We start from the raw sequence: 144,179 nt of genomic DNA, 5'->3' as shown, positions 1-144,179 counted from the left end.
CTCGCTAAACTAAGCATACTGACTAAACTAACACACTTGCTAGCTAGAAAGGAAATCTAACCTATCTAAAAAATTCTCCATCCATCATTTTAAGCATAATACCTCTTTAGGTAAAGTCCATTTCTGGGTTTGCCCAAAGAGTCCCCATCAAAATCAACTAACTCATAAGCCCCTTTTGCTAGCTTTCGCTTTACAATGTAGGGCCCATGCCACATGGGAACGAATTTTCCAGCACCTAGCTTATCGTTCGCTTGATCATATAATAGTACTAGGTCTCCTTCTGAAAAACTTCGAGGAGTTACATTTTTATCGTACTGAGCTTTCATTCGTTTCGCGTGAGTCTCGATGGCTAAAGTAGCGTCACGTCGAGTCTCATCTAATTTAGCCAAGTATAACAACCGTTTCTCCTCTTCGGAAGTAGCTGGAAGTAATTCGACAGCCATTTGAAGTGATGGGATTTCGCACTCAATAGGTAACACAGCTTCTAAGCCATAAACTAGCTGAAAAGGGGTGAAACCTGTTGAATTTTTCACTGAAGTTCGATATGCCCATAGCGCCGAAAATAACATGTTATGCCAATTCGTTCGATGGATACCAATGATCCGTCGAATCATGACGACTAGAACTTTGTTGATTGACTCAACCAAACCGTTGGCTTGCGGATAATAAGGTGTAGAGCTATCGTGGCGCAAACCAAGCTGGCTTGTAAGCTCAGTCATCATGACATTTCGAAAATGGCTTCCATGGTCCGTAATGATTGCTTGTGGGACACCAAACCTAGTTATGATATGATTGAATACGAAAAGTGCAGCTGTCTTGCCGCTTGCGTCGAATGTAGGCATCGCCTCGGCCCACTTAGTAAAATAATCAACCGCAAGGATGATATACGCATGCCCCCCGGCCGAGTGAGGGTTACAAGTAATAAAGTCAATGCCCCATTTGGCGAATGGACCAGCGGCAATTATAGGGTGGAGAGGAGCAGGTGGAGCGCGCATCTTGCGATCAAACACTTGACAGTTGTGGCATTTTCTGACGGCAAGGATACAATCTTTAAACATAGACGGCCAGAAATAGCCAGCGCGCAACACCTTCTGAGCTGTGGCATACCCAGACATATGACCGCCACATGCTCCAGAGTGACAATCATTCAAAACTCTCTCAGCCTCATCGTGAGTTAAACAACGTCGAAAAACTAAGTCTGCCCCCAGGCGATAAAGTGTATCTCCAATAATTCTGTATTGCTGGGATTGAAACCGAATTTTTCGACGGTTTTCCTTGGAAGCTTCAGGCCGAAAGGTTTGGGTTTGGAGATAGATGATTATATCCCCATACCACGGATCTACAGTGCTAATAAGAAACAAAGATTCGTCCGCAATGGACTCCTCTGCCACAGTCTCTGTGTCAGCACTCGGGAAATCACACATCAATTCCGCGAAGACTAAAGATTTCTTAGACTTGGACTTCTCAAACTCCAAGTCGAACTCTTGCAGGATGACGATCCATTTAGAGTACTTGCCCCCTAGCAGTTGTTTTGTCAAGATATAAATCATAGGGTTGCAATCCGAAATAACAGTAGTTTTGCGGAGAAGAATGTAGTGACGAAAACGCTGGACAGCTTGAACGGCTGCCAGGGCCAATTTCTCCACATGTGAATATTTTAACTCAGTTGGATTTAAGGTTCTGCTAAGGTAATATATCACATGCTCTGCCTTGAATTCATCTTCTTGAACTAACACCATTCCAATGGTGGAATGCGAAGCTGCGAGGTATAAGAAGTAGTCCTGGTTGTAGTTGGGAGGATGCAATAACGGTGCATGGGTCAACGCGTGTTTTAATGCATCAAAAGATTGTTGAGCAATCTCGTCCCAAAAGAATTGTACGTTCTGTTTCAACAACCGTGTAAAACCTTTAGTGACCTCGGCGTAGTTAGGGATGAATCGGCGTAAAAAGTTCGCTTTCCCTTGCAAACTTTGGAGTTGGCGCAAACTCGAAGGAGGAGGCAATTGGATGATAGCCTCGACTTTCGAGGGATCGACGCGAATGCCGGTTTTGGAAACAACAAATCCCAGCAATCGACCTGTTTCTATACAGAAAACACACTTGTGTGGATTCAACCGAATTCGATAATGCCTACACCTCATAAAGATTGCTCGTAGGTGGACAAGGTGATCAGCTCGGTGTAAAGAATGAGCAGGCAAATCATCGAGATAGGGTTGCACAATGTGCTTGATGTCATGAAATGCATAAGACATGGCCCGTTGAAAAGTAGCACCGGCATTCTTAAGGCCAAAAGGTAATTTGCAATAAGCAAATGTCCCCCATGGACAAATGAATGCCGTTTTTGGTTGATCGGCAGGTAGAATATTGATTTGATTATAACCTGAGAAACCATCCATGAAGGAAAACATCTCACTTCCGGCACAATCATCAATAATTTGATCGATATAAGGCGTAGGATAGTTGTCTTTTGGACAAGCTCGATTGATATCCCTATAATCGATACAGATTCTTATTGTTCCTTGTTTTTTATTGACGGGAACAATATTCGATACCCAATCCGTTAACGGGATCGGATAAATGAAACCTGCTTTCAACAGCTTTTCGACTTCTGCTTTAATCGCAGCCGCTTTTCGAGGGTGAATCTGACGCAACCGTTGCCGAATGGGTTTAGCATCCGGGTAGGTTTTGATTTCATGAACAACAATGGCAGGATCAATTCCCGGCATTTCCTCGTAAGACCAGGCAAACACGTCGCGGAATTCTTGGAATAGGGCCTTGTAAGTTTGGATTTCTTCTTCAGTACATGCGGCACCTATATGAATGTTCTCCTCGATTCCGGGCTTCACTGAAATATCAATGGGAATAGTACGAGAAATATTCCCTAAATTTAGCTCTGAATCCTGAGCGTCTTTGACATATTCAGCGGTAAAGATAGATGAAAAATCATTTTCAAATGCATCATCCTTAGGTAAAAACGAAGATCTGTGATGGAGATCTTCCCATGGTAGATCATCTACACTTAGGATTTCGCGAAGTTGTTCGTCAGATGACACTTCTTCGGGAAACGTTATCCGTTCTAAGGGTGAGGTGAAAAGTGACTCTTCACTGACCACATTCATTTGGTCGGTTGAATGAAAGTCGGTAAAAGACATAAGAGCTTCATAAGCAATCTCATACGGACTCAACGGCATAACATCACCGAGTGAGTCTAGCTCAGAGTCAGAGGGAACATACCAAGGATCATCATAAATAATGTTTTCTGACGTGATCATATGAATTGTTGCGAACGAAGGGTCTGCATTGAGTGGAGGGAGAGGAAAAGTTCCCAGTAAACCGGAATCCTTAACTAAACCTACACCAATGTCCCTATAAGGGATTGTCGTTTTACCAACATGCTGGATAGTTTCTAAAGAGGTTGGGTCGGATGAAAAGTATGTCAGCTGATCAATAGTCACGATCTTACCGTTATGTGGAAACTTAATGACTCTGAAGACCGATGAAACGACCGCTGTCATAGCATATGACCAACTTCGACCCAAAAGAAGGTTGTAGTCTAGAGGGGCATCAACCACTTCCACATCCAGACTAACGGTTTTACCTTCGACCCCTATAGGCAATTCTTGTAGAATACCAAACGGACGGAACCCACGGCCATCAAAGGCCTTAAGGATGGTGGGGGATTGGTTCAACGAAGGAGAACCAAGCGATCTCCAACATTGAATCGACATAATACACGTAGAAGCTCCCTCATCAATCACAGTCCGATGAATAGGCCTGTTTTTGACTATCACTGGAATTTGGAAAGCCATTTGATGGGGGAGACGCGGTGTACTACTTTCTAGATCAAAGATCATTAGGTTCGGGTCCTGAACATCGACAGCTCCAATAGCCGACAAAAGCAATTTTCGTTGCGCTGGACATGATTGCAGCACTTCGAGTGCCGACATTGCTGAAGGTGAAACAGCTAAGTCTTCAACAATGTTGTAATTCTGGGCTGCTCTCGCATGTGGATTGAAAGCAGACCTTCGAAGTACACCCTTGGCGGGCGGCTTAATCACTAAGTCTGGGTTAGGTTTTTCGATCTGTAGTGGATCGGAACCAGGAGCTGAGGTTGATGGGTTAGAGTGAGAAGATTCTGCTTCTTTACCATCAACAGGAGCCTTACTACCATAATCTTGCGATCGAGTCGCAATCCTGACATGAGACATCATCAAAATGGGTTCTTCACTGGCATTCGAAGAAGAACCTATCATCTTATTTTCCTGCTCGGGAAATGGATTCTTTAACACAGCAGGAGTGGGAGAACCTTTAACTATTTTCACTACCTCGGCCCGATGAGGGCAGTCTCTCGTAAAATGATCTTCTTCACAAATGAGACAAGGATAACGAGGTTTGCGCTTTTCGTCATTGGTTTCCGACTTTTCCGTTTTCTCCTTTGGAGCCTTGTCTGCTTTAGCCTTCTTCTTTCCTTTCTTCTTTCCACCGTTTTTGGATTTGGCCGTAGATGACTCTACAGCGTGAATGTCGGCGGTAAGTTCAGGAGGAGAAGACTCTCCTGTCGGAGAATCAGGCAAAGTGATAATTGGAGTATTGGAGGTCTTGGAAGACTTCTTCTTACTCTTCGTAGTCACGATACCGATCATACCATCAGCGGCATGAGATCCCGAAGGAGCAGCAGCGATTTGGTTTGACTTTGGAAGATCCGGAATTTTCTCGTGTAACGTACCCGACTGAGTGTAAACTAAGTCAAGGTATTGTGCCTGAGCAATGACTTGCTCCTCAGTAACTACTCCGGCCTTAGCTACATCTTCAGTAATTCTTGGTAATAATGATTTTACAAACCATTCAGCTAAAATTTGGTCCGGGATAAAAACTTTCACTAATCTTCTTCGACGTCTCCACTCATGGATGTGATCAGAAATGTACGTGGATGTCGATTGTTTTAGCGAAGTTAATAATTCTGTACCATTATCGTATCTGACTGGTAACTGAAAATGAGTTAAGAATGAAGTAGCTAACTGGCTAAAGTTGTAAAAAGAAGCCCGTGGTAACTCAATGTACCACTTGGCTGCGAGACCAATGAGTGTACGCTGGAAAAGACGTAAGCGGATAGAATCATCTGAGATGGAATTTGATGCACACCAGAGGTGGTAAGTCATCACGTGATTAGACGGATCCTCTCCAGACTTACCTTCGAACTTGGGTATATCGCTGGGCAACTTATTTGGCATTGGCGGCCAGAACGGAAGATATTGAATTGGATCGTTCGTTAGGCGCGTCAAGTCGGGTAAATCTAAAGTCGCAATAAACGGTAACTGCCGGTTAGGATCTCTAAAACTCTGAGTCACAATACCAGCCCCAGGAGGAGGATATCCAGGATAACTAGGAACAGGAGTCGCATTTGGGATATTATATCCTCCTGGAAAACCAGGATTAACCGGACCGTACTGGGGTTGTTGAGGTGGTTGATAAGTGTACCCAGGATACGGTTGATACTGGTAAACCGGTTGTTGGGCAGCTTGCCCAGGTTGATACTGTCCCTGGTACGGAGGTTGAACAAATTGAGGTTGAGTAGTAACAACCGTACTTGTACCAGGTTGGCCTGCAGGCATCTGGACTGTGGTTTGAACCGTGGGTCCAGACAACGGTACAGATGTCTGAGGAGCGGTTACAGGGACAGTAGAAACCGGAGCTGCCGATACTCCAGAAGTAAGCATGGTAGATGAAGCGGTAGTTGCTGCAGCCGTGTGAGGTGGAGTACTAGGTGCAATTGGCGGCTGAGTAACTACAGAAGTTACAGGGGTCTGAACACTTGACTGGACAGGTTGCGGTTGCTGGGGTGGACCAGGAACTGCAGGTTGTCCTGCTTGAGGTACCGACTGTATACTTGGTTGCGACATCTGTTGACCCTGTGACGGATCCCATGTTAACATTCCAGGGTATTGACTCGTAACAGGTTGAGGATACTGAGATCCATAGCCGTATTGAGGATAGGGTTGATAACTGTAAGGTGTAGTCCCATATGATTGCCCTTGAGGTGGTTGATAACCTTGACCAGGGTATTGACCCGTAGGTTGATAACCTTGAGGTAAATACGAATACTGGGGTTGACCTTGACCTTGAGGTTGGTATCCTTGAGGTTGATACCCTTGGGGTTGCCATCCTTGAGGTTGATACTGATACTGAGGTTGACTTTGGGGTACATATTGAGGCTGGGGTTGATACCCTTGGGGTTGATACCCTTGAGGTTGCCCCCCAGTCACGAATGAAGTACCTTGAGGTTGCCCCCCAGGCATTAACGAAGGTTGCCCCCCAGGCGGTAATTGGCCACCTTGAGGTTGGTTAATGGGAGTTGAACCTGACATCATATAAACGTCACCTATACTCAATGGTACATTACCACTGTTTCCAACTAATAACCCATGATCAATGGGTTGAGGAGATGCTCCCGCAAAGGTACCAGAAAGTGATTGATACCCAGTAGGAACAGAAGGACCGCCATGTAAAAATGATTCAGGACTTTGTGAAAACACAGATGACTGACCAGACATATTTACAGGAGAATGAATTCCTCTAGGTGGAACCGGAGTACGAGGTGTAGAAAAACCTACTGAGTTGTCTAAAAAATTGGTTAATGCAAGGTACCAAGATTCACTTCTAGGAGGACTGTAAAAGATGGATTCACGCTCCCTTAGATCAAGGGTAATTAGATCTTCAGAATCAGAAACGCCTATTTCTTCCTCTGGAACAAGTTCTTCTATAGCAATTAATCCAACAGGAAGATTTTCGGTGATAATTCTTTCTATTCTTGGTGAATCAGGAACACTAGGAGTTGGAGTAACAGGTTCGGAAATTTCAGGTTCTTCGCCTGTTTCACTGGCAGATGAAAAACTACCAGCAAGCTCGGAAACTGTAACAGCTTCGGGATTGTAACCTGTTTCTAATCTTTGGTAATCTGGATGGACTACCAAAGAAGATTCTCCTTCTTCAGGTGAACCTACTTTACTGCCACTAGGAGTTACAAGGACCTTTAAACCCTCTAAATATCTGGGGTCGTCCCGAGGAGGTGAACCCCTAAGTTCACGGGATCTTCTCAACAATTCGGCCACAGAAACAACTTCAGGAGACTGGCCCGCAATGCGACGGGACCTTCTCGGTAATTCCGCCACAATTAAAGATTTTAACTACAACACACGAAAACAAAGTAAAAAATTTCAAATCAAACCACCTAAAGTCTTCTAAAGAACCAAACAAATTTGAAGCACACGCCTAAATAATCTAGAGCGTCAAACCACACACAAACAGTAGTCTTCCGGACCAAAAGCGCTAGTTGGTGATTAGGCCCAACCTCGCAGGATTCAGTACAGAAATAGTGGGTGGAACAGTTACCCCGGCAACCTGCTTAATGAATAGACTGGACCAAGTTCCTCCACTTTAACCGTCTCGAAGTGAAGCGAACCCCCCAGAAAATCCAAGTGAGTATAACCGACGTCTGCTCCAGGTACAGTGGGACCTTCCCTCCACCGTCACCTTGGGTAGAATCCTAGATATTATGGCCACTAAGGTTACCAATCACAACAATTACACCTGGGGGAACAGTCTAAACTCCGACAGCACGCAAGGGCAGAGTAGCAAGCTCCAATCCCCTTACCGGCTCCTTGACAACAATCCAAGGTTTACCGATAAGTGACCCCTGGCTCCTCGACAATGGTTAATCCGAGGTTTACCGTTTGTAATACGTACTGCCTGGCGTCGTTCCCAACGAGGGAGGAATGATCCCCTCACTGGTTCGGACACGAGCTCGTGTTTCTCCTTTAAGAGGAGCTTTCCCAGAATGTAACTGAAACAATTGGATTTGTTCTACTCAAGATAGACTATCTGTTTGGTTTTGTAGTCTTGGAGAGTTAAGTACTCACCTACTCCAAGACCCTAGCCTAAGCTATGTTGGTGCTTCAGAGCCCTAGAAAAATAAAGATTACTAGATTGATTTTAATTTAAGCGTTACTTTTAAGGTTGTTTCTTAAGTCAAAAGGTGATGGAAGTGAAACTAGTGGTGTGTTGACTCGACTCGAAACCACTACAAAATGCACCTAAAATGATTTATCCACTACTTTACTTTTTCGATGAATTGCTTAACTAAAAAGTTGAGAGAATGCAATCTTTATAAAAGCAACTTCTTAATTAAAGACAACCAAAGAAACAATTCGTTTTTCCAAGCATAAAAACATAACTTCTCTTTACATACACGAAAAAACTCTTTTCTTCTTTTGAAAACAAAAAGCTACTTGAAACAAGACTTTTTAAGAAGATGTTTTTGTATTTTTCTTTTAATAAAGCAAGTAAATCTAATATAACCAAAAATCAATCTTAACAACTCTTAAAATCTATGAAAATGCACTCATAAGCAAACTAAAAGCAAATTTACTCTAAGCAATCTTAACGAGGCCAAAACTAACAATGATTATTTCTAAGGTGTTTTACTTGATCACAATCAAATCAAGGACTAGCTTATTGCAGAACCAAAAACTAGTCAAAACAAAATTCTAATCTTTTTGTCCTTTTTGAAAATGGAAATCAATACTTTAAAAACAAGCAAAGCGAAATTTGACCCAAAACAACTCAAATGATAAGTTGCTCACACAAGGAGATCTTACGACAGGCTCAACTTCTAAGAAGGTTGACTAACCAGAGATATCTAAGGCTGGACAACTTTCTAAGCTCAAAGTTACTACAGAACCTATTCAAAAAATCAAACCCTAGGTCTAAACTTCGTTGAAAACCACTAAAACACTCAAAGCTCACAAAACCAGTTCAGGTGAGAATTCTTGACAGGGTACTAAAGGATCTGGGCAGAAAACAATAAGGAAAAACAAAATCTAAAAGCAATTTAAAGCAAAAATGGAATTTTCTTAACTTTTACAGGAAGACGCAGGCCACCCGTTGTCACAGGTGCGGCCCCGCACTGTGCAGTCGACAACAGCGCGTCGAAGGACGCACTGTGAAACACACAGAGACTGCGTCCTTCTGGAAAAAGGAAGAAAAACTAAAGCCAACTAAATCTAAAGCTAAGCCACCCAAATACTAATTCTCACAGTCAAAAACCAGAAAATAAAAATGATTTTCTCAAAGCAAAGTTCATATAAAGGAAAAGACTCTCTCATTAATGGATTCCCCAGCGGAGTCGCCAATTTGTCACACGGAATCTGTCAAGGGTGCGGACACGACTGACCTTCCTAGAAGTCTAAGACATTCTAATGACAAACAAGACAAAATGGAGTGATCTTTCTCTAAATCTACCTTTTATAACATGAAAAGTACAAGTGTTTAGGCTTACCTTATTCCAAAACGCTATTGTTGTAGTTCGTTCTTGCCAATCCGGATGAGCTCCTCCTTCAAGTCAATTCCTGCAACCACAAACAATCAAACAATTACCAAGCACTTGCATTTCATATAATAAAACATATATTCAACATGCAGACCAAGGAACACATGAAATAACTCATTAACACAAGCTATTGAGAAAAATAAACCAGTTTGTATTAATAACGAAACAAAGAAACTCTTACAACCTGGCCTTGGTGTTGTGCAAGTTCCTCCCAGGGTCCATCAAGGGTTTTCCTCTACTTTGACAAAGCTCACCCTCTCCCAAGTAGAATCAAGTGAAGACAATCTCTCCTCACAAAGGCTCTAATGGAAGACCTAAATCCTGCAGCATTTACCCAAAGAAAATGTATAGCTCCAACCTCTCCTCCTTCTGGCTCAATGCCTTTATTTATAGTGTTGTAAAGAGGTTATTCAGGTCCACTATCAATGGGATCATCCCCCTCTATGGGTGGGATAGCTCCCTTATTGATGGGATAAGCTCCCTCTTAATAGAGATACATGAACCAACTGGAGGCGCATCCATTTCATCAAACCGACCTCTAGAATGTTCTAGAAGTAACCACAAGTAACTTTCTCAAGATAAAACTTGCGCATTTTGCCTTTTACAGGAGGACGCACCTGTCCTTTAACATACAGAGCGTCTATGGACGCAGTTTTTGTGAACATGACCTGCGTCCCCGCAGGTAAGGCTAGAGAGAACCTGCGACCCCAGAGATAAACATAGTTTTTACAAGACTTTCTCTCTTCTTTGAGTTTGAGATGGATAACAGAGGCATAGACTTGCCTAAGAGGGTAGCATGACTGTTGATTTTGAGCCATACTAACTGTAAGTAGTCAAGGTGACATTTTTTAGTGTAACAGGTTGTAAAGTTCTTTTATTCTCAAAGTTAATACAATCAAGTTTATTTTTCTCAATAAGTTGTGTTTAATGGTTTATTTTATGAGATCCTTGATCTTCATAATGAACATGTTTTTTTATATTAGTTATGTAGGTGTTATTTGATGTGTGCTTGTTTGTTTTTGCAGATTCTCAAAAGGAAACTCTCTCGGGCGGTCGAAGCGTGGCTGCTACAAACTAGCGTTGGACTTAAGGTAGGGTCTAAAACACCTCTTAGTTTTTATTAATGAATCACAATATGTTTAGAGAAAGGTAGATTTGCTTGTCCTGCTTGCTGCTAGATATCTGTTGATACTAGGGAGATCGGTCTTGTCTGCAAGAATGATTTATCTGGCCAACACTTGGTTCTTGCTTTAAACCATACAAGTTCTTCTTCAATCTTCATACTAAGCTTTCCTTTCCTTTGATCTCATATCCCTGTTGTTTTTGCATATATATCTCTCCATCCATTGAGTCCCCATGGAAAAAAATTTCCTTTACATCTATCTTCTCAAGACGCAAATATTGTACTACCACTAAACTTAAAATAGTTCCAATTGAAGTTATTTTGACAATAGGAGAAAACATTTTATCAAATTCTATACTCTTCTTCTATGTAAACCCCTTTACAACAAGTATAGCCATGTACCTCATTTTTCCTCCATCCTCTTCCTTCAACCTATAAATCCATGTATTATGCAATTCTCTTTACCTATAGGCAATAGGACCAAGTCACAAGTCTAGTTATATATCAAAGTGTCCATCTCTTCTTTCATGCCTTGCTTTCATTTCATTCTAGTTTCTACTTGCATTGCTTCTGTACATATTTATGGTTCATGAAAGTCATTGAAAAATACATAATACAATGAAGATGAGTATCATTGATGGGGTGTACTTAACCTAGTTAATCTTCTGATAACAGTTGTAGGATTTTGAGGTACCTGCTATTGTTGTGGTTGTTGGACATTTTGATTTTTTGGCACCTTTGGAATTTTTTTCTATGATTTCATCAAGCACTTTGTATTTTATATTTTCCTTTTCTTGTTTTTTTTGTTTTTAACTGATCTTTGTATATGACCTTCTCATTGAAAATAACAACTTTATTCCTAATAAAGTTTTGATTTTCATTATCTCATAAGTGATACTAGCTAAATGATTAACTCTGCATCTAATAAAAGTACACTTATTGGATTTTGGCTTAAGATTTGTTCTATTTTCTCTATCGATGTGGACAAATGCTTCACAACCAAAAGTCTTCAAGAATGAGAGGTTTACCTTTTTTACCCGTCCATTCCTCCTTTGAAATGCCACCGAGTGAGGAACTTGAAGGTCCTCTATTTATTAAGTAAAGAGTAATATCGACAGCATATGCCCAAAATTGTAAGTGTAATCCTACATGGAATCTCATACTGCTTTCACGCTCCATGATTGTCTCGTTCATCCTTTATGACACATGATTTTCTTGTGTTGTTATAAGGATTGTCTTCTCTCTACAACTCCCATGGTATGAACATTAATTATCAAACTCCTTCCTACAATCCTCACCTCCATTATTTGATCTGAAACACTTCAACTTATTTCATGTCTCATTTTCAGCCAAAGATTTTCATTTCTTAAAAGTATTTAAAGACATTACATTTGTTTCTAATGTAGGAAACCTAATTTTTCCTAGTTGCATCATCAATAACAGTAACATAATAATAATATCCACCAATAAATGATACCTGAAAGACTCTCCATACATCTGTATGAACAAGCTCTAGCTTTTCACTGTTCTTTATATTTCCAACTTTGAGAAATATAACTCTTTTATTTTTTCCATAAACATAACACTCGGAGACATCCAAATCAACCTTCTTTAAAACTAGAAATAATTTCCTTCAGTGGAAATTATTTCTCATGTACAAGCTTAAGCAATAGAAGGGTCAACATTACTAGTACATAAATACAATGTACCTATATTCTCTCCTTTTTCTATTATCAAAGATCCTTTAGTGTCCTTCCCTAAATTTCTTGCAAATGTAACTACACAACCCTCACTTCCCAACCACTCTATTGAAAGTAGATTTATTATTAAATGAACAAACAAGAATTACCTCTTCAACAAGCTTTGGTTTCCATTCTATAATTTTATCCTTGCCTTATCATTTCCCACAATTCAATGTACCTATATTCTCTCCTTTTTCTATTATCAGAGATCCTTTAGTGTCCTTCCCTAAATTTCTTGCAAATGTAACTATACAACCCTCACTTCCCAACCACTCTATTGAAAGTAGATTTATTATTAAATGAACAAACAAGAATTACCTCTTCAACAACCTTTGGTTTCCATTCTATAATTTTATCCTTGCCTTATCATTTCCCACAATTTTACGTAGTTCATCATCACCCAAATAAAACTGTCCAAAATCTCTTTCAACATAAGCTTGAAAATACTTCCTAAGCGGTGTGGCATGAAATGAAGCACTTGAGTCTATTACCTAAAAGTAAGAAATATCTATTGAAAGGATTAAATCATGTTGTAACACCAAGAGACCAATGATTTTTTTTCTTATGTCCTTTCATCCCACAATGTTAGCATTTCATCCTCCAACTAGATTTGGATATGTCCTCCTTATACTTTCCACAATTACCTAGGCTCTTTCCTTTCTCATGTTTTATTCCCCTATTCTCTATAGTAAAGTCATTACTTGAAATCTCATCTATGTTTTCCATTACATTTCCTCATTAAGGATACGTCAACAACATCATCAACATATTTCATAGTCAGTAGCTTTCTTCTTATTCTTCCCAATGGCAGAAAATACAAATTTATAACAAAAATAATCTTCCATTTTCATCTTCCATAACTAGTACTTTTCCCATTAAACTTCTTGACCCTAAAAAATTATTCTTCGATTTCTCCCACTAAAACTAGGAACCCTCTGTTCCTCTAAGTTTTATCAGCAAAATAGTCCTTCAACTCTAATACCAATTGTTAGGAATACAATCATAAAGCAATAAAATCAAAATGAATGTGAAAATCAAACATATAATGAAAAATACAAAGGAGACATAAATTTAAGTGGTTCATTTAATTTGAGATATGTCTGTGAAGAAATAATAAATCCTTTCTTCTATAAAATTGAAGAGATTACAACCTACAACACTCCTCTTCTATCTCTGAATTACAATGTTTTTCAATAATATACTAACACAATATAATTCCATCATAAAAAGAGGGTTTCCTTTTAGTTAAAAAAAAGAGCCTAACATAACATTTTCCATTAGATATATGACCTAATAATGAACAATCCAGATTGAATATAAAATTACAATATTTTACATTCAAAGCTTCTAAAAAATTCTCTTTGTGGGATTATACCCAAACCCTCACCAAGGGCGGCTCCAAAGTTTTCTTGTTGCCTCCCTTGGACCCCCTAGTGACAATAGTAGGGGAGAAAGCCCTCTTATACCCTTGTTAGGAACTAGGGCCCAAACACAGATAAAAATCAGAACTCTAAATTAGGAAGCTAATCAAGCTCCACAACCAACACCAACCTTATTTCTTTCATGAGACATATTTATTAAATTTCTAACTCTAGTTCCTTTACTAGTTACAGAGTGCCCTCGTGTCTCTCTTCTAAACCAAAATATGAGGTTTAAGGCTCTTACTACATTTCTGGTCTACTTCCATTAGCTTATGATGTAGCTACCAACTTGATGAGAACCCTTCAAAGTTCTTATTTTTGTTAGAGGTTGCATTTATTGTCTAATTTTACCCTCGCTTCAAAAAGAAGTGCTACTAGTAAAACCATTTTTCTTATTATTAAAATTACTATCTTTTGCATCCATTGTCTTAACAATAACGTAATGTTGTTGACAAAAACCTTTAAATCAATACTCTAACAAAAATGAAGCGAATAGCTACACAATTTTTTTTTTAAATTACGGTTAAAATCACAGCTTCTTTGAAAACTCCGAATGTAATAACAAATATTGTTACAACTAAACCTTTAAATCAACCCTTAAAGAAAAAATATGCTACTAATAATACTTTTTTTTGAAATAAAATTACAAGTCTTTTGAAATTGTATCTTTAACAAGTATCCCTATAACTAAAATTTTATAAACAAACATCCAATAAAACATAAACATCATAACACATTTTTTTTATTTAACTTAAAATTATAACATTTTAAAAATTATATATCAAAAATTCAATATTATAAAAAAATTCATTAAATAACAACATTTAAATTTAAAAATAATCAAACTTTTATATATATATATATATATAAAACATATTTTAAATTATATATCTATATATATATATATATATATATATATAATTTTTAATATATAAAAATTAATAAATATAAAAATAATTAATCAACTTATATTAAAACAAAACAAATTTATGAGTTTTGAGGAAGTTTGCAATGCCCACATCCACATGCTCATGCTCATGATGATAATGTTTTTTTTAAGCGGTTACAAATTCATGAATGTAGGGGGGGTTGTCAATGCCCTCATGATGATATTTTTTAATGTTTATTATTTTAAATCATGTGAATTGGGGTAACTTTTTAATGGTTTTAGAAACATAGTAATAATATTTATTTTATATTTTATATTATAAAAAAATTGAAGTTTTTTTTCATATATATAAAGTTTTTGAATTATGATTTTTTAAAGGGTTATAAGTTAAATTAATAAAGAGAGAATGTTATTAATTGCACTTTTTTTTATTTGGGTTAGTAGTATAAATTTGGTTCCAAGAATAATGAATTTTAGAGTTATAATTTCAAAAAATATGTTAAAGGGTGAATGTTAATGAGAATATTATTAAGGGTAAATTTTAAGGTTTTAGTGACAAAGATACTAATTGTTATGTTTGAGAGTGTTAGTGTTTGTCAGTCTTGTTAGTCACTAGTGATCAAATGTACTCTTTCAAAGTTTTTGTTGACATCTTAAGTCAATTTTTTATAGTTTCAGTAGGTTTTCAAATAAAAATTTGGTCACTGGTTAATATGTCTAAGTATGTTAATACACCCTTCATTTCATGGTCAAAATGCCATCTTGGTCATGCCATCACTCCATATGATGAGTCATCAGTAAAGTATCTTTATTACCATCTTAGTCATCATCTCTTGGTTAGTCATATCGCAAGGTTTAAAAGTCCAAATCATTAGTTTCATAATCCATGAGGTGTCATTATCAAGGTCAAGTGATCAAAATGGTCAAAAAGAGTCATGACATCACCTAGATCATCATCATGGGAGTATTAATTAGGGGAAAAAAATGTTCAAAGAGATTTCAACTTGTTTCAACATCATCATTCATATTTCATATACCTCCCTAAACTTCCCTCATAACTCCCCTCATTCCTCCTAAAACCCCTTTTTCCTTGGGAAAATCCTTAAATCCCAGCCAAAACCCATTTTTTCTCCTTTGGAAAAACTCATTTTTAACTCTAGCCTTATCCCAAAAATCCCTTTGTATATCCCTCTAGCCGCATTTCCATTTTGTTTATATATTAAAAATCTAGCCAAAATCCATTTGATATTTCAACTCTAGCCAAAATCAATTTAACACTAAGAAACCATGTTGAAGTCCCTTTTTAACAGCTGGAACCCACAAACATATCACTATCGGCACAATCACACAAAACAATACAAAAACTACCCATCTCCCCTCCCCTTTTGCGATTTCGATATCATATATCGCAAATTCCCTTCTTCGCCATATCGCAAAGTCCGTCCTCCGCCAATATCACAAGTTCCTCCCCGCCGACTGTGATATCGAAAGTTTGAGCTTGCCGATTGTGATAAGTTCTACTCACCGATATCACATATTGCAAAGTTCTTCCCCACCGATATCGCAAAGTTCCTTGCCAAATGTGATAAAGTCCTCCCTGTCGATCGAGTCCTCTCCCTGCCGATTGCGATATCGCAATCGAGGATCGAACAAATCAAAATTTTATTCTCCATCGATATCACAAGTTCCACCTGTCGATTGCAATATCCTAAATCCCTTCCGACTTGTGATTGTGATGTGGTAAGACCCCTCCCCAGATGTGATATTTTATGTGATACATTCTATAAACTATCACATCTGGAACATCGGAAAATCACCATAAATCAATGTTAAATTCCATTTTCCATTTCCAATGGTAATATGCCAAGTCCTAGTTCCGAATGTGATATTTTATGTGACATGTTTTATTAAAGTTTCACTTCTAGATAGTTGGAAAAAACTATGAAACATGGTGAAATTTCCCTCTCCCTGTTGCAACTGTGATAATACCACGGCCCGAATCAACAACCTAGATTTAATCGGCCCGAATCAGTAGGCCCATATCAATGGTTCATAATCCTCCTGGATGGTCAAAATTAGTTCATTCTTTATGCTCCCGGTCACGAATTCTCACTATTTTTTCATATAATTTCCCATAATTTCCCATAATTTCCCAATTGAATTACCATGACCTCCATTCACAAAGCACCAAATCATCCATTTCTCCTCCGCTCAGAGGACGTCGAGGAAATTTTCGACGCGTATCCATTTCGCCTTCGCTCAAACAGAATGCAAAAAAATAGGGAAATCGGCACAATTCATCAACCAACAGGACTAATAGCAATGTCTATTTGAGGCCTCAGTTACCGCGAGAATGCCTAGAACAACACCAGAGCTCAGCCGACTGATATTATTAGCAGTTTGAAACTATTTTTATAAATTTTTGTAAGAAATCTTGAATTATCTTTCAAGATATTTATTTCTATAAATGATTGTATAAATACTTTAGATTTCAAAGTATTAAGGGTTGGATGCTTTTTAGTCAAGAGGTTGTGGAGTTAGTGTATTTGTGATCATTTGTAGGAGTAATATACAGGAGTTGGGGCTATTATAGTGGGATCCATGTGGTATGTTCATTACCAGTGTTTTTCTTCTGTTTGTTCTCTCTACTTCCATATCATGCTTTCTTGTGATTGTTTCATAAGTATTAAACATGATTCTTAATTATTTGCTCTGTTTTGATGAAACTCTCATACTTTTATTACATTTTCTGCTGATAAAAATGAATTCATGAAACTCGTGCTCATTTTGAAACTTTACTTTTCTACCCTTCTCCCATGATAAATCAATAATGATAACTGAGAATGCCCACCTTGCCCCATTATATCTTTGCAAACTCATCTTCTGGAAACCCTGACCTAGTCCCCTAGACTCAGACCTTCATCTAGCAAACCCAAACATTAAATGCCATTGAGCTTAATATCTAGCCTAACATCTTATTTCCTCTCTAGTCACTTCGTTGATTGTGAGATCCTTGAGAGAGCCCTCTCTGATTTAGTAGGGCTAGCTTCCAAGTCTAAAGATTGGTTTGAGGTTACCACCTAGTCTTCCCTTCTCAGCCTTGGGACACTGAGGGGTGCTAACATTTTTTGCGATCGTATTGGGGAGGACGAAATTCAATCTTCTCTAGGAAATATTGTTCATGTTTTAGATCTGATGGCTGATGGTGGACAATGATTAGACACATGAAGGTTGAAATCATTCACCTGGCAATTCCAACCTGATTCAAAGACTCCATTAGCATCAAGATCCAGAAATCAAGGTTTTATTCGTGATTCCAATGGTAGAAGTATCAGTAGCCTAAATGATGCTTTAGTTCACCTATTGTTCTCAAGATGGATTCAATTTATAGAAGGTATGCTCCTATGAATCGTGCTCGCATTCTTGGTTTTCCAAATCAAATTCCTTGCATAGATTAGAAAACTAATCTACCCAAATTCATAGATGGAAACGAGGATGAGGCTATTTTGCATCTAATAAAATTTCATTGACATATACATAAGCTTGGGATTAGTTTTCGTGAGGATTTTTTTATGAAAATGTTTATGGCTATCGTGGAAGGGAAACCAAGATCATGGTATGAAGGGTTAAATCCAGGTAGCTTATACTCTCGTAAATATTAAACATTCTTTGAGTTTTATGGAAAATCTCATCATTCATTTTTTTTGTTTGAAGATTTTTGTGAATCTTGTGAAGATTTCATTCAATAACTTGAAGAGGCTTTTGTTGATGAAGAGTGTATGGATTATGAGATCATAGAGGCCCTTTATGAATTTTCTTTTCAAGAGAAAATAACAGAGATTAGTTGCTTTGATACGAAGGAGCATTCACACCACACATCAACTTCTTATTTTCTTGAAGATGAAACATATTTACATCCTAACAATCAGTAAGAAATTTGTCCATGTCATAATTATGAAATTGCATGTATAGTAAACTTAAACAGTGAACTACCTTATGGCAATGATCATCTACTTTTGCAAGGAAATAATGATCACAATGTTGTTTTCCTTGATTCCTATGACAATCGAATTGAGATTCTTCCTGTTGAAGCACATGAGGAATCAAATATACTCAAAGAGGTTGCTGCATTTAAAGTTTTCAATGATTGTCCAAAACCTTGTCTTTTGGATGAAAGGTATGAAGATAGTCATTCACTTGTTTTTTCAGATTGTTCTTTCTCTGGGTTTTTATTTCAAGATTATGTTTGTGAAGACCAAGATGAGGTTTCTGATGAAATGCATGAACAAGAATCTCTAGGCATCCACCACTCATATGTCTCTCCAGATCATCCATTTTCTTAAGGATTATTTCAAGGGCAGATTCGTGCAAATCATAATTTTGAATTGGCATGTGTGGAACTTTCAGACAATGAAATTATGGCAGAAAATAATCATCAAAAATTTCAAGCAGAGTATGAAGAACAGAGCAGCGATAAAGAAGAGGTTGTTTTAGAGTCTCTCTCACATGATGATCTTCCTCTAGGTTTAGAAAATGAAGAGTCTACTGAAGAAGAGAAGCTTATTGAAGACCCTTTTGCCAATTTGTTGCAGACATATGGGAAGATGACTTTTCTTGTATTTATGGATCATGAGCAGATGTTGAGTGGACACTTTGAGTTGCCTATCTTTTGTTTTTTCTGTCTGCTCAGGGAAAGTACGAGCAGGATTCAATTAAGTAGCCATTTGTTGGATTGGTTACAATGAAGGGATCATATCGCATGATCGTATATATATCTTCAGTAGGTGGTGGTTATCATCAAGATTTGAAGCCCAAGGTGAAGGCCCTAAGATCTCAATGGTTTGCTACCATAAGTAAGTAAGTGTTTTGTAGTCAAGTCAGTTTTAGTTTGTTAGTCAGTCATTTTAGTGTCGATTTTTGTTTTTTATTTTTGACTCCATCTCCCAACGAATGAGGCTACCTAGTCTAGAGTTTTCTTGACACCTCCTAAAGGAGCTTCCATTCCCAGCTGGAGCTAATGCAAGTGCCTGTCAGTCCTGCCAGTCACCAGTGATCAAATGTACTCTTTCAAAGTTTTTGTTAGCATCCTAAGTCAAATTTTTATAGTTTTAGTAGATTTTCAAATAAAAATTTGGTACTAGTTGGTATGTCTAGGTATGTTACTACTCCCTTCATTTCATGGTGAAAGTGCCATCTTGGTCATGCCATCAATCCTCGTGATGAGTCATTAGTAAAGTGTCTTGATTACCATCTTAGTCATCATCTCATGGTCAGTCATAATGCAAGGTTTAAAAGTCCAAACCATCAGTTTCATAATCCATTAGGTGTCATTATCAAGGTCAAGTCATCAAAATGGTAAAAAAGAGTCATGACATCACCTAGGTCATCATCATGGGAGTAGTAATTAGGAAAAAAAATGTTTAAAGAGATTTCGACTTGTTTCAACATCCTCATTCATCAGTGATCGGAGAATCCACAGTTTCAACATCTTTATACCAACGTTTCAAATCCCAAGTGGGATCCATCATCAGGGTTGAAGAATGATCCATCATCTTTATACCAACGTTTCAAATCCCAAGTGGGATCCATCATCATTCTTCAACCCTGATGATGGATCCCACTTGGGATTTGAAACGTTGGTATAAAGATGTTCAAACTATGGATTCTCCGATCACTGATTCAAAAAACACAAGCCACAGATCTCTTAAATCCAAAATCCTCATTCATATTTCATATACCTCCCTCAACTTCCCTCATAAATCCCCACATTCCCTCTAAAACCCCTTTTTTCTTAGGAAAATTCTTAAATCCTAACCAAAACCCATTTTTTCTGCTTTGCAAAAACTCATTTTTAACTCTAGCCTTATTCCATATTGAAATTCTCAAACTCTAGCCTTATCCCAAAAATACCTTTGTATATCCCTCTAGTCACATTTCCATTTTGTTTATATATTGAAACTCTAGCCGGAATCCATTTGATATTTCAACTCTAGCCCAAATCCATTTAACACTAAGAAACCATGTTGAAGTCCCTTTTTAAGGGTTGGGACCTGCAAACATATCGCTATCAGCACAATCACATAAAACAATACAACAACCGCCCATCTCCCCTTCCCTTTTGCGATTGCAATATCACATATCACAAAGTCCCTCCTCTTCCATACTGAAAAGTCCCTCCTCCACCATATCGCAAAGTACCTCCTTCACCGATATCACAAGTTCCTCCCTGGTGACTGTGATATTGTAAGTCTCTGCCTTCCTATTGCGATAAGTTATGCCCACCGATATCGAAAAGTTTCTCACTGATTGCGATAAAGTCCTCCCCGCCGATTACAATAAAGTCCTCCCCAACGATTGCTATAATTCCTCTCCCCGCCAATTGTGATAATTCTTCCTCTCCCTGCTGATTGCAATATCATAATTGAGGATCACACAAATCAAAAGTTTCTCCTCCACTAATATTCCAAGTTCCGCTTGCTGATTGCGAAATTGTAAATCCCTTCCAACTTGTGATTGCGATGTGGTAAGACCCCTCCCTAGATGCGATATTTTATGTGATACATTCTATAAACTATCACGTCGAGAATATCATAAAATCACCATAAATCAATGTTAAATCCCCTTTTCCATTTCCAATGGCAATATGCGAAGTCCTGGTTCCAAATTCGATATTTTATGTGACATGTTTTATTAAAGTTTCATGTCCAAATAGTCGGAAAAACACTATGAAACATGGTGAAAGGTCCCTCTCCATGTCGCAATTACGATAATACAATGACCTGAATCAATGGCCCAGATTAGTAGGCCTAGATCAATGGTTCATAATCCTCCCGGATGGTCAAAATTAGTTCATTCTTTATGCTCATGGTCACGATTTCTCACTCCTTTTTCATAAAATTTCCCATATTTTCCAATTGAATGACCACGGCCTCCATTCACAGAGCACCAAATCATCCATTTCGCCTCTGCTAAGAGGACAGTGAGGACATTTTCGATGCATATCCATTTCTCCTTCGCTTAAAGAGAATGCAGAAAAAGAGGGACAACGATGCATTTCATCAGCCAGCAAGACTAACAACAATTTCCATTCAAGGCCTTAGTTACCACAAGAATGCCCAAAACAGGGACTGCCCCAATTTATTGAGTGAGGACTCCCCCAATAGAATAGTCAGAGGCATCTATCTCAATCTCAAATGGTTGTTGCAAGTCTGGTAGTGTGAGAACTGGTGCAGAGAAGAGGCGATGTTTTAACTCTACGAAAGTCTTCTACTTAGATTTAGACCAAAATAATTTTTCTTTCTCTCCTCCCTTGGTGACTTCAAGGGCCAAGTGATATGAGAGAACCCCAACACAAACCTGTGGTAGAAATTGGCAAGACCCAGAAAGCGGTGGAGCTCCGTTAGAGTGGTTGGGGCTGGCCAATCCCGAATGACTTGGATCTTGATTGGATCCACATGCACCCCCCGTTCATCAATAATGTATCCTAGATATTGAACCTAGGTCATGCCAAAGTGCATTTCTCCAAATTGGCACACAACTTGTGTTTTCTAGTGTTTGGAGAACCTATCAGATGTGGTGGAGGTGCTCTTCCTAACTCTGGCTGAAGATCAGGATGTCATCCAAGTATACCACTACAAATGAGTTGGTGAATGGCTACAAGATGTCATCCATCAGCCTCATTAAGGTTGCATGAGAATTCATCATCCTGAAAGGCATAACCAACTATCAAAAAAGGCCCTCGTTGGCTTTGAAGGCAGTCTTCCACACATTGGAGGGTTCAATTAGTACCTGGTGATATATGGACTTCAAGTTGATCTTGCTGAAATATTTTTCCCCCTTGAGTTAGTCCAGAAGGTAATCAATCCATGGGATCGGGTACCTATTCCAGACAGTGATCTTGTTTAGTGCCTGATAATCAATACAGATTCTCCAAGTCCCATCCTTCTTCTGTATCAACATGATCGGACTCCCACAGGGAGATGAACTCAGTCAGATGTGACCTTTCTACAGTAGCTCCTGAATCTGCCTCTTGATTTCATTGTTCTCTAGAACAGAGCACCGATAGATTGGTCCATTGGGAAATGGCACACCTGGGGTCAGATCGATGGAGTGCTTGACCTGATAGTGTAGAGGCATCCCTGAGGGGGAGGTGAAGATGTCCTCGTACTCCTCCACAACCTTCTCCATCTATTGTTGTCGTGCGGAGTAGCCTTGTCTGGAGGTCTTGGACACCGTCTTCTTCTTTACCCGAGGGCATATCATCAAGAAAACAAATTTCCCAGTTTTGGAAATGATCTTACTGCATTTATTTGCAATAACTAGAGAGATGCTGGTAGGCGGTGCTACCTATGGTATCCTGTACAAATTATTTCCCAAGGTAACAATAACAGCACGCCACCTTGACTCATACACAACATGTCACTTCCACAAGTATGGTTGGCCTAATAAAACATCACAAATATCAAGGGGAGAAATGTCACAAGTAATACCTCATCTGTGAAGGGCTTGATGTTGTATGGAAGGCGACATTGTTTGCTCAAGTGAAGATCCCGTCCTTGGTGAAGCCACCCGATGGTGTACAGTTGTGGGTGTTCTATGGCTGGTAAGCCTAGCTGCTTCACAACCTCTGCTCCAATGAGGTTTTTTTGGCTCCTGCTATTGACAAAGAACTGTAGCGGGGAACCCTTTACCCACGTTTGGGAGTGGAAGAGATGCTCCTCCTCCTCTGTATCTTTGGGTTCGTCCTTATGGATCTTCATGGTGGAAATGGTGGTTTTGGGCTCTGCATCAATAATCTTCTTCCCTCTATCATTCCCCTTCTCGGATTTTGACTCAAAGTCGGAACGTGCATCTAATTCTGAAGCCTTCAGCTCGACCACCAGTAACTGCTTGGCCCGAAACTCATGTTGTGAGTGGAGCTCTTATGGAACTCACACCACTTTCCCGTGTCCTTCTTCGGCTTCACAGTGTTGTCCTTTGCTTGTGGCTTTGGAGGGTTGTCCCGGGCCATCCTGCCTTGGATTTTTCCTTTGTTCTATGGTTTAGGGGAACCTTTCCCTTGCTTCAGATTCACATATCCAAAGTCTTGCTTCTTCTCCTTAAACTTCTACTCGATCTTGATGACATATCGGTACGATGTGCCAAGCGAGGAGATGTCTAGGAACTCCATCTCATCTTGGATGTATTTTTGTAGGCAGCTATGGTACTTGAGTACCAAATGTTTCTCAGTATCCTTGATACCCAACTTTGTGCGAAGGGTATGAAAAAAATTGGTAAACTCTAGCACATCTTGGTCCCTTCCCTTCCGCAGCATGGTCCACTTTATGTATTTTTCCTCATAGCTCCCAACAAGGTAGTATTGCTCCTTGATGGTGTCCCAGAACGAATTCCAAGTGGGAGAAGCTAAAAATACCAAGGTCGTACTTTCATCCTTATGCTCAGTGTAGGTTTACCACTAGTCCTAAATGTGGAGGGCAGCTTTGAGAAGAGAAAAAGTAATCTTTTTCTAGCTAGAAAAATCATGAAGAAAAAAATATCCTTCTCACAGATTTAACATTTTTCTATGGTGTCTGCATCTATTTAGCCCTCAAATATGGGAATTTCAAAGTTTACTTCTACCTTAAAAGGTGTGGAGCCTCCGGAGTAGCTGCCGGATGTGGATGCACCGCCGGTGGGCAACTGTTGAATGATTTGGGCAAAGTTATCCATCATCGTGTTCATTTGTTTGACGAGGGCCTGCTCGAGAAATATTTTGATAGGATCTCCTGCTCCCTTGTCTTTCGTTTCTTCCCCCATGGGCAGATGTGGGGGTTTGCGAGGATGATCTTAGAAAGTTTCAACTAGATCGAGCCCTAACTCCTTATATCTAGACCTCATTGGGGACATGCAAATAAAAACAGAGAAAGAGAAGACCGCTCTGATACCACTGATCCGGATTTAAACAGGAATGCAACAAATTACAGATATAACCATAAATACAAAGATGCAATAGAAATAACACTTCATTTCATTAATATCAAATACTGAAATATGCTTATAAACAAGATGAAAATAAGACTAGCTCGGGCGATGGTAGATTATCTCTAAGAAGAGATGTGGCGGCTACATGCTTCTGAATTGTGTTACAATGAGGCTCAAGGGCCTTTTTATTATTGAACAATAAGAGAAAACCCTAAACAACCAAAACCCTAACTCGAGGAGTCGTAACATCAAGATTTAATGGGCCCCGTTGGGGTTAGTTGGGAAACCAACTTCTTGGGGTTGTAACTTGGTCATATTATCCTCGTTTGATGCATATGATCCCTCGATATAAATATCTCTTCGAGGACTACAACCGAAATCATGATTTCTATTGAAATCAATGGAGGCATTTTTCCAAATAAACATCGTTTAGGGCCCCAAAATGGCTACGAAAGTTCAGGTCCCAAAAAAATACTAAAAATAGTAAATTGTGCTACAATTAAAGAAACTGAAAAAACTGAAAGAGGCAGTCATGGGGGTCCAAGTGGAATAGGAGGGTGGCCACCAACATCCACCTCGATCACTTATACAGTGAATCCTTTATACATGAATTCTGAACAGGGTGTTATAGATGATGAGATGGATGAAGAATAAGATTAATGATATCAAAATGTTGAAAAATACATTGAGGTATGTATTTATATGTTTTCAGTTGGTTTGTTCTCTTTTGTTCACATTAAATTTTATTTTTCTTAGTTTTTATGGTTGAATGCTACTGCATTTCTTTCAAATATATTATAGTAGATAGATTGGGTAATGGAGAATTAGGAGTGATGTCAGGGCGGGTACATGCCATACGAGCTTCCACCTTCACGTGGTTTGCCTTATTAAGTAGATAATATATTATTCTTGAAATGAAGAGAAGTTCATTTACGTTTATACCATAATTTTCAATTTTCACTTTAATGGTCTGTTAAGTAGATGTACTAGCATTTGCACCTTATGTTGCAAAGGAAACGCCGTAAGGCATAGAGTGGTGAAGAATAGCATAGAGTGGGGAAGAATAAGGACATGTATAGAGTGGGGAAGAATAGCATAGAGTGGGGAAGAATAGGGACATGTGAATGGACATTGTTGAAAGCAATGGTGGATGATAGTGAGTTACAATTGCAATAGTTAGTTATGTGTATTCTGAAAATGGATATTTTGTAAATAATGATAGTTTGTGAAAAAATAGCAACATGTACATGGACATTGTTGAAAAAAAGGGTGGATGATAATGAGTTAGAGTTGAAAGTAATAGTTATGTGTATTTTGAATATGGGTATTTTGTAAATAATATTAGTGTGTGGAGAAATAGCAACATGTGAATGGACATTGTTGAAAGCTAGGGTGGATGAATAATGAGTTATACTTGAAATGATTAGTTATGTGTATTCGAATATGGCTATTTGGTAAATAATAGTAATGTCATGTAGAGGTTATCCATTATCCATGTAGTTGTTTTTTTTATGTGAACATGTTTTTGTACCTCTTCCGAGATGTAATTTTTCCATATGCTACCTATTTAAGGTGTTATTAGAAAATACTATTATATTGTAATGGAAGAGGTGAAAGAAACGATACGACATTGTAACTTGTTGAAGACATTGTAACTTGTTGAATAGTTCAGTATACTAACATAGTAAAGTCTGATATACTATAGTATATACCATATTGCATTTCCAACAGATAGGAGGCATTTGATTGAAATAAAATTTAAATACTAAAATCTGAAGCATTCCTAGGAGACAAAATAGTTCAAAAATAGCCCACATTTTGATTGAAATAAATAGTAGAGTATACACATTTATAAGAAGCATAACATTCCAATATTGGCATTATATTTCAGTCACTTTTGAATTTAACCAAATATACGTGGATTACATTCATCTATCGTGAATGTATCTGAACATTGGTAAGTAATATCTTCAAACAACGTATGAATGTAATCTGAACATTGGTAAGTAATACCTTCAAACAGAGTATGAATGTAAATTGAACATTGCTGAGTAATACCTTCAAACAGGGTATGAATGTTATCTGAACATTGGTAAGTAATACCTTCAAACATTTTATAAATTGAAATATGATATATCAATGCACCACTCACTATAAGATGTATTGTTGATTCAGAATATTTTTTCATAATTATTTAATTTATAGTATTTCCACTCCCATACTAACGTTTCTTGCAAATTTGGAAGGAAATTTACTGTTCTAAACCCTCATATCCACATTCCCAATGTTCTTGTATTCTAGATACTTGTGCAATGTGAAGAAACTTTGATGTTATAAACAATCATATCCACCTTCCCAATGTTCTGGCATTCTAGATGCTTGTGCAATGTAGTTATTATTTTATAACAACAATATTTCAAAGTACCATTTGGCACTACCAAGAGTGTCTAAGAGTACAAAAATAAAAAGGCCATCACATTCCCCTTGCAAGAATGTCTAAAGAGTACAAAAATTATAAAGCTATCGCAGCCCATACAGTGCACAAAATATGCAAACGTATGACAAATTTGGATGAATATATTACTGTAAGTGCTAGTATGTGGTTGGGCACATCATCATTTAGAAAGAAGAAACAAACGACACAACAAAAAGAGTCAGCATCTATTTACTTCCTAAGGTTGACGTTGAACAAATTAGATGTGTAGCCATATCATTGAAATAGGATTTAAGATTGGAACTCATAATTTTAAGCCAAGTTCCCCAATTTGAAATAAGCAGCCACCTTCAACATGCACATAAATTCTATGGTGGGCTGGGAAAAATTACAAGAAAAATGTGTATGTATTAAGAATAATTGATGATATAGCCGTGGGTTGTTCTCAATGGTGATAGTCAGCAACATTTCATTGTATTATTCCGATATAAGGGGAGGCCACACTTGCTGCCGTGTTAATAAAAAATTTGCTGGTATAATGACCTTACTTAAAATGACAATAACCACTCTTACACTAGTAGCACATCAAATCATATCTAAACACCAGTGCACAAGAAGTTTATTATATCAAAGTAAATGTAATCCACATGTCTAATTCAACTCCATTACCAGTGGTTCATTCTATCAATTTGTGATGCTTATATGACATATATTGTCTAAAATGATGCAAGCATAAAAGTTCAATGCAGCACTGCAAGTCTCCTGCTCTGGTTGAACTCATTTTGTCAATTTGTGATTCTTATATAACATGTAGTCTTTAAGGAAGCAACCAAGAAAACTTTAGTACAGTCCCGTAAGCCTCCTTCTTTAGTTGACATTCCATTCATTTACATTCCAAGGAAAATTGTAAAGTTATAACTAAAATTGTAAGTTGGTTTGGATGGCCTAAGACCCGACATATCAAATCAACAAAGGTAATTACTAAAATTTAGGTTATAAAGTCCCAAAGGCGTTGGAATTGATCCATTATGAAAATTATTGATCTTAGTGAAACCGCATATTTATGATACAAAGAAAGTGTAGATACAATATGATCTTTGGATGATAAGCCTTCACCTAAAGGCTAAAGGGTCAACACATCCTTAGCCTCAGATATCTCTAAATAGAATGGAAACAATAAGCTTTAGAACATGACATTCACTAAACTCATACCTTGAAACCAATTTCAAAGTATTCTCAGTTATTAACTTGCATATCTACAAGCATACAGTGTAACAGGGTAAGTATAAACAGGGCAGGCCATAGTAGAAAAGGTCTAAAGCTGTTGCAGCTTCTCTTGGTTACAGAGCCTCTCTTCACTTCGTCTATTGTATGATAAGTGCATCTAGAAAATCTAAAAAATTGATCAATTGGAAGTCGAATAGTTCTTATGGCACATCCTGGCACCCCAAGATGATGCTTGACCCGCATTTCTAACATTAGCTCTCTGCTTTAAATTGTAGAGCTGGTCTTTCCATCTTGATCTCCATTCTTCTTTTGCAAGTTCCTTCCAGAGGACAAGTAAAATAGTCAAAACAAAATAGCAAGCATTGTATGTGTCAGCCACACATTTACCATGCTAAAGCAACCCCTGGTTAGCACATTATACAAGTCATGGATCACAACACAATACCAAACGACACCCACGTCATGACATGCATAAAAAAGAGGTGAATGAAGTTTTTCAGTCATTGTTTATAATACAAACCTAACATAAGATAGTTCCAGATTTTGAGATCCAAAGATACACAAATTCAACATCAAACTAAGCCTCACCAAACAAATATTTCAAATGCAATCCAGCATACCATTACATTTCCTCGAAGAGCTATTTAATCCTAATCCACATCTGAAACCATTAACAACTCACAACCAGTGCAACATAAATCTCTGCCAAATCATGGAAATACATGTAAACAAAGAAAACTACTATGCTAGGCATACTAAGCAACCTGGAGTGCTTTGATCTTTGTTCACCTTAAAACTGTTAGCAGTTTGACAAAGTGTATTCAAAACAATAGAATGAAGATGTTTGGACAATACAAATTGTGTCTATTTCCATACAGATCAAACTCTATGAAATTGACACAAGCAGTCACAAATGCTTTGCTAAACAGAATGCAGTATTCACCAATTAAAAACCAATGTAGCTTAAGACAAAGCTACATCATCTTAGATGCATAACTTACGATTCTCACATCCTCATCTTCTTTTATTTTTGGCTATGCTAAGCCTAGCCCTAGGCTAGCCCATTTATTGGATGGAAGAAGACTGATCCACCCACAATGGGATGCTTATCACCAAGATACAAGTGCGGGACTTGGCCGAGCCTGGATGTCCCTTTGGAAGTTTAATTCCCCCAAAGTGGCCTCCATCCTCAAGCGCTCCCCATGAGGTTTGAACTTGTGACTTGGTGGGAACTAAATCCCATGCAAACTAACCGATCTACACCTCATGGGTTCTCACATCACCATCTTGAATGCATAACCTATGATTCTCATAAATAATTAGAGAACTTAAGTTTCATAACATCATTGAGAGAGGGTAAAAGACCCCTTATCCATTCCACATAAATAATAAAATAGAGCGTTCATCCATTCCATACAGAAAATAACAGTCTATTGAAAGGTGGGAAAAGAACTTGCATCTACTTTATTTCAAATCCCAACAGTAATCAATCCATCAAGACCCATTTTGGTTCAAATAGGTGAACCATTTCCAAACTTGCATCATAATAGAAGGAACTGTTGATTTGGGGTAGCATCGGATGTGCTCCAGCCATGAAAATTGGTGGAGAGGTTTAAACACATGAGATCTCCAAGACCGAGAATTGGTTTGGGGAAATTCCACCCTGTTAAAAAGATTTTAAAATAATTAATATTTTTAATGGAGTTCCTAAGTCTAAACTTAGGAAAATTAAAATATTAATGGGTATTAATATAAATTTCATGAGAATGTTCTAAAAGACATGGATCAAGCCCAATCTAATCTTAACAGTTGATTAGAGATTTTTGACCATTGAAAACTCGACATAAAAAGTATAAGAGGAGGCATGAGGGTCAGTTGGAGATATACCAAGATTTATTAGTTAGTTTGATTTTCAGGAGCAGGGTTTGCTGAGAAAATTCGAACAAGTAATCTGAGTTGCAGTGAGGGGCAATGAGTGCATAGCAGAGAGGCAGAGATAGTGCCAAAGGACCAGGACAAAAGCAAAGGAGGCTACGCAGAGCCAGCAGGAGCCACGCAGAGGGCCAGAGTGACTGCACAGAGGCTCGCAGGGCCTGCGTGGATGACGCAGAGGGCCAGAGAGCCAGCGCAGAGCAGCAGAAGGCTGACGTAGGGGGCTTCTGAGTGACGCAGAGGCCAGGAGGGCTGAATCAGAGCTTCTGAGAAGCATCAAAGAGATTTTCGTGGAGCAGACTTGCTGAATATTTGCTCCCGAATAGAGGTATGGTTTCCAGATTGATTTCTATGTTGAGTGAGCCAGTTTGGCACCCTAGTTGTACTCAAGAAGCGCTGCTTAGTAATAAAACCCTCAGAACTGCTGCACCAGTTTTCCCAAGTTGGGTTTTTCCGGGGAAGATTGTCCAAAAATAATGGTGTCACTTGTGTGTTTGTCTATTCTCTCTGTTGATGATTTTTAGATGGTTGAGACTGCATTTGTGTTTATTTTCAGTATTTATATGGTTAAATAACTTGTTAAAAATTTAAACAAGTAGGTGAAATAAACCAGATAGTGCAGGAAGAATTTCTAACAGGTTAGACTTAGAAATTTCAACAGAGACTTTTTCAGGCCCTTGTGCACAAAAACACATTGTTCAAAGTATTTTTTTATGAACGAAAATTCAGGTTGCAACAACATATGAGCTAATTTTAAACAACTGGCCTCCCAGATTTTCGTAGACCTGTCATTTTGATCGCTGTTACAATGAGATCTTATCTAACACGAGAATACATCAATTGAACAATAAGGTCACCAATGCTACAATTAGCCCTTCATGCAAGAGTTAAAGCATCGACCAAAGATCTCATGATCTGGGCAGAGAGACGGAAAGGTTATTCATTTAGTGCTTGTTGCATGAAGAAGAGCATTTGATGTGTGGGACCAATACTCTATCACAAGCCTTCCAAATAACGATCCTTCCCTTTCCATCAGCTTCAATGGATGATCACACTCCACCATCTCAATTGCATGAATTCAAATCAAAAGCATTCAAATTAGGTAGAAATGAATAGACTCACTTTCACTACTGTCCATTTCCTCAACTGCAACAAATTCAGTTGAAACCAATCCATGCATATAGCACAGAGATAAGATACAATTACAGGGCCTTACCATCACTGATGGCAACCACCATGTCACTGTCCATAACAGTCGGTATCCTGTGTGCAACGGTAATTACAGTGCAATCTGCAAATTCCTTTCTAATTATTGTCTGGAGAATGGCATCTGTAGCATTGTCTATTGATGTTGTTGCTTCGTCTAGAACAAGGATTCGACTTTTCCTTAGCAATGCACGTCTGAAACAAAATAATTGTCTTTGTCCTACACTCCAATTCTCTCCATCGTCCCCCTGTTGTTGGGAAAAGTATCCAATTCGGAATGCCCCTATCCCACTCTAAGAGGTGATAGTGCCTTAGCAACAAACAAGGAAAACTATCTAAGTATTCTTCTTTATGACATGTAAATAGAGAAAGAAGGATGTCACTAACCAGTGTCTTTCGCTAGTTTGTCGATCCAATCACTCTCTCTTTTGTTCGCTTCCCGCTGCCTGCTCTTTCACTGGTCCAGCTTCACCCAGTTCCTGCAAGATCACAAGAGAGGAAGACTACACAAAAGACATAGGTTCACATTCATAACTAGTTTAGGATCAGATATAAACTAAATATGCAAATACAATAAAACATCATTGAAATACAAGCATATAAGAGAAACTCAAATAGCTTTATTGATATGATAACAAGGTTCAAGAGGAGATACAACCAAGTGAGTCCCGACCCAGCATCTACCTCCCATCAAAGGAATCCCTTCCTCTCCTCCAACAAAGCATAAATCACCCAATGTACTAATCTCAATCTCAAACCAACAGCAATTCTCTACAAATTACAAAATTCCAACCTCTAACCTCTGGATCTCTGGGATGAGAGATCTATATATAGATATAAGCAGAGAGGATGAGTCAGCTTATGTTTTGACTTGTGGCTTCTCTCTGTCAGTTCTTGCTTCCACTTGGAGGTTGAGAGCATCTTACTCATCACTAGTCAATTTCATTGAGGCAAGTGTCATTGGAGAAGATTCTGGAAGCTTCCATGGTCTTTCCACCTCGTTGAATGAGCTTGCCATTTGTCATTTCCCGCTCAGCGCACCCTGGTAGTGCTTCCACCTGCGTTGCAATGCACCTAGCCAGTGTAGCCTCTGCATTTCAGCGCAGGAAGCTAGTGGAGCCTCTGAATTGATCCTGATTTGACTAGTTTTGGGCAGTTTCTGGTGGAGAACTTCTCGGAGGAGCTGTCTTTTGTTTACCTTTTTCCTTTAGGGGTAGGAAAAACTCTTTTAGGGACTTTGGATCCCTTGGATTATGGAAATTTCATGCTCAATGCTGTAAGGCACAAAAATTTCTATAACAGTTGCCCCCTAAAGTATGAGGTCGTTTATCGAGTGAAATGCTTTATTAGGAGGATCCGAAGTTCTTCCAATGCTGGGAGGAGACCTGTAATAAGATACAATACAATACATTATTTTTCATACTGCTTTCATGATCTAGCTGAGGCAGGCATTCCCATGCTCAGCTTTATAAATTCATTTTTCTGTACATAGAACAGACAATCGTCTGATGGTAGACTGATGATTTTGATGAAATCATCATCCTTTTGGTAGGATGATTATCTGTGCTGTAATGCTGTACATGTCAATGTCTTTATTTTCCCTGAATATATATCGCAGCCCGGATGGATGAAACTAGATCCGGGGTCTTCAATCTCGTCTGATCTTCACTCTGAGTACAAGTCGATCCATGTGAGAAATGTTCTGAAGTCGAACATGGAAAGACATCACTTGATTACCAATCAATGATGTAAATGGTTAACAAGCGCGAGAGGAATCACCGATAATGATAATGACCCTCAAGGTACTGCAGTACAATTCGCGTGGTGTGAATAAAGGACTTGGCGTCGAACACCATGCAAAATCTTTTGGTCGAAGGTCATTGATGTATACCTGTCGCCGGAAGTGAGAAACTTGCCATTGAGGCATGCAAGCTTCAAAGTACTGAAGGGGGTGTTCCTAGATCAACTTCTTGGATAATGAGCTGATGTCGACAAGAAGCGATCCGTCAAAGGAGGGCCTTAATGTATCCCACATCAGTGACACGGAACGGAGCAAATGATTTTGATGGAGGTGAAAACGATCTGATGATATATGGTTCAGGGTGGCGGTCATGAAAGGATGAAGGATAATGTATGGTAGTGGATGGGACACGGTTGACTTCTCTGGATGACTTCTCTTGAACATATTGGCGACACTTGTGTGATGGATCGGTAGCATTTACCCTAAAGGTGGATGGTATGGCGAGACCATGGCAATGTGATCGGTGAATGAAACAACCCAACCCAACTCAGGCACAGAGTGGAAGTGTCATGTTCAAGAGCGACTTGCTACCAATAAAAGTTCTTTGAGTTTCTTCCCAATTTTCCCCGGTCATTTCTGACCAGTACCTCTTTATTTTTGTCAAGCTTGAGGACGATAACATATGCTTGTTCTATAATTTGCCCTTCGGGCAAACCCATCACTATGTTTTAACGAGCCTAGCGATAGTGAAACTCGTTCTCGTCTAAAGACAAGTTTGTCGCTATTAATGCTTTTAACGAGTCTAACGACAAAGATAACTCGGTCCTTTTCAATTTTAGAGAGTCTAAAAAGGTACGTAAAGATAACTCCAAAGTTCCTTTTTTGTCATCTAATCCCTTAAGTCCGAAAAAGTATAAAACAATACAGAAGGGATGAGTTTTCGATAGTTTTAACGAGCCGAACAAAACAAGCGCTCGATCTTTTTGTGCAATAATCCCTCAGGTCCAAAAGGATTAAAATCTAGAGGAGGGATAGCACTTCCGGTCGCTTTAACGAGCTGGAAGGCCAAAAATCGGCAATCTTTTCATGTTTTACGAGTCACGTGAAAAGATCTTAAAGAAGACTCGTCTTTTGAGGAACGAGTGATAAAACGGGTAGCAGCTGATTCCAGGTAAGGGTTGGAATTTTCCAATCACGGCAGTGTCACAAGGATGGCTAGTGAAATCACTCTTCGCAGTTGTTCCTCAAAATGGGTAAACAATCAAATGGAGGTGAATGATTGGCCAATGGAAAAGTGGAGGTGACGGTGCAAACACGACCAAGGCTTTAATGGCCGATAATGTTACATTCACGGTGGTTATTTACCGGAAGGTAGTTCATTTTTTAACAAGCTTAAACGCGGATTGAAACACTTGCTCGATCTTATGTTTATTTTTTAACGAGCATGAACTATGTGCTAAAACTGCTCGATGATAAGTTTGCATGCCCCCAGCATAATAACGCAAATCGAGGTGCATGCCCCCCAAGCTTCATTGCATTCAACTCGATGCTTGGAATGAAGGCTTACCTTTGAGATTTGGAAAGGGGGTTTGTTTCATATTTTAATGAGGTTGATACAGTAAAAGAACTATCCTCATGACTCCTTGTTTCATTTTTTAACGAGGTTGACACGAGATAAGAACTGTCCTCGGAGTCCAAATCTATTAGATATAGAAGGTTTCATATTCCACTGTGGCCACTTCTGCCATATTACTCGGAGGCGGTAGGGCAAAAGTACCCATTAAGGCAGGGTCTTTTAGGAGACCTACTCCGATATTTTGGAGCGCACGATTGCTTCCATGGATCATTGGACTGCTTCCCGTAACTTGTGGACTGTTGGGGAGAAATGTTTGTTGGTCGATGATTGCAATTCCTCCTTGGAAGGGAAATGCAATCTTCCTGAAGTAGGTCGACACAACTGCGGCCATAGCGTATATCCAGGGTCTTCCCAATAGGATGTTGTAATCAAGGTTTCCGTTGATTACTTCAACATCAATTTCTACTGTTTTCCCTCCTAGTTCAACTTTCAAGTTACTTAGGATACCATATGGGGTATATGTCCTTCCGTCGAATGCTTTTAATGTCATTGAAGATTGTGACAAGGTTGGAGATCCTAAAGTTTTCCAGCAACTCATCGACATAATACATGTAGATGCCCCCTCATCAATAATTGTCCGATGAACAGTTTTGTTGAGGGCTTTCACTTGAATAAGAAAAGCTAGTTGAGCTGGTAACTGAGGATCGTATCATTTGTGGTCAATGGATACAAGATTGGAATCCTTAGGATCAACCCCACCAATGGCTGATAACAAAGCCTGCCTTTGGGATGGACAATTTTGTAGTACTTCAAGAGTCGACATAGCGGATGGCGATTGGGCCAAATCTTCCACTATGTTATTATGCTGCGCTGCTCTGGCACGAGGATTAAATGTCGACTTGTGTACTACTCCCTTTGGCAGTTTTATTGTTAATTCAGGAATGATGGGTGGTACAACTTCTGTTGAAGTTGTTGTCGAACTACTTGGTTGATCTTTACCTTTGTCGTTCGACAGCTGCTGATTCCCGTAATCTTTATTCCTTGTCGAAATCAAAGCATCATTTTGTTGCTTGGAAATCGACAACATTAGCACTTGCGACGGGGAAGCACTTCCACTATCAACCAGATTTGTGCCTGGATTTGGAAACGGGTCAGTTAACACAGCTGAGGTTTGTGAACTCTTAAAGAATATTTTAAGCTCAACTTTGTATGGATATTCTCTCGTCCAATGATTCTCATCACATATCTGACATGGATATTTTTGTTTCCTATTTCCAAGAGGGTTTGAAGAAGTTTTTTCAGGAGATGACTCACCCTGTTTCTTCTTCTTCCCTTTGCTTTGCTTCTTCTTGCTTCCTGGTTGTTTGGTTTCTTTGCCGTTATCTGCTGATACGAAATTTACTTCCGAAGCAAGAATTTCATCTTTTGCATTTTGATCTGAAACCTTACGGGCTTTCTTGGACGAAGCCTTTGTCGATTTTGCGTTTGTCGTGCCAATCATGCCATAGCCGGCATGAGAGTCATTATTTGATTTAGGAGGAGGAGGAATTGAGAATTCCGGTCTAGGGGCGTCAGGTATTTTGTCATAGAGCGTGCCAGACCGAGTATAGACCAAGTCTAGATATTGTGCCTGAGCGATAACTTGCTCTTCCGTTACGACTCCTCCCTTTGTCACATCTTCCGTTATGGCAGGAAGTAACGACTTGATAAACCATTCAGCTAATAGCTGATTGGGAACGTACGTTTTTACCATCCTACGACGACGTCGCCACTCATGTATATGATCAGATATGTGAGTGGCCGTTGTCTGTTTAAAGTTGGTTAAGATTTCCGTTCCCGTTTCATACCTTATCAGTAATTGAAAATGGGTTAAGAAAGTCGTGGCTAAGGTGCTGAAATTGTCGAACGAAGCTCTAGGCAATTCAATATACCATTTTGCCGCCGGACCCGTTAACGTCCTCTGAAAAAGGCGAAGCCTTATCGAATCATCGTTTAGGGTGTTTGATGAACACCATAGATGAAATGTCATCACGTGATTCGATGGGTCTTCACCTAGATTTCCATCAAATTTAGGAATGTCTGATGGAAGTTTGTGAGGAATCGCTGGCCACCAAGGGGTGTAAGCAATTGGATCATTTGTTAATCGGTGTAAATTGGGTAACTCTAAAGTTGCCACGAATGGTAACTGTTGATTCAGGTTAGGTGAAGCATACCCAGGATACGATGGAATTGCCTGAGCAGTTGGCCTTTGCATACCAGCATAATGTAGTTGATGCTGGTATGACTGATACGATCGGTGGACATGACCACCGTAAAGTGGTTGATTTTGACCGTTTTGAATGTACGGTTGTCCACTATTCACAAAGATCTGCTACTCAGAACCTTGGTACACTTGTTGGAATTGTGGTTGTTGGTATTACACCAGCCATGGTTGTGAAGCCATGCTCTGTTGTGCTATACTAACTGTTGGACCAAGATGTGGGGTAATTGTACCCGTTTGGACCTGTGTCGCCCCACCAGTTGGTGATTGTGGTTGAGTCACAGGGCCAAGGGGCTGTTGCATTACAACCTGAGAAATCTGAGGTTGACATACAACAGGCATCATTTGAACTTGTGACACTGTTACAATAGCTGGTGTTGTCGGGATGTTCGACATAGGTACACATTGTTGCATAGAATACACAACTCTTGGTTGTTGGGGTAGTATAGGTACCCAACCACTTGTCGTAACTCCAGTATAACCTGAATACTGTTGAGAACTCCCGTATGGATATCTTCCCGGAGGGGGTAATGAAAGGGCATACTGCCCCCCATACGGTGGTAATCCGGAACTCAAGGGGATTGTTTGCCCTTGGGGATTGGATGGCCCAAATTGATCTCCAAATGGATCAATTTTTCGAGTCTCAACATAAGAGTTGCCGAATATTATTCCGGAGGAACAAATAGGAACGGACCACACTGTCGAAATTGTCCCTGGATGGACTCCTTCTAGCGGTTGTGAGCTAGTCGGGACAGATGGTACGCCGGCAAACATTGTCGGAGTGACGACAGGGAGTTCTGCTATCGCTGTGTCATTCGACACAGTCCTAGATGTTGACGGTTGTTCAGACATTTTGAGTCTATCCAATAGATTGCCTAGCAATTCTACAGGAACTTCCACTGGTGGTAGACTAACTTCTGATATCGAAGGAAATAGAGTGACCCCGACTCCAAAATGTGTTGGAGTACTCGCTTGCGGATCTTCTACAATTTCCTCTATCGCAATCAAACCAGATGGAAGGGGAAGACCGTGAGGTCCGTAAAATATTTCTGGTGCCGAAGAAGGGGTTGAATCAACAACGACAAATGTTTGAGGAGCAAGACTTTCCGAACCAGTTGCAGATGGAACTGGTTCAGTAACGCAAGTATTTGCTCTCAGACTAGGATCAGTATCACTGTCCCTCTGTGGCTGTTGAACTTCTTCTACAGAGGCAGGGTTTCCTGAAATGTTTGGAGTAACCGGAATCTCGGATGTTGTTGGAACACTTGTTCTAACTTTGATAGGAGATTTCGAACTGGTTAAACGAGTTCACTTTGTTCGTACTGTTTTCGATTCCGGAGACAAAGATGGTTGACTCATAAGCCTCCGCGAATGACGGGGTTTCAATTGACTTTCTTCCATGATTGCGGATTACTCGATCAACCAAAATACAAAAGGGGAAAGTGTGTTTCTGAATTGAATGAATTTTTAGACACTTTAGACACAACTTGCTTTTTCAATTTTAAAGAGTCGAGAAAAAGCTAAAGATGACTCTAGTCTCCTTCGATGTTTTAACGAGCCCGAAGTGACAAATGCTCGGATGGACTTTTTCCGTTATAGAGTCTGAAAAAGGCCAAAAGGAACTGCTCTGGAGTTCTAGGTAGAGGGTGTGCCAAACTTTTCGCAAAACCGCAGAATACTTTTTAGGGTACGGGCGGTCAATCTTCTTGAATGCTGTGTTCAGTGCATTGCGATCAGTAGGGCGACCGACACGGCTTCCTATGGATAAAGGTTTTATTCCTATAGGGGTCTCCCAATATATACGCGACGGTACGTGGGAGCACAATCCGTACTGGCGTTTATCGTCTCTCAGGAGGAATCACCCAACCATCTGTGAGGCGACCAGTGACCAGGTTTTACGACGCCGGAACACGTCTCTAGCCTAGACCTCTATGTTGTGCGTTATGTTACAAAGCGTTGTTAAGTTCATTCAATTTATTTTAGGTTGATCTTTCTTAGAAGTTTGCCTTTTTGGATCACCACGAGATGTATGATACAATTCCTAAATGCATTCTAAAGATGATAAGCAAGCTTTTATATCTTTTCAACAATGAAAATCCTAGCTACAAGGGGAAAAGAAAGACACCATCTTTTCTCAAAGAGCATAGAGCACACAGTAATGCACTTTTCCCTAAATCAACATACAAACTGTAAAAATGCAAATGCACATATGCATGTATTTGTTTTCACTTTCTTAATATTGATGCCTAAAAAGAAAGCTGTTGTACAAATTTGAATTCTATTTCAAGTGAAAAACATGAACAAGTTCCTTTTTCAAAATCAAAAAGATGATTACGAAACTTTATGATTTACTTGTTTCGACACTTGAAATGCATAAATTCAAACCAAAATACAAAAGTAAAAGCGTAATCAACTGTGAACAACAAACAAACTCACTCCTAAGATCAAAACAACATTTACGACAGGTCTAGATCTAAGGGCGACAGTATGATTAGTTTACTTTTGTAATGGGAAATTGCAAATGATGTAACAAATACACAAAGAACAAATACAGTTTCTTTGTACAACTGAGGTGGAATTGAGGCAGAGAAAAGGGGTTTCAGATAGGTACACTGACTGATAACAAGCTGCAAAAAACAGAGATGAAACTGAGCAAAAGGAAGCAGGGAACCACAGTTGCACAAGGTAAAGACTAATCAGTGCACCCTCAACACAGAGAAACTGAATTTCAGCGCAGGTAGCCTTCACGGGACCTGCATTGAAATGCAGAACCTCTTCACAGAGTCTGCGCTGAAGTAGAAACGAGAGTTGTTTCTGGGTTCTAGGTTACGGTTTGCAGTTTAATCTACAGTTTTTGACTGGATAAAAGCTATCAATTAGGTACAATTAGAAGGATGATTTATAGGAGGACTAAGATCTATCACAAAGGGCTATTAGAGCACTTGTGGATCAGCTGTTCAGATCATAAACAAGCCCAGCGAATGGACCAGAGTAGCTGATCTCGACTTTGCATTTGTAAATGGCAAATGCAGTTCGATTCGGCACTCTTGAGTTTATGAAATGAATAGCAATAGAAACACAAATAAACTAACAAGATACTATCCCCAGCGGAGTCGCCAATTTGTTGTTGGGAAAAGTATCCAATTCGGAATGCCCCTATCCCACTCTAAGAGGTGATAGTGTCTTAGCAACAAACAAGGAAAATTATCTGAATATTCTTCTTTATGAGATGTAAATAGAGAAAGAAGGATGTCACTAACCGGTGTCTTCTGCTAGTTTGTCGATCCAATCACTCTCTCTTTTGTTCGCTTCCCGCTGCCTACTCTTTCACTGGTCCAGCTTCACCTAGTTCCTGCAAGATCACAAGAGAGGAAGACTACACAAAAGACATAGGTTCACATTCATAACTAGTTTAGGATCAGATATAAACTAAATATGCAAATACAATAAAACATCATTGAAATACAATCATATAAGAGAAACTCAAATAGCTTTATTGATATGATAACAAGGTTCAAGAGGAGATACAACCAAGTGAGTCCCGACCCAGCATAGGAATCCCTTCCTCTCCTCCAACAAAGCATAAATCACCCAATGTACTAATCTCAATCTCAAACCAACAGCAATTCTCTACAAAGTACAAAATTCCAGCCTCTAACCTCTGGATCTCTGGGATGAGAGATCTATATATAGATATAAGCAGAGAGGATGAGTTAGCTTATGTTTTGACTTGTGGCTTCTCTCTGTCAGTTCTTGCTTCCACTTGGAGGTTGAGAGCCTCTTACTCATCACTAGTAGAATTCATTGAGGCAAGTGTCATTGGAGAAGATTCTGGAAGCTTCCATGGTCTTTCCACCTCGTTGAATGAGCTTGCCATTTGTCATTTCCTGCTCAGCGCACCCTGGTAGTGCTTCCACCTGCGTTGCAATGCACCTAGCCACTGTAGCCTGTGCATTTCAGTGCAGACAGCTAGTGGAGCCTCTGAATTGATCCTGATTTGACTAGTTTTGGGCAGTTTCTGGTGGAGAACTTCTGGGAGGAGCTGTCTTTTGTTTACCTTGTTCCTTTAGGGGTAGGAACAACTCTTTTAGGGACTTTGGATCCCTTGGATTATGGACATTTCATGCTCAATGCTGTAAGGCACAAAAATGTCTATAACACCCCCACTGCATTTTATTGATCTTTTAGTGCCACAAAAAACTTGCAAATCTAACAGCCAAATTCTTGGCCTCATGTCAAAGAATTTCATGACATTTAAAAATATATATTTAATACAAAATTTACTGGGTGCATCTAGGCCATCCACCTTCCCTCTTACAATGTCTCCAAGTTGACACTTGTTCGGAACCTTAATAAAGAAATAAAATAAATTCAAAGCATTATTTACTATTGTCATTCCACATATGATAAATTCAATGAGATGTTATGTTGAATAGAATTTACATACTTCCCAAATTGTCAAATCTGAGTGCTCAGATAATGGATCCAAGTTGAAGTGAACAGTTCCTCGAAAAAGAGTTGGTTCTTGAGGAATAATCCTAAGGCGCGACTGCAAATCATGAAGCCCAATAGAGGTAGTATCCAAACCATCTATAAGGATTCTACCCCCTGCAGGTTCCACTAATCGAAAAATAGCACTAATGAGAGTGGTCTTCCCACTTCCTGTTCGCCCAACAATGCCAATCTTTTGCCCTCCCTCAAATGTACATGTAATGCCCCGTAAAACAAGGGGGTTGTTGGCTCTATATCTAATCTGCACACATATCAAAATATATTCGACTGCAAACATCATAAACCATTCAAATTTTAGTTAAAAAAATAAATGTTAACACATTCATCTTGTTGGAATGCACAACTCAGGTACCTTCAAGTCTTGCAATTCCACCTTCCCATGCGAGGGCCAACTATCTGGTGGTCTGCAATCTTCTATAACAGCTGGTGCCTCACTAGGAATGTGCATGTACTGTTTGATGCATTCTACAGAAACAATGTAGTTTGCAAGTGTACATTGGATGTGAATACTGGAAACCAATGACATGTTCAATGACAGACCATATGATAGTGCCATCCCAACAAAACCTGCACCAGTTCAAATGTTAGGCATCATCATCGTATACATAAAAGCATCCAGTAACAGCAGATATCTCCCACAGACGACCCTTAGTTTCATCGTTCATACCAGGATTGAAGCTGCCCTTTGGGAGTAGAACCATAGCAAGAGCAGAGGAGCAAAGAACAGTTGCACTTAACATCTCTAGACGCTGAATCAACCATTCATTTGCCGAGAAACTGTAGAAAAAAGGGGTTCGAATTTTTATCAATAAGGTCTAAGTTCTTCTTTAAGAACTGATCCTCAACCTTGAAAGCCCTAATGGTCATTGTTCCTGCTATGGACTCGCCAAAATGATTTGCAATAGGTGATTTCGTTGTACCATTCAGTCTCATCAGTTCTTTAGCAGAGGCAAAATAGTATTTCTGATTAAATTGAACAAACAAAAAATCAATTATAGCTTCTCTCACAATATTCATAGTGAAGTACAGAGTCTTCTCAAGAAACTTGCATGAAGTGGCATTTTACCTGGAGTTGAAAGGTCAAATAAATCATTGGAATGGCTACAAACAAAACTTGCCATGTTACAACAGCCACAACTCCAAGACTGCTATAAGCATTCATGGTAGACGACATGGCAAAGACAAAAGAGAAAGGAATGTCTACATCGAGAATGCTGAAATCTGAAGAAACCTGAAAAAGGAGGTGGGTAAGATAAACGTCAGTAGTTTACTACCCTGATGTACATCAAATTTCACTTTTTGTTTTAAGGAGCGAAAAGAAAAGAAGGAAGCCCATGGTGATTACAAAAAATACTTACTCTGCTCAGAACTCTTCCCAATGGAGTTGCATCAAAAAATTCCATTGGTGCTCGAAATAAAGAACTCAGAAGCTCAGAAAAGGACTTTGATGCCTCAAGCCCCAAAATAACACAAAGCAATGACCGAAGGAATAAGAACAATATAGATGTGAACCCAATGGATGAGTACACTGTTATTAAACTTAATACACTGACTTGAAGACTTTGCACCTTTACATCCATCCAAATATTTCTTGAAATCTGCCCAATCAGAAATATAATATGACCAAGACGAGCACAAGAACAATATAAGAAACCTTTATTCTGTTTCAAATAGTCAATATATGGCTTCAAACCAGTGTCCCCAACTTCCTTCTCTTCCCTTTTATCTAGTTGATCCCCCTTGGGAGCTCTATTTGAAATCAGTCGTTCTTTCTGTGATTTGCTCCTTTCAATCTCTCTCTCGTCATTAATCGGTTCATCTTTTGTGGATGGCATTGTGGCCGCTGATTCATTGGAACCAACAATATTCCTGTGTGCATTCACAAGCTCCCTAAATACCTCACTCGAGACCAACAGTTCCTGATATTTCCCAGTTTGATGTTTCTCCCCATCTACCATCAACTACAAAAGAGAGAAACTTTAGTGTAGAAATTCAAAGAAAAATTTCCAAAACTATGAGCATTAGATATGTTAAAATTACAGGAGTTATAATTATGTGCAATCTATTAAAAAACTTCGTCAAAATGTTGTATACAAGTAAAAAAACAACTTCCACATGGCTAGGACAACAGTTTACTAACCAGAATAGCATCAAATGCCGGGAGAAAATAAACTTGGTGTGTTACAAGGATTACTGTCTTGTTTGACAGTGCTCCCATTATGTATTCCTACACATCAAAATCCGTGATTAATAAGATCTGCGGAAGCTAAAGAAAATGAAAATCATTGCTATATAAAGGTGCAACAAGCAAATTAGTTACAGCTACATAATAACTTTAAAAACCTTTATATTAGAAGGAAATCGACATATTAACCTTAAGCGGGCTAGTAGCTGTATGAGCATCAACAGCACTGAAAGGATCATCCAAAAAATTATATTAGAATCTTGATATAGGGCATGGGCAAGCTGTATCCGCTGTTTCTGGCCACTGCTGAGATTGACACCTCTTTCTCCTATTTCAGTCTGATCACCGAAGGGAAGATTCTGGAGGTCTTTATCCAGTGAAGACTTGAGGATAACTTCCTGATATTTCTGCTCATCCATGGGTGGCCCAAATAATATGTTGTTTCGTACTGTTCCAGTTTGAATCCATGCAGTCTGAGAAACATATGCGAGGGTGCCACAGACTTGCAACTGCAGAGGCAGGGTTGAGAACAATAAGAAAGAGAATCAATCAATTTAAATGGTTGACAATGTTAAGGTAAGGAGGTAAATAATTCATACTCACACTGCCCCTTAACTTTGGTACTTCTCCAAGTATTGCAGCTAAAAGAGTTGATTTTCCAGATCCAACTTCTCCACAAATTGCCAATTTTTGGCCATGTTTAACCTCCATATTTATGTTTCTCAATGCGGGCTTTGATGAACTGGAATCCCAACTTAGTGTTGCAGAACTGATAAGAAGAGAGTGGTCAGAGTTCTGAAGAAATACACGCTCAACCACCCGATCCTGTAATTCAGCAGCCTCAAGAAATTTGATGATACGACTTAATGAGACCTTTGCTTGAATGATAACAGCAATTGCATCAGGCATTAGTCTAATTGGTTCTTGAACGAGGCGCAAAGTGGCTATGAACGTGAAAACGTTGCTTGGAGTAAGAGGAATTTTAAGAAAATAGCAGGTTATAAAAGTTGCAGTCGAAACCAAAACGGGAGATGACCAAAACAACAACGAATTATAGGCTTTCTGAAACTGAACCGCAGATAGCCATTTGAACTCTACCTTGTGCAGCTTCTCAATACTTTCTTTGAAGCGTTCCTCCCATGCATGCAATTTCAGTACTTTCATATGCACCAGAGCTTCTGTGGTAGCCCTTAACCGCTGATCCTGGGCTGACATGAGTTCAGTTTGAAACTTATGCTGTAACTTTGCCAATGGAGAGTTAAAAAGCATGGTAATGATGATAACTGCCAAGGCTGAAAGTGTGGCCCATCCAATTGCATGGAAGAGGATGCCTAAAGCAAATATAAGCTGGAGTACTGTTGTCCAAGTCTGATGAAACCAGAAAGGAAATTCGCCAATACGATAAGCATCTACTGCCATATAATTCATGATTTCTCCGGCTATGTACCTGTTTAGCTTCATTGGACAGCTTTAGTTGTTTCTGATAAATTGCTGCAACGAGTGAGGAGCACATTTGCAGACCAATCCGTCTAGTGCCAAAATACCATTGCCTTTGAGATATGGACTCTATGGTCTTGGCAATAAAGAGTGTTCCTACCAAAACAAATCCTTCATATTTGAATGACTGTCTACCTTCTGAAAATCCAATAAAAGCGTTCAAAACAAGTGGTCCAGAAGATAGAGTAAGTATTTTGAGAAAAGCATAGAACCTAGTCCTTGCCAGATTTTTCCAGTGACAGCAAACCAAAGCCCAAAAAACTGATGGAGTGCCAAATGGGTTTTTCTGTTTTTGCCTCAACGGTACTTCTGTAAATGTTGTATAATTATTCTTTACTTGATCATCTCCACACACACAAGGCAAACCATCTTCTTCTAGAGGCTTCTTCTTTTCTTTGGACAAAAGAGAATTCAACCACCAAAATGTTATCCTGCTGAAGAATCCTGCCTTGGCAAAAGGAGTTACAATGGAATTTAACTTCAATGTTATCTGATCTTCCTCAGAAAACCTCTGGCTGGAGTTGAGATACCCATGATTTCGGTAATCCCTGCCTAGAAAGGGTTCTGACAGAAGATCATCCTCTGAACTCTTCAAATCCTTTTTCGCAGCACAAATGAGCATCAAGCAACATGCTGGCCATGAAACAAGGGAGAGAATAGTGCCATAGGGAAGCTCTCTGTCATTGATGAAATTCAGTCCAGCTGAAACACAATCCACTGTTCCGAGCAAAAATGACACGATCCACCAAACACGCACAAATGTCGTTAAAGACCACGTTAGCCCACTCGTTACTGTTAATTCGAGTGTAAACCATGCCAATCCTTGCACTAAAAGTACAAGCCATTCGTGCAAGGGAGTTAAATCAAACCCATTTCCAAATTTCTCTTGTAAAAGCCAAATCCCCAATCCCAAATTAATCGCACCCAAAATAATATTTATCACTGCAACACATGTGCGAAATGGCTTTCGAGGTTTCACATTTCTCAGTATGCTCGTCCGCCTTACCCACTTGATGAGAACGATGGACCAGAATGTCAGCAAGAAGACTAAATGTATGAATGTGATCAGAGCATGTTTTCTGCATGAGGTCAAATGGAACATGTGTAGTAATTCAGAGTAGAGAGATAGGGATAAACTGCAGTTCTCTTCACAGTGTTGAGCAGGGGACAATGCATTTGGTGTGCCACAAAAGTTGTTCCAGAGCTCTGGGTTGATAAATAAATTGTAGAAGTTCTTGACAAATTTCATCTACCACAACAATCTTATAAACATATGAATATCATATTATATATATGCCATACGACCAGGGCCATGCTACCCATTTTGTTGCAAAATCCGTGATTTCAAACAATAGAAACAGGATAACTCAGACTGAAAATAAAAAAATATAATCAGAGTAATGAGATTACCTGTAAATATTGCCATCCTTGTTCTGTAAACCACATCCGAATGAATGTTTTTGATATTTTGATTTAGAGCTGGGTCACTGACATTCTCAATGTGGATTGGGGAGTCTGCACTGTCTGAAAACAAGTTATTGATGGTTTTGTCCTATCATATTCTCCTCTCAGAAGCTTTTAAAAGTAGTACACCATTAAACTACATAAATTGTTAAGCTCTTTCCTATGCCCAATGCATGAACCTCCTACTTCTGCAGTCTCCCGAATGCTCCCTGAGTTTCCTAATCGACTACTCAAGGCAATAAGGGAAAAACTCAATCAGCCAAGAGAACTGAACTTTCCCCAATCAGACAGAAACCATACTCTGTCACAGAGTACTTTCCCCAATCAGACTAGAAACCATACTCTGTTACAGATTATTCAAGTCAGGTCACATCAGGCCTGTCCAAGCTCTATACTGATACATTTAATGGAGGCAAAGACGCCAAAGTATACTGATCCAAAACAGTGTAACGAACCTTGGCTACTCTTAAATAGAAATTATGTTCCCAGTAAACATCTTGGACAACACAACCTTCTGAATCTATGTGACATGGGTGCCCCGTCCACCCTAAAATAAAAAACAGAACACCCTTGTATGCAAATAAAGCAAAACTATCCCAACCTGACCATCTGCAGTTCTTTCAACAAGTTGAGATTAAACTCAAAACCCAAATCTGTAAACTATCAAGAAAAAACTGCACCCTGTCAATACAGTGTCATGAAGCCCGGCTAGGCATAAACAGAAATTCCATTCACAATAACAAGACAACCTTATAAACCCAATGGGTGCCACAGAGAAGAAGACCCATGTATCACAAATCAAGCAAAACTATAACAACTTTCCCCTGTGACAGTCTGCAATTCTATCAACAACTTGGGGATGAATCCAAAACCCAAATCTGTAAATATCAATGGAAGCAATCACATAAGACACTGAAATAAAGTGACCTGCATGAATAACAAGCATTAACAAACAATTTTACTGAATCAAATGCGTTTACTCTGCGCTACCAGTCTAAAACCAATAGCAGATCAGCTTCTGATCTATTAGCAGTTTGACGAAGTGTATTCAAAACAAATACACTCTGAAGCTCCGCGCGACGCCACTGTCATCAGGTCCAGGGATCGATTCTTGCCCTCATGCAGCCTCCTCTGCAGGTCTCGTCATCATTTTTACACCGTCCTCTGCATGAACCCTTCGTTGCAGGTCCCCGCCCTCCTCTGGAGCGACTCCGCCTGCGCCCTCCTCAACACCCCTGCCCTACTCTGCATCAAACGCAGATATCCGTGCGCAGGATGGGTTCGATAACGTGGTTAGGGTAAACGGTTCGATAACTAATAGCATTACGTTTTTTAAGGTGTTTTTTAATGTTTTAAAACATTTTTTATTAAATTAGACGGCTGATTTTTGTTCAATCGTCTAACAAAAGATCTAACGGCTACGATTAAGACAGAAAGGCATTTGGGGGAGTTCATTTCAGAGGGAAACGCCTTACGGCGTAACTAGAAAAGTTGGATGAGTGGTGAACTAAGTGACACGGCAGTTGGGTAGACATGCGAAGTAAGGTCATCGCATGACTTCCCATGAATTGAGTTCCCACCAGGGTATATCATAATGATTTTTAGAAAATTTATTAAATTAATGTTTAGGTATTAAAAGTGGGGTTATAATTGGTTGATTTTGCAACATGGACGTACTAAAAAATGATAATATTTTCTTTCACTGATGAGATAATGATTTGTGTTGACTTATTTTCATAGTAGGGTGAATTCCTGTGTCCTAGATGCACCTGCATGAAGGCAGAGCACTTGGGAAACCCTTAGGGTGTCACGATCTAGGCACGCCAGGATGTCTGCCCAGTAGCGACACTCGTGCGACAAGCTAGTGGGTCGACCAGACTTGGAAAGGGGTGCGTGCATAAAAGAAGTAATATCAACCCATGATTGGCTATGAACAAATTTCCCACCAAGGGGTCTTATAATGATTTTTAGAAAATTTACTAAAGTAATGTTTGGGTGTTAAAAGTTGTTTTATAATTGATTGATTATGCAACATGGTACTATCACATTACGATATTTTTTTGTTGATGATGAGAGAACGAAGGCAGAGCACTCGGACGCCCATGGGGGCATCTCATGCTAGGCACACTAGGATGTCATGAGCTGGGAACGTTAGGGAGCCTGACGCCCATGGGGGCATCATGTGTTGGGCACGCCGTAGCATCGTGTGCTAGGCACGCCAGGGCACCCGCACAAAATAAGTAATGTCAACCCATGACTTCCAATGAATAGAGTTCCCACAAGGGGGTTTCATAATGATTTTTAGAAAATTAAGTAAATTAATGTTTAGGTGATAAAGCGGTTTATAATTGATTATTGATCATGCATCATGGAAATAAAAAATGATAATAGCTTTTTTTCATTAATGAGCTAATGATTTTTGTTCACTGATTTACACAACAGGGTGAATGCTCACACCTTGGGCACTCTTGCACGAAGGCAGGGTTCCCGGTCACCCATGGGGGTGTCACAATCTTGGCACGCCAAGGGGCCCAATGATCATGGGGGCGTTGTGTGTTCGGTATGCCATGATGCCCGACGCCTATGGAGGTGTCATGTGCTGGGAAAACCAAGGTGCCCAATGCCCATAGGGGCATCATGCGTTAGGCACACTAAGGAACACTCCCAATAGGGGTTCCAGTGTGAAAATTTGGTGGGTCGACCCGACTTGGCAAGTGGAGCCCGCATAAATAAAGTAAGGTCGCACCATAACTTCCCATGAACATAGTTCCCACCAAGGTGTCTCGTAATGATTTTTGAAAATTGACTAAAGTATTTTTGGGTGTTGTTGATAGGCTGAACCCACGAACATTTACGGGATCTCCTTGGTATGAAGTGACAACTAGACCTCACACCGTTTGGTGTAGGTGTCCCATCCGGTACAATGGCCCATTTCCATTATCTTAGAGATTTTCCTTAGCTCTTATTGTTCAACACGTGAGAGTGTTGTGCTTGAAACTTCAATAAAGCGAGGTGAGTTTGCCTAGTGAGTGCGTAATGTAACTTTGTGCCCAATTTCTCTTAATGTCAAAAAGGAGAGGTAAAGTGAGCATCTTGATGAGAGGGAATAGTCCAAACCTAGGAAGAAACACACTTGAAAAACAATAAGGGTTTGTCCGACATCCAGGGGAGTAGTCCACAACGGATGTGGCAGTCATGAAAAACAAAGTTCAAGGGAAAACACATGTACCATCTAGTGGAATAGTCCACATGGGGGTGTCAGTCATTAACACCAATAAATATGGAAAGATGTTATTTCTAATGTTCGAAGGAGTAGTACACACGAACGAGACAATAGTGATAAAAAATACAACACATCTTCAACAATATGAGTACTAAAATTACTGAAGTAGTTCAACTATCTTAGTATATTTTAATCAAACATGCATTACAAACACTTAAAGAATAGTCTTAGAAATGGATACAAAACATGTATGAAAATGTACTGGCCTGAGACAAGCTTCTGAATTAAGTAAAATATTCAAGACACATCTGTACACCATACATCACTAGTCCCAGTAGTGGGACATTGGAGCCACTCCTTGCTCCTCAAAGGACATACTATAGACTCTCAAGGCTATGTGGGAGGAGCCTAGGTGAAAATTATTTTTCTTATACAATGAGGGGGTATATATAGCCAAGGGGGTATAACTAACCCTTGTGACTCTTCAACATCCCTCATGAATGTTTGACTTCCTATGATGTTTCGACTTTACGTGAGTCTTAAACTTCAAATGTGAGTCTCTTGGACTTCCACTTTACATTACATTGATTACAACAAGTATGGCCCATAGTAATAATGTGGCCGAGAAAAATCATGACACAACTTGACATGACATTGCTGACAGGTACTGGTTGACTATGATGTCTTTGTCGAGCTACTGTGCTGCTGAGTGATGGTATGCTATCGGCGTAATATGTCTTCACCTTCACATGGAAAAGTTCATGGGGTTTTCGATGGTCTTGGTCTTTGCTTGATGGTGCATGTGAATGTGTCCCTTTTGCTCGCTTTCTCGATGTTCTTCTTATGTTCGTTAGACCACGAGCAAGTCTTATAGCATGCACCTCTTTTCCATCTTATTTATCGTCGTGCCATGTTTCATCGATGTATATGTTCTTGCAATCACTCATGACGAGATGACATCAAATCCGAAAATATCCTAGTCTGTCATGATGCATTGTTTTCCATTTCGGTGCAAGTGACCGGGAGGAGACAAGGCACTAAGATTGTGGAGAGAAAAACACATGTCGGGATGCGAAGCTCCAGAGCATTATTGGTAAAAATTGTGCATATGTCACTGGGAGACAAATTTTCACAATCTGAGACAACAGTGATAGCTACGAGGCAAAACCTAGCTGGGAGGAATAATTGCGCAGTTTTTGGGAGGAAGGCCAGGCGGGGTGTTAGGGAGCTATTGTGCTAGTCTGCACAATTTTCTAGGAGAGCACTAGGTAGGTCATCCAATTGGGATCTACGCAATTTCTCCAGGGAAGACAGGGCGAGAAGTAGGAAGCACTGGCAAAAAAAATTGCACAGTTTTCCAGAGGAGAGAAAGATTGGGCTACAAGAGCTGCTGGTCAAAATTGCGCAATCCTGGGAGACAGTACAAGCTCAGATAGTTCTGCGCAATTTCTGAGTTGGTTGTAGAGTGGGAAAGAAGGGTAGGGTAGGAAAGCTCTGCACAATTCCTGAGATGGCTACAGAGTGGGGAAGAAGGGTCGTGCAAGACATCTCTGCGCAATTCTTGAGCTGGTTCCAGAGTAGGGAAGAAGGGATGGTTGGAAAACTCTGCGCAATTTTGGAGATCCATACAACCCTGGGTCATAGCTCAAGTCATTTCTTCCGGTTGACCAACGAGAGGCTTGACCAGAGGTCTTGTGGGAAACGCAGAGTGGATCAACTTCTGGGGAAACTTTTGCACAGTTCTAGGAGTTAGTCAGGTGGCTCATTTTTAGAATTGCACAGAGCAAGCTACCTGGAGGATAACCTCAAGCTCTGTGTAGTTCTGGGCAGCAATGCAAGGTCACTGAGATTGAGTCCAGTTTACGGAGGGTTGTCTGGTTGATAGATCTTTAGGAAAATTGAATAAGTGTGAAAGAAAGTGTACTTGTGTATACATGACAATGTGATCACACACTTAGCATGATTCAACGATAAGACACCCTAAACCAACAAGACAACATGTTCTCAGTGAGACTAACTCGAAGGCTAAGAGTGACAAGTGCGACACTTGAGATAGATCTTCAAACGACCGTGATGACACTTGCATGACAATGTTTACAACTTTGTGCGTGAGTTTGATCGATGTTCACAAAGTGAAAGAAACTCATGCACACAAAGACAAACCTTCAAATTTTCTATAACAAACTCGCAAGCATGACATAGCAATCAACATGCCAAAGAAGACAGTTGGTTAAACAAGTGAAACAGAAGCAAGACACATAGATGAAACACATGAAATGATTTTGTGCTTGCAAACATCCATGGTATTGAACAAAAAATTATATGACAATGACAAGCAGTCCTTCAAGCTTCACTAAGAGATGTACTTGAAAATATATTATTTACTTACCATACTTACCCTCAAGATGATCATGCATCTGACGGAGTTTGCATGAGGTCCCAATCATAACCTAGTTCCTTGTTCCTTCTCCTCAACTCCGTGGGAGTGATGCAGCATGTCACCTTTTCTTGTAGTCACTAAGAGATAGATCAACACAATTTCAATGTATAGTGACTATTGCCAGGATGATCTATGTAGTTTTCAAGAGCAAGGTTGGGCTGCCTTCTCTATGCAATTTTTGAGAGCAAGGTTGTTGGCTGCTATGGGATGGGGTCCTGGAAGGACACCTCTACATAGTTTTTTAATGCAAGGTATTCGGATTTCTCTGCACATTTATGGAGAGTAGTACTACTTGGGCAGCTGAGGGACAACACTATGTTGTTTCAGATGCGAAGGGAGGTTGGGATCTCTATGCATTGTGTAGTTCCAATAGGGAAGGGATAAAGCTTGAGGGTTGCAGAAGCAAAGTGTGTAGTTTCAAAAATCTGGGTGAGGCTAGGTTGCTCAGGAGATTGGGCTAATTGTGAGATCAATGACACTGATGCAAATAGTGTTAGAACTTGACTATGATCACACATGAACACTTAGTGATACAACATAGACCATCCATAACATAAAATACATACTATTCTTGATGCAACAACCTTTGTGACAAGAGTGCATGAAGTGAGTGTGAAACATGTCTATGTAATGGGAACAACCCATACACACAATATTTCCCCTCGAAGTAGAACAACATACCCTTTACATGGAAAACAATAATCCCAATGCCCAGAGATGACACATATTGCATAAATATGAGAACATGAACAAATATTAAGATCAAGGAGGGGGCTCGAGATCATCAGCTTACCAACAAGTGACCAAGGAGTGATCGATCACAAGATCCAAGGTAGGCTTCGAAATTTGCATGCCAGCCAAAATTTTAGAGGGTGGTTGTAACTGCTACAATAGGTGTTAAAAGTCGTTTTATAATTGATTGATTATGCAACATGGTACTAACAAATTATAATATTTTGTTGTCATTGATGAGCGAACAAAGGTGGGCCACTTGTGAAAGGGTTGACTGCACAAAAGAAGTAATGTCGGCCCATGACTTCCCATGAATAATGTTCCCACAAGGGGATCTCGTAATGATTTTTAGAAAATTAATTACATTAATGTTTAGGTGTTAAAAGTTGGTTTATAATTGAACATTTATCATGAAGCGTGGAAATAACAAATGATAATATTTTGTTTTCATTGATGAGTAAATGATTTTTTTCACTGATTTTCCCAGCAAGGCGAATGTTTGCACCTTAGGCATGCTCACACAAAGGTGGGGCACCTAGTCACCCATGGAGGCATCGCATACTGGGCATGCCAATGCACCCTTGCGACAATTTGGTGGGTCAGCCTGACTTGGCAAAGGATGCCCACAAAAAATAAGTAATCTCGGCTCATGACTTCCCATGATGCTAGTTAGTTCTGATATGATATTGGAAGTATTGGTTTGATAGGAAAATCTCTAAGATAAGGCTCTAAGTTATGACCTACGAGATATGTTGGTCTCCTCATGTCTAATAAAAATACATAGTAGCAAGGCTCCTAAAGCCAGGCCTGCTAGCTTGGGGTGAATATATAATTATAGAACAGGTTTGTAAGGTATTTTTTTCAGGTCGGCCTAGATCCTCTCCTAGGCGTCTTCTTCTAACTGCCACATAGAACTATATGTTACGGTGGAATATTTTTTCCCTTTTGATGATAATGATATCTTATTTCACAAGCTTTATACTTCCTATAATATTGTATGTAGTAAAGTTTCCAAAGTGCTAAGTCAAGAAGCTCTACTCAAGGTGATAGACTAATCCTATTCTTGAGTTCACGTCAGAGTTCTGTACTTGTTCAATACTTACATATAATTTATCCTTTGTCTACCTTTAACAATAGATTTAGTCCCTTGAGATATATGTAGCGTTCTATTGTGAGTTTGCCCCTTTAGGGCTTTCAATAGTCCCAAAGGATGTGAAATTGATATTCCTTCAAAGTGTCACAACTCAATGGAGTGAGAGGTTTCTATTTGGCAAGACTTGTATAAATCTCAAAACATTTGAAGATAATTGTGGTCCTTTAGGGTGAATGGTCTTTGGATTAGACCTTCCAAATGAACCTACAATGGATCTATATAGTTCGGTCCTGGTCCTTCTTAAAAGTAGTTTTCGGATGACTAAATGGGCAGTTCTCATCCATGGGAATTTTAACGAGTTTTAGGATTATTCGAAAATGCATTGTAGGGTTCAATGAAAAGGTATATTTGAGGGCTACTATGTTGATCTTTGCCCACAAATGTAGAGGTTTATAGATCAAATCACAAGACAATACATGAATATTATCATATTATGAGTCATGGATGCTTATGGTTAACTAACACCTTCTATTGAGTATTAAATTCCATGAATTGACATTATTTATTTTAATATTCTCTTCTACTAACCAAAATATGGATTGAATGTGTACTAATGATAGTGATTTAAGACATCCTATAACAATTGATAAAATTATCAACTAAATTCTACCTCTACTAATTCAAATTACATGATTTTTTTTTAAATGTAACTGTTAGTGTAAATTGATTATTAATTAATAAAATTAATCACTATTTTATATCACCTAGTTGTTGATTTTATTTTTTTAATTAACAATTAAATTATAAATATTATTATTAAATAAAAAACATATTATATTAATTATTATATTATTAAATCAAAACCATATACCAATTATTATATTATTAAATTATCAATATTAATTCCTAGCTCGTATATATGTTTTTGATAGTCATTGCATATGGTTTTCACATAGACTATGAGTTTTCTTGGTGGCTCCACTACCTTATACGTTTTTGGCATGTCATTGCATATGGTTTTCACATAGACTGTGAGTTTTGTCGATGGCTCTGCTTCCTTATAAATTCGATTCTTGTAGATTATAGACTATGAGTTTTCTCGGTGGATTCACTCCCTTATACATTCAATTCTTGCTGTAGACTCGAGGGTTTATCAGTGGCTCTGATCCCCATATTCAATTCTTGTAGCAAACCTCAAGGTTTCTCCATGGCTTCGCTCCCCACATTTCATTCTTGCAGTAGACCTCAGGGTTTCTCAGTGGCTTCGCTCCCTACATTTGATTCTTGCAGCAGACCTGAGGGTTTTTCAGTGGCTCTGCTCCCCACATTTGATTCTTGTAGTATCCCTCAGGGTTTCTTGGTGGCTCTGCTCCCCACATTTGATTCTTACAGTAGACTTCAACGTTTCTCGGTGGCTTCGCTCCCTACATTCAATTCTTGTAGCAGAAATGAGGGGTTCTTGGTGGCTCCCGCTCCCCATATTTGATTCTTGCAACAGGCCTCATGGTTTCTTGGTGGCTTTGCTCCCCATATTCGCTAATATAAAAATTGTTTGGCTTTACTAATGTGTATATTATATCTTTTTCCAGCCTCCGAGTATATTAAAAACTTCTGTACTCAAGATTCTGTAATGCATAATGAATTAAGCAAAGTCTTTCGGTAGAAATCACATAAGATATTTTTTTGGCTGATGCGTTTCAAACCAACAAGTGTAGTTCATTCATGAAATACTTTGTTTAATATTAAAGATTTGTCTGGTTGCACTAATGTGTATATTGTATTCTTTTTTCATGAATACAACTAGTATAATATTTAAAAAATAATAATGATATTGAGTTATCTTCTTCAAAGATTTCAAATATTGAAATTTTTATAATATTTGGATTGGTTGTCAAAGTTTTAGTGCTTCCATACTAAATATTTATCCTTTTTTCATAATCAATATATATTATGCTAACTTTTGATATATTATTTTAGCTTTAGTATATAATCTCTCATTTTAATCATCAAATTGGAAATTCAATCTTCACAACACAATTCAAGCAATAAGTTATTTATTTATTGCACCGAGAGTCACATTCTACAACCCAGTATGACGTCAATGTGTAAGTATGTCACGTCATCAAAAAAATAAAAAATAAAATTCACTAATGTCGGCCAAAATACTCACATGAATCTTGAATTATATATAACTTGAATCTTTAGATTATATATAACGTTTTAATCTTATTAATGGACTAATAGTAATTATTAAAACAAAATTGTGTTATTATATATAATTTGAATGGATAATAAATCATCTCATGTGTTTAATAGCCCTTTTATCATATTAGTGAATTTGAATGGATCATAAATTACATTTAACAAAAAAATTTACCACATTAAAGTTCCAAATTAGGTAAAATTTTAAATATTTTTACTCTTTACTAAAGCCAATACCATTTATTAAATAAAAGGAAAAATGTTAATTCAACACAAAGAATCTAAAATCCTACTCCAAAATATTTTAATATTTCTTTTAATTAAATATTTGTAAAATGAATCTTTAAAAGGAAAAACCATATATATTAATTTGATGTAGTTTTATTATACATTTTGTTACCATGCTATGTAAAAGACATCATTAAATATAATATTTATATTAAAAAATTACTATTTATATTTAATATTAATATTAATATATTATCATATTAATATTGTTAAATTTAATAACTTTGGATTAACACAATATTAAATTTAATATAATATTCAATTTGTTATATTATAATATATATTAATATATCATGATATATAATTAACTCTAGATATATATGGAGGGAAGAACAAAGACATAGAGTGATAGAGGTGGAGAGATAGAGGGAGTGACAAGGGAGATATGGAGATAATATGAAGGAGAGGGGAGAGGAGGAATAAATAGAGAGAGAAAGAGAGGAGTGAGAGAGCGAGAGAAGGGTAAGAGAGAGAGAAAGAGGGATACATAAAGATGGATGGGGGAGAGAGGAAGAGAGAGGGTGGGAGATAGTGACAAGGTTGGAGGGCATAGAGAGAGAGAGAGGGAGAGAGAGACTGAAGTAGGAGAGAAAGGGAGAGAAGAGAAGGGCCAGAGAGAGGACTTGAGAGGGAGGGAGAAAGAGATGGAGTTGGAAGGGGAGAGAGGGAGTGAAGTAGAAATACATAGAGAGAGAAAAGTGGAGAGAGAGAGAGAGAGAGTGTATGTTTTATGGTGAGATAGAAAGACAAATAAGGAGAGATGGAAGGAAGGGCGGAGAGAAGTAGAGAGGGAGGGATATAGTGACTAAGTTGGATGGCAAAGAGAGAGAGAGAGAGAGAGAGAGAGGTGGGAGAGAGAGGGAGAGAGAGGAAGGAAGAGAGAGAGAGAGAGGAAGTGAGAGGGAGAAGGAGAGAGGGAGGGGGAGAGAGAGGGAGGTAAGAAGAAAGACATTGAGAGAAATGTGGAGAGATAGAGAGGGAGTGATAAGGGAGATAGAGAGAGAGGGAGAGAGGAGAGTAGGAGGGAAGAGAGATAGAAGGGGGAGAGAGATAGAAGGGGGAGAGAGATATAAGGGGGAGAGACGGAGAGAAGGGGAAGATAGAGGGAGTGGGGTATGAAGAGGGAGGGAGAGATAGATAGGTATGGAGAAAGAGTGTGTATGTTTTGGGGGTGATATAGAGAGACAAAGGGGAGGTAGAGGGAGTTAGATATATAGATGGGAGGTGAATAGAGGGAAGAAGTGAGAAATAGAGAGAGGGAGAGAGGGATGGAGAGATAGATAGATATGGAGAGAGAGTGTGTATGTGTTTGGGGGGGGTGAGATAGAGAGACAAAGAAGGAGAGATGGAGGGGGGAGAGAGGGAAGATTATTTATTGCACTAGATGCATTGATTTCAGTGTAGATGAAAATTTCTAATCCTATTTGGTTTCTTGCACTAGATGCATTGATTTTAGTGTAGATGATCATTTCTAATCCTATTTGATTTCTTACACTAGATGCATTGATTTTAAGTGTAGATGTTGATTTCTAATCCTATTTGATTGCATGCTATAGATGCATTAATTTATGTGTAGATGGTGTTTTATGATCTTATTTGATTGTTTGCACTAGATGCAGCGATAACAATGTAGATGTTGATTTCTAATTATATTTGATCGCTTGCACAAGATGCATGGATTTGAGTGTAGATGTTGATTTCTAGGTTTATTTGATTGCTTGCATTAGATGCATTGATATCAGTGTAGATGTTGTTTTCTAATCCTATTTGATTGTTTTCATTAAATGGATTAGATATTGTTAATCTTGAGGCTATACATTATTAAAAATATTTTCCAAGATTAAATGGAAGGGGGAGAAAGGGAAGAAGATTTCTTACACTAGATGCATTTATTTATGTGTAGACGGTGATTTCGAATCCCATTTGGTTGCTTGCACTAGATGCATTGAGTTCAATGTAGATGTTGATTTCTAATTATATTTGATTTCTTGCACTAGATGTATTGATTTCAATGTAGATGTTGATTTCTAATCCTGTTTGATTTATTGCACTAGATGCATTTGATTTTAGTGTAGATGTGGATTTCTAATCCTATTTGATTGTCTGCATTAGATGCATTGATTTAAGTGCAGATGTTGATTTCTTGCATTAGATGCATTGATTTCCATGTAGATTTTTTTTTTCTAATCCTATTTGATTGCTTGCATTAGATGCATTAGATGTTAATCTTGAGGCTGTAGATTATTTAAAAAATATGTTTTTCAAGATATATTTAGTAATACCTAGATGGACACTATTAAGAATTGATTAGCTATAAAAAATTGTGATTCCTAGAATTAAAACGAAATAGATGTGCATAATCAATCCTCCTGCAAACTGCAAATTAATCCAAGTTATCGAACCTACACCTCGTCACCCTCTTCTTCATTTGTTGAATTTTTTCACAAGATCATCTCCCTTTTTCATCACCAACTAATTACTAATAGGGAGTTACAATATGGTCTATATGTATGTGACCCATAGTGAACAATATTGAACCATAGTGGATGGCCATGGCTGACCATGGTGGCCTATAGTGGATGCTCAAGGTTGACCATGTTTGACCATGTTGACCTATATTTGATGGGCATCATTGGCCATGCTTGAACTATAGTGATCCATCACAAACCATAGTTGCATATAAGATTTATCAAGTTCATATATGATAGTTACAAATAAACCACAGGGTTTAAGAATATGGTTAACCATCAACAACCACCATTGCAATCATAACCATAGTCAAGGCATGGTCAACTGTAGAAAATCCATAGTTAAAATATGGTCAAACATAGTCAAATCCTATTCAAACCATGGTCGAGTATAGTCATATAATCATTGACCATAGCCATTCATAATTAAAAGTTAAAACATAATCAACAATGTTTAAACATGGACAACTATAATTAATTGTGGTTAACCATAGCCAAACAATTGTTAACCATAGTCACTCATAGTCAAAACATAGTCATCGATGTTTAAATAAGGTGAACATGGAAAACCATAGTCAACCATGGTCAAATAGTGTCAAACAATCATTAACCATAGTCGAAACATAGTTAATGATGTTTAACATTAGTCACACATGATCAAACATACTCTAACCACAATAAACCATCATCAACTATCATCACCATGGTTGACTATGGTTAACTATTATTGACCATAGTTAACTATGGTCACATGGCCAACCATTGTCAACCATAGTTGACTCTAGTCAACATGGTTGACCATCGTCAAACATAGTCAATCATGTTTAACCATGGAAACCTAAGTCAATCATGGTCATATTTGGTCAACCATAGTCACCATAATCAACCTTTGAAAACCATGGTTAACCCATACTCAACATGGCCAACAATGGTTAATATGATCAAACATGGTCAACCTAGGTGACCATGATAAAACATGGTCGACTACAGCTATTCATTATCAATATAGACATCCAAAATCTATCATGCAAAACTATGGTAAACATGATCAAATTTGAACTTGGTTAAGCCATATTCACCCATGGTTAAAGCATGCTCACCCATACTCAATATTTAAAATATTTAATAATATTAATATGGCTCCCCATAAAATGTGAGAATGTGTGATTCTCATTTTTATTTGCTCCCCATAAAATTTGATCCTATAACCCAATTGGGAACCATCCCACAAACTAATTAACCTACCTCTCATAATTATAATCACAATTATATTATACATGGAAGCTATTGCGTGGAACTTAATATAACAATAAAACATAAAAAAAATTCTTAAATCTACAAAACCATGCTTAAATTTTCCCTTAACGCGTAGAAGAAATTTTAAATTCCAGCCCTCCTTGCTAGTCAACGATGTTTCTTAGAGCTCGTGGAATTATCGTCCTTCGAGACTTTTATTTCTACAATATGAAATTCAACCCCTGCCTTGTAGTCAACGATGGTGCTTAGAGTGTGTGGAATTATTTATGCAATTTGAAATTCCAGCGCTGATTTCTAGTCAATGATGGTTCTCAGATCGCGTGGAATTATCATCTTATTAAACCTTTATTACTTCAAAATAGTCAATTATGGTTCTCAGAGCGTGTGGAATTATAGGACTTTATTTCTGCAAAATAGTGTACGTGGCTTGCAAAGTTGGAATTTCAAAACAGACACACCTGTTAAATTTGACGGTTTTGACACATCCCCACGAGTATTCACAGTTTCAACAAAAAACCATGATGGTTTTGAAAATTTCTTACATTTATTTGACGTGCAAATCACCCCATGACAGGCAATTTTCCTGTCAAATTCCATCCCTGGCTGTAACAATGTATAGTTGGCAAATTGGAACTCAACTTTATTATTCTATTCTTATCCGAAGTCAACGAAGAAATGAATTTTGTGATGAGTTCATTTTAGTTCAGTACTTCATAAGCGGCGATGGATGCTGGAGCTCACAAATCAATCGCGATGGATGTTAGAATGCATGGAATTATTGTCCTTCAAAGCTCTCTTTGGGCAAATACGTATGTTTGAGCTCAATGTACAGTTGGCAAACACAGACTCAACTTTGTTTTATTCTCATGAAGGATGGTCTGTGGAACCGTGGAATTATCTAGAAACAAAAATAAATCACCTAATTTTCAAAATAGAATTTGTCGTTTTAGTTATACAAATCATGGTCGGTTTAATTATAATTGATTTTTCTTTTAAAAAATAAAAGAAAGTCTATCTCCGTCGGTAATATAAACATAAAATTGTTATAACATTAATCACGACTGTGGCCAACAGTGTCGCCCACTGTTCCCACATCATCAAGTCATCAATGTCAGTCGGTGAGTGTTGGTGATAAATAAATGACCGTAGGACTGAATCTATGTACAAATCTACGTGTTTGTGAATATAATGATCAATCTCAAAGAGTCTTCAGTGTTTCTGTCATGGTATCAGAGCCATAATAGAGGAGGGCTCGGTGGTGTGAAGGTCTCAGGGAGCAAGATCCCATTTGTGTGTGAAGAGTGGTGTATTGTGTGACACCTGGGATCTTTGTGAAGCTGTTTATTGTAATTTGTTGGATGGAGAGTGTCGTTCGCTATTGGATCCGTTAATGAAAATGTCGGAAGAGGCATGGAGGAGCTGCCTTGAGATGCAGCAAGAAAAGGTTATATTGAGATCCAGTTGTGGGTTTCATCGCTCTCGGTACAATGGAAAATCAGAGAGTGCCTGGGATGACCCTGTAGTCGACCAGATCACAATCCACATTGTAACTGATTATGAGCATTGTCTATTTCCTAGTGAAAGAGAAGGGCCAAAGAGGGTTTCCTATTGTTAAGTTGAAGATTGGTCGAAAGGGGCCACTGAAGCAACACGCGGGAGATTCCTTTGCTTGGCGAAGCCATGCACGATGAAATTATAGATCGGGGTTGCTAGTTTCGTGTAGGGAACGATGGTGCTGATCTTGGTGCCGCCACGACCCTTCGTGCTTATTCGCAGCTTGTCTGTGTTGATTTCAAGGGGGACACCATTGATATCGATTCTCTACACACCAATGTAAAATGTGTCCGTGTAGACGGTATTATTGATCAATGGAGTGAAGTGTTCTATTGACCATCAGTTGTTCTTCTACTGGCTGCTGAGAGGAAGCAAGCTAAAGAGGTGTGAAGCCAGTGTGAATGAGCCCAGAATGTCTAGGAATGTTTTTTACTCAAAGCCATCACCCATGAGATTTTTGTTGTCGTTTTGTTGCAGAAACGTCTTGACAACTGTGCTATCATTGTTGACTAGCATACAGGTGGAATCCAATGCCTCAACGATCTCAATGTGGATCAATTTCAACTTCAACGGTGAACGTGGAGTTGCCTAGAGCAGTATGGAGCTGTGCAAAACACTGCTCAGAAGCATGAAAGAGGTGTTGAAAATCTTGGTAGAAGGGCTAAAGCCACAAAGAGCTGGGATATATGTCGAGTGTATTGCGTGAAAGATCAGATCCACAGACAACGATGTTTGGAGAAATCGAAATAGAAAAATCCCTGATGTCTAGAAGAGAGACATCATTGGAGTGGGCATGTTGAATGTGTTATGAGTTTGTACTACTCGGAGCCTTTCCCACCACATCGTGGAGGACTTGGTCTAAACATCGTCAAAGAGGAGATATATCAGAGGCAGAGTCATCAAGGTTCAGAGAATAGAGCACTCTGAGCTCGGTGGTGTGTAGTGTGAAGACTACTGAGGAGTGTAGGTTGACGCACTGTAGGAGAGAGCCATCATTGAGAGCTTGAGCCTAGATATTGTGAGCGTTGCGTGGACATGATGTAAAGAACTGTGTGGAATTGATTATGGTGTTTTCAATTGATTGAAGCCCATTTCAGATTGTGTTTGGTGCATTTTCTAGGATTTGAACCTGGGCTTATTGCCTGTAGGCTTAAATAGATGTACCTAGGGTGTGAGCAGAGAAGTTGACCATGGAGGTGTCAAAGTAAATTGTGTGTTGAGCCTAAAGGAGCCGGAGAGTTGATTGTGTAGTCTGTGTCTGGTGCATGTGTAGCCAAGTGAGCATTGGTGCCCCATTTTAGAGTGAGTGGAAACGTCTTTGTGCCTACATCCAATTTGAAGCCGAGTTTATCAGTGCTCAATCCTGAGAGGAGAAGATAAAGGTTAAATATTGTTTGTGTAAAGATATGGCTGCCACAGTGAGTGGAGAGGCTCGGTAGAAGGTCACTGGTCTGATTTGAGTGGGATAATGTTGGATAGTGATCTTTTTGATGATGTCTTTTTAGAGAGTCCATTTTGAAGTATTTTTGGGCATGGTAATATTTTTTATTCAGGTAGTATTTTTTAGTCACAAGAACTATTAGATCAACATAATGATTTTATTGATGACCATAAATATCTAGAGTTGGATTCCATTCCACATGAGTGCAAAACTTGCTTGTTCCCTAACCCAATGGCTAGTAATGTGATTAGATCTGCTTCTAAAATGGCTTAGACAGTGGAGGATACTACCATGGATATTGTTCGAAGGTTGCTAATGTTTGAAAATGAATGCATTTTGGTGGCTCCTCATGGAAAGTGGGGAGAGCATGAATTGGATTACCTAGCTCGGGATCTTTCCTTTCATCCCAATCCGTAAGAGGTTGCTAATGTCAAGTACATAAGAAAAGAGCAGTTGAAGGAGCTCATAAAGAAAGCCAGAAAGGTGAAGATGAAATTGCACCAGCAAATGAACAAGCATGGACCCTTTAGCAAGAAGGAAAAAATGAAATGTTTTGTTGTAATCCTAGCTGAGACTTAGACTAGCAAGCAAGTTAAAGTTTAGGTTGTCATGATTAAGGGGAGGTGTTAGAACATTAATCATGACTGTGGCCAATGGCATCACCCACTGTTCCCATGTCATCAAGTCATCAATGTCAGTTGGTGGGAGTCGGAAAGTGTTGGTGAAAAATAAATGACCGTAGGACTGAATCTATGTATAAATCTATGTGTTTTTGAATATAATGATCAAGCTCTTTTCAAAGAGTCTTCAATGTTTCTGTAAAAAAATGATGTAATAAAGATCCAACTACAAATTCTAGTAGGAAAATAAGTTCACAAATAATTTGACCTGCAAGAATTTGTAATTGGAAGGAAACTTGTAATTTATTTTTGATATAATTAGCTACTGTAATATTCTGTGATTTCCCAGATTTATGTCAATATCAACCAGGTGTCTATTAAGAAGCAGTGCTACAAACTCCTATTCATCTTCATCTAATATTTATGTTTTGTATTCACATTACATAAGGATGCATCCCATCCATGATAGCAAATCCATTTTAACTTCACACTATGTTGTATTATTTATTAGTTTTGTTTAGCTTCCGCATAAACTAATTTAGTTTGACTGTTATTTATCATTATGTTATTATTAAAGATTGTGCAATGCTCGATGAGTTCATTATATATTTTTTTATATATGCCCAATGAATTTTTTCTATCAGAAATGAACACTGATCACAAGAGTTCAGATTTTTTTATATATGCCCAACGAATTTTTTCTATCGGAAATGAAGACTCATCACAAGAGTTTGATAATTGTTTTTCAGTTGTTGAAATTTATACATCATCATAAGAGTTTGGTGGTTGAAATTTATCTAAGCTAGGCTTTCTAGTTTGGTCTTAGTCTCAACTAGGCTTACAACAATATATAAAAAAAAACTTGATAAAAGAGCTTTCATTTTTTCCTTCCTGCTAAAGGGTCATGCTTGTTCATTTGCTCGTGTATTTTCAATAAAATATTATAAATGGTGGTAAAACCAAAATATATTCCAATTTTATTTCATTTCCTTTACCACTAGTAATATTTTTTTTGGAAATTTAATGAATATGATTTTCATTGTTGAATTTAGATTAAAAGTAAGGTAATTTATTGAGAAGAAATTTCTATGAATAATAGACCGACAAAACATAGAAAACAAATAGAACTTTGTTGAAGTGTTCAAATTGAAGCCAAATGATTCAATTATTGAAGAAAATATTGATTTTTAGGTTGAGATTGAGGTTAATAATGAAGAAATAGATATTGAAAAATTAAAGGCAGTGGGGTAGCTCTTAAAATATCATTTAAATATGGATGAAAGTAAATACGAAAATAGAAATATTCTATAATAGGTTCAGATGGTGAAAGTGTTGATTCTATATCAAATTCAAACAACATACACCATATGCTAGGGAAAGTAGTAGTACAATTCAATCAAGTGGATTAAATGGTCATGGTTTATGAGGTTCATAAACATTAATTCAAATATTGGAAAGTGAATAAAGTAAATCATATTTATCCATGACTAAACCTGTTAAAATTATGGTGGAAACTATGTATTTTGTGGCTGTAAAAGATTTTCCTTTAGATTTGTACAAAGCCTTATGTGACACTCGTAAGTACAGGGAAACACCTGATATGTCTTTAGCCAATGAATATATTATCCATTTGCCAATATTACATGTGGAAAAATGTCCTTAATAGGAGCAAAGATAGTTTATCTAGAAAGGTTAAACGCAAAAAATGTTTTACTTCTTTTTATTTTATTTTGGTGGATGAAAAGATTGATAAAATAATGGAGCAACACCTTATTGTATATATTACATATTTAATGGATGGAGAAAGAGTTTGACATTAAAATTTATTTGTCTTTTGAAAGTCAAGGCTAGTACTTCACTATTAATGTATGAATCCTTATTGTGATTACTATCATAAATAGATTTATGAAAATATGTAATGGTAGGATTTCGGTTAGATGGAGCTTCATTTATGAGAGATATTCATGAAGGTTTGACCTCTAAGTTGCTGTGAGAAGTATCTCATTTGTTATGCATTCATTCTATAGCACATTGTGAGACACTAGCTATAATTGATACTTTAAATTATGTTTTGAAGTTTTATAATATTGATAAGTTGGCCAATAAAGTATATTCTTGGTTGGGAAAATATGCAAAGAGACATGGACAACTTACAAGTTTAATTGACATGTTTCAAGTTGATAAGTTACAACTACTTCAAATTCATCAAATCCAATGACTTTCTAGTGTATAGGTGATGAACAAAGTTGTTAGAATCATTATAATGCCAAATAATAAAATGATTAGTTATAATTCAATAAATATATTACCTTTTAAAAATAATTATAAATTTCTTTTTTTTTTAAAGACATAAAATTTAAATATATAAATGATTTAAAATATATTTCCAATTTCAATAATATTTTCTCCAAATCGTTGATTGAGATTTAATTCAAACTTATTAAAACTCAAAATATTACTTAATACTGTATTCTCATTTATAATTGAAAATCATTTATGTGCTTTATATTACTTAATATTGTATTCTCATTTATAATTGAAAATCATTGATGTGTAAATAAAGTAGGGATGGTTGAGACCTAAGTCAAATCCGTTGCTACCTACTTTGGTTTGGTCCTAGTAATTAAGAATCATTAATAATTTACATGGAAGTAGTCTGTAGTGCGACTGTTTGGAAAACCCGGTGATTAGAAAATCGTTTTTTCAGGCTGATGTGACATCCACCCCCCATTTTTCAGTGTCTGTCTTTGTCACCTCCTCTTCGATGTTCCATTATGTCGAACCCCTGCCACATTAACTCACTCCGCCAACTTCCTGCATTAACTCACTCTGCTTGTTCAAATTGTTCAAAGCAAATCCCGTGCACGCCATATTCGGATGCGAAATAGAGTCCCCCTGTTGCAGCAATTAGAGAAAATTTGTATTCAATATAACACCAAGTAGAGGGTGTTATCACTCAGGTTGTTCCCTGGCTCCTAAGGGAATACGGCCGAGGTAACCACTAACCAATCTTTTAGCTGCAAGTCCTAGCCTACTTGCAACCAGAGAGGGCTCTCTCTTTATATTTTAGCTTTGTTGTGGAGTAATTTTAGGCTAGTTATGATGCATAGGCTTTTGCTTTAAATTTGGTTGGATGATGAGTTCAGGCAGAACTGAGATGTAGTTTCAGAATGGTCTAGACCATTGGGCAATGGAGTCAATGATGGGATACTGCTGTAAGTGTCTTTTGTGGAAAGGGTAATGCTACAGAGCCATGCAGGCATCTATGGAACAATTCTTCAAATATGGGAATAGATGGCATGAAATCAGGGAATGAAAGGCAATCAAGGATCTTTCACTATGCTGATAAAGGGAAAGTTTGAGAATATTGTCTAGGAGCATTTAAGAATTCCCAAACAACATCCATAATGAGAGAATCATTTCAAACATGAGCAATTAAGAATTCATATTTATGATTGATCATGATGAAAACATAATTAGAAATAGAGATTGAGCAGAGGGTGTATTTAAACAAGTCATGAGCTATTATTTCTTCCCTGTTACTAAGATCATGAAACGTATGTGAAATTTGCAAACACAGAAAGACAAAACACGATTTAGAATAACTTATTGTTCCATTAAATGACACAGGAATTCAGTAGCAGAACACAGTTCATTTCATATCCAGACAGCACAGAGAGCATCAACTTCACCAGCAATTTGTATTAAAAGTCTGAAAATTTACAGCGTAGCTCTTAGAGAGATTCATCAACCAACCCCAAATGTGTTCTATGGGGAGGTATATCTACAAAAATAAGATACAAAATATCTAGATGATGAGTCTTCATGTAATAAATTACATCACCAACTCTTCCAAGGGAGTAAATGAAGAATTAAACTCTGTAGTTAATATTGGCTTGCTAGCTGTCTATTTTGTTAGAAAATTTTGACTTTTCTGGGCTGAATGAGTCGGCTTCCTACCGTGCATTTATTCTGCATGTGCTTTTTTGATGCTGGTATGCTGCCTGTTGCTGTCTTGGCCTTCATCCTTGGTGATAGGTTTCTTTACATTTAATGAGCTATAGTTAACATTCCAATTCTTCTTTATGCTGCTTTGTTGGACTGTGCCATCTGCATATGCTGAATTGTGTTTTACAAAAAAGAATTAATAATAAAAAATCACCTGAGCAACGTCTCCATCATTCCTCTCCACCAATCTTCTATAGGTAGCTGATGCCTTTGTATCTTTATCAATGTTTCATCAGCTTCTGTGTATCTGTAAATGTTTGGCTGGTCTTCAAAGAGATGATTTATTTCATGTGAAATGTAGAATAGATTTTCTAATTTATCAAAGACACTCTGTCCAGATGGAGGCCCCGTATCTTCTGATGTGCTTGAGGAAGCTATGATTTGATTGGCAGCATAATTGTTCACTCTGTTGGCATAATTCTCATGTGACAGTAGTCTTCCAGCACTGGTTACTAGGCTAGGTAGCCCTCTGCTCTATAATGCTGTGATCTTTATTCTGAAGTCATCCACCTCTGCTTGCATCTCTTGGCATTTTCTTTCCAATGTCTGCACAAAATTCCTAAGGGTTAACACCCATTTTATTATCAAGATAGTTTCAGTCCTGTTCCTGATTCCCATTTCGGCCAACTGCCCTTTGGTGCGAGTATTCAAAAATTGGATCATTCTATTAGCTTTCTCGGGAATGTTTCCTAGAGATTTTCTAGCCTTTTGGTTTTCAAACTGAGCCAATCTTATCAAATCCATTTGCTCATGAATGGTTTCAATGGATTGCCATTGGTCTGTAATGGATTGGCCAATATTGGCCCACAAAATTTTCTTGATATCTCCTAGAGTCTTATCAAAAGTGAGCTCTTTCTCCAGCTCCTTTATTCTTCTTTCCAAGGCTTTCACTTCCCTTGTCTTCTCAGCAACTTCTTGCTTTGATTTGTCATATTTTTCCTCAATTCTAGTCAGATTTTCCTTGGTTTCTTTCAATTCTGCCATTTGCAATTCCAAGGCTTCTATTTCTTTCATCATATTGTCTATTCTCAAGCTGGTGCCTTGTTCTGTAGGTGCTGAAGTGGTTGCTGAAATTGGTGTTGAGCTTGAGGCACCTGCTTCTGATGTTGTAACAGTGGGAGTGACTGTTGTGGTGGCCATAGGAGGAACAACTGTGAGAATATGAGCTCTTTGATTTGGCTGAGAGGCCAACTCTCCCTGCCTTCCCTGTAATGACGCCTCCAAGGCACTTTCTGTCTCTACTAACCTTTTATGTAAGGTTCTAAGCAAGGCTACGACATCCTGCTCCTCTTTTTGTTGTGCCACCTCTGTAGTTTGAGGATGCAATGTGGGTGACAACTTGATTTGTCTTCTAAGGGCAGCTATGTCTTCATCCTTCTTTTTTATCAAAGCTTGCACACCCTTGGGATCAGTGGGATCATGTCCCAGCTCTATGATGATCTCCTCCAAGGACTTGATTCTATTGTCCTTGGCCTGTGATGAAGCTTTCTCCAACTCTAGTTGGGCAGCAGTATTGTGCAAAGAGTTTTGCAATTTGTGGGCTAACAATGTCTTATCTGCTAAAGTAGAATATACCATCTCCCCAGTCTGCTTGTGCAATTCAATCTGGTCCATCGGATGGATATCCTTGGCGAACACTTCCAGATTGGTTCTAATGTAATCAACAACTGATTGGGGTTGCTGAGTTGTAGGTCTAAAGTGACCGAGGGTCATTGTCCCTTCCTGGATGTCATAGGCTGCCATTAGCCTTTGATGATTGGTAGGGGCCATCCTTATTAGCTGGTTGTACAGTTGTAGTCTCACTGGCTCATTCCTAGCTTTGATATCAGTGAATTCATTTTTAATATCAGAGGCCTGTCGGCCCTGTTTCCTGGTGGATGTTACTTCCACCCTCTGTTGTCTCTCTTGCTCCTGCTGAAAGGAGCTGGCCGATGTCTCCATGCTTGGGGGAATTTGTTGTTCTGTGGGCCCCTCTGGCATTTCTTCCTCTGAAAAAGGATTTAACCTTTGCCTCTTTTCTCCTTGCTGCTCTGTGGATGTCCTTGGAGGGGTCTCTTCCTGTCTATCTCTCTTCTTTGCCCTTTCCTCATTAAGAGGTGTCTGCAGTACAGGAATTTCAGTCACTTTTGCTTGAGTTAAGGGGTCTTTCCCTTGACTCTATCCATCTGTAGAAGTAGGCCGATCTGCCATCGTTTCTTGCTGTTCCAAATTTTGCACTTGTTCTTCTAAATGCTACACCGCTTTTCCTTTATCTGTTGCTGCAGGTGGGGAACTTACTTGGGCAGGTTGCCGGGGAGTCGTGGCAGAAGAGGTGCCTTCTCCAAGATGCCGAGGGGCTATGAAAAAAACCTGTCCAAAAGATTCCAAGTCAACTGCTTTTTCAAGATCTTTGATTGCTTTTTCTGCTATTTCTTCCTCAGAAAATTCTTCAACTAGAGTGCCCTTTACCCATTCTTGTCGATTAGCAAATTGCTCAATTTGAGGGATAGTGCAGTGTTCATATGCTGTGAGCCTGTATTTGACGCTTCTAAGGCATATAAAGTGATTGGGGTCATATGGTGCCCAATAAAAGCTTGTTTTTAGTAACAAATTTTTTTTCAGCATTTTGTCTGCCTCCACCCAGGCTTCTTCTCTCTTATTGAAAATGAATGGGCCCAATTGATGTTTGATTTTTAGCTGTGCCTTTTTGCTTTTGCCATAGAAATGGATCAAATCTGCATTACCAAATTTCTGGAAGTATTCCAAGGCAAATAGTTTCATGGGGACATATTTGGGAAGTCTGTAAGGGGCCAATTCACAGCCATAAATCCTAATTACTATGTGGTTTTGGTAAAAATACTAGTCACCAATGTTGTAGATTTTGGAAAGTTGCAGGATCTTTTGCATCTCATCAGTAAGTCTGGGAGGAGGATCTGTTGATAATAAGCAGGTAGCTGGATAGACAAAAAGGTCATTGAACTCACAATATGTATATGGAGAGTAATAAACATGGTGGCAGACTGATGACTAGAATATTACAGACCTTCGCTCCCCCTTCGCATCTAATTTTCTGAGGAAAACAGGGAAACTATCGGGTTGATAGTACAACAACAAGTGATATATATAGGAGGTATGTTTGAACACCCTTTCTCTCTCCAGGTTCATGAATTGCTCATGAATCTTATCAGCTAAGAAGGTGGCATAATCATATTAGACAACAGGGGGCTTTCCTGGAGCAAACATGGACAACATTACTAAAACTGTCTCATCCACATACTCACTGGTATTGAATCCCAAGATGTAGGATATGATATCTACCAGCATTATCCCTGTTTCATTAAACCATACATGCAGATAAGGAGGAGGCTGCTGGGATTGGCAATCTAGTTGCATGAATAGCTGGGCAATTCTTGTGATCTCTGAGTTGGGCAGCTTGGCACCTTGGTCCAACAAAAGTTTCATGGAGAGAGGAACCAGAGGCTTTGTTGGCTCAAAATTGAGCATCCTGTTTATGGCTTGAGGGGTGATGTGAAACAAAACAGTCCCAGATGGAGCCAAAACTACCCTTTGAGTGGGCTCATAATTCTCACAACATTGATGGATAAGGTCAGGGAATACATTAACTTGTGGGAGATAATAAGTTGGCAGATTGGACTCCCAGATACCAAGGATATCAACATTGCTCCTGTATCTCTTTCTTAACTCACAAAAGGTTTCAATGTGATATTTGTTGGTGAGTTCCAATATTTCCTTCATTTGGTAATCTCTATCAGCAAGGGGCAGCCATTCCAGGTTCCTATGTGGTGCATTAAAGGGAGAAATATTTAATGCTGTGGGAGTGGCCATTTCGAGGTTTATCTGTGCTTATCCTTGGAAACAGGTTTAGTGCAACAACAGGCTAATGAAAGAGCTTCTGAGGATTTGCAAAAGAGCTACACAATGAGTTCAAATGAGGCAATAACCTTCAAGGTCTGTGGCTATTATAAAAGAGGTCACTTTGCAGAGTTTTTGAAAAACTTTTCTTTTCTTTGATGAATTCACAAGGATTAAAAAAACTGTGGGCAAACTACAGAGGGAAATGGAGATAATTCCCAGCCCAATTACTAGAGTTTTTACAGTGGAATGTGGTAAAAGGGGAGAATGCTAGGCCTTATAGAGTTTTCCGGCCACCCGAGCTTAAAAATGATTTTTAATGGCGAATTTGCAAGTTATCGCGGGTTCGGAGGGTTCCTGGTGAACAGAGGGTTACTGAGTAAATTCAGGCCGCATTTAGGTGCGGAAATGTCCTTGGTTTGGATAGTTGCAGAGTTTTAAGCAAGAAAAATAGAGAAATTGGCAAAAACAGGGGTAAACAGGTAGAATTTGGGCAAATACCTGGTTTTTATAGAGCTGAGGGTGTCGAGCTAGTTCAATGGCGAGCAATTGAGTTGGAGTTGCAAGCGGCAGCGGCTGGGATAGTCAAATTTGCACTTGGGCGAACAAACGACGTAAAATGGCATGCACTGGTGCTTCCAACTTGTCCAATAAAAATGAACAAAACGGTCGAAATACATGTTTGTATGAAAATTTTGGCATATTTGGCGCTTTTGTTGCTTTTCTGCGATGACGTCAGCATGACATCATCGGAGGGTCCCGGTTACAGCAGGGTAACATGGCAAGTGACTCGAGTGACGACGTGGCACAGTACACGGTGGCAAGGTGGGGACGTAGGCAGATGAGCTGGCGGTGACACGGCGCGGCGGCAGGTGATGTGGAGGTGACATCACGAGGACGACGTGGTACAGGATAGAAGGCGGTTTGTGGTTTTATCGGATCGCCTTCTGTACGAGGGTGGTATATGTCAGATCCCTCCCGACACAATAAAAAGCAGACACTGGTCTTTTGTATGATGGGAAAACCGTCGTGCTATCGGACGCTAACTCCCGTACGTCGGAGGTGCTTCGAAATCCACCTGGGCCGTTGGATCTGTAGGGAACAGATCAATGATTGACGGGATGAATACATGGTGGAGTGATACGGCGCGGGGACCCGCCCGTATATTTTAATATTATTCAGAATATAGCGGGGGAAAACTTTGGTTAAGTGGGTTTATGTGCATACGCCGGGGTAATGTTTAATGTTTATTTGAAACATTTAAACACTAAACCTTAGGAAAATGACTGCGGAGGGATAGGACCATAAGGTTTTGATGGGTAGAGGAGTAGGTATAGGCTATTAACCTAACTAGAGGTGAGATTAATCCCAGGTTTGGGACGTGGAAGGGTTCATAATAGTCCCAAATGGACTATTATTCCCCAAGACTGAATTACAAAGCTATAATGCTTTAGGGTGGGATATTTGATATATTTTTTGGGATTTTTACATAGTTTTTGTAGAAAATAGGGGTGAGGACATAGGTTAGGGAGCTATATAATAGAGTTAGAAGTTAATATGACCTTGTGAAGTGAAAGTGTAGGGGCATGAAACCAAGTCTATGAAGGAAAACCTAGATATAGGAAGTGAATGGAATGTGGAAGAAAAGGTTTTTACACAAGAAATGTGGCTTCTTTTCCTTAAGAAAACCCAAAACTTGACTTAGTATTTGACAAAAATGAAGTGAGAGTAGGACTTATTGGGTAGATCCCAAGGTCCTTAAGGGGTGTTAGTAAGAAACTTTGAGGGGGAGGGTGAAAGGGAGTTAGACATGCTTCCATAGTTCTGCCATCAAACAACTGCTTTGACATTTCTTTCATTGATGAGATAAGCTCTGATTGATAATACATCAGGTGATCCAAACCTTGCTTCTGCAACCTCAAACTACCTACCCAGCCTAATACACCTAACATTTTTTCTTCCTTTTGAATGGGTGCACTTAGACTTGCAGACCCTAATTATCCTCTTTTCTTTTGACTGCCCTCCTATCTAAATCTACCCTTATTCCTTCCAAGGGCCCAGATTAAGAAGTTGGGCTCCTTAATTTCTCTACCTAGCTAGTGATCTGCCAAGCTTGAACTGTTTGGATAGATATTCATTCTCTATTCTAGAACAAGCAATTTAAAACACGGCATGGTCCAGATTGAACTGTTGGGCATCCATCAAGCTAGAAATGGCATTTTGGCTAGCCACTTTCATGGTCTTTCTTTGGGGTTCATTTTTATCATTTTTTCTGACCAATTGATTTTTCTTGCCCTTTGATTTTTCTTTTAGGGCATACCCTCTTTACATTCTTTAACTCTCTCATTCTTTTTTCAAAATATGGAACCTTTGCATCATGAAAAGATGAACATATTTGGCACTTCCTAGGTCAATCATGAAAAATGAAACCTATTGGTATAGGAACCTAACAGAGGGTATGAAGTAATTCTTAGTTTGCAAAATCATTGTACATAATTTGGATTAATGAAATTGGTGTATTTTATTCACAGTTTTATCAGTTCAATGTCTCTGTTTTCATGTGCAAAGTATGTATGGTGCTAATCTGTGAGTGTATGAGTTGAAATTGAACCTCTTTGGTTTAAAAGAAAATCTCATTGATGGCAACTTGTTCTGATCTCATTGTTGTTCAAGTTCCCTTAAAATAAATCTAGCTCTTTGATGCAACACTTCATCATAGTGAAAATGGGAATACAAGAATGAGTACCTTATGGGAGGATATGCGTTGCAGTTCGAGTTCCATTTAAAATTGTTATTGGTACTTCTTATAGATCTATTGTATAATACATATTATCCATAACTCTAAAACAGGTCATTCCTCCTCTATCTAAAAAGGAATTATGTTCAAGATCGGGTTTGGAGGAACCATTCTTTGTATAGTGAGTTATTCATCTAAATTGATGTTGTATATTCTACCTAGTCCATCGTTTATATGAAACCAATGGTCAAGCCTCTGTCCAACACATCATTCATTTAAAATTAAGTTTAATGTTGATGCATATAAACTTGATTCATTGAAACAAAAGTAGAAATTAGTATCCAATGAGTACAAACAATTAATTGAGGCTGAATTCTTTATAGTAATTTGTGTTGATTGGAATAGATGGTAAAATCAGCATAGTAGGTTATGGACACAAAATCATGATTGTAGCATGTGTGCATCAAATATTCATGGAAGGTTATAAAAATATTGCAGGCCTAAACACCAAATTTCTTGGTTAGAGAGACAGTTGGTGCTCAATTCTTGTGGTCATGGACTTGAAATTTTATTCCTCGTAGAATAAAACATAAAACCCCCTTGCCATAGTTTATAAAGAATACATAACTTATCAAATTGAAAATTGGCCTTCTATCCTTTATCTAGAAAGACTGAATCAACTATTAATCCTTACAATAAAGATGGGTTTGAGAAGTAGAGTGCAATCAATTACCTTAAAGCTAATCTGGTGTGGCTTTGGAACCTAAACTTAGGGCTCATAGAAGACAAAATCTGGTGTGACTTCTCGAAATAATATAGTAGATTCAATTGATTGAAAGTATTACTAATGTGTAATGGTCTACATTGAATGAACTCATTGGAGCACTTTTAAGGCTCCAAATTCTTGCATTGAAAGAATTCTGATCACACTCTCTAAATCAAATTCTCATTACTTCACTGTGAAATCATATGTGTTGCGGTTCAAATCTCATGGTTATGTTTAGATATTGCTGATATACTCACCTCCTAATCTGAATGAGCCCACTATACATGCTAATTGGTCGAACACCAAACATTTACATAATGTTTGAATTTCTTTAATGGTTTGATGTAATGGGAGAGTATATAATGCATTCAAGAAATTGCACCACCACAATTGAACTTTGGAATATGACATTTAAGGTCATTCAACCTATTAAGTTAGATTCCCTCATGGTTTGAAGTAGTTTTGATTTACATGGCTAAAATGTGACTCCATGCTTATTAGGCTTGCACATTCTAGTTGACACTTGGGAGGGTTAGCATGGTTTATTCATTGTGCCTAATTGGTGATTTTGGGAGTAGTCTAACTTATTGTTATATTTCATGTGATGAAAGTGACAATTCATAGGGATATAATAAACACAATCATTCTAGGAATTTAATAATTTGATCTTAATAAATTTCTTGAAAGTGCTATCTATTTTGATTCTAATCGTTTTTTTGCATTTCATGTGCCGGTGTCCATTTTGCTATCAAAATATATGTTATTCTCTTATGATGATTGCAAGTGTACCTGGTTGTCTAGTGTGAAGCTGCCTGAATAGGTGAATAACAGGTGAGACAACACAGGGACCAGGTGAACAACGATTGTATTGTGCTCTGGTTGTTGCAACAAGGGAAACAACGGGGCTCCATTTCACATTAGAATATGGCGCGTGAGCGATTTGATTTGAAAAACTTGAACAGGCGGAGTAAGTTAATGCAGGAAGTTGGCGGAGTGCGTTAATGCGGTGGGGGGTCGACATAATGGAATGTTGCAGAGGAGGTGACAAAGAGCAACATCGATAGATGGGGGCAAATTTCACATCAGCCAGAAAAAAACACTTTTCAGATCACTGGGTTTTCCAGAAAGTCACATTATAGACTACTCCATTTACATGAGCTCTGCAATTTTAGTTTGCTTTATCCTTTAAAAAAAAATATCGAAACCCATGATGTTGAATAACCTTTGATCCTAGTTCTTGACAAGATGTTGAATAACCTTTGATCCTCGTTATTAACATGATGTTGAATAACGTTTTATCCTCGTTATTGTCAAAATCTTGTGTTGGAATTATTTTTCATTACTCGTATCTAGATTTAGAATTGTTTTCATCACCGAAATTAGGTTAACAAAATACATGAATATATTTATTAAAAATGATTAATATATTTTTAAAACTTTCTATTTTTGTCCATGTTCTATACTAGGGTGTTAAAAGTTTACACCCTGTCGTAATTCTCAACAAAACGCTATGTATGACTATCATAGATTTGAAATGTGTTGGAATTAATTTGGATAAAAAAAAATGAACCCAAAGATACTTTTAGTAATTAAAACCATGTACCTAAGGACAAAGTGTTATAGGAGGTTTGTTACCTCCTAGGCTACATGTGGACCTTTGGGCCAATGTCTTTAGCTCTCATATTCTGAGTGGTTGGGTTTAGGAAAACCCGCCCTTCAGAGGAAGAGGAGTTTAGGAAGATCCACCATCCAAAGATATAAAGAAAGAGATCTCAAACCAACTGGACATCTTCAAGGTTTCTCTGTCAAAGAGTAATGGATGAAATGGGATTTGACTCTGCCCTAGAGCGAACAATGCTAACATATGCAGATAAAATAAGTAGAAGAATTTCGTCACTAAGACTTTGGATTGGAGGAGAATGAGGAATCTGAAAGCAAATTAGAGAGAAATAGAAAAAAACAAATAATGAGGAATCTGAAAGCAAATTAGAAAGAAATAAAAAAAAACAAAGGAATCTAAAAGCAACGTTGATTCAAATTCCCATTATAAAGAAATACAGAAAACAGAGGAATCTCAAAGCAACATTGGTTCAGATGCCCATTATAAGGAAATGCAGATAATAGAGGAAACTGATGGAAACACTGATTCATGTGCCTTGGTTGAATACATTTTCACAACTTACTTCCTTCAAAATAAAGGTAGGGAGTTTTAGGTTCGAAGCTCTTGCACATAGATGCTAAAAGAACACATGGATATGGATCTTTAGTCAAGATAACTGCCCTTCATCAAGGTACACATCCAATCAACCCTGAACTGCTAGGCTGAGGATGAGAATGCCTTATTCCAATCATATCCCGCGGTTAAATGTGAACCATTAAAATTATTGCCTGGGATTGAAGTATGTGAGCATTACTACTACCTGGAGTATAGTAGGTCTTCGAACACTCTGCATTACTACTACAGAGCAGAGCCACTAAGAATATATGCAGGGCTTCCTCCACTGGGACGTTGATAAGCTTGGGATCAATATTCTTCATAACTTCTTCATTGTTCCAATTGGTCATTTTCTTCACCCACCGTGTGATGTTCATATCCTCTTCAAATTTGCTTTCATCTGCCGCCTTTTTCCTTGCGATCAGCTCAAGAAAAACCACTCCAAAGTTGTATACATCACTCTTCTTGTCCACTTTCATGGTGTATGCATACTCTGTAAATTCAACATCTAATCTTCAATGGTATGCTACAGCAAAGGCCAGTGGCAAAACCACCGCAAAATAAGCAATACGCATACTCTGAAGCACTTTTGACTTCTATATAATTGCTTTTATTTATAATGCAGCGCTGCTCTGCCTCAGCATACTATGTTTATAATTGGCAATAATAGATCATGGACTTCAATAACAGACCATAAAATTTCGAAAGGCTAGCAGCTTAGTTAAAAATTCCAGCGACCCTCTACTAAAATTAGAAATTGACGAACTCAAATTTAAAGATGAAACAACCACTTACCTAGAGCTACGTACTAGATTGATGCAAGAGTTTGGCTAGGCTGAAATCTACAAGACGAGCTACAAATTTGGATTCCAAAAAATATTGTCGGACTTCACATCGTGATGAAGGATGGCTAGCCAAAAATTGTGATGAAGATAGGTCAACCCCTGCATAGTTTCCACCGCAATTTTGTATCTAGTATTATAATCCAGAGGCATGGCATTGTTTCCATGAAGCAACTTCGCCAAGCTTCTGTTTGGAATGTACTCATACACCAAAATATTGGTGTCATGGTTGAAGAAAGATTCCAGCAATCTAACAACATGTAGATGGCGGATTCTGCCCAGAGTTTTGATCTATGCAGAGAAGCCATGAGCATTTGAAGAGCCTATCCACGTAATTTTTTTCACTGCAACTACTTCCCCATTGGGCATGATTCCTTTATACACAACACCCTCTCCTCCTTTTCCAATGAAATTCTCTTCTTTAATGCATTCCACCACGTCTTCAATTCCAAAGCTGAGTGTTTGGAAGGTCGTCATCTTCCATGGCTTGACCTTTCTATATTTCTTCTTAATTATGACTGCTCGAATTGCCAACACCAACGAACAGAAGAAGAGAATTACAAATGTTAGGAGAGGCAAGAGAAGTTCAAGCTTGATGTGTACTCGGACGAGTGACCCTTTGACACTAGAATTATAGTTTCCCAACTATTCTCCGCAGAAGTAGAGATTCCCTGCAAAAGAGCTTGCTTTTAAATGAGATAATAGACCACCCTCTCGCAAAACACCAGAAAATCTATTGAAAGAGAAATCCGTGAAGATCAAGCTCATTGTTGCATCAAATTCTTTGGAAATTCTCGTCGTTGAAGAGATTTTGATAGGTTTAGAGAGCAGTGATAGCTTATCCTGGCGATTTCCACTAGGAGTGGACCACTGAATTCGTTCTGACTAAAATCAATTTATGTCAGATGAATAAAGTTACCAATATCCTTAGGAATCATACCAGAAAATCTATTTTTGTTGAAGTGGAAAATTTCAATTTGGCTCAGGCCACTAATGCCTAAGGGAACTTCCCCAGACAATCTGTTTCCTGATAGTTTTAAAGAGGTTAGATTTGGAATCCTTGTGATTTCCAGTGGGATGGGACAACTGAATTTGTTCATGCTAAGATCAATGTGTCTCAGAGAAACACAATTACCAATTTTTGTGGGAAACATACCAAAAATCTTGTTTGAGCTGAGATCAATGTATGTCAGAGCACAAAAGTTTCTTATCTCCCTAGGAATCATACGAGAAAGCATGTTCTTGCTGAAATCGATATTTTCAATTTTACCATACAACCTGTTTTCGCTGAGATTAATGTATGTCAGAGCACTACAATTGCTTATCTCCCTGGGGATCATCCCTGAAAACTTGTTCTTGTTGAAATCCATCTCTTCAATTTTATTGAGTTGGCCAATATTTGGTGCCACATTGCCTATTAATTTAGTTCCATCGATCAAGAGGTGCCACAAAGCAGATAATTCCCACATAGAGAAAGGAATATAGCCACTTAAGCTATTGTTGGAAATTCTCATTGTTTGTAGCTTAGATGATACATTATTACTTACGTCCCATATGCTCCCACTGAGATTATTGTTGTTCAATTCGATCACAATCAACATGGGTAAGTATAGAAAGCCTGCAGGAATCAAACTATTCAAATAATTTTGCCTCATGTAGAGTTCAGCCAGTGAATCGCATATGCCCAGGCACTTAGAAATTGGGCCGAAAAATGAATTATTTGTTATATCTAATCTCTGTTGCCTTCTGCCCTTATAGAGATTTGGAGGGATAGAACTATTGAGTCTGTTGGAAGTAAGATACAGTTCTAGGAGCTTTCCACTTACTCCCAGTTGCTAAGGCACGAGACCTATGAAATTGTTTCCTGAAAGCCGCAAAACCTCCAACTTTGGCTAGTCCCCAATGGAAGATGGAATCATGCCATTTATTCTATTATAGGACAGCTCCAACTCCCTCGAATCTCTTAGATCTGAGAGTTCCATGGGTATTTCACCAGAGAGATTGTTATTATATAGATACATGGATTTTAAGGCCACAAGCTGGCCCAATTGAGGAGGAATAGACCCTGTAACATGACAATAGGACAAATGGAGTTCTACAAGGTTGATCAAATTTCCTATCTCAGGAGGAATCCCACCATCGAGTGAATTTTCCGACAAATAAAGTGTTTCCAAATTCCTCAATCTTCCAAGCTCTCCGAGTATTTTTCCATCCAAACCTTTTGCAAAGATTGAAAGATATTCCAGACTTTTTAGGTTCCCATACTCACCAAGAATGCTTCCGGTGAAGGAATTATCTCCAATATCAAGACGGTTGAGCTTCAGGAGATAGGCCAAATCCAGTGGCAATGCCCCTGACAAAGAGTTGTCAAAGACATCGAGGACCTCCAGGTTCCTCAATTTTGATATGTTTGAGGGAAGACTTCGAGTGAGGCAGTTATAGGAGATGTCGAACACCTTTAGATTCCTCAAGTTTGATATGTTTGAGGGAAGACTTCCAGTGAGGAGGATGTTATAGGATACATTTAACACCTTTAGATTCCTCGAGTTTGATAGATTGGAGGGAGGAATTCCACTGAGGGTGTTATAAGAGAGGTCGAGCAATCAGAGTGATGGCAAATTTATGACATGAGCGGGGAATGGGTCTAAAATACCCATTTAATTTAATTATAGGAATTAAATTAAATTAATTCTTTATATTCAAAAGAAAAACTTAATTACCTCGATCAGGGTGCGAGCCAATAGTTAGGCATTTGAACAGGGGATTAATGGTCTGTACCTCCGATTACAGTACCACTTCCCCCCGCATGCTCAAGGCGATGGGTGTGGTGGCCCCTTGCATGATGGCATGCAATGAATATGGGAAAGGTGACAAAGAGAGTTATGAGAGTGTTTTCCTTAACAACATTGAAGGAAGGAAGTGTGGTGTTGTTTAGATCGTTCATGGATGGAAAGACTAGTGCATCAAACGGGTTCTGCGACGAAATCCACAACAATAAGCATATTGACTATGTATGGAATTTAACGGGTATGTACTCAGATATCTCTCCGCTCTTGTAATGTTGACTTGTTCTATTTTTTTTTTTAGGGAGAGGGGAGGAATTATGGGTGAGAATTGAAAAATTGAGCAGCATTGGAAGAACTTGGGGCATAGGTTGGTGGCATATGCTTGGTCTTGTGTCTGTTTCTCACACCCATTTGGTATTCTATCCATTTATATTTGCTTTGAAGTCCTTTTTTTCTGCCTAGGAATTCTGGTGATACTAGAAAAAGGGCCTAGTTGTGTAGTTGTTATGAAGCCAGCTCACAAAAATATAAAAAGATATATCAACGACTTAAAAATCAACCTTTTTGGGGGGGCAACCTCCTTTAAATTACACAAATGAACAATTCTTGGATGATACAAATGACAAGACATCCTTTCTATATATAGGAGTATGAGGGGTCATAATATAATCAAAGTCGACCTAACAATAATATTGTAATGGCACAACAATAACAATAGTGGGCTTCTATGGGGCACAATAATAATAATATGGGGACTAAATGGGAACAACAATATAAAAAGGGGGTAGCACTAATAACAATAAGGGGTTACACTAGTAGGATAGGGATCTAACATGCCCCTCTCCTTCAAAAAGTGTTGTCATCAATGCTTGAGTAGTTTTGGATGCTTCTATATAAAATTCTTGTCCTCCCATGTGGAATCTTTAGTGGGTAAGTTCTTCCACTTGACGATATACTCTGAAATTGATCGATTTCATAGTTTTTGGGTTCTTATTTCCGTGACTGCTTCAGGTTCCAATATGATTTTTCCTTCCTCGTCAAGTTTCAAAAATATTGTTTGAACTGGGAGCTTGTCACCTATAACCTTCTTTAAGCATGAGACATGGAAAAATGGGGGCACTCGAGAAGATGCAGGAAGCTCCAATTTGTATTCCATAGTACCAATATTTTGCATCACCTTGTAAGCACCATAGTAATTTGGTGATAATTTCTTATCCTTCTTAGCTTGCTTGAGGGACATTTGTTTGTAGGGATGTAGCCGTAAAAATACCCAATCACCTACATCAAAACTTCTTTCACTCCAATGTTTATCTGCTTGTTGTTTTATTCGATTCTACACCAAAGTGGGGTTATCCTTTAAAAGTTGGAGAACTTGTTGTTGTTGTTCGATGTGATCTTTCACTGCTTGAACCTTTTTCTTCTTGATATGTCCTTCTATCTTGAGAGTTTGAGTAGTGGTAATTCCTGCCAATGCATTACAAGATATGGTCGAATTCATTTCTTGATGCTCGATGTGATCTTTCACTTCTGGAACCTTTTTCTTCTTGATATGTCCTTCTATCTTTAGAGTTTGAGGAGTGGTAATTCTTATCAATGCTTTACAAGATAAGGTAGGATTCATTTATTCTTTCTCTGGGGTTGGTTCCTGGTGTATATCCTCTTCTTTTGACGTTTCTTAATCCTTTTCTTCCTCCTCTTCACAATCTATGTAAAATAATTTCTTCTCAGCACACTTATGACCTTAGTGTATTTTCTATCACAACTGTAAAAAATCCCTTTTTGTATTTTTTCTTCCAATTGTTGTGGTGCAAACCTTGTAGGTCTTGGAAGGCTGGGAGAAAAAACACTTCCATATTTATAGTTGTGAGTGGTAGGATTCCTTGTTTCCGTAATTCTGCTCTCAATTTTTCTTTCCAACCTGAATGCATTCTCCTGGATTGAATCAGGTTCCCAAAGACAAACCTCATGTTGAATGTTATCCTATAAAGCCCCTATGAAGACATCAATCATTTTCATCTCTGGAATATCATTTACCCTTATATTCAATTTTTGTAAGTCCTCAATTTTCTCTGGCATTGAACCATTTTGTTTTAGATTTATCAATTGGCTAAAGAAGGTGTTGCTCTTTGTATCCTCATAAGGTGTTATCATTTCCTCCGCGAAAATTGACCAGGTGACAAGTGGTTTACAAGAACAAATGCCTATATACCATACAAATTGATTTGGTTCTAAATATAATGATGCAATATGTACCTTTTGTAACAGTTGTATATCATGTAGATCAAAATATTGTTCCATCTGTAGTATCCAATCTACCGGATCCTTGCCATAAAACTTCTTCATATTTTCTTGATTTTAGGATCTCGATCTTGAATCCGATATATCTCTGAAATTTCAGATCTTCAAGGTTTGAAATTGCGACCTGCAGTAGCCCTCCACATCCTCTTTCCAATACCATCAGTCTGATAGAAATTGGATTCTCCAAGGAAGAGTTATGCCCAATCTCACAAGATGACCTAATTATACACTTTTTCAGTAGAGCAGACTTTTACAAAGTACCACGTGTCATTGCTTCAACCTTTGGACCTGAAAACGTTGCACAGAAAACTACAGTCTATTCTCTTTCTGTAACTTCTTAAGAAATTACAAGGTCACCTGTTTGGGATATAATTCAGGAGCCTATTTGGAGCAGCAAAACTCTAGAATCCAAAGCTCTAATACCAAATGTTATGAAACCAGAACATAAAAAGATATAAAAGATATATCAATGGCTTAAAAATTAGCCTCTTCGAGGGGGAAACCTCCTTTACATTACACAAATGAACAATTCTTGGATGATACAAATGACAAGACCTCCTTTCTATATATAGGAGTCTAAGGGGTCATAATATAATCAGAGCCGACCTAACAATAATACTGTAAGGGCACAACAATAACAATAGTGGGCTTCTATGGGGCACAATAATAACAATATGGGGACTACATGGGCAAAACAATATAAAAATTGGGTTGCAATAATAACAATAAGGGGTTACACTTGTAGTATAGGGACCTAACAGTAGTTCTTAGGAGTCATATTGCTAAAGCTAGAGAGATAGGCCCCGGGGGTAGAGTCTGTCAGTCCACCTGCAATCTGGGTGACAGTCCTTGCTTTAGGTGCATGTGTAGCTGCAGGGAGATAGGTAGAAACCTTGGCCTGAGGGAGAAGGTCAAGAATTATAGGTAGGAAGTCTAGCAAGGGACCGAAACTAGCTATGGTAGGAAGATTGATGATGGCAGCGTCATGGGGCTTAGGGATGGGTGGATGACTGGGTTGTGTCCTCCTTTTGCATCCTGGGAAGAGGAGGAAGGGTATGCTTGCCTCAGTGAGCTGAGTGATGGAAAGTGGCAGCACTTACCAACCTGGAACCAGGGAGCGGAAGCAAACCTGATTGAGGCTAAGAGGAGGGGTATGAGTCGAAGGGTAACCAATGGGGCTCGTAGTGGGTCAGACCCATCTAGCGAATTGACCCATGAATACGAAGGGCTAGACATTACAACCGATAGGGGAGGGGATGAAGAAGGTGGGTTGGTGCGTTGTAATGTTACCACCTGTGTGCAAGGCTAATGTTATATTATGTTAAATTGTCAATGGTTAACAGTTTGCTGCAATGAACAGGGTTGGGCTAGCGAAATCATGGCTCGTCCTGAAAAACCCATGGTCATGGAAGGAGGGCCCAAGAGACCAGGAGGGACACGGATCCAAGCACATTTGAGGTCCGTAGATGTAGGAAATCTATGGAAAGGTTAATAAGTGAGGTAGCGGAGGCCTACCATGAAGGCACTAATGAGGGAATTTGCAAAATGTTATAGGAGTGGGAAGAAGAAGTGAAACAAGAGAGTGAGACGGACACGAAAATAGAGGATTGGAGAACCCTTGTCCCGGATCCTATAATCACAAGGGGAAAAATCACTCAATTCAAGAATACCCTCTACCTATACTGGTTGATGAAAAGCCTATTGAGTAAGGCTATGGATCAGATTTCAATGGGCATGGTTGTCACTGTCCAAGGCATGCCGAATTACAAACAGGATTTCCGAAAGGTGCAGTTTCAACTGCACAAATAGGATGTTCTATTTGACAGAATTGAGAGGCGTCTGCCTTATATATTGGACCAAACCAAGCTGTCGAGGACGAATGCCAAAGACCCAGCGCCTGCGGAATCAACTTCTATTGAACAAAATGTCTAGAAAATATTTGTTATTCATTTTGTTTATATATGCGGATAACTTTTACATTTCCTTATGCAAATATATATCTATGTATATCTCTAGAGTATGAACATGAATATGAGACTTATATAGCTTGGATATAAAGACTGAAAATATTATGTTACTAAATGGCATACAATGGGAATAGTTGGTCAATAGACTTGGTTTCCCACTGGGCAAGTTGAGGCCACCTAGCCAATCTATGTGGTGTAAATTTGCTTTACGAATTAATGAAAAGGATGATCTACCAAACTTAACAAAAAATAAATAAAAATTAATTGAAATAAATCAATACGTTAATCTTAAAATTTCAAACAATAAAAATAATAAATATATAAATAAAAAGAATAATAATAAACAAAATAAATAGAAGCAATAAGAGAAAATAAAAAAAAAAAAGTTTAATAATAGAGTTAACAATTAATTCTAAACACTTGAGAATACAATGCATGGCTCCAACACCTACTAATAACCCAACTATCATCTCTATTCAGATTGTTAGGCCTTCTTTCAATTTCCATCACCTCTTTGAACTTATGGTGATGAAAATGATCAACCCTTGTAATGACCCTGGCTTCTTCAATGTAGATGCGATGTTTTGTCTTTTCCATGTGTTCTACCGAAGTTGAGGAGTGGGGCCTTCTATGTTTGAATGTTGGTTACGTGTTCATGAATTCTTTGATTTATTGAGCAACCAGTTTCACCAATGTATGGAGTCCCACAGGAGCATGGGATGACATAAACACCTTTCCCAAATTTAGAGTCCATAGGGTCCTTCGCCTATCTATGTGAGCTACGAATTAAATAAATAAAAATATAAATTATGATAATTCTTCAATCACAACTAGTCATTATATTCTAATGCCTAGTAAAAAAAATTCTTCATTTATCTAATTTGATGCCAAGATCTAGTTCCTTATCTTGTCCTAAAGATTAACCACACCAGTTGGTTCACAACACGTCACCTAAAAGTAAGTCTCTTATGTGATTATTACTGAAACATCTCTTAATAAAATAACAAATCATAAAAACCAGCTACGAGAAACAACATGTTTTTATAAATTTCTCATTAAAATAATTTTAAAATAAAGACATTTTCACTGAATAATAATAATAATAATTTAAAATAAGTTTATATAGATATAGATATAGATATATAATTTTAACTAGTAAAATGTATTATGGAGCAAGTATTTTGATGTTGACTAATATTACCAACCATTTAATTTATATAGCTATGGCCAGTATTAAAAAAAAAAATACTAAATAATTTTAAATATACATGTGAATGGAGGAGAAATATTTATTGAGAATTTAAATCTAGTGAAAATTTAACATCTAACTATTTAAAATATTATCTTTCAATTCATATATTTCAAAGTCAATTCAATAAGAAAATTTTAGTTTTTTGAACTCATGATAATAAGTAAATATTTTATGACCAATGAGGTGGTTGGTAAGCTAGGGTTTGTGCCTCAACATCGCTCTCTGAACCAGAGATCATGTTGGGTGTGGAGCCTAATTATCTTCTTGATTTAGAGGGTTTTTTTTTTTCAATCATGGTTGGATCTAGTCCCAAACGAGGGGGGGCTTGTCCCCACACTAGTGCTGCTGGGGGGGTGGTAGTAACCCTTAGGTGATTGTTTCGGGGAAGCACCCCTAAAGCAAAATTTAGATAAAACAATTGCCTTGTAAAATATTTTAATTTCATAGTCAATCTAGGTCGTTCATTAGGCAAAATATGATAGAAGTTATGTTAATTTAGGGAATTTTTCCCTAGAAGGAAACCCTCAGTTTATAAGAGGGAATTGTATTGTGGCTATGCATAATTATTCTATGTGTGAGAAAATGAGAGGATATTGTGGGAGAGCAAATGGGAAGTTTGATGCAAACCCAAACCCATATCCGAGGTCAAGTTCACTCTAACCCACGATCCTAATACTTTGCTATGTGTAAAAGTTGTTTCCTTCGCCCTATAGGGAGATAAATCCCTCTCTCGTACAAGTGGTGGCACTCCAAGGGTATATGACCCTCCTTTAAAACCACTGGTTCAAGCTCTAAGCCTTATATAGTCCCCAGGGTGCAAACTCAAATTATTTACAGCCTTGACCCATAATTTTCCTCCTATCGACACTAAATTCCTCTTATCGTCCCAAGCCTTTCATAAATTTGAATAACCGTCGAAGGGAAGTTCATCCCTCAGAATACTATTGGCACCTCTCGGATCTCAAGCTCACAGCCTTTAGTGACCTTAGAACATCAATTTCCTCATAATCTTGGGACCTCGAGACTTCTATATCTCAAACGTTCTTTGAAATGCACTTCCTTAAAAGTTCCGAGACTTATGAGATTTTGCCTTTTTATTTAACACTACAAATCACCTCCAACATGCTTAGTGGGTCTTTCCTCAACAAATGTGTTGCCACGTATGATCTTGGAAGAACTTCCTTTGAAGGCTTTGCTTTTGAAATGGGTTCTAAATCTTGACTCATCTCCTTCTCGACTTCTAAGATCCAATGCTTTCGAGATAGCCTCTTTTTGACTGATGGATCTAGGTGATGAAGATATTCCTGTCTCCGACACTTAATGATCTTAGCTTCCAATCTGGGGTCTTAGTAAAAAGAAGTTACGAGATCCCTGACTTCCGAGATCCCGACCAAGCGCTCTCTAATTTTGTCTCCCTACTTTGTTTATTAATGTATCCTGAAAATGTCAATTAACAGATCCTAGATCCCAACACTAATTGTAAATGAATTTAGTGATTCTTGTCTTTTGAGCTTCCGAGGTCAGCTCGTTGGTATTCTCCAAGATTGTCCTTTTTGTCCAAACTAGCTAAATCCTTCCATGTGGCTTCCATATCTATCTATGGACGAGAATTCTTCCAATTCTATTTTCGTCCTCTAGCTCTATTTTGCGATGAAGTCCCCTTTGAAAATATTCTCTCCTTTGCGCTATAATGTCCCTATGTACTTGACCAAATGACCCTCTTACTCCTTTGCAACTATTTAACAAGGAATTTCCTCTTCATCTCTATATCCTGCAATTCTCTTTACGTTGACCCGTGTATCTTATTTCTTTCTTCATGCTTCTATCGTGCCACTCTGATGGCCTTAATTCTTCAATACTTCTCTATACATATCCACTACACCACTTTGGCTAGTCTTAATCCTTCTCGGATTCTCTTCACTTTTCCATGCATCTCTTTGATTAGGTTCATCCTTCAAGTCTTCTCTATGAAAACATTGTTATATGCCTTTCACATATAGGTAATGATATCCTCTTGAACTTTTGACACAGTTCAATGCGATTCTATGTGAACTGAAGGCTTCTATCCCTCCTCAGATTTAAGTCAAAGCTTCATAAGCCCTCCACATAGAATCCACTTGATGTTTAATTCTCGTTATATATATATATATATATATACATGGATGTTTAAAAGACCCTCTTGACCTGATTTACAATAAGCCCATTCTTGGCCTTTACAAGCATCTCGCTCGTCTTCTTGTAAGATTCTCTACTCTATTCTCTCTACTCTTATTACATAAAATATTTTATACAAAAAGGGATTGAAACCACTTTTGGTTTCATATCCAAGAATTCCTCCTAGATCCACAAAAGCCTCACCCAGACCCTCTAATTTAGGGTTGTTGTATCTCTCCATATTCTAACTAACCCAATATTCTCTCAAACTCACACACTATTCTCTAAATCTCTCTTAATCAGAAGATTTCATTACAATATTCCTCACATTCATAGAAATCTCATAAAAACATAGGTTTATACATTAAAATAAAGAATGAAATCAATCTTAGGGAACCAACTCCCTTGGTAAAAGAAAATCCATAGGTCTATTCAAAATAAATTTTGTCTTGGAGGTAAGATGATCTGCATCATACTCCCAAGGTTCAAAATATTCATGGTCTCCTAACCATGTGCTTTCATAAGCTGATGTAGTCCTCTTGGATCCCAAAATTTGACTTGCAATAGACCAACTATTTTTTTATGCTACTTTTGTCTCTTTCTTCCTTCCTGGGTTCCATACTTTATGTTGCAGTTTCCCACTGATTTTCTTAATGCAAAGTGCTTCGATTTGTTGCACCTTTGATGGCCTATCTTCCTCTATCTACTGCATCTTTTCTTCTTCCTAGAGTTTTCCCTCATTAGCATCCATAATTCACCAATATCTATGTCGAGCTTGTCCTATGGCTGGTACATGTTCTTCCAATCCTTGTTGTATTCTTGTTGAATGTTGTTTCTATAATTTATTGATTGTTGACCCCGACAAGGAATTCGTACAACCTTTATCATTTCCAAATTCTTTTGTTGTTGTTTAGAAATCGTATAAGTCCTTTTTTGCATGCTTTTGGGCTGAAACTTCAAGTTGTTCGCCTATTCCAACAAGTCCATATCCTGTATTTTGTTAAAATTACAAATTTTCCACAAACAACTTATCCCTTTATGCAAGGTTTCCTCATAGTTTTTCTCCATTCTTCTGCAACGCCTTTCTTTTTTACCAATCCCATGCTTACTCTTTTGTAATCTTGCATAGCCTCCTCAAAAATTCCTTTTACTTCTCTGTACTAGCATCTCATTTCTTGTATGTCCTCATCCTCTTGACAAATTTCGTTGACTGTATTTGTGTATCCTTTCATTGATATTTCCTTCTCATAATTGATAGATTCATACGAGTTTATATCCTTGCATTGCTCATCTCCTACAAACACAAAACATATATTATGTTTTAAAACTATGAAACTTTATGGTCTCTATAGATGCCTCCAATGTCTCTTCCTTATACATTGTTGGAAACAACCATTCATCAAGTTCCTCTCCACTACAACAACATTTTCCTCCAAAGATTCACCATCCTCATCACTTTTGTTACAAAAAGTAAAGTCTCTATCTCAGACGTCTCATCTAAGAATAAAAAATTCTCCACCTCAGGTTCTTCCTTCATTATTGCATTCATCCATTGTATACAATCTCCATCTTGTTTTCCTTTACAAGACAATTCTACCTTCCCTTTTGTCTCTACAAAAATGCTTCATGGTTGTTCTTTCTTCTTGTAATAAACAAAACCAATGTTATGAACATCATATGCAAAACTTCCTACATTCGCACACCAATCATCAGTGAAAAATAAAAGACTTGTTGGCCTCAAAAGATCTCTCTTCATCATCTCTATCACTTTCATCATCTCCAAGGATCATTCCCTGTTCAAGTTCATAATAAACTTCCATCTGGTACTCATCTATTCTAAATTCTTCCTTCATCCTAGCACACACCCTCGCTTTTGATTTCCTCTACAGTGAAGGCCATCTTACCTTCTTATTCTTCATCATCTAGACATATCCCTGGTCTCGCAATATGTCTCAAATGATTGAATTCTTCCTTTAACTAAATCATCTCCCTCTCAAACTCTTTATCACTCATCCTCCTTATGCCAGTTTCTTTGGCATTTTGCTTTGACTGATTGTGATTGCTTTTCTCTGAACCCTGTACATGACTATCAATAGCCATTCCTTATTCTTCTTTTGTGAACACTTATTTTCCACTTCTTATGGGTTGTAATAAGCTTTCTTCCTCTCGTAACAAGTCTGCGACTTGCTATAGTACCGAGTTCTCCTTCTTGGCCTCTTTTTCTATCTCTTTCTCTGGGAAATTCTACCCACACTCACTGTGGAATTACCATATCCAACAACTTCTACCCAACCTCTGCTTGTTGGAAGTTTTTCTTCTACCAATTCTCTACTATAGAACCTCTTCTCCTTTCCTTCAGAGCACATCTACTCCTCAGCTTCAAAGTTGTAAGCCTACTACACCTTAACCTTCTAACCTCTCCTCCTTTAGAGAATTGTTTCTGTACTTCTTCTCAAAGTAGTCATCCTCCCTATATTCACAACACTTCATTCTCAATTATTAATTCAAATTAAAAAACAATAAAATTACCTCAACCAAATCCAACTCTGCGGAGATCAAGTTTGTCATTTTCTTAAAATCTGTGAAGATCACGTTCATCATTTTCTTAAAATCTGTGGAAATTCTCCCATTGAAAATATTTCTCGATAGGTTTAGAGATTAGAGGGTGAGAATGTTGGTGATTTCCAATGGGATGGGACTGTTGAATTTCTTCCCACTAAAATCAATTTTTGTTAGACAAATAATGTAACCAATTTCCCTAGGAATGATACGAGAAAGCATGTTTTTTCTAAAATCGATAATTTCAATGTTGCTCTCACTACCAATATCTAAGGGAACTTTACTAGAAAACTCGTTTCTTGGTAGGTTTAGAGAGTAGATATTCCTCATCCTGGTGATTTCCATTGGGATGGGATCATTGAATTTGTTTTGGCTAAGATCAATGTGTGTCAATGAAATATAGTTACCAATTTCCCTAGAAATCATGCTAGAAAGTTGTTTTCTCTAAAATCATTTGCCCAGATATCCAATATCTGAGGGAACATTACCAACCAACCTATTTGTGCTGAGATCAATGCATGTCAAAGCACTAAATTTTTTGATCTCCTTAGGAATCATACCAGAAAAGTTGTTCTTGTTGAAATCGTATCACAACTGAGGCCACTGCTAAGATCTTCTTTGAGCGGGTGTGGGTACACTTTGGGATCCCACAGTCCATTATCTCAGATCAGGACAGTGGATTCCTGAGTTCATTTTTGTCAAGTCTTTGTTCGATTCTAGATACAAAACTCACTAAGCCCACGACTTTCCATCCCCAAACAGATGGCCAAATAGAGGTTGTCAACATGATTATCGTACACATTTTGTGCATGTATAACTCGAAGCATCCACACACATGGGATGAAATTCTCCCCTATGTCCAACACATCTACAACAGAGCTCTCCACAGCTCAATAGGTCACAAGCCCTTTCAGGTAGGGCTAGTATTGCAACCATTATGCCCCATTGATGTGGTCATACCATTTGCAACCACATAGGTAGATTCGGCTCACGTACAGTCCGAAGCTGAAAGGGATAACAACTTCATTGAGAACATTCAACACATCCTCAAATAGGTCCACGATATATTGGACAGATCTAATGCTAAGTAAAAGCAACACCATGATCAGCATCGATTGTCACACAAGTTCTAGGTGGGCGACAAATTTTGGCTTCATTTGCAAAACGAGCGCCTTTTTGGACCCCACCGCAAGCTTCACCCACTATGATATGGGCCATACACCATCACCAAGGCTATTGATGACAATTCCTTCGAGCTCAGCATCCCACCGTTCCTTGGTCTACACCCAGTGTTCAATGTAGATCATCTTTGGCCATACTTCCCACCATTGTTGGAAACATCTGACATTGCAGAACAAATCACACCAACAGAGCTCAACCCGGACTATATACAATAGGCCACGACTACTAGATCATGGACACATAGATCAAGAACACTCAACAACAAAAGATACAACTATATCAAGTTATCAAAGTAGGCCAACTCTGTCACCAGGGCATGTGGTTCACTAGGGACCAGGTTCAACAGAAATTTCCTCACCTCATGGAGGCTCTGCACACAATGGGGACAATTGCTTCCTAAGAGGGAGGAATGATCCAGGTGGATATTGGTGGCTACCTGCCTATTCCACTTAGACCCCCCAGTCAGTTTCATTTGTTTCCTTAATTGTAGCACAATTTACTATTTTTGGCATTATTTTGGGTCCTGAACTTCCGTAGCCATTTTGAGGCCCTAAACGATGTTTTTTTGGTAAAATTCCTCCAGTGATTGTCAAGTCAATCGCATCAGCAGTTGTAGTCCTCGGAGAAATATTTCCGACAAGGTATCATATGCATCAAACAAAGATAATATGACCAAGTTACGACCCCGGGAAGTGGGTTGTGCAACTAACCCCGACGGGGCCAATAAACTCTTGGGTTACATCTCCTCGAGTTATGGTTTTGGTTGTTTATCATTTTCCCCTTACTGTTCAATAATAAAAATTCCATTGAGCCTCATTGTAACTCAGTTCATGGCCATGTAGCCGCCACATCTCTTCTCATAGATAAGCTACCATAGCTCGAGCTATCTTATTTCCATTCTGTTTGTAAGCATAGTTCAATATTTTTCTATTAATGAAATGAAGTGTTTTTTTGCTACATCTCTGTGTTTATGTTTATATTTGTAAGTTGTTGCATTCTTGTTTATGTTTGGATCAAAAAGGTTGCTTAAATTTCCTATCTTGGGAGGAATCACACCATCGAATGATTTGAACGACAAGGAAAGGGAAGTGTCTACTTAGGCGGAAGAATTGTCCGGACTGCCAAAAGTAGCTAGAATCCGGGAAAAAAATTCAAAAATTAATTACAGTAGAAATTTTTTAATCATGTTTTTAATGGTGGAGATGGATTCAAAACCATCAAAAACCTCTTGGGCACTCAAAACCTTGAAATTTGATAGTTGTAACCTAGATTTAAAAAATACCCTACCGAATTTTATCAAAATCTTGCCAGAATAATCATGATTTTTAGGGGAAAAAAGCAGTTTGGTTAGACTACGGCCAAAGAAAGTGTTCTCAAATTTCTCAATTTTATAAGCTCTCTAGGTATTTTCCACTTAAACTATTTTGATCTATAAAAAGAGATTATAATTTTTTTAGCTTCCCGTACTCACCAGAACTGCTACCTAAGATTTTTTTCTTCTGAGGAAAATATAGTTGAACTTCATGAGATATGCCAAATCCAGTGGCAACGCATCAGACAAAGAATTGTTATGGTTGTTGAGGACTTCTAGGTTCCTCAATTTTGGCAAGTCCCAAATGAAAGATGGAACATTACTATGTAGTATGTTATAGGACAAATGTAACTCCCTCAACTCCCTCGAGTTGTACAAGATTTCTCAAATTTATTTTTTTAGGAGGAATCCCACCACCGAATGAATTCCTCGTGCAATAAAATGTTTCCCAACCCCCCAAATAAAGTGTTTTCAAATTCCCCAGTTTTCGGAGCTCTCCGAGTATTCTTCCACCCAAATTATTTCCACATAGTGAAAGATATTGTACACTTTTTATCTTCATGTAGTCTCTAAGAATACTTCATGAGAAGTAATTATATCCAAGACCAAGATGGTTGAGGTTCACAAGATAGGCTAAATCCGGTGGCAATGCCCTGACAAGGAGTTGTTGTAAATGTTGAGGACCTCCACGTTCCTCAATTGCGATATGTTGGAGGGAGGTCTTTCATTGAGGACATTAAAGGAGGCATCGAACACCTTTAGATTCTTCAAGTTTGATATATTAGAGGGGAGGCTTCCATTGAGGGAGTTATTGGAGAAGTTGAGCAAATGAAGTACTAGAATCTTTGTAAATTCAGTGGGGAATGGGCCCAAAATACCCATTGAAGAGAGATGTAGAGCCACTACTCGACCCATGAGGTCACAATGGACATCATTCCATGAGTAATGGGTGGTGTTATTAGAGTTTCGAGGTATGTAATAGATAGTTAGGATCAAGTAGGGCTTCATTTACTGAAATCAGTGCATTGGCATCTTCATGGATTGATGAATTGTAGAGAGCATATGATGGGTGTAGAAACAGGGGAGGAAGAAAACTGAGAGGCACACAACAAGATTTTGCAAAACCTTCATTTTTTAGTGCAAGATTGCAATAATCTAACATGTAGAGATGCAAAGCATGATTTGTTTAAAATGGAAGTAACCCATCTACTATAAACAAAAAACAAAAGGAAAAAAGATCTCGATAGACTTCGAAACAACACAAGTCAAGAACCATAGTTGGTCCACCAATTCAAATGATGGAATTCAACTTTTGACGTTCTTCATCTTCTCCCACCTTTAATTGTTTCCAATTAAAAAGAATTAAAATGGATGAAATATATTTTTTCTTCACAAGTTTTTTTTTTTAGAATATTTTTTTATATTTAATTATACTATAAATAAATGAAATTATGATCAAATCAAAATATTAAATAACAAACCCATTGACGATGGTGGATTTCGCCAAGTCTCCCCGATGTGAAGTCCCAATTAGACCTCACAAAGTTTGGAGAAGGAGCCCCATCCAGAGTATCGACCTGACCACTATAGCTCTAATGTTTTCCTTGGTTTCAATGAATAACATAAGAGAGTATGCATATAACCTTTGAAATCAACAAGTAAGTTGACATTGTGAAACACCAATTGCAATTTGTAAAAGGATATTTTCATGAGAGGGGAGACAAGAGTGGGTCTCTAGAAGGAAATTAATAATACTAACCTAAGAGAGGCACACCAGAGCAAGGAAATATTTCTTAGTTATCTAGTGAAATATTTCACATAGGCACAACGGTCATTAAACCAAATACAACACATATTCAACAAGATAAGTACCAAATCCAATGAAGTACTTCAATTTCGTACATATGAACATGATCCAAGATTTTTGCATAATCAAGCTGAGTTTTTTTTAGTAACCATTATTAAAAAGTCAATATAGTCTGTAATTTAAGTTTACAATGAGAAGACTTTACACAAGATAAAGAAAAAAATTAAATTTAATATTTATTTTATTATAAGTATTGATTTTTTAAATATATATTCTTAATTTTAAACACTATATTTTTATAAATATATTAAAATTTAATATTTTTTTATAAACACAAGTAAATAAAAATGAAATCTAATATTAAAATATAAAATATAAAATTTAATAAATTTGGTGAATATGTATTAAACTCATGAAATGTGAGTTGATTTGTGTGAAATTTTAGTTTTGAATAAGATTCAAAGTCAAATATCATATGAAAATATTGATAAAGAAAACCACATGAAAATAAATTATTTTTACCATTTAAATAAAAATTGGCCCAAAATTGTGTGTTGAATAGTGAGGAGGGCTTCAAGGGGAAGGCTCCCTATCTCAGACTAGGGATGACAGGGGGAATCTTGAATGGAATTGGCCTTGAAAACCATATTGTACAAGAGTTTCATAACAAAGGTAAAAGTAAATCTGGCATTGAGTCGTCTGGTGGGAAATGTCTCGAGGAACAACTGGACTACACCACTGAGGCAGGTGCTTGGGACTCATTCTCAAAAATGCTATGGTTATCCATACCAAGTATAAAGTTTTCAGTTTGATTGTTCATTCTTTGCTATTCATTTTTATGCTTATAAGTTCCAGTCTTGCTAGGTGTGTCAGGGTAGAGACATGGTTGGGAAAAGAGCATTTTACCTTCCTTCTTTTGTATGCTCTGGGGAAGTGGGGAAGTCTAGATGTTTTCTAGTAGTAGGGGAATCATCACGTTGGTCATTTGAGTGGTATGAGTGTTATTCCTTATGGATTTAGATGGGTTAGTTCTATCTAGGAAAAGAGGGATCTTGTGTGGTGTGTTGATTGTGTGCTTCTAAAATCCTTGGATTTCTGGATATTCCAATTTGAGTTTTCTTCGACCATATTTGAGGGTTGGTGGGTGTTTCCTCCACTGGGACCGAGTTGGGTAGCAACAAATTGGAACTTGTTTGGTTGAAATCTTGGGAAATATTTGTGGTGGCTTGTGTGGGTTTCCCAGGTAAGTGGCGTCTGCATTGGGGGTCGTGTATGTTTGTGACCCCTTGTCTTGTATGCTTAGCAGTATTAGTTGTTGCAACACGAACTTTTTCTTTATGAGACAAGAAGTTCAAAGGACAGTGATGAATATGCATCCTCAACGAGGTTGGGCTCATAAAGGAATGGAAGCGAGGGGATTTTTGTGGTGGAAACAACAACAAGAGTAGGGACAGGAGAAACCATAGACCCACCATTCACTCAGTCCTTTCACTCTGTGGGAAATGTCTCCTTTGTGGAATACAATACAAGCATATTTTGATAGTTGAGAAACTCATTGGACCAAGTCAATTAGCCTTGGCAAGATGATCACAATGACACAACTGACTTCATGAATAAATTTCAATGAAACCTGTGGGAGATGCATGACAACCTCATCAATCTATGGAGAGGAAAATGGTGAATTAGAAGCAGCTTGACCATTTGGAAACTAGGATGGTTCACATGGAAAGGCGTGACCATTGTGAATTCAAACCCCCACCATCCCCTAGCTCAACTCTATATCATCATATCCTGGTAAATTATAATGATATCTAATGATCATTTGTTGTCTTTTAATTTTACAGGCGTAATGACACTTTTTTCCTATTAGTTTATGTAAATAATTGTCATTTTAGAAGTTTAATATATATCTAGGTATGCACTTACTGGCCAACAAATCTAGGAAGAGTGAGGCCAATAATTTTTTGAGATATGTTATGAGAAGATGTAATATTTGGCATTAACAGAAAATTTTGGATTCACAAAAGAAAAATTGGCCCAAAATTAACTCCACCCAACTAAAAAAAAGAAGAAGAAAAAAATAAAACAAAAACAAAGAAAACTTATTTTAATTATTAAATTGTTTAACAAATATAAAATATATATACTATATAATATTCATTAAATTTTAATGAACTATTAAAAAAATAAGCCAACAAGATTAATAGTTGCAATGCAACATTGTCCCTATCTCTACAACTAATTTATTGATTAATATTTTCACACAATGTAAGCTCTCCGCACAAGCATTTTTTCTTTGCACAGGCTTCCTCCACACAACCACCTCCACACAACTTCCTCTACACTAATTTGGGTTGTACATGACCTGCGTGCAAAAACTATAACGTCTCTTTAGAAATGTTTTTAATCTTAAAACACTGAAAGCTTAAAGTATCTGATTAAATTCAGTATAATAATCACAATCTCAATCATTCGTACACAAGAGGTCAATGTCTTGATATCATTTAAAATAAAGAGTCTTTAGTTTTTCTTTTTAAATTGCAACACATCATTGAAAATATAAAATAATTCCTAACACTGAGGTGTCCTTGTAATTAACATATAATTAAGATTGTGTGCATATCGTCAATAGTAACCAATACCTATCGCTTATGTTGGACTATAAATTGATTTTTTTTTTCTTTCCGCAAATTAAGGGGTTTTTAGTAAGGTTTGTTTAGATAAATTAATAAATAATGTAAAGAAGAGTTATATGTTTTAATTAATATTCGATTTTTTTAAGAGATTGTTTAATTATTATCCAAGTGGAATTATGTTGCCACAAGTAAAGTGTGGTAAAGTGTGTTATTGGTTTTCTCGATGTCAATAACTTTATTAACATTTCCATCATCTAGTAATAGATGCAAATAAATACCAAAAAAAACTCCAATTCACGATCAGTCACACAATGATATCAAAATAACTCTCCGGATAATGAGTTAACAATATGTGTTGTGTGGAGGCTTTCACTGTGCGGAGCTGCGATGTAACTCCACACAATGAAAGTTTCCCCACAATGGATCTCTTTGTACAATGGGCCCCACACAATCAAAACTAGGCTCACATCAAGGTTTTGGGGCCTCGAACATGTTGCCGGGAATTAATACACAGAGTGCTTCAGTTAATTAAATGCACCTCTAGCATCCAACTTCATAAAAAACCTTTAATTATGAGATTGACCCACAATTAAGATTTATCTTGAATGCAAAATAATAATGTAGTGTTAAAATTAAGCTATTAAATTTTATAATATTTTAACTATTAAGATTTTCAAAATAAATATGCCCTCAATTGGGGTGAGAGAAGGCAGGGCAATCATCTTTGGGATCTAGGCGATGAGAGTAACATTAGGAGATAAGGCTGGGAGGCAACCAACTGTTAGTACATGCATGCGAGAATGGTGTGGATTTAAGACAAAGGACATGCAGTGTCTGATCAGAAAGGTCCCATAAGGGAAGTGGTACCCTACCCAGTTGTTTTTGTGGACAACACCTCAATCACTGAGCATTTCTCCCTCAGGCAGATTCAGTTGGATTGTTTTGTGGCGCTAGTGTTCTGCACTGATGAGTTCATGGTGGAGGTGTTGCTTACCGGAACTGTCACTGCAACATGAAAGAATGAAAATCAATACTGGGTATATTTTTTCTTTTACCTCCCCTCCACGCCTGAAGAATGTGTGTCATAGTCACAAAAATGTCAGGGTTATGGGATGGCCTAGTCTGGTTCAATATGGTAGTCGTCTGTATGGGGTGTCATGGCATGAAGTTATATATATCAAGTACATTGTTTCTATCCCTGTCTTAGTTATGTTCAACATTATTCTCTCCTGCATGGGCATGTTTCTCTCTATTTGTGGGTATCGGCGGAGGTCAGGTTCCATGCAGCCTGAAAAAGGTAGTAGGTTTTTCAAGCGGTGGGTTTCACTACAAATTTGGTTGGGCAAGGGTATGTTATGGTTGTATGGGTCTTCTAGCATGGTTTGGTTGAGGACTCAGTATGATGAGGAACTCCTCAATGGTGATAATTTTCAAGGTTGTTGTTGCATCAGTAGAGGATGTTTCTATGGCTTGTTGGTTTATTGGGTGTTTCACTGAGTTAATATACAATGGAGCGGCCCACATGAGATGAATAGGACTATGTTTTGGTGGCATAACTCGGAACCTGAATATCTTGTGATGCTCTCTAATAATTATATAGTAGGTCTCTATAATATTAATGTCTTCTTTTATTGCATGAATATTTCTTAGCTCGAACTGGTGGTGGGGCTTCTGGACCAGCCCAGTTGCGCTCAACATGACAGTGTTCAATATTGGAGGTCATTTAAATGGAAGCAGGTACATGAAGACGAGGGAGAATGCATCGCCCTCAGTCAGAACACCGAGAAGGAGTGGTCGGTGCACTGACGCTCATAGACTTAAGGAGGAGATGCAAGCCTACGATTTAGGCATGCTTGCAGATGTCAAACATTTGGTTAAAACCTGGGAAACTAATCTTAACCGTTGAGCAGGCGTGGAAGTCAGGGTGGGGGAATGGAAGGATCTTGTCTTGGACCCAAGTAACACATGTGGTCATCTCACATAGTACAAGCACACTATGTACCTTTACTTGATTATGAAGAGCTTAGTGGCCATAGCCATAATGACCCCTCAGGAGCATGTCAGGGAGTCAAACTTGGGACTGCAGGAAATTCAAAGAGAGCTATAACTGATCCAGGTTCATATTCAACAATAGAACAAGTTCCTAGGCCACATTGAGGATCACACTCAGTGCCTCTCTCAAACAAAGATGTTGGTTTCTAGTGCATGAGATCCATCTCTAGTGGAGTCTTCTAATTAGTTGATGATTTTATGTTTAGTTGTGGTGGAATTTTGCTAGCTTTTAACAATTATATATGTCGGATAATATAGAATTTTGTAGATATATTAGTAGAAATTGCTGGTCAAACTTACATGCATATAGAGCCTTGATGGACAGATATAAAACTTTCAGATTTTAGATGGCATATAATGTGTTTTGGTGGCCAACAAACTTGGTTTCCCATAGCGCGGGTTGAGTCCATTAAATATATTTTACATTGTTTTAACCTACTTTTAATTTAATGAATGAAGAAAGACTTACCGAACATACAAAAAAATATTTTCAAAATAAATATAAAGAAAAATAGTTTTGAGTTATTATATATTAAAACAAAATATATATAGAGAAAAGTAGGTTTCAGTTATATATGTTATTAAAGTGTAAAAACAAAACAGATTCAACCTTCGTAATTTTTTCTAATAACATATAGTTATAGTTTATTAATAATTGTAGAAAAGACAACAAGTTAGAAATATAAAATAAATAACTATATCTTATAAATAAAAAGCATGAACTAAAGATAAAGTGGTGATAGGATATCTTAAAGAGAATGATTTTTGTGGCGGGAGTATCCATTGTTATGAGACTTTCATTATGTGAAGGTGCAAAGTAACTCCGAACAATCAATTTTTTTCACACAATGGGCCCCACACAATCGAAACTAGGATCATGTCAATCTTGCAAAGAACACACATAAATACCGTAATCGTGATAAATACCACAAAATAAATACCACTAATTAATACAAAATGAACAAGTAATAGTTCATACCACAAAGAACTCATAACATGGAACAATGAATACTGCATAATGCCCTAATCACTATGGAATAATTGTTGAGGCTTCACTGACATTGTCATTATATGTCTGATACTAATGTAAATTATAGAGAGACAATAGGTGAGGATCCGCGAGAGTGGAAGATAGTTGTGGAAAGTCGGGATAGTTGTTGAAATAATCTAGCTCCCAAAGTAAAAGTACCAAGGATTAGCCTTTATTGCACTTTTAGAACACTCAACTGATGCATTTTCTGCATTTTTCAGTAAGCTTAGCATGGTACACTAAAGTATTAAGTTTAAACTCGCTTCTCATAGTATGCAGGTGTGTTTTACAAGTCAAATCTAGTCACGATAAAATGACAACAAGGGTAAACCTTTGCACTTAAATAACTCAGTTCCAGGACGGTAACTGTTTCATGTATCTGCTATAACAATTGCAACATATTTAAATTTATAGTGTGAACCCTCAATAGTTCTCAATTTTAAAGATGTTAGATATATGGTCCAAATGATTCCTCCCCTAATAATTTGAGAAGTTGAACTCCTATAGATTCAACCACACATTCATTATTGTTATTTTTGTTGGGGTCTGTTATACCAAGAAGCAAAGAAAGCGAGAAGGATAAAAGCAAGAAGCAAAGAGAGCGAAAAGGATATGAGCCATAGGCATTCACAATTTAAAATTTTGTGACATATTTCATCATAGGGTTCAATGTAAAGGGTGAGTTATGATACATTAAGCTTATTAGGTGTATAGTAATTTAATATATAAAACAATGTAATTTTCATAGCACTATAGTTGAAGTGTAATTATATGGATAGTAACAAATGATGTTGTAGAGAAAGATAAACAAAATAGATTGTTGTAAGGTAAAACAATCCCCTTGCAATTGTGACTGTAGAATAAGACACCGCCACTCTCATTTCTCTTATCATCCCAATACAACAAAGATTTATTGCTAAATGTGATTTAATAAGAAAAGATAATGAAGATGAATAATGAGAAAATGGTGAGGTATATACAAGGGATTTGCATGGATATTGAATTTGGCAGATTCTTCCCATCGTAGTGGATGATGGCTCTTTGGAAATTATGCTTCGCCAATTGAAAAAGAACTTGAAGGAAATGGATTTTCAACTTCAAACTTTGGCTTTAGTTGTTGAGTAGGTGAAAATGACAAACAACCTGAGAAGAACTTGGTGAATTGTTTTTCGACATGCCTTAAAACACCGATCAACCAGTAAAAGAATCCTCTCCACCATCTTTGACAAAAACAACTATGTTTCTAACATCAACTAAACAAATGGCACCAGTCACTTGATAGCATATGAATATTGTTCGGATAGGCTGGCTAGAGCAATAAAAAATAAAAATAAAACTCTTATATTGCTAGTCTGTCCCTATCGTTCATTAATACAAGTATTCAGGTTGAAACAATTCTACTTAAGAAATAAAGACGTGGGACGATGGTCTGACCAATGAATGCATAAACTCGATTCTGCACGTCTAACCAATTTCATGTCTTGAGTCACCACATATTGTTGAGATCGTGTAGTCAAGAGTGTCCACGTTAGCCACAACTGCTAATAATTAGTTTACAGTACAGATCATATATGCACGGATCATATATATAGATTATGCCACAACAAAAAAAGCTAATTTATGCACATATCATATATATAGATTTATATCAATAGAAATTATGCTAGCTAATGGCACCTAACGAGACCTAAATTATTTAAAAAGTCGATTTTGGTATATGTACTATATTAAATTTTGTATTTTGTAAGGAGGTAAGTATAATAAGTTTTAAATATCAAACAATGAGCATCGTTTGCATAACCCATCCTCTGCACCTCTACACTGGCCATCCTCTCCGCACTATCCTCTGCACACTTTCATATTACAAAGAGCACCTCCACGCAACCCATCCTTCACACAATTTCTGGCTCAACTTTGGAATAGGCAAAGATTATCCTTTATTTGCCACTATTATGTCATAATATTCCAATAAGAAAACTCTAGGGTTGCACATCACATTAGTTTTTTTTATGCAAGGCTTTAGGATTCTTAATGGCAGTGTCGTGGCCATCATCGTCTCTTCGACATTCAAAATCAAGTATGACTACCCTACATACCGTGTTGGTCCTCGAAGAACATTGGGATAAACACAATGGGAAAGCAAAACGGTTACATTGATATCCCCGTACCTATCCCCCAACTATACCTACGTTGATGACATCCTCCTTGGAACTAACATCGACTCCATTTACACTTAAATATTAGTGGAAGTGGTGGTGCTCGATTAATGAACCAAATGTTAGCAATGCAAATTCTGCCATGTCAGTATTGAGTAAAACAAAGTTGTGATGAAATCTTAACAGAGTCGAGGAAAATTTATCAAAATATAATGTTGACTAAAAAATCAAACATTGAAATCTAAGAGCAAGGAAATTACAAAAACTTAAGTTTAAAAACAAGCATTCATGCGTGGGAATACTTTTGTTAAATTGTAGGATTTTGTTGAACATGAGTATTTTGTATAATCCATTGCCATAAAATGGAGCCGCTCATGCGGCCGATCTCTAATTTGAACCCTATGAAATAAAGAGTTTACGGCAGGGAAATGGATTTACTAAATGGATGAGGCTAGTCCATAGCCCTTCTTTCCATCAACATATAGAGGGACAAGAGACAACGGACAATAGATATTTGAGTGACTCAATTCAACGAGTTATGTAAAGTTTTTTATTTCAAAACGAGTACCACCACACTACATGACTAATGTCTAAATACAATAACATGCAAGATAGAAGGCATATAACAAAGTTTCATCTCAACGTGCTAGAAAATGTATTTCCACATATAATTCAATTGTGAATGCGGAAATTTGGTAATAGTGATAAAATCAATCAATTATTCTTTATGCATATATTGCCCAAATGGATGGCTGGATGAATTCACATGATCATACAGAATTCATATCATAATCAGAACCCAATCAAATGAAATTGATGAGAGTATCACTTCACAAGAATTCGTATCTGTATTGACTAATATCAATAGTTATGAATAGAGCTCCGTAATAATTATTTTGTTTGTTATTCCACCATTTTATATATCAATATTGTGTGGAGTTTTTTTTCGCACAATAAAAGTTCTGCACAATAATAATTGGAAATTAGTTCAACACCCCACTCCTTCTCCTTTGTAGTCTATGTAAAGCACCTACAATCACATCAATTCTGGCATACTTGGGCAGAGTACTGGCATAACAATTTCATGCTAGTGTTAGTGTTAGAGCACTCACCTACTAAATAGCCACTCAAAAAATTAGCTAATTGGAAATTAGTTCAACAACCCACTCTTCTCCTCCTCCCGCTATAAGTAAAATATCTAAATTCATGTCAATTCTGGCATAATTGGGCAGAGCAGTAGTATAACTGTGTCAGTGTGCCAGTGTTACTATTAGAGCACTCACCTACGAAATAATCACTCACTAAAGTAGCTTTTTTTTTCTAATTATTTGTTAGTCACTTACAAATACAAAAAAAACACCCTCCACTAGGGAAATTATGTCCCATCAGAGCTAGCTCAGCCAATTGAAAATTAGAAATAACATTTCTAGAAAATTAGAAAATTATTTTTTTAATTTACAAGAAAATAAGAATATTAAACATTTTCTTCAAACTTTGATTAAAATTGCAAAAACCTCAACAAAATATTGGAAGTCCAAAAATTTTGACCATAGTGAAAGTTATAGTCTTTGGGGAGACAAAGACTAATAAACATAAAGTTAACACTAAATATTTAAAATATATATACAAACTTTATCAAAATTTAATTGACAAAAAAACCTATATATATATCTATATATATATATATATTCTTCTTTAATAATTTAATCACAAAGACAATATAAATAAATTATAATTTAGTAAACACAAATTCAATATAAATTATTTAAAAAAAATAAATTATCTTTATCCAAATTCAATGGACCATTACCCAAGAGCAAGTCAATAAATACAAAGTCAAGTCAATATATACAAAATCATTGTAAATTGTTTTTTTTTAAAGCATGCAGGGACCATTCTCCAAAAGCAAGTCAATAAATACAAAGTCATTATAATTTGTTTGAAACAAAAATGCTATATTCGTCCAAATTCAATGGACAATTTATACGAGAGAAATTAATAAATATAATAAATATAATTTTTTTTTAAATACAAAGTTATTAATTTTATTAAATAATTTATATTATTGAAATATATATATATATATATATATATATAATATGTGTGGTGTCATCTTCTGGAGTCATCACATTCATATTTTTTATTTTTTTGGAATCGATATTTCGAATCATCCTCTATGGTTCATCATCAGGATAGATCCATAATTGAATAAGTCAAAACCCAATAGGGTCAATGAATAAAGGTGTGGGCTAGGATGGGAATGAAAGACAACCTACAAGTTCTGACAAGTTCTAACAGAAAGAGAGTGAAACAATAGATAATGATTTAATTTTAGGTTTAGTTTTTAATACCTCGTTTACTTTAAAGATTATTAATAAATTTTTGTTGTTTATTATTTAATAATTATAAAATAGTTTTCATTATTTTATTAATTAATTTTCATAAATTTTTATTAATTATAAATTAAAATTGAGTTTAATGTTTTAAAATTAAATGTAATGTTTCTAATCAAATTAAATTTTTTGTTGGAATTAAATTGTAATTATACAATTTTTATTAATAATAATTAAGAACTATTATTTGTTTATTTATTATTAACATATATTAACTAGTATATTAACCCATGGTTAATGGGTTGTTTGAATTATTTCTAGTCTTTAATAACTATTATTTAATGAATAAATTTCTTTATTTTATTAATTAATTTTCATTAGTTTTTTAGAATATTTTTTAGATAAAATTGAATTTTAATGTTTTAAAAATTATATTTAATGTCTAGAATTAGATTAAAATTTTGTTGGAATTAACTTGAAAATTAAAAAAAAAATAGTTATTAATAATTAATAATTAATATGATCATAAACTTATTAGTTTATTATTAACTATTATGATTAATTTTTAAGATAAAATTAGAATTGAATTTAGTTAAAAATCATAGAAATTTTAACATCTATTATTAAGAATTTTAATGAAAAATTTTAGGGATTGTGAATTTTTACACTATAAGGAAGACATTGAAAGGACAAATTAAGCAGCAAGAGGGCAGGGATTAGCTAGAGGAAGGTGGAGTCGGAGGTTAGAGTGGGAATCCAATTATCACTTATATTCCAACCATCATCACAGTTAAGGTTTCTAGGGTGTTTTCCTATCTCTATAGCTTCCGTAAACTTCTTGTGGTGATAATGCTCAATTTTGGCCACACCACAAGAGTTTTCAATACAAATATGATGATTGGTTTTACTAGAGCGCTCTGCCAAAGCTAGGGTTTTGGACCGATTATGTTTGATGTCGGCAGCATGCTCTTGAATCCTTGTTAAGATTGATCGACTCATATCGCCAATGTAGGTTTTGCCACAGGAACAAGGAATCACATACACCCCTTTGTGGCATTTTGCATCAATGGAATCTTTTGTCGATTTTAGGCATCTGCTAATTTTGTTCACAGGTTTAAAGGTGGTTTTTATATTATTCTTTTATAAAATATGAGCAATTTTATCAGTGGTGACCAATATGTAAGGGAGGTGAACCTTACCAACATAATCATCCATTGGTTGTTTGTTATGAGGAGCCTCTGCCTACCTGAAAGCTTTGATTCCTTGGTGTCTTCTATATCCATTCTTTTCAAAAACATCCATGAGATGGTGCTTCTCCTGTTCAAAATGGTCAAGATCTAAAATGTGAACAACCCTAGTTGCTAGAGTGTTCAGAACTCCAAGTTTCTGAGCTAGACGATGGTGAGAGTTGGAATGAAGATAATGTTCTGTGTGGGTTTTCTTACGATAAACCTAGTGGGATATGGATCCATATTGGTTTATTTTGATGAGGATGTCAAGAAAGGGAAGGCTGCCATTTTCTTCTACTTCAAGTAGGTATGTATTGATGCTACAAGGGTCTCATACTCATCTGAGAATCGCTAAGAAGTATTGATGCCTCAACACATTAGCTGTCATTTCACCCATTAGGTCGTAGATACATTGTTCATTCATTTATGAGTAAAAACATGATGAGATCCATACATAACTACTATCATAAAGCATATACATAACCAACATAATAGCAACATAAATACCAAGGAAATCACAGCCATATGATCCACATATAATATAGTATAATACTCATAGAAATACAAGGAGAACTAACCTTATATTGATGATGCAAAATCCAAACCCAGGATGGGATTACCAAGTTCCACCCGACTGTAGAATGGTTGAGCCAAATCTCTGTTCATCCATTCACCCACATGCCATATTCCAAGCATGAATGTGGGATCTCATAAAACACATCAATGCAAAACTATCCAGGGCTTCTAGAGGCCATCCACCTCAACCCATCAAACAGTTATTCCACCTCACGATTGGACATGAAAAAACTATCATTAGATTGGTCTCTACCCAAGCCTTCCAGGGCTACAAAGTGTTTGCTCCAACCAAGGCTTCCAAGACTAGTAACTTAACCCACGACTTATTCCAAGCTTCCAAAGCATTTGTCCAACCAGGGCTTCTAGGACTAGTGACTCCTACCCACCTAGGGCCTCCAGATTGTTTTTCCAACCAAAGCTTCCAGGACTAGTAACTAAACCCAAGTTATTACAGGTCTTCAAGAGCGGTTTTCTAGCCAGGGCTTCCAAGAACTAGTAACTCAACCCAAGCTAAAGGAAACATAAGAACCAACAAAAAAAAACAAGTAAATAACTGCACAATCACCATCGCTATCCAGGAAATGGAAAGGTTAGGCAAATCGACTATCAATCCAGTCAATCCTCCATGTCAGTGACAGACCATGACTAATAAACCACATGCATATTCCATGCATGCCAAAAGTAGTGAGGAAACCATACATGCAACTCGATACCTGCAATCAAAACCCATTGTAGTTGTTGATGTCGATGTCATCTTGCACTTTCCTGCTCTTCTTGTGCCTTCTTGCTCCAAAACTCCAAGTATGCCACACCCTATAAGAGTTCCCCAAGAAGACTCTAAGTGTCCAAGAGTGAGTGAGAGAGAGAATAATAATAGAGATCCATAACTAAATTGACCAAGCTTTACACTGACCCAGGTTTTTTTTTATCAATGAGGCCTCTATTTTCTTCATTTTCCATTATTTTCCTTCAATTTCCTCCTCACATGCAACCTGTGACCTTTCGCCTTATTTTTCTCCTAATTTCCTTTATTTTCATAAATCAAATGTGCCAAAAATTCCATTTTTCCTTCCACATTACAACTAGAGTGTTCTTACCGTGGAGATTCAAGACAATGTGATCTCGAACTCCTTCCAAGATAATCCTTCTCGCTTTTTCCACATACTTTATCCATTCAACCATATCTTTAGCATCAGATGCTAGAGGCTTAAGAATATCATGATCTATGAATTCCTTGAGGCCATCGTCTTCTAGAATTGCCTTCATCATGTCCTTCCAAGCTATGTAATTTGAGATTCCCTCCAGGGCATACTCAAGTCTCAAACAGTAGAATGACATATTGCTGACTCTAAAGTATGAAATTGCAAATTCACTTTCACCTGCACAACAAACTCGGATTCTCCTCTTCTATATTGTCTTCATCTCCGATACCATGTAGATATTTACTTGTAGATTCAACAACTTATGCGATATCCTAAAACACAAGACAAGAATATATTATACTCTTTAGTGGAAACCAAAATTGATCGATGAAAACAATAAGCAGAAAAGGAATAATATCAATCGTGCATAACACAATATTTCTCTGGGGAAAGAAATAACTAAAAAAACTCTGGCTGTATATATTGGATTAACTAGAATATCTTAGAAGAAAATACAATGCTTGTTCAACCTGAACAATTCCTTCACTAGTACAATCTAACTCTCTGCTTAACAAACCATCTCAAGCCAACACTTAGCCAATTATGCCACCCGCCAATCCTCTACTTCCTTGCACAATTTATGATAGAATTAGCTCATATTTAATTGGGAAATTATCCACCCATGATTGCGTAATCCATCCATAGGTCCTCAACTGATTTCATCCACTATTTGTACAACTTGGAAAATTATACAACTTATAGTACACTATCCCTGAACACTAATCTAAACTGGGTCTTCCTCTTAACTGACATGCATGAGTTATTTATGAGTGAATCTTTAGTTAACTGGAGTGGCATTGAGGATGCACTAGTTCTCGTCCCCACTACTAGACCTCCTACTAGTTCCTCTAACAATTAGAACTAGTTTAACCTTATAACTCAGTTAGACTGAGTTAATTAATTACAACTCAAAAGAACTCAAATTGGGCCCTTAAAATTTAGGGAGCACTCTACATGACTCTAGATAGACTTACAACTCAAATTTCTTAAGTCAACTAAGTCAATTTAGCTTAGTTAACTATTACAAGTTTCTATGAGAATAGAATTTCTATTTAATTCACAATTTAATTCAAGGAAACATTAAATTGGAATTTCTTGTTGCTATTTTTAACACTTCCTCTCAACAAGAAATGAATTATCTACTACCTCGATCCTACCTCTGTGAAACTTGAATTTTCATCTTTGACAAGGCCTTTGTCAAAATATCTGCATCCAACTCCTCTGTGGGAATGTACTCCAACAACATAATTCTCCTCTCCTTGTAATCTCGAAGATGATGATACTGGATATCAATATGCTTGGACTGATCATGAAAAACTAGATTCTTAGAGACTTTGATACAACTCTAATTGTCACAGTAAATCACAGTTGGATCCATATGATGACCAAACAAGCCAACAAGAATCTTCCTCATCTAGATAGCCTCACAAGTTGCTTGACTAGTAGCCATGTACTCTTCTTCTACTAAACTGAGTGGAAATGATCTGTGTTTCCTGTTGTACCAAGAAACATCTACTAACCCAATATTGAAGATCCCACTTGATGTGCTCTTCCTGTCAGATGGGCTCCCTGCCCAATATGCATCTTTGAAGCCTTGAAGCTTCACTCCCTCTATTTTTTTGTACAATAAACCATACTGAGTAGTGCCTCTGAGGTATCTCAACACATGTTCGGTTTCCTTCCAATAAAACTTGGTTGTCTTAACCATCGCTTGACTATGCTAGTTAACTACATAACACATGTCCGTTCATGTGTTCACCAAAGACATGAGTGAACCCACAAGATTCCTATAAATAGTATCCTCCACTACTTCATCGGAAGTAGCATCCTCCTTCCTCTAGTTACCTCTTAGAGGAGTCTCCATGGGTTTACTGCTCTCCATGTGGAACCTTTTGAGTATCTCGTTGGAATACTTTCCCTGAGAGACAAAATGTTCCTCATCACTTTGCCATACTTCCATACCCAAAATGTAGTGCATGAGCCCCAAGTCCTTCATTTAGAACTCTCTTGCAAGATCCTCTTTGAAAGACTTGATCAACTTATCATCACCTTTCAGAATCAAATCATCAACATATAAAACAATAACTTTTGGTGAAGCACAACCTAATGAAATAGTTATCAATCTTGGTGTACCAAGCATGGGATGCTTGTTTTAGTCCATACAACACTCTCTTAAGTCGGCACACATGTACTCTCTGTTAAAGGTCTCAAATCCTTTATGTTTCTCAATATACACCTCTTCCTCAATCATGTCCTTGAGTAATGTTGTATTTACATCCATCTGATGTATCTTCCATCCCATCTGTGCTGACAGTGCTAGAATGGATCTGATTGATGATTACCTTGCAACAGGAGAAAAATTCTAATCATAGTCAATCCCCTCCACCTAAGAAAACCCTCTGGCCACAAACCTCAACTTTTGTTTCTCCACACTACCAGCTACTTCTTGTTTTACCTTGCACAGCCATCTGGAACTCACCATTGACTTGTTTGACAGTCTTGGGACCACCTCTCGAACATTGTTTCTAACAATGGAGTCATACTCTTCAACCACGGTATCAACCCAAAATGGTTGCTACACTACTTCCTCAAAAGAGGATAGCTCAATCTCTACACATCTACTCATCAGAGCCATGTAGCCAGTGTACCTCTCTAGTGACCTCCTCTAATTGTGTTGTGATGTGGTTGCTCCAACATTCTCTCTACCATCATGCAATAACCTATTAGCCTCTCTGGTGCGCTTTCCCCTGGAAGACTCTGTATGAGTGGGTATATCCACTCCCTGATCCACTACATGTGGTTGCTCCACATCATCCTGAGGTTCCTCCTTTGGAGCTAGAAGCTCCTCAACCACATGTAGCTAAATATCTCTCTCAAGGGAACATCTCATAGCCTTCTCTTCATCGAATTTTACATCTCTGCAAACCACTGTCATCCTGTTGGTTGGCAGGTACAACCGATAGTTGTGAGGTGTATCAGTGTACCCCACAAATATCCCCAATGCAGCTATTCGCTCAATATTTTTAAGTGCATCTTTGGTTACATATAGACTGATGAACCAAAAATCTTGAAGTGTCCCACATCTAGTTTCTTCCCTGAAAAAGCCTCTTCTGGTTTACTCATCCCAATAATTCGATGAGGGCTTCTATTTTGTAAATAAATAGTTGTGTTGCATGCTTCATCCCACAAGTGTAATGGTAGTCCCTAATTATGCAACATCATCCGTGCCACTCCAAAAATGATTCTATTAATCCTTTCATCCACCCCATTCTACTGTAGATTATGAGGTGTTATCAAGTCTCGTTGAATGCCTTCTGAGGCACATAGGTTTTTGAACTCATATGACACATACCCTCCATCATTATCACTCTTGAGAGCTTTAACTTTCCTGATAGTAGCTTTCTCGGCCAGTGCTTTAAATTAAAACAAAATTGCAAAAGTATGATCTTTCTTCTGCATGAAGAAGATCCAACACTTACGAGAAAAATCATCAAAAAATATAACTTAATACCTATGCTTGGCCATGGATGCTATCGAGAATGGTCCACACACATCTGAGTGAACTCAATCAAGGATTTCTTGTGCTCAAATGTCTTTGTCATGAAATGAATCTTTGGTGTATTTTCCCAATGTACACCCTTTTCATGTGTCTTCCTGCTCTAGTGTACCCTTGAGAATACTGGTAGAATGTTTTTGCATGATCTTCAAAGTGCCATGGTGCAATTGACCCAACCTCCTATGTCACAACTCACCAATGTCTCATCTCTGCGCCTTCTATGATTTCATGCTCAAGGAAGCACAATCGTCTTCCTCCAACTTATATATATTATTCACTCGAACCCTTATCATCTTCACATGTCCTCTGGCTATGTGAAAAAGTAACGCCTTTCCCTTACTAAATATCACATCATAGCCTCTATCCTCTAACATGGAAACAAATACCAAGTTCTTATTCAAACTAGGAGCATACATAACATATCTAAAAGTGAGGGGAGAACCTAAATACCTCTGAAAGGTAACTGTACCAGTCCCGGTAGCTCTATACCTCCCATCATCACCCATCTCGATATGCATCTGGAGATACTTCTCCTCCAAGTTACTGAAGACATCTTTGTTACTGGTCATGTGGAAAGAAGCTCCACTATCTAGGTACCACACACTACCCATCATCGATAATACCATACAATCAATGATGATAAAGTCCAGTTCGAATTGTGAAGCAAAATCCTCACATGCCGCTCCTCTTGAGGGCTTCTTATTGGCCTTCTTGAGCGAACAATTTGTGGCAAAATGTCACAACTTGTGATAGTGAAAGAAATTGACTTTCAACATGTCCTTCTTCTTGCCATTGTGACAAGAATATGATTTGGAATGGGATGACTTCCCCTTCCCTTTCTTTTCCTTACCCGCTAAGGTACAATTCTCCTCATCATCATGCTTTGATAAGGATCCGTATCTAGTGCTCCGCCAGATCTCTTCCTGTACCAAGTCGGAACACAATCGCTCCCACTCTAGTAACTTCTTCCTCCCACTTATTGAGTCTATTCCTATAATTCATTAATACAAGTAGTTAGGCTGAAACAATTCTACCTAAGAAATAAAGAAGTTGGCCTATTGTCCCACCAATGAATGCATAAACTCGGTTCTGCACGTCTAACCAATTTCATGTCATGAGTCACCACATATTTGTTGAGGTAGTGTAGTCAAGAGTGTCCACGTTAGCCACAACAGTTAATAGTTTATGGTACTTGTTGAACCAAAAAAGATATTTTATGCACGGATCATATATACAAATTTATATCAATAGAAATTATGCTAGCTGGTGGCACCGAACGCAACCTAAATTATTTAAAAATTCGATTTGGGTATGTACTATATTAAATTTTGTATTTTGTAAGGAGGTAAGTATAATAAGTTCTAAATATCAAACAATGAGCATCGTTCACATAACCCAACCTATGCATCTCTGCACTAGCCATCCTCTGCACAATTTCAGATTACAAGGACACCTCCACACAACCCATCCTTCACACTTTCTGGCTCGACGGTGGCACAGGCAGAGATTACCTTTTATTTTCCACTATTATGTCTGAGTATTCCAACAAGAAAACCCGAGGGGTGCACATCGCATTAGTGTTTTCTATGCAGCGCTTTGGGATTCTTAATGGCAGTGTCATGGCCATTATCATCTCTTTGGCATTCAAAAGCAAGTTTGATTGATCAATTGATCCTCGAAGAACATTGGGATAAACACAATGGGAAAGAAAATATTACATTGATATCCCCATTATCATACTTATATTACCTATCCCCCAACTATACCTACATTTATGACGTCCTCCTCGGAACTACCAGTGACTCCATTTACCCTTTTGTTTTTTAAGATTCTCATATCAAATAGATAAATTATAACTTAATAAACACTGATTCAATATAAATTATTTTTAAAAAGCATATCAACCTTATCAAAATTCAATGGACCATTCTCCAAAAGCAAGTCAACAAATAGTAAGTCCTTATAAATTGTTTTTATGAAAAGAAAAGTCATTATAAATTGTTTTTATGAAAAGCATGCAATATTTGTCCATCATAACCAAAAAGCAAGTCAATAAATACATCATCATTATAATTTGTTTGAAAAAATGCTACATTTGTCTAAATTTAATGGACAATTTATAGAAAAGAAACTAATAAATATAAAGTTTATTAAATAGAAAATTAATATTATTTTTTTTAAATAATATATATATGTTTTAATTCATGAAATTGTCTTGAAAGGAGTTATAATAATTTTATAAAAAGAATGTAATGTATTGTGAATTTTGGTATTAACAAAATAACTATAGACCCTCTCTTCTTTCAAAAGGATTTCCAACTCAAATATAATGATTGTGGATTCTTAATTGAGTGTTTGCACTCTCCTTGTAAAACTATTGGGGACTTAAATAATTACCCAGACAATCAAAATACCAAGTTTGGATTTTAAACATGAAGAAACTAATAGAGCATTTGAAAAAAACAAGTTTTAAATATTAATTCAAGATTAAAAAGTTGATTTATTGGATATGGTGTTAGTGTGTTTAAAGAGAGGGCTTTGGAGGCTATGCCCACCACTCTCAGACATGATATGCATTAATGAAGGGATGGCGTGGCCAACCCCCTACATGCAATTGCATGCAAACCCCCAGTTGGTAATGATCATTATAAACCTAGCTCAACCGAAGTTTCAGAAAATTGTTGGTTGTGGTTTGAGTGGAGGAAAGGGTAAGTCCTCGACCTCCTTGTACATGCCTTCTATTCCAGTTGGTAGTGTAAGGAGTTTTTCATTTGGGCTTGGGTATATGATTGAAACGACAAAAGCTAAGTTTTATGGCTTGAGAAGGTGTTGGTCGAAGTCATGGAGTTTCCTTTGAGGTGTGGTCTATGTCTAAATGCTTAGAATCTTGGAGTACAATGGGTTGGTTTTGGTGTAATTTGCAACTCCCTCCACTAAAACTTAGGTCAATTACTCTCTGCTTGGAAATTGGTCTTAATTTTAGTTTTGTGATAGGGCTTGAGGTGATAGGTCCAATTTCTTTGGGTAATGAGGTTTTGTTTTAATCTTCTATATGGGGTTAGGGAGGCTTGGAAGCCAATTCACATCATTTATTTCGGGGTTTTTAAATTATGATTTCTCAAATTTCCAACATCAATGAATAGAAGAAGAAAATTGCAAGCTTTAAGAGAGGCAAGAGAAATGCAAGCTTGAAGTGTACTCGTACATGTGACCCTTTCACACTAGAATTGCAACTGACCAATTGTTCTTCGCATAAGTAGGGGTTCCCTATGAAAGAGACTGGATTTAAATGAGAAAACAGGCCCTCTAGGACAAGACTGGAAAAGTTATTTTAAGAGAAATTCATGGTGATCAAGTTTGTCATTTTCACAAATTTTGTGGAAATGCTCTCATTGAAGTGATTTCTCGATAGTTTTAGAAGTAGATATTTCTTATAATGGTGATTTCCATTGGGATGGTACTGTTGAATTCATTTCGGATAAATCAATTTCTATAAGATAAATAATGTTACCAATTTCTGTGAGAATGATACCAGACAACCTATTTGTGCTAATATTAATATATGTTAGGGAACTAAATATTTTTATCTCCCTAGGAATCTTACCATAAAGTTTTTTCTTTCTAACATTGATATGTTTTAGAGCACTCAAGTTGCTTATCTCCTTAGGAATCTTACCCGAAAACTTATTCTTGTTGAAATTGATATGTTCTCACTTACCCAAATGGCAAATATCTAAGGGAACATTACTAGACAACATGTTTGCATTGAAATCAATGTAAGTAAGAGCAACGAAGTTGCTTATTTGCCTAGGAATCATACCAGAAAGGTTGTTCTTGTTGTAATCAATATGCTCAATTTTACCCAGACATGTTATATTTGAGGGAGCATTACCATACAACTTGTTTGTGCCGAGATTAATGTATGTCAGAGCACTACAGTTGCTAACCTATATAGGAATCATACCATAAAACTCTTTTTCGTTGAAATCGATATGTTCAATTTTAACCAATTGGCTAACCTTTGGTGGAACATTAATTCTTATTTAATTCCATCAATCACAAGTTTCTTCAACGCAGATGATTTCCACATGGAATAATGAATAAAGTCACTCAAAGATTATTGGAAATTATCATTGTCAACAGTGTCGAGGATACATTACACATTACGTGAGGTATGCTCCCACTAAGGTTATTATTTTCCAATTCGATCCAAGTCAACATAGTTAAGTATAACAATCCTATAGGAATCAAACCATTCAAATATTTTTCCCCATGTGGACTTCAACCAGAGAGTTGCAGATACCTAGAGACTCAGGAAGTGGGCCAAAAAATAAGTTATGTGTTCTAAATAATTTTTGACCTCCCTTGCAGATATTTGGAGGGATGGAACTAGTGATTCTATTAGAATAAAGAAAAAGATCCACTATCTTTCCACTTACACCTAATTACTGAGGCACGAGAACCATAAAATTATTCCCCAAAATCCCCCAAAAATCCAATTTTGACAAGTCTCCAATGGAAGATGGAATCCTGCCATGTAGTTTGTTATAAGATAAATCCAAGAGTTTTAAGCTCACAAGTTGGCCCAGTTGAGGAGGGATAGGGCCCGAGAGGGATTTTCTGTACAAAAAAAACATCTCCAAATTTTGAAGACCACCAATAAGCCAAACAATTGCACCACTAAGAGAACAACTACTGATATCTAGGAATACAAGGTTGCTCAAATTTCCTATCTCGGTAGGAATCACACCATCGAATGAATTGAATGACAAAGAAAGTGTTCTCAAATTCCTCAGTTTTCCAATATCTCTAGGCATTTTTCCACTTAAACTATTTTGATCTATAAAAAGAGATTATATATATTTTAGTTTCGCGTACTCACTAGGAATGCTACTTGAGAATTGATTTATTCTGAGGTCAAGATAATTGAGCTTCATGAGATAGGCCAAATCCATTGGCAATGCCTCTGACAAAAATATGTTATGGATGTTGAGGACTTCTAGGTTTCTCAATTTTGGCAAGTCCCCAATGAAAGATGGAATACTGCTATGTAGTATGTTATAGGATAAATACAACTCCCTCAACTCCCTCGAGTTGTACAAGCTTGCTCAAATTTCCTTTTTTGGGAAGAATCCCACCATTGAATGAATTCCCCATGAAATAAAATGTTTCCCAACCCCCCATGTAACACCCCCCTCCCACGTCTACCCAAGCAATCGGCCAGCCGGGGTGAACATGCGACGAGAGGCCACTATGATATGATTTGACCTCCTAAGTCATGTTAAGGAAGTGGAACCGATGGAAACACACCATACAGACATTAATCATTAGCTACAAGACCCTCATGAACCAATCCAATACTTTAGACAGCTTGCCTTGGGGTCCCACTGATCTTTTGGAAAATTTAAGGCTCAGTCACTCCCATGCTATAGGCATGAGTATGACCACAAACCTAAATTCTCTCTCACAGGCTTGCCTGCGAGCGACCAGTGACCAAGACTGTCAGTGTTATGCCATCAACTCTAGGATTTGGGCCACTTTTTCAAGCCTAAAGCCTAGGTCGCTGCCCATAACTGAACCATCTTTTCATATCAATAAAATAACATGGAAATGACAGTACTAAAGAAAATACTCATTCAAGACCTTGAATGGACCCCTACTAACAATGACAGGCATGTTTTCAAACATATTGCAAATATGTAATCTACAGGTGTAATTAATAGTTCTGAGCATAGGGGTCTCATACTTAGCTAAGAATCACTAAGAACCATTGTCGCCTCAACACAACAACTATCATTCCATCCATTAGGTCATAGATACATTGATCATTCAATTACGAGTAAAAACATGATGAGAGCCACTCATGGATGTTGTCATAAAAACACATACATAACCAACCTAATAGGGACATAATTATCCATGAAATCACAATCATATAAACCACATTTAGTCTATCATAATACTCTTAGAAATACCAAGAGAAATAACCTTTCATTGATGATGCAAAATCCAAACCCAGGATCGGATTTCCACGTTCCACCCACCTGTAGAATGGTTGAGCTAAATCTCTCTTCAACCATTCACCCCTGTGCCATATTCCAAGCATGAATGTGGGATCTCAAAGAACACATCAATCAAAACCATTTAGGGCTTCCAGAGGCCATCCACCTCAACCCATCAAACAATGGTTCCACCTCATGGACAGACATCACAAAACCATCACCAGATTGGTCTCTATCCCAACCATCTAGGGATCCAAAGTTTTTGTCCAACCCGACTATGAGACTAGTAAATCAACCCACAACTTTTACTGGGCTAGAGAGAATATTTCCAACCAAGGCTATGTGACTAGTAACTCAACCCACCAAGGGCTCTAGAGCGTTTTTCCAACCCAGGCTACGGGACTAGTAACTTGACCCAAGTTGTTCCACGATTCTAGAGCATTTGTCCAACAAGGCTACAAGACTAATAACTTAATCCAAGCTAAGGAAACATGAGAACCAACCAAAAACGCAACAAGGAAATAAACCCACAATCACCATGGATATCTAGGAAATGGCAAGGCTAGGCAATCCACTGTCAATCTCATCCATCCTCCATGCCAATCACAGATCACAACCAAAAATCCACATGCATATGCCATGCATACCAAAACTAGGGAAGGAAACATACACAAAACTCGATACTTGCTAGCAAATATGATGTAGTTATTGATTTGGATGCCCTCTTGTACATTTCTGCCCTTTCTTTACCTTTTTACTCCAAAAATCCAAGCATACCACACCCTCCAAAAATACAACAAAAAAACTCTAAGTCTCCAATTAGTTTCAATGAAATTAACAAATCCCAAACACATATAATCATAACCTCGTAACATGGGATAATAATCTTGATATCAAGAAAGTTAGTCAGAAAAGAAGCAACCGCTATCATAGAAATTTCACAAACTCGCACTTATAATACATTTCAATGCCTTGATTGATAAGGCGCATGGACTGAATCCATCGCAATAGCAGAAAATATGAAGGGTGATTACCTAACCATTTGTTTATTAAACAAAATTCTCTTCAATGAAACATAAACAGATGCTGAGAGGGTAAATTATTTTTCTTACATGTCAGCAAGTAATTAGTACCAATTTTGAATAGGCCTAAAATAATTATACGTGAATGCAACGTCAACGTCACGTAATTTTCATGTGCAAACAATGGTAAAAACATCTGCAAAATGACATTTAGGCGTTGAATTTGACGGATTTTTTTTATGTAATTATAAAATATTATTAATTGAGTTAAGAGTTTTATTGATCTTATAGGTTTATTTTACAACGGACATGTGTAATTTTGTTTTCACTCAACTTGAAGTTGAGACATGTTTTTTTAAAAATAAAAATAAAATGTTTTTTAAATAAATAAAAATGTCTAGATAATAGAAAAACAAAAATAAATGTATGTGTTTGATTTTTTAATTAATATTAAAAAACATCAATAATCTCATTTTTAATGGTCATAGTAAAGAGAAGGGGTAAAAATATTTCACTCTAAGCTAGACCATAAATAAGATATTTGGATATCCATATGTAATAACATAATCTTATATAAACTTTATATAGAAAAAAAATAGTTAAAAGTATAAAAAAAGAAACTATATATACATTATATAAAGTAATAATAGGTTAGAATATTTTAAGCAATGTCACTATTTTATGCTCAAGTAAATTTTGAACACCTTGAATCCATTTTATACATTAAAAAATGAAACTTAAACAATGAAAAAGTACAAGCAGTGTCTATATATATATATATATATATGGAGAGAGAGAGAAATTACAAATCTATCAAAGCTTAGATAAAGATAAACTTTGTCTAGGTGCAAACTATTTGTTCAGTTTTACACTTTAAAATAGGTTTGCACCTCAAAGATTTGATCCCTTTCTGCTCTTGCTAGATCCCTGGTTAAGATGGATCTATGCTGGTTTTAAAATTAACCTGTATAAAATTTATTAATTTTAAAAATCTGGTTTCTAAAATTGTTTCTGTTTAGCTAAAAAATTAATGTAAGGAAACATGTTATTAGTCCAAGACTCTGAATCAATAGACATTCGCCAATAATAGCTAGAAATAACTGTCCTCATTGCTACTTCGTCAAATAAATTATTATAATTTTTTCCACTACAAAAAAATACCACTTACTTTTCATTAAAACCAAAACTGACTTTCTAAAAAGGTAAAGAACTATGATTCGAGGTGATGAAGGCTTGACCTGTCGGAAAATGTGAAAATATGTAATTCTAAAAACCATTAAACCAAAACTAACTTTCTAAAAATGTAAAGAACTGTAATTCTATGTGATGAAGCCTTGACCTTTCTAAAACTGTGAAAATAATGTAATTCCATGTGATAAAGGCTATATTGCCCGGAAATTAGTTTAGAAAGTGAATGATTCTGTTGGAAACCTAATCCTCAATGGGTTAGTGTGGAAGTCAAATAGACAAAGTAATCCAAGAGACCTTGGGATGTGGAACCCAACGGTCACAACAATGTACTATAAATGTATATCAGGTGTTAATAAAATTGTATTGTCATGTTTTATCATTCATATTTCTCTTGCTGCCCATGTGTGTTTAACATGGTATCAAAGTAGGCGAATTCTGGCCCTACTCATATTTGAGTCACTGTTTGCTTGTGGCCTTTTATTGTGTTTCTCTCACCAGACCTATGCATTGACCATTAATGTTATGTGGGTCGTGAACTCTCGGTGATATTGTTGGTTGATTAATTCATGCGCTGGTGTTGAATTCGTTGTATATATATTTGTGCTGGCATATGTATAATTTTTGGTACATTGAATGAATACCACAATGTGTGCGTTAAAAGTCCTGGCGTGTTGGCTCTGCCATCCCCGACATTCCTGACCTCTGAAATTCGCAGGTCTCTATTTTTGGTCTCTGGCTAGCCCGTCTGTCCATAAACGTTTGCTGTTCATAAACATGTGCTCTCTGTCTGCCATTACCTGCGCTCTCTGTCCATAAACGCTCCATTTAAAAGCGCTGCTCCAGACAAAACCTGCGTACATAAAATTATCATTTTCACTCTTCTTGTCATCTCTGCAAGAACTGAATAAGCATTACAGGTTTTACGTTACAAGCTTATCTACTTATGTGTCATTGTTTCTCTTCAAAGATTCTTTTGTTCATCGCTGAAAGACATACCACAATCAAATATCCAGAAATTCATCAATTTCAGTGATTGTTGTACTGTCCATTTCCCATGTTGGTCGACACTTGCCTTTAATTCTTTGTTTCAAATAAATAAGTCATGAAGAAGGGCTCGATCCTATATTGTGAAGAGCACAAACCTGGTCGCTGCTAGTGGTGAATGCACTGAGATTGGCTACATTGGTCGGGGTCGTGAGGATGTTTATCCTAGAGCTCGACAGACAAGGCTATGTCTCTCCATAAAGGAGTCGTGGCATATATTATATTTGAATGTTGCGCTGACACGATTGGTTTGTTGAATGCCATAAATATGGAATAAAAAAGTTCGAAGATAATGCATTGAAAAGATCAGGGTATGGTGGAATGTTGCTGCTTGTTCAAATTGGTGCATGGTATCCTGCGTTAATGGTATCCTTGAAAGTTGTATCTCTGTGTTGGAATGCCACTCTATCTCTGCTAGCACATCTCTGTGTGTATTATTAAATGTCGTGAACGATTAGTTGAGTCCTTAAGTTCGTTGGACATTGTTGCATGATACTCCTCGAAAACGTCTCTGTATGTAGTAGCCAAAATATCTCCCATTATCTATGCGTTATTATCATCGAATTCGTCCGAGTTGCATTTCTTGCAGTTGCCTGTATATTGCATGTTGGTGGAATTACAGTGATGCGTTCAACCATTGACTGCACCCGTTCATTATTGTCCTCCCTTCACTCATTGTTGGCACGTGTTTGGGTGTAACGTCTCTCTGCTTTTACAGAAGAAGAACGTTTTGGTGTCAGAATGTTTGATGAACACCCAACTCCCACGTAGCTCCCACGTATCATTTGCATTATACCGCTTGGTATTTCCTACTATTACGCTGCCCATATATTCGTTGGTGCTAGATTCTGACAAGTCTTCCTACTGCTACACTGCTCTCATTGCCTACATTGAACGGATGCAGTGAACAGGTGGTATCGTTGGAACTGTGATAGTGTGCAAAGAAGGGTGCGTATTACCGTTGAAGGATTGTTAGCCGAGCCATGGTTGAATGCCTATCCATTGATTGAGGTTTGAAGCTAGCCATATGTCCTTTGGTGTGTTGTCCACCTGAGCTGTTACAATGGGCATTGTCACGTTGCTGTTAAAGAACCCATTCGGTCATCTAGGCTTCTCGTTTCGAGGTGTTTTTTGAATGTCGAGGTTCTAATCTTGTTGTTGTAAGGAACCGTGGCTTTGGACTTGTGTGCATCAAATTTTGTTGAAACGAGGAACGAGGAATGATGAAACTGATGCGCTGTCCATTGAATGTTTGTTACAGTATGCATTATTTTTGTGTTGTCCATATGTGTTGTATAACACTCTGGTGAATGTTTGCGCTGTCTTGCATTACGGTCTTACACTCAGAGCACTGTCCATTAACACTCAGAGCGTTGTCCATATATTTATATGTGTTCTTTAACGCTGATCAGTTTTGAGTATTACGTTGAATGAAACATTGAATGTGTTGAATGCCTGTCTAACATGGTAGCTTGAAAGTTCGATTGGGAATCTCATACTGTTTGGTAGCTCAACAACACTTACAGAGCCTTGGCCTAGGCTCCCACCTTGCTCGTCTCATACTGATTGCAGAATTTGACAGTAAAACCAGCAGATGCCCTGGCACATCTAGTAACATTGTAGAGTGCCCTGTTTGCTTGTGTAGAATTGTTGGAGAATTTGATCAGATTCGTAAGCTACGTTTCTCTCATATATTTCACAAATCTTGCATTGATAAATGGATGGATTTTGGCCAGCAGACCGCTTACCCTCTTTGTAGGTTGTCAATTTTATTAGATGAAAGAGCCATGAAAATGGAGCAGCAACTCACAGAGGAACTTTTGCTCTGGTTCCGCTGAAGAGGAGCTGGTTTTTTGGGTGAAATAGTGAGGATCCAGAAATATTGTACTTACTTCTGCTGAATTTTTGTATACGGGAGGATATCATATAGGATAGTCCGTTCATGATCCATTTACAGAATTACAAGTCTATATTAATCTCTACGAATTGTTTCATGCCTCACTTGTTTTTAGTGATTGATCAGTATAACTGTTAAATTTAGCTAAATAATATTTTGTTGAACATATAGTTCTTTTGTGTTCAATCAGAGTTGCACAACGGAAGCGTAGTTTTCACTGTCGAGTTACTCTCTGAAACCCTTGGAAAATTTTATGGGATCTGAACTACTTTCTTGTAGAAGAAGTAGAACTATTGTGGGTCAAGCTTGAGTAAAGCTCTTCACTTTATTTTAAGGAAACCACGAGAGTTAACTATAAAATTTGTGAAATATATGTAAGGACTATTGATGAAGTCCTCAATAGAAAGAAACTGTGAAATATATAATAGCGGCAAAGGTTTTCTGATTCAAAAGGGAAGGAATATTTGAAGGATCCAAGCAAGTTTGCAGTTGTTGCTGCCCCAGTTGTGGTATTAAAACTCATTATAGTCTCTGTCTACATATATATACATTGATTCCTTGATTCATTTGCTGCACATTTGTAAAGGATATTGCTGTGCACTATGAGTGGGTATTACTTTTCTGCACTGGGTAGTAGGTGTGATCAGTTTGTAAGGTGTAAATTTGACATTGAAAAAAGAAAAAAATTGGCTAGAAGATCAGTGAAGTATTAGAGTTCCTCAAAACTCTCATATTGTCTACTAATCATGATACATTAAAAGTCAGCAAAGTTTCTCTCACAGATATTCAGGTTTGTTTACAAAATGCACAGGAAAAGATCGATTTTTTGCAGCTTGAATCTCAGCTACAGTAAGAAGAATTAAAATAGAGGAATCATCATTCTGAACCTGTTTCTATTCAGAACAATGAAACAGACTCCCATAAACAGCAAGTCAATATTGTTGAAGCTCATTCAGATCCAGTGCCCAATAAAGCAGCAGTTGTACATGCAGATGCAGAAACTCAGTCTGCACTTCCCAAGCCCATCATCAGACCTTGGGAACAACTTGTCCACAACAAGCACAGAACTGGTCTTGGATATGACAAGGACTTGTCCTTTCATATTCCAGACTATGCCAAGCCCATTCAGTTTCAGAGTGCTGGATTCATTGATGATAGTTCACCTGCTCCTCATGACAGTTCACCTCCAACTGTTCCAGATTCTACTCCTCTTCCGCCGCAATAAAAACAACAACAGATTGTGAAATGCCAACATTGTGATCGAGTTGGCCATTTGAAAGATCACTGTTTTGATCTTCATCCATGTAAGCACTGTCATAAAACCACTCATTCTTCAAACAGATGCTTCAAAAACAAACGTTCTACAAGAACAAAGATTCATCTTGGATGGATTGCTTCTTGGCAATGGGCATCAACAGCCAATAAGATATTCCAAACACATGTCAGAACTTGTTGCAGAGTATTGAACAGTCTTACAGTTGGGTTTTCTCCATCATCTCACCTTGTATCTGACAGGGGGGGAATGATGGTCATCTATAAGCTTCAAAGTCACATCAAGCGAGCCTGAGCCACAACCTGTCACACCAGTTTCAGAGTTGTTGCCAGAAACAAAGATGCCCGTGAACATGCCTTCAGTTGGCAATCTAGGACACTTCCTCTAGCAGAAGACTTCAGCTTCCTGCCAGCTTGGGAAGAATTCCAGGAACAAAATTGGCAACACTTCCTCTAGCAGAAGACTCCAGCTTCTTGCCAGTTTTGGAAGAGTTCCAAGAATTTCATTAAGCATTCCAGAGTTGTTGGTCATCCTTAAACCATCACAGGTTGAGACTTCCCTTTTCAGGTTGAAGTTCTCCCTTTTATGCGGGGTGAGACCTCCCTTTATTGGTTGAAGGTTTCCCTCTTTAAAACAATAGGAGCACTTCCTCTAGCAGAAGACTTCAGCTCCTTGCCAGTTTTGGAAGAGTTCTGGGAACTGCACTAAGCGTTCCAATGTTGGTGGTCATCCTTAAAACACCGCCCTTTATACCAACATTTCAGAGAGAACATTCAGTCTAGTGCTGCCATGAATTTTTGCACATTTTGTATTACAACTCTCTTCTTGGACTCATAGATAACCCTTCAGATTAAGGGGGAAATGTTGGACACCTAATCCTCAATCGGTTAGTGTGGAAGCTGAATAGACAAAGTAGTCCAAGATACCTTGGGAGGTGGAACCCAACGGTCACAACAATGTACTATAAATGTATATTAGTTGTTAATAAAATTGTATTGTCATGTTTTATCATTCATATTTCTCTTGCTGCCCATGTGTGTTTAACAGATTCATTGACATTTCCAAAATTCTTTTACAGGAAATATGCATCTCCGGGTGCGTTAATTTCAGTTTACTGACTTCACTCACAGCCATGGAACCTTTATTTGGGCCAATAACGTACTCATATGATATTATTATATTTATCTTTTCCCTTTTTATTTTATGAACATATATTTTGATAGTGATTTTATCATATTAATTATTATAATTTTATTTATTTCTTTATAAAGTTTTATAAATTAATTAACTATGTATGTTTGGAAATATTTTTTTTAATTTATTATCAATAATTATTAAGTGAATAATATAAATTTATTTTTTATGTGATATTTTATAATAATCATAGTAATATACACAAATTAGAGGTTGAGATTTATATTTAAACTAGTTATGTTCTTTTCTATATTTTAATTAAATTGATTGCAATTATATAAACCATTGCTATATGAAATGAGTTATGATTTTTTTAGTATGTGGTATTGATAGGCCATGGTATTAAGAATATCCATTGTAAAGTGGGGGATAAATCAAGAATATAGACATGCTTGGAGTTTCATAAATAAATCTAAGTCATATTTTCAACCAGATTTATCATTTTTACCAATGTATCCCTAAGAAGAAATGTCTCCATATTCTCAGATCAAACGACTCCAACGCTAATCATATGACTATTTTTGGTTCAAGGCTAAATCAAGGTAAACTTTGGTGGGATGGGAAAAAAGGTTATGTCACGCTTCCTTAATGTTTAATGACTAAACTCAAAAATCAAAGTTGAGGAATAATTCCTTATGGTTTAATGTAACATTTTGATGCTTTGTAAATTTTGTTTTTTATTAGATCAACAATTGTGAATGTGAATGTAAATAATTAATAATTAATAGTTAACAATGATTAGTGAATATACATTGTTCTGAATGTAAATAATTAATAATTAATAGTTAACAATGATCAGAGAGGCATGTCTCAAAAGACATGATTGTTCATGAAAGGGTACCCACATAAGTATATATATGGGACTCTCAGTTGTAACCATATCAGATTCTTCATTCATATATTTATTCAATATATTCTTATTCCAAAAATATAATCTTTCACTGTATTCTAAACTATTTGACATGTGTATATGAGTTGTCCATTCATTGCATACAACCTTTGATATCAATGTCATATCATGTCATGTAATTCAAACATTTCTATATAAATATGAGTTTTGCTACAATGGATACTTACATATTCTAGATATTTTGAATATTGCGTCACATATAGTGGAATCTTGTTCATATTATAACATTTTGTTCATAAACTTCATTGCTAGAATTTTGTAGATGGTCATTGATACATACTCCATTCCGACCATGTCCACTACTTTCATTTAGACCATATCCACTAGTTTCAATTTACTTATGTAAAAGCATGTATCTAACCTGAACTTTAACTCATTATCTTTTAATAAATTAGATATTCTAGTTCTTGTCTAAAAAAACATATATTAAAAAGTTTACAAACTTAAAATGGTATCTTATTAATTTGTTTATGAATAAAAAACTATATTCTTATTTTTTTAGTTTTCACCTATCTCCAATTTCCAAACCACTTGTCAAAAAAATTTGAATGTGTAAAATAGTTAATAAGGATCATTTATACATTATTCAAAAACAACTTGCCTACCAAAATAAACCAAACTTTGTGATTAGTGATGACAAACTAAAATACACTTTGTTAAAGAAAATTTAAGCTACCAAAATACATTTAGGCTTTGTGCCAATAAGATAGGATTGATAATGGTAAATTAAAATATACCTAGGTTGTATTGAATAATAATTGAATTGTTTGTTGTATTGTAACATGCTTTTTACATGATGTTACAAGGAAATTGTTTCTTTTACCATTTATTACATTTTTTTGGGAGCTTCATTGAATTTAACTTTCATGAGTTAATATTCATTAAAAATATGGTAATATGTTAAATAGGATAATCTTAAGAAGAAATATCTAAATTGATTCATCTAAAAAATATGGAACATAAATAACACTGGTTGATGTATTTAAATTGAAGTCAAATAATACAACTATTAAAAAAAATTATTATATTTGAGGATGAGATTAATATTGAAGAATGTATCATAAAAAGAAAGATAATGGGGTAACTTCTAAAAGGCCATTTAAATATGAATGGAAGTATATACATAAATGTGCATATCTTATAATATGTCTAGATGATGAAAACAACATTAAGTGTTCATTCTATACCAAATTCAAACAAGATACACCATATATAAGGGAAGTTAGTAGTACAATTCAATTAAGTGGATTAAATGGTCATGTTTTATTAGGCTCATAAACATTTAATTCAACTATTTAATTCAAATAATATTTACCTGTTAATAAACATTTTGAAATTATGTTAGATGTTTAAAAATACAAAATAATCAGTGTGATGGATACTAAATATTTTGTGGCTATAAAATATTTACTTTTAGATTTGTACAAAGATTCATGTGACTTGAATAGGTACAAAGTAACACCTATTATACCTTTAACCAATGAATATTCTTCCTATATTAATATTGCATCTTGAAAAGAGTTCTTTTGAGCAACAAAAATAGTTTATAGTGAAAAACTAAAGGCAAAAATTTGTTTTAGTCATTTTTTTTCAAGATGCAATATTAATTAACGCCTTGCCATGCTCCTCAACCAAAATCTATGCATGACTCGCTCAAAACTTGAACTGCAAGGATTTAAAATTTGTGGGACTTGATTTACAACTGTCTATGCAAATATGAATGGATTGGAGAAAATGAAGCCAAATAAGCATTTTGTAATAAAAACCATGAAACTGTGTTACAGGGTGTTAGAGGAGGTTTGCCCTCGGCTCCTAGACCACATATGGCCCAGAGAGGGCAAGTTTAGGAAAATCTGCACTTCAAAGAAAGAGTTTTAGGAAGATCCACCATTCAAAGGAATAAAGGGAGAGATCTCAAACATACTGGAAATCCTCGAAGTTTCTCTAAGACTTTGGATTGGAGGAGAATGAGGAATTTGCAAGCAAATCAGAAAGAGAAAAAACAGAGGAATCTGAAAGCAACATTGACTCAGATGCCCTCTATAAGGAAATACAGAAAACATTTCACAACTTAATTCCCTCAAAATAAAGGAAGGGACTTCTAGGTTGGAAGCTCCTGCATGTAGATGCTAAAAGAGCATATGGATATGAATCTCCAGTCAAGATAGCTACCCTTCATCAAGATACACATCCAATCAAACCTGAACTGCCTGGCTGAGGATGAGAATGCCTTATTCCAATCATATCCCGTGGTCAAATTGATCATGAAAATTATTGCCTAGGACTGAAGTATGTTAACATTACTACTGCATGGCGCATAGTAGGTCTTCGGACACTCTGCTCTTGTATACATAGCAGAGCTACTAAGAATATATGCAGGGCTTCCTCCACTGGGGCATTGATAAGTGTGGGATCAATAATATTCATAACTTCTTCTCTATTCCAATTGGTCATATTCTCACCCACCCTGTGATGTTCATATCCTCTTCAAATTCGCTTTCACCCATCGCCTTTTTACCTGTGATGAGCACAAGCAGAACCACTTTGAACCACTCCAAATCTGTACACATCACTCTTCTTGTCCACTTTCATGGTGTACGTATACTCTGTAAATTCAACATCCAATCTTAAATGGTATGCTACGGCAAAGGTCAGTGGCAAAACCACCGTAAAATAAGCAATACGCATACTATGAAGCACTTTTGACTTCTATATAATTGCTTTTATTTATAATGCAGCGCTGCTCTGCCTCAGCATACTATGTTTGTAATTGGCAATAACAGATCATGGACTTCAATAACAGACCATAGAATTTCAGAAAGCTAGCAACTCAGTTGAACTTTCCAGCGACCCTCTAATAAAATTAGAAATCGATGACTTCAAAATTTAAAAAGATGAGACAACCACTTACCTGGAGCTATGTAGCCAAAGGTCCCTGCAACTGAAGACATATATTCTGACGTACCAGATTGATGCAAGAGTTTGGCTAGGCCGAAATCTGCAACGCGAGCTTCAAAGTTGGAGTCCAAAATAATATTGCCGGACTTCACATCGCGATGAAGGATGGCCAGAAGACAATCGTAATGAAGATAGCTCAACCCCTGCGTAGTTCCCACTGCAATTTAGTATCTGGTGTCCCAATCCAGAGGCGTGGCATTGTTTCCATGAAGCAACTTCGACAGGCTTCCGTTGGGCATGTACTCATACACCAGAAGGTTGGTGTCATGGCAGCGCATCAGAATTTGATAAATTAATATTATCGAGAGCTAAACTCAGTTCCAATCTAAATTATCTGAAATTATCTATTGAAGCATCCCCTAATAATGGACTCACTTAAGTAGTCCGAAATGTTGGGTTCTCAAAACTCTATAACAGGTCATTCCTCCTCTACTAAAAACTATCTTCACCTGTATGGATTCATTATTTAACAACATCAAATCCTACCATGGAAGGGATATGATGGGCAGCGCATCAGAATTTGAGAAATTAAGATTATCGAGAGCTAAATTCAGTTCCAATCTAAATTATCTGAAATTATCTATTGACGCATCCACTGATAATGGACTCACTTAAGTAGTCTGAAACGTTGTTTTCTCAATACTCTATAATAGGTCATTCCTCCTCTACTAAAAACTATCTTCACCTATATGGATTCATTATTTAACAACATCAAATCCTACCATGGAAGGGATATAATGGGCAGCGCATCAGAATTTGAGAAATTAAGATTATCGAGAGCTAAACTCAGTTCCAATCTAAATTATCTGAAATTATCTACTGACGCATCCCCTGATAATGGACTCACTTAAGTAGTCTGAAACGTTGGGTTCTCAAAACTCTATAATAGGTCATTCCTCCTCTACTAAAAACTATCTTCACCTGTATGGATTCATTATTTAACAACATCAAATCCTACCATGGAAGGGATATGATGGGCAGCGCATCATAATTTGAGAAATTAAGATTATCGAGAGCTAAACTCAGTTCCAATCTAAATTATCTGAAATTATCTATTGACGCATCCCCTGATAATGGACTCACTTAAGTAGTCTGAAACGTTGGGTTCTCAAAACTCTATAACAGGTCATTCCTCCTCTACTAAAAACTATCTTAACCTGTATGGATTCATTATTTAACAACATCAAATCCTACCATGGAAGGGATATGATGGGCAGCGCATCAAAATTTGAGAAATTAAGATTATCGAGAGCTAAACTCAGTTCCAATCTAAATTATCTAAAATTATCTATTGACGCATCCCCTGATAATGGACTCACTTAAGTAGTCCGAAACGTTGGGTTCTCAAAACTCTATAACAAGTCATTCCTCCTCTACTAAAAACTATCTTCACCTGTATGGATTCATTATTTAACAACATCAAATCATACCATGGAAGGGATATGATGGGCAGCACATCAAAATTTGAGGAATTAAGATTATCGAGAGCTAAACTCAGTTCCAACCTAAATTATATGAAATTATCTGTTGACGCATCCCCTGATAATGGACTCACTTAAGTAGTCTGAAACGTTGGGTTCTCAAAACTCTATAACAGGTCATTCCTCCTCTACTAAAAACTATCTTCACCTGTATGGATTCATTATTTAACAACATCAAATCCTACCATGGAAGGGATATGATGGGCAGCGCATCAGAATTTGAGAAATTAAGATTATCGAGAGCTAAACTCAGTTCCAATATAAATTATTTGAAATCATCTATTGACGCACCCACTGATAATGCACACACTTAAGTAGTCCAAAACGTTGGGTTCTCAAAACTCTATAACAGGTCATTCCTCCTCTACTAAAAACTATCTTCACCTGTATGGATTCATTATTTAACAACATCAAATCCTACCATGGAAGGGATATGATGGGCAGCGCATCAGAATTTGAGAAATTAAGATTATCGAGAGCTAAACGCAGTTCCAATCTAAATTATCTAAAATTATCTATTGATGCATCCCCTGATAATGGACTCACTTAAGTAGTCTGAAATGTTGGGTTCTCAAAACTCTATAATAGGTCATTCCTCCTCTACTAAAAACTATCTCCACCTGTATGGATTCATTATCTAACAACATCAAATCCTACCATGGAAGGGATATGATGGGAAGCGCATCAGAATTTGAGAAATTAAGATTATCAAGAGCTAAACTCAGTTCCAATCTAAATTATCTGAAATTATCTATTGACGCATACCCTAATAATGGACTCACTTAAGTAGTCCGAAACGTTGGGTTCTCAATACTCTATAACAAGTCATTCCTCCTCTACTAAAAACTATCTTCACCTGTATGGATTCATTATTTAACAACATCAAATCCTACCATGGAAGGGATATGATGGGAAGTGCATCATAATTTGAGAAATTAAGATTATCGAGAGCTAAACTCAGTTCCAATCTAAATTATCTGAAATTATCTATTGATGCATCCCCTGATAATGGACTCACTTAAGTATTCCGAAACGTTGGGTTCTCAAAACTCTATAACAGGTCATTCCTCCTCTACTAAAAACTATCTTCACCTGTATGGATTCATTATTTAACAACATCAAATCCTACCATGGAAGGGATATGATGGGCAGCGCATCAGAATTTGATAAATTAAGATTATCGAGAGCTAAACTCAGTTCCAATCTAAATTATCTGAAATTATCTATTGAAGCATCCCCTAATAATGGACTCACTTAAGTAGTCCGAAATGTTGGGTTCTCAAAACTCTATAACAGGTCATTCCTCCTCTACTAAAAACTATCTTCACCTGTATGGATTCATTATTTAACAACATCAAATCCTACCATGGAAGGGATATGATGGGCAGCGCATCATAATTTGAGAAATTAAGATTATCGAGAGCTAAACTCAGTTCCAATCTAAATTATCTGAAATTATCTATTGACGCATCCCCTGATAATGGACTCACTTAAGTAGTCTGAAACGTTGGGTTCTCAAAACTCTATAACAGGTCATTCCTCCTCTACTAAAAACTATCTTCACCTGTATGGATTCATTATTTAACAACATCAAATACTACCATGGAAGGGATATGATGGGCAGCGCATCAGAATTTGAGAAATTAAGATTATCGAGAGCTAAACTCAGTTCCAATCTAAATTATCTGAAATTATCTATTGACGCATCCCCTGATAATGGACTCGCTTAAGTAGTTCGAAACGCTGGGTTCTCAAAACTCTATAACAGGTCATTCCTCCTCTACTAAAAACTATCTTCACCTGTATGGATTCATTATTTAACAACATCAAATCCTACCATGGAAGGGATATGATGCGCAGCGCATCAGAATTTGAGAAATTAAGATTATCGAGAGGTAAACTCAGTTCCAATCTAAATTATCTGAAATTATCTATTGACGCATCCCCTGATAATGGACTCACTTAAGTAGTCCGAAACGTTGGGTTCTCAAAACTCTATAACAGGTCATTCCTCCTCTACTAAAAAATATCTTCACCTGTATGGATTCATTATTTAACAACATCAAATCCTACCATGGAAGGGATATGATGGGCAGCGCATCAAAATTTGAGAAATTAAGATTATGGAGAGCTAAACTCAGTTCCAACCTAAATTATATGAAATTATCTATTGACACATCCCCTGATAATGGACTCACTTAAGTAGTCTGAAACGTTGGGTTCTCAAAACTCTATAACAGGTCATTCCTCCTCTACTAAAAACTATCTTCACCTGTATGGATTCATTATTTAACAACATCAAATCCTACCATGGAAGGGATATGATGGGCAATGCATCAAAATTTGAGAAATTAAGATTATCGAGAGCTAAACTCAGTTCCAATATAAATTATCTGAAATTATCTATTGACGCATCCCCTGATAACGGACTCACTTAAGTAGTCTGAAATGTTGGGTTCTCAAAACTCTATAACAGGTCATTCCTCCTCTACTAAAAACTATCTTCACCTGTATTGATTCATTATTTAACAACATCAAATCCTACCATGGAAGGGATATGATGGGCAGCGCATCAGAATTTGAGAATTAAGATTATCGAGAGCTAAACTCAATTCCAATCTAAATTATCTGAAATTATCTATTGACGCATCCCCTGATAATGGACTCACTTAAGTAGTCTGAAACGTTGGGTTCTCAAAACTCTATAACAGGTCATTCCTCCTCTATTAAAAATTATCTTCACCTGTATGGATTCATTATTTAACAATCTAACAACATGTCGATGGCAGATTCTGCCCAGAATTTTGATCTCTGCAGAGAAGCCATGAGCATTTGAAGAGCTTATCCGCTTAAGTTTTTTTACTGCAACTAGTTCCCCATTGGGCATGATTCCTCTATACACAACACCCTCTTCTCCTTTTCCGATGACATTCTCTTCTTTAATACATTCCACCACGTCATCGATTCCAAAGCTGAGTGTTTGGAAGGTCGTCATCTTCCATGGCCTGCCCTCACTATCTTTCTTCTTAATTGTGACTGCTCGAATTGCCAACGCCAAGAAGAGAATTCCAAGTGCTAAGAGAGGCAAGAGAAGTTCAAGCTTGAACTGTACTCCGACGAGCGACCATTTGAAACTAGAATTACACTTGCCCAACTATTCTCTACAAAATATGTTGCAATCAAATAAGAAAACAAACCCTCTGGGACAAGATCGGAGAAGTTATTGTATGAGAAATTCGCGGAGAACAAGCTCGTCATTGCTTCGAATTCTTTGGGAATGCTCTCATTGAAGTGATTTCTCGATAGATTTAGAGAGTACAAATTTCTCATCCTGGGCATTTCCACTGGGATGGGACCGCTGAATTTGTTCCCACTAAAATCGATTTTTGTCAGGCAAATAAAGGAACCAATTTCCCTAGGAATGATACCAGAAAGCCTGTTTTTGCTGAAATCGATAATTTCAATGTTGCTCCCACTACCAATATCCAACGAAACTTTACCAGACAGTTTCTCGATAGGTTCAGAGAATATAGATTGCTCATCTTGGTGATTTCCACTGGGATGGGACCGTTGAATTCGTTCTGGCTAAGATCAATTTGTGTTAGCGAAATATAGTTACCAATTTCCCTGGCAATCATGCCAGAAAGCGTGTTTTTGTTGAAATCAATAATTTTAATGTTTCCTAGATAGCCAATATTTGAGGGAACATTACCAGAAAACCTGTTTGTGTTCATATCAATGTATGTCAAAGCACTTAAGTTGCTGATCTCCCTAGGAATCATACCAGAAAGGAGATTCTTGCTGAAATCGATATGTTCAATTTTACCCAGACAGACTATATCTGAGGAAACATTACCATACAACATGTTTGTGCTGAGATTAACGTATGTTAAAGCACTACAATTGCTTATCTCCCTGGGGATCATCCCCGAAAACTTGTTCTGGCTGAAATTGATCTCTTCAATTTTACCTAGTTGGTCAATCTTTGTAGGCACAATGCCTGTTAATTGATTTCCATCGATCAGGAGGTGACGCAAAGCAGATAATTTCCAAATGGACGAAGGAATAGAGCCACTCAGGCTATTGTTGGAAATTATCATTGTCTGTAGCTTAGATGATACATTATTACTTACGTCCGGTATGCTCCCACTGAGATTATTGTTGTTCAATTCGATCACAGTCGGCATGGGTAAGTATAGAAAGCTTTCAAGAATCAAACCATTCAAATAATTTTGCCCCATGGAGTCTTCAACCAGTGAATCGCATTTGCCAAGTGTTACCGGGAATAGTGTCTATGCAGAACTGCTAATCCCACTAAGGCTGGTAGCTACCTTAGAAAGAAACAAACTAAAACTACTTTCTTTTTCCTTTATGAAAGATAGATGAGAGAAGAATAAAGGAGACCAACCTCTGTCTTGCACTTGGTTCCTTGCTTGATTCCTCTCTCTTATGATAGTCCTTTGCTACTTATTTTCGTACCCAGCTTCACAGAGTACCTGTAGAATCAAAGCAACATAACACTATACGAGAACATAGATCTATTATCATAAGCAATATAGGATCAGATGTATATTAACCACACAAATGCATAAAACATCAATCACACAAGTGTATGGAGGAAAACTTGAATAGTTTTATTGATAATGAAGAAAGAGCCAAGAGAATTACAACCGATTGTTCTGACCCAGCATCATCCTCTCAGCAAGTAATCCCTTCTTCACCTCATGAAAAGCTTAGATCACCCAACACTATGATGTTGTCTCAAGAAACCAACAACAATTCCTTGCAAGATGCAAAATTCCAGCCTCTTGATCTCTAGAATGAGGGATCCATATATAGATGTCTGCAAGGGAGATGAGTCAGCTTGAGATTTGATTAGTGTCTTCCCTTTGATAGTTCTTGATTCCACTTGGAGATTGATGATCTCTTACTCATCCTTGGTCGAATTCAGAGAGGCAAGTGTCACAGGAGAATTTTCTAGAAGATTCCATGCTTCTCCACCTTGCGGATTGACCCTGCCATTTGTCCCTTCTCGCCCATCGCACCCCATAGAAGGGCTTTTTGAAATGAAATGCACCTACTGTGTGTATTTAGGTGGGATGCAATGCATTTTGCCTATGGAGCAAGTGAAATGGTCCAGTTTTGACAAGTCCTGAGTAGTTTTTCATGGATAACTTCTGGGAGATGGTGTAATTAGTTGACCTTGTTCTTTTAGGGGTTGGAACAACACTTTTAGGGACTTAAGAGCCCTTGGTTTATGGACATTTATGCTTAGGGTTGCAGTGCCCAAAAATGTCTATAACACCGAGAGAGTCAGGAATCGGGCTGACAAATGAATTATTTGTTATATCTAATATCTGTAGCTTTCCACTTATGCCCAGTTGCTGAGGCACGAGACCTATGAAATTGTTTCCCCAAAGCCAAAAAACCTCCAAATTTGGCAAGTCCCCAATGAAAGATGGAATCCTGCCCTGTAGTCTATTATAGGACAATTCCAACATCCTCAACTCTTTTAGCTCTGCGAGTTCCACGGGTATTTCACCAGAAAGATGGTTATTATATAGATACAGGGTTTTTAAGGTCACAATCTGGCCCACTTGAGGAGGGATAGGGCCTATGAGGCGACAATCGTACAGATAGAGTTCTACAAGGTTGCTCAAATTTCCTATCTCAGGAGGAATCCCACCCTGGAATGAATTTTCCGACAAATAAAGTGTTTTGGAATTCCCGAGTTTTCCAAGATCTCCGGGTATTTTTCCACTCAAACTGTTTGCAGCAATTGAAAGATATTCCACACTTTTTAGGTTCCCATACTCACCAGGAATGCTGCCCGAGAAGTTATTTCCTCCAAGGTCAAGATGGTTGAGCTTCACGAGATACGCCAAATCCAGTGGCAACGCCCCTGACAAAGAGTTGATGAAGACGTCGAAGGGAAGACTTCCAGCGAAGTTGTTATCGGAGAGGTCGAGCAATCGGAGCGATGACAAATAACCATTGAAGAGAGATTTAGAGCCACCACTCGACCCATGAGGTCACAATGGACGCCAGTCCATGCGCAATGGTGGTTTTTATCAGAGTCTGTCCACGTATCTAACCAATGGTGAGGATCAAGGAGTGCTGCTTTCATTGAAATGAGCGCATTGGCATCTCCATGGATTGATGGATTGCAGAGTGCAGATGATGATGGGTGTAGAAACAGGGCGAGGATGAAAAGAGGCAAGAGAACGTAAAGATTTTGTAACCTCATAGTGCAGTGAATGAAGATACAATAATTAAACACAGATCTTTAAAAGGCCAGTAACCCATGTGAGATGTAGAGCATGATGATATTTTTAAAATGCCAGTAGACTTGGAAATAATGGAATTCAACAGTAGATTGTCGGCCCATTCAAATAATGGAATTCAGCTTTTGAATTTCTTAATGTTCTGTCGATTCTCCTTGGACCGTATCTAGTTAAAAAAAATAAAAATGGATGGAGTTTGATCTTTCTTCCGGATTTGTTTATTTTATAATAAAATTACAAATAAATTGATTTTTTATTAAAATATTAAATAACAAATCATAAAAACTATATTCCAAAAATGAAAAGTTTATAAAATTCTCATTAAAATAGGTTTTAATTAAATACATTCTTTATATTTTACTAAAATAATAATAATAATTTAAAATAAGGTTATTTATATTTCACTACAGATTTTACTTATAAAGATGATGCCCATGTTTACTCGCCCCTTAAGGCAATTTAGTCCCATGTAGTTCCTAGGCCATTTTTGGTTGAAAAATATGAGAAAGATCCCTCCTTAGAAATATCTAACCTTACTATTGAGGAACCCCATCATATATTTGCAAAGAAAGCCCTTATCTATCATTTTAATGATACCTCGCTCGATAGATCTTTACCAATGGCTCCATTCGTCATGGACCATGAAATGAAAGCTTATTTTGTGCTACAATGGTTTCTTCATTGTGATTTTTGGTGAATCAAAAGACTATCATAAGCTTCTCTCTAAAGGGCCCTAGTTCTGGGGCAACGCTAGACTTTTCCTAACTACTTTCTTTCCAAATTTTGACCCTTTTACGATAGTGATTACCAAGATGCCAATATTGGTTCGGCTTCCTAATCTTTCTGCTCACTCGTGACACTAGTTAGTCTTTGAGGGCATCAGAAACCCCCTGGGTCGTTTCAACTGATACTTCCCGTGGGCATCTTGTTTATTATACCTATGGTAGAATCTACATTGAAATTGGTGTCAATAAAGGGTTTCCAGACCATATCAATTTAAAAATAAGAGATTTTCATTGGACTCAAGGTCTAGACTATGAGATTCTACGTTTCATTGTTGCTCTTGTCCTCAAACAGACCATCTACAAAATTATTGCCCTCTACTCAAATCTCATTAGAAGTGGAGCATTAGTAATTCTAGAGCTAAAAGCTGAAATCCCTATGAACCACCTCCTATGGAGAGTGAGGCTTCCTCTAATTCAGACAAGAATGATGAAGGATTTGATGATGAACTACATTCGATGAACATAAGGTTCAAACTTCAGTCCCTCAAAAGTCCCCTAAGGATCTTGTTGTGAACCATACTCCCTCACCAAACACATAGTAAATAATAATTCTTCATATGGTGCATTGAAGCAAGCTCATTGTAGTATCCCAAACATCAAAATTTTTAACAGATTTGGTACACTCTAGGTGTTATAATAAAATTATTGTATTAAAAACACTGAACACAAAAAATATCTAAGAATGCAGCCTCTTATTTATGTAAATAACTTAAAACAAAATTACATGCCCACACAAGGCCTACTAAAGTCGTGCATGTGGCACGTATGCCTTCCCATCAACAGAGAAATTAAAGATACTAAATCACAATCGTGGATCCTGAATGGATCCACCAGAGAAATCTCACCCACGGGGTTTTCGTCCCTAGGATCAAACTGGAACTGGCCATGCCAAGTTCTCAATAAACAAAATTAGATAGATAGACTCAAAATTCTCACACTATTAGGCTCCTATCCCCTTTTATAGGCTTGATGGACTCTCTAGACACTTTGTTTTATTATTTTCCCTTGAAAACGAAGGAAAATACCATGGGGCAATGCCATGGGCAAATACCACGGTAAATACCATGGGAAGGTTCTATCCACTTTGACCATATCCAAAAGAAGGGAATATTACAAATCCTCCCGCCCAAAGATTGCTTGCCCTCAAGCAATCCACTTTTATCCACAATAGAAGCATTTGTAGATTGATACCAGGATCTCATACAACCCAGTGCATTATTCCATGTCTCCATGCTAAATGATCATGAATGGATCCTTCGATACCTAGATCCCAAACACTCCTCTGGTCAATCCTACCCCCAATGGATTCCCCTGGATCCCAATGCCACCTAAGTCCTGGGACTTGTTGGTTATGATACCATCTCAGCCCTCCATCATTGCTCATGCTTAAGGGCCCAAGCTGCAATATGCCCTTGGATAAGAGTATCCCATCAATAGAGTTCCAACTCATAATCTCTCACCAATCCATCTCGTGGGAAGGATATAATGCATGAATGCTTGCACATGGAATAAGTCTACCATGCTGATGTTTCCTGATGCTCAACTCATGCTGCTCCACCCGATCACCCAACATGATCCATTTGTAGAACTCTACCCTATTATCCCCAATGTATAAAGGCGGGTTGGTAGTGCTACAAGCCTTATCTATGTACTCTTGTAGAGGGTTGTTCTGTAACTCCTAGTTGTACTCCTCTTGTTTCATTGTGAGGGACTTGAGTCGTTCCTCAACACTAGACAACTTGGCTATTGATTCAACACATACCCCTATGAGCTCCTCAATTTTTTTATTTTCCTGTAAGACAATGTCTCAGACTGTCAAGGCTCTCTTCTTTAACATCATAAGATTTGTCTTGAAATGCATGATATTTTCTCAAAATCCCTCTACTAGAAATTCTGGTGCCCTATTGAATTCTTTTGTATTTTTCTGCACCAGATGATCAACTATCATAGCTCCAGCTTGAACCTTTGACCGAATCTCCAGAAATTGGTCATCCTTCATACTGTATTTTTCATGTTCATCATAGTAGTTTTCCATCATTGGCTCCTCATTTAAGTCTCCTTGAATGTATTCTTCCTAACCTTCTCCACCTGTGGGGACAATTTGTTGTCCATCCTCTTTGGTTGTCAAACATGGATGCACCGGTGGACTCTTATTTACACTTGGTTTCTCATATTCTTCACGGATGTCCTCTTGGACATAAGATTCTACCATATTTTTAGGAAGAATTACCTCCTTCCTTTCCTCATGTACTTTTTCAAGCTAACTAATTATCATTGGCTTGTCCTGCAAGTCTCTCTGAATAACATTGTGTTGCTGCTCACCATATGTACTTAATTGTTTGGATCCTTCAAATGAATCCTTTTGGTTTGAAGGAATTTCCTCTAGTTCTATCCTCATTGCCTCCTTCCTATCACATGGACATGAAAGGTTAAGTGCCCAAGATCCCTTGCATACAAAGCGTAGGCTTTTCTTTCTTAGTTCATTCTTGTTGTCCCCACAAATCCTTGTTAGTTCCTCCTTGGTCAACTTCTGTTTAAGTAGTTTGATGTTCTTTTTGACCAACCCCTCAACTAGTTCATAGGCAACAGGTGATACAATTAGCTCCTTCCTCCAAATGGCCAACAATTTGGACCTCAATTGTTTGAAAATGACCTTATCTTATCCTAAGATTAGGGACATGATCCTTTGCATGTCTGTCTCGAAATATTTTGAATGTGATGTCGTAATGTTGGTGCAGAAGCATTGGGGCATCTGAAGGATTAAGTCATCACATTCTAGATCCAACATAAGTATAATAAATGTAGATTTTTTCATTCATTCTAAAATTTTACACCTCTGAAAGAAAGTAAGAAGGTTGATATTGTCCAATCCTTGGAGGGATCCTACAATTACTCAAAAAATCCTCCTCATGCTGTCATCATTATATGGCAGTAGCAGCGCTGTTACGGCTAAGATTTTACTAAGACAAGTGGTGATTTTGAGCTTAACCTTTTCAAAGGAATACTCAAGGAACCTAGGTTGTATCAAAGTAAGCATGGATGGCTTCAAGGCCTAAATTAACCCTTTCCAATCTGATTGCTCCGTGAGACATAAATCTATGTATAATGTGTCTAACAGTAGGAGGACATCTTTTGACTTTTTTCTCTACATTTTGGATCCAAGTTCAAAGAGACACTTGCTTCTTACATCTTCCTTCTGGATAACTTTTGACTGTTGAAGGATAGCATGGATCTTCCAAGAGAAAGACTTGTTGTTCTGCTCTTTCTTCTAATATGGAAGTTGTTGCCATTTTGGATCCACTGAAGTATTGTAGCCTAGAGGACCAACGGATGTACTAATATGTTGATTCCTTAGGCATTTTCAAAAGTAAAGCCATGACATTATGGATTGGAATCAATGGATTTTAACGCTTGATCTTCCTTCTCTCTCCTTGGCTTTCTTCAATAAAATTGAATTACCTCCTTTGAGAAGAGATAATAAACCCTGTCAGAAATAATAACAAATCATTCTCCTTTGAATAATTATTTATGGCGATAAACTTCCGCAACAACAATATTCTCCTACAATAATAACCTTGATTCAGATCTTCTATGCGGGAATACCACTGAAATATAATAGGAGCATTTGCAAAATATTGAAATGACGTCTCCACACGATGTCACTATCCTTTATTTTTCCCTTACAATTATAAGGTGGCACCTTAAGGTTTGAATCTCCTCTGAGGTGGTGTCTTTGGCCTCATGACCTCCCAATTTCTGCACAACGAGTGTATGGTCCTCGACTTTGTGCTTTTTATTTTTGATATACCACTAGCACCAATGATGGACCGATGGGCCAAAAGGACTAATTTGTTGACTACATGGCACAGATATTTGATGCTCTTTCACGATTGGCCTCTTTGTCTACGCAAAGTTGTATGATCCTTTGCTCTCAACTTTGTGTTTTGTGCGATGTATATGTGGCTTCCATGCATGAGAATATGGCCTGCCCATGTATGAATGGCCCTCAGCCTACCTTCTACTACAATAATTTTTGGGCCCAACTCCTTTTCTATGGATGAATGGGTTCTCATCTCGTGGCTTCACGGTTGTCTACATAGGGAATGCATGGACTGCACACAAAGTTGAACATTGTCATCTTCCCCGTTCACACAAAAAATGCTCCTGCAACATCTCATTTCTAGTTGGCGTTGTGTAATAGGCACTTCACTCCACCAACATGGTATTAGTAGAGAAAAGCTTGCAATCGATCGCACCTCAAACCTCCAACCAACAAATCATTTAATAATTTTGCAACCTGTTCAAGTTTGGAATCCTGTCTGAATGAACAATGCCAATGGTGTTGATCATCTCCCACACAATGTCTAAGTACCTTGCATATAGCTTTTGTAAGAATGACTTCTTCCAAGTGCATGAGTGACAACCTCATAAATCGCCGAACAATAGGATACCTATGGCTCCCTGGTGCTGGCAACTACCCACAAATTTTGCAATGTTCTTTGTTCATGGCTTTGGTCAATAATGGCCTACATCCTTCTAAAGATTACTTTTGTCTTGGTGTTCTCACGTGATGGGTTTATGCATTATGGATGGTGGCCCCCTTATCTATATGCACCTCCTAATCAACTAATCAACCCACTGTATACTGATACCATTGTATAATCTGATGTTGTTGAGAATGGCTTTGTGACCTTGCAATGTGGGAAAATGAGCATATAACCCCACACACTTGGCATCTAATTCCTCCTATGCATCCCTCAACAACTATGGTGAGGCTTGATGGACCACATGACCTCTTACAATTGACTGGATGGCACACAATTTTATATACGAGTTTGACTCTGGTCCCAACAATATTTGAATGTATTAAACAAAAAGAACCTTACTATTCCACGACAACCCTTCACTCATTAATATGTGGAGCAGTTTTAGCGTCTGTAGGCTTGTGAGATTTTATATGGATGGTGCCCTCCTGAGCTTTGAGCTCTTGTGCGATTGACGTGCGAACTGAGTCATGATCACCCAATTGGTCATCAACCTCGATTGCATTCATAAATTTGGCGTCTAATATAATGGAAATAAATGGAATAATTATGCTCTTCATGTGTCAGTTTGGCATTTTATAAATGGTGATATCGTTCTCACAATGTTGAATATGACCAACGTTGAACCTCGACACCCAACAAATCATTTTAAATTCACCCTATTTGGAAAACAAAAAATTTATAGATATCTTCGGCAAGAAGACTCTTGGTCTAGGCATTCGACTATCTGAGAAACAGTGCTGATGACCTCTTAATAAATTAGCCTTAGCCTCCTTCAAATATGCTCACACCCTTTCTTTCTTTCTTGTTTTCTTCTTCTTCTTCTTTCTATTTATTTATTTATTCTAATCAAGAAACCCTCTTCCCCAATACAAATCTACATCTAATTCTCCCACTGGGTAGAAATTAACTAAAAGGTAAAAGACCAACTACGGTGATACCAAATACCACCGAAGATGGAAACTGTAGGCTAGGGAGAGAAGAAATCCCCACCATAGTTATGACAATCCTGCAAAGAAAAATCCCTTTGGCTAGTAGTATGCATAGCTATGATACCACAGTAGTATCCCAAACATAAAAAATAAATAAATAAATAAATAAAAATAAAAAATAAAAAATAAAAAATAAAATTAAAATAAAAATTAACAAATTTGGTACACTCTAGGTGTTCTAATAAAATTCTTGCACTAAAAACACCGAACCCAAAACATATCT

General features: G+C 37.5%; 1 protein-coding gene across 1 annotated transcript; it reads right to left on the bottom strand.

Annotated features, from left to right (window-relative positions):
* Window positions 1-30,903: 30,903 nt before the first annotated feature.
* LOC149172338 (ABC transporter C family member 10-like) lies at window positions 30,904-134,346 on the bottom strand. Its single transcript, XM_089426281.1, is given in 15 exon segments — window positions 30,904-31,176; window positions 31,325-31,567; window positions 41,098-41,244; window positions 41,344-41,649; window positions 41,761-41,975; window positions 42,076-42,202; window positions 42,204-42,371; window positions 42,475-42,639; window positions 42,767-43,369; window positions 43,549-43,635; window positions 43,783-43,841; window positions 43,844-44,102; window positions 44,197-45,034; window positions 45,036-46,339; window positions 134,095-134,346. Coding segments are annotated over 15 exon segments (4,896 nt in total). The 3' UTR covers window positions 30,904-31,053.
* Between the last annotated feature and the right edge of the window lie 9,833 nt (window positions 134,347-144,179).

The sequence above is a fragment of the Pinus tabuliformis genome, chromosome 4_2 (assembly GCF_031772625.1).
Source record: "Pinus tabuliformis cultivar Carrire ecotype Pingquan chromosome 4_2, CPIR1, whole genome shotgun sequence".
In the NCBI taxonomy this organism is placed as follows: domain Eukaryota; kingdom Viridiplantae; phylum Streptophyta; class Pinopsida; order Pinales; family Pinaceae; genus Pinus; species Pinus tabuliformis.
The sequence above is the reverse complement of the archived record's forward strand: the minus strand, read 5'-3'. Positions and strand labels throughout refer to the sequence as shown.